Below are 113,123 nucleotides of genomic sequence, written 5' to 3'. Positions count from 1 at the left end.
CTTTTAATTCACCCCATATTGCCCAAAGGGCACATGAAATGCCTTCCTTCGGACCAAGTACTCACAGGAGTCCTTTTAGAGAGCCCCAACGCCTTGGAAGAGGGGAGCTCTGCACCCCAAGGAGCTGCCTCCCACGGAACACAGCCAGACCCTGGTCCCTCAGGATACATAACCAATTTTAAAGATTAACACTAACACAGGCTGCCAGAAGTTCAGCATACACAGTACTTTCAATCCACACATAAGACTGTCCACATCCTTTTCAGAGTATTTTAATTTATTAAAGTTAAAACAAGTTATTTGCCTTTTCATTGGTCTTCATCAAAATGAAATTCAAACACATACAGCAACTGCAAGTGATAAATTGTATCAAAATCTTAGTGGGAAAGAAAGCCTGGTTTATGTGTCATGAGATCATCTGCTTACCCTACAGAAAAGTTAAACACTTCATTAAGGCAAGAAGTCTGTTTTTCCCCTTGCTACTCTTCCCTCAGCCAGCTTTAAACCAAAAAGGTTTACCTTGGAAAGCACAGTTGAATTATCAGATACATTTTCATAACATAAAATAAAATATGGTTGTGGTTGTAAGGATGCATTTTTGGAGAAATACTAAAAAAACCCCACCATACAGTGGATACAATTTACATTATATAACTGGCTGAAGAAGATAAAGCACCATTCAGGGAACAGGCACTCTCAACTCTTTCATACAGTACCATTACTTTAAAGGAATATCATAAATATGAATTCTGAGCAGTCTGTGAACATCAAATAAGCTTGAGGTACTTCACTTGCCTAAACCTGAAGTTTTTCGATCATTCTTTAATGTGCCTATATCTAGTTTGCTTTGGGAACCACCTGTCTGCTAAGGGGCAAGGTGATTCAATAAAAGCAGTGACTCTACAGAACAAAGTTTGGCTGAGGAACAAATTCTAGTTTTGGCTTCTTAAATTAAGTCACACAAGACAGTTAATCCTCAGTCCATCAATTTATGCTCATTACCAGAGAGGCTTGCTCTCTCAGCCTCTTTAAGCAGTAACACTTTATCTACAAAAAGGGCTAAAGTTTCAAATAAAAAGGTTATCTTCCTCAAGCAGAAAGGCCAAGGCAGCTTTAGTGAAGCTTTACCAGAACTGGTTATACTACTGTAGTGGGGACACTATTTTCAACAAGATACACTGCATACTTCTAAGCTTATTGGCATCAATCACATTTCACACAACGCAAAGTTCAGAGAAGCAGGGTGAATCTGACAGTGAACTACAGCAAGAAGAATTCCAGGCTGAGAACAAAAACATCCTCTACTCACTTTTCTAGAGAAAACAATGAAGAAAAACAAACAAACAAAGAACTCCACACAAGACAAGTAACTTTATTCCTCTGGAGGCATGAAGTCTCAGAAAAATCTAGTTCCCTATTTGCATCCTGCCAGCTAAAACTTCATGGCAAGTTATGTCTCTAGCAATATAAATATATTGGAAGATTTTACTGCTTTAGAAAGTGATAGTTTCCAAAGTAAAGGATTGCCTTGAGCCAAAAAACAAAAAAAAAAAAAAAAAAAAAAAAAAAAAACACCAAACCTTCACCATCCAACTGGTACCTACTTTTTCACATTAAAAACACCTCTCAATTAAAAACCTCAACAGCCAGTTTAAAATAAATCTAGTAAATATAAAAATAATTCCCTCCCCCCAACATAAGCCAAGAGCAGTACATTACAGAAAAAGGCATCATGAGGCTTGGATATAAGTCAAAAAAAGTATGGAAAAAACTGATTATTTTTATTAATTCCTCTTTCAAAATCGTCTTCCTCCTTTTCAGAAGGATGCTGGATTAATTATTACTCCAATTATATCTTTCAGATGTAGCATCAGCTTAAGTCACAAGACACACTGGAAATTACATACTACAGAGATGGAATTCCAAGGGTGCCTACAGAAGCAGGGTTCAATTCTTGTACCGCAGTAGAAAAGAATTTGGCTCAAAGAATCCAACTGTATTAGCAAATAGCTTTACTATCCTTCTTTTTCCCTTGACTATTTCTTTTCAGCTTCATAAAGCTAAACGAATGTTTAGATGAACTGACAACTGCACACTTGAAAATTCACATTCTGTAACAGTAATAATTTATGCAAGTTCAAAAATTCCCCATTTCTATTTTTATACCTAAGTATATGAAAGGCTACAGCTCCTCTTGCAGCAATGAAGAGCAGATACATACCAAGGTTTAAGGAAGGCAGCAAAACCAGCTTTCAGCTTCACACACTCGCTGATGACAACTGTTTTGCATCAAACAATGGTCCCTGCAGAACGTAACTGATTTTTTCTCTCCTTTCCCTCTTCTCCTCACTCCCAGAAATGCAAAATGTACTTTTAAATCTACACATTTAGAAATTTCCATCCCAACTAAAGTATTTGTAGTGTTTACAGCAGAAACTCCACTTTTATATTTAAACATAAATCAGGCATATTTACATCTCAACAGGATCCACTTAATCAATTTCAGGTCTATTTGCATTACCACAAGAGCAAGGAAATATGATGCTCATTTTCAGAAAAACTGACATTTTACCAGCAGCTTTTTCACCCCCAGATGTTCCAAAGCTCTTTCTTTGTATTGCTTACTGAAAATAATAGGCGTCAAATAACTTCTGTACAATCTTTAAAGAGCCAGGTCTCAATTTCTAGGTTCGAACACAAACGGCACACCTGCACCCGGTTCTCCAGGCAGGTTACATAGGCGTACCTACAGTATCACAGAAGAAAGCCTCCTCTCCTTTTATAAAAAGTATTAGACAAAGAGTTCATAGAAAAGTTTCTTATTTTTCTTTAGAGGCAAGAAGAAACAATTTGCAAAATTGTATGGTTTATGTTGAAACACAGTCCATGTAAACAACCAAATGAAAGTCACATATAAGTAAAGACCGGAATTTATATCCTACTTCATAACAGCCACTACCTCGATCAAACTAATTTATTTTCTGTCCTCAAGCCTGTTTTTAAAACTTCTGGGCTTAAGTCCTTGTTTGGTATGTTAGCATCCAAAGACCTCATGTATCAAAACCTAAGCTCACTTCACAAAAAACTTTTTGTATATACATTACTTTGTACTCTCCAGACGCTCAATTTTCCGTTGTAAATATGCAGAGCGATAGCTAGGTCCCTGCTGCAAAACAGTCTTGAGTGTTCCTCCAGGACTTTGACTCTCTAATCTAGGGTCACAAGAAAAAATTTGTAACTATCCAGTGTAAACACACTCCCTTCTCACAAGATACATGGATCAGTCAGTGTAACTACAGTGTTCAAGGCATTTGGTTAAAACACTTTCTTGACATGTGAAGTGGCTGAAACATAAATATACAATACATTAATATAAGCAAAGGCAGTTCCCTTCTGCCCAGCTCCAGTTAAGTGCAAAATGGACCCAACTTATTTTTTTACTAAAATCCGATCTCAAAGTGAAAGTTTAGGGTCCTATGATGTACTTAACATACATCCTGCCATTCCGTACATGAATGAATCAAAAAAAGAACAGGAGTCAAACACATATCTTACCTACCCAACACATAACAGCAATTAAGTTCTATTGTTTCATAAGGCATATTCATCTTCAGGGAGAATCCAAGCACAAGCAAGAATTCTGCTAAGTCATGTGATCCTATAACTTCCTCTTCATCTATCAAACTTCAAGAAGTTCCAAGGTCTCCCCCTTCTATTCTTCAGGCAGAATAGTCCCTGTCATAGCGGGTATTTTTTATTTAGAACTTAACTACAGAACAGGGCTAAATAAAAATCGCAGTAGCTGGATTTCTGCATCTTTCAAGAAGAGGGACAGACAAATGACCAATTTCGCAGTTCTCAGGCTTTATCCCACAACCTGTTCTTTTACAATATCTATCTATACATATATATAAATTAGAGATAAAGCCACGATTAACTGCAGCATTCATGAAAACCTTCAGTCTGTATTAGAGTCTTTTGATCTGATGTCACTGAGGTGTAAAGGTGAGAATCATCCAGCTGATAACAAAGTAGAAGAGGAAGATGGGGTAAACAACAAGAGCTTTGCGGTTTGGAGGCTGGCTGTCTGCCAGGAAAGCCGTAGATGCTGGTGACAAAGAAAAAGAAAAATACTTGAAACATGAACAGGATAAAACTACAAACATACAATTCACTGCAGATGTTAACAATTTTACATTAGGATCTGCATTACAATGTTAAGTCTAAAGACAGAGTAAAATTGAATATTCCGTTGCTCAGTTCCAATGGTCTCTAACCACGAGTTAAAACTTCCTTTATCATATAGAAAGATAAATGCTGATTGACACTAATAAGATTCAGGTTTACAGAATAAGAACAAGAAGAAATAATGCAAATGCACCTATATGAACTTAGTGTTTTCTAATGGTATTTAGAACATAGATCACAGAATAAGACCACCACGAGGCTCACATCAAGTTTAATATTAAATTATTGTCTTTCCTCCAAGGGCAACTTGCATAAGGCACCCCCCTCCCCCCAAATAAATAAATAAATGGAAGCAGAGGCTGAATCTCTGCCAACGCAAGGATTGGAAGAACTATTTCTACAATACCTTGCCAACCTAGGAAGCAGACCTTCAACTACAAAACCCTCTGGCTTTATACAGCAGAGTGCATGTAGATCTACCTCTAATCACCACACGACTCAATGCACATCGCAGTGTTATAGTGCTAACGGGCACTTACCTAATGTTGACCAGCCAAACATAGCTATTACTACAACCAGACGTACAACAAAGCTGACAGTCCCAGAACCTGCTAGCAGTACCAGCCTGCACACCAGCATCGCTACCGTCAGGGGCAGGACGCAGTAACCCAGAACACACAGACTCTGAAAAAAAGATCTAGAAACAAGTGACAAACAGAAAGAAAGTCAGACCAAAGCACCACAGAAGTTCCATAAATTGGAGCATTATAACTGCTACTGTAAACCAGCACTCACATAGTTCCTCCAAGCAGCTTTGAGTTTAGTGTGATAACAACTGCACCAAACCAGATGATGACAAAGACCTCAGCAAACTGGGGCCCTCCATCATCTTTGCTATCGGCTGATCCACCCTGAAGCATCCTGTTGAAGGTAACAGAAACAAAAAGTCAACTACAGTTGATGACTGGGTTTTTGCAGACTAAGAACAGATGACAAATTAGGAGTCTGAGACCGGTTCCCAAGTAAGTTGCAGAACAGTTATTTTTCCATCTGTTTTCTGATTTTTGGTAGCATCCTCCATTTTGCATAGAAAAGGAAAAATGTTTTTTGCTCAGTTGAGGGCACTTCAGTCCACTTGTTTTTGTGGACTGTATAGGAATATAAAGGAGAATAAAATCACAGACAACAGGCTAGACGATAAAAACTAAGCACAAAGAGTTTGATAAACTCTCAAAGCAGCCAGTGCACTGCATGATAAAACAGGCAAACCTTAAGGAAAGCTTAATATAACCCCAGGATACATGCAACATGTATAACCTAGAAAAGTGAGCATGTGCTGATTTGAAGAAGATTTAAATTATATTGTACACTGCAGATATAGCTACTTTGCTAAATGGTTTTTGTGTGTTGAGTATGTACGTGGGATGCAGATTTGCTGACAGATGTAATAACATTTGTTAGACGAACTGGCACAGCTGAACTACTAGACATGCTTTTAAGCATGCCAACTCTAGAGCACGTCCTTTTACAGCTTAGCAAAAAACAAGCCTTGAGAGACTAATTCCCCTGCGCTTCCCCCATCATCTGCAGGGAGACAGAGGGAGGGAGGGACAGACAGGCAGACACACCCCTTCAGAGGGCTATTCAGAATGCCTTAATCTGACTCCTCCTTCGACTGGTCTCAGTCCTTCCTCTCCACGAGGGAAACAGAAGCTTTCTAGGAAGCACAAGAAATAGGAATAAAAACTTTGGACCTCATTCGTGTATGAATAGGCTATCACAATTTACACATTGGAGGCAGAAAAAAAAAAAAAAAAAAGCTTTTTGTAGCTATCAGTTAAAAAAATACATTTTGTAGGATTAAAGTGCAACAGTAATACTAATTCCACATGTCACTAAAACTCCTTCATTCTCCATTCTGAACAAAACTACTGCGCAGGAAAGTTTATTTTGAACCCTTCCCCAAATGTTCAGTTTCTCCATATCTGAAGAAAGAATTCAGGGTATTAAAGAGGAATCTCCCTTGCATGCTTCCAGGTTTTGCTTCTCCTACCCTCCCCGGTCCTTACCATCTCTGTAAGCATTTCACATAAAAACATCGTCAATAACATGAAGAACTTAAAGCTCAATGCAATGAAAGAAGGAAGAAAGCAACATGCACCTTTAAAAAAAAAAGTTTCTTCCTAAGGCAAAGTAAATATTTACTCTTATGTTTTAAGACCTGAACATACCCTACATCTCCCTTCTCTGGATGATGCAAGAGCTAAGTAAGCAAATACGCTTACCTGAGCTAATTCAAGTTTTCAATATTTTACGATTGCAGAAGTATCAGGCACATGGTTTTGTTTTTTTTCTGAATATTGCATATAAAGCATAAAACATTTCATCTGAATACAGTAAGGAACAAATATTAGAACGCGATGTCCTATCTACAGCTCTTTAGGAGTTCACACACACCTCCCAAGCGCACGTTAAACCTCATGCTGGGCCAACACCAACGCAGCCTCGCTGCACAGAGGCCGGTGGGTAACCTGAACCTCTGCTACGGCTGCAGTGATGCCACAGGGACCGAGACCAGCGTTCCTGTCCTACCCCCACATGCATCCGCACACATCTGCCCAATAACCCCAGGGGTCACAGTCGTCTTCCGCCTATGAACTACTCCAACAGTCTTTTTCCATCAGTTCTCCGGGTACCTGGTACATACGCTGCAGCTCCTAGTTAAACAAAGGCTTTGGCATGCAGCTCAGGATCAAGGAAGTTGGCCAAATGTGTTAGAACCAGTAACAACATGAATCAGAACAACTTTCAAAAAAGTCATTCCTAAAACAGGAGATTAGGAAGAGTTTGCCCTCAAATTCTAAATTTAAAGAAGGAAGGTCTTAATGGGATTTAAGTGTCAGAAATGCATTTTGTAAGAAAACCTGGAAAAAGCACTGTTTGTAGAAGACCAGACATGCATCAGAAAAACTTAACTTCAACACATGTAATCAGAAATCTTTAAATTCTCATTTCCGCAATGTAAAAGACTAAAAAACCAAACCCACCCAATGCAGGTACTTACAGTGCAAGCGAGACACAAAGCACCAAGGGGCCCCAAAGATCCCCTGTAGGTAAAGGGGAAAAAAAAAATTACATCACAGAACAACGTTCAGTTGTTTTTTCCTTGGAGTGATAAAGCATCCTTTTCCAGCTCCTGATACATCATTTTCCATATTAAACTTCCTTATAATTTTCTTATTTAGCATCTTGCATCATATTCTGTATATAATAATATATATAATTTATTCAAAGCCTGCTAACTCTTAAAGTTACCTGTTCTATATATTGACACGTCTTGTTTTAAAAGATGCTTGATACCACTCCAATTTTTCATTATTCATCACTCCAAAACAACAGAAAGAACATAAAACGGACACTTGATTTCCCATTCCAGTGAATTCTTCCTTTTCAAAGCAAAGTCTGTAGGCAATATACCCTTTCAAGGTTTTGAAAATCTGATACGTACAGTCTCTAAGGAGTGCACTGCTCTTTTTCGGATACATGACATGCACAAATTTCTTCCCAACAGCCTTTAGATCTCTCATCTGAAATAAAGGAGAGACAGTTTTAATATACCACTTAACAGAAATTACAGATCACACCCAAAACAAAGCAGAAAGCAGTATGAACTTTAAATCAAGATAGGATCTAACCCCAAAATTTCTGTAGCATCCCCTGCAGCAAACAATGCCTATGTTTTCTACACTCCTTAACAACCACAATAATGTACTCTCCTTTAATAACACCCAGTTAAGAACAATAATTTGTTTGCTCCTCTGGGAAAAGAAAATCACCAAAAAAAATCCTATTAGGGCAGCTTTCTCCCAAGCAGCATCTGAGACTTCTACACTTGCAAGGATTTTCAAATCACAGAGATACTTGGGGGTTGTAATTTAGATTTTTTTTACCCACAAGAATTTGTTTTACAAAGGTACCCCTCAAAAAAAGTAAAAGTCAAGGGAGAAAAAAGACAATTTTTGTGTAACACTTGGCACAAAAGATCAGTAAAACACGTGTTATTATAGATACAGGCACAGAATACAAACTCACAATGGTATCCCTAACAGGTTCATCCAGAGTGGAGTAGTCTTCATCAGGAGAGCGAGATCCAACAGGAACAGTAATTTCCCCTTCCACTGGAATATCTTCAGATATTGACACATCTGAGAGACCTGCAAACTAAATGTTTACAAAAGCCTTAAAAAAAAAGAAATACAAACCAGCTCATATTCACTTCAGGTGTTTTTCAACTGAGTTTAAGATAAAAGCAACAGCTCAGAGTTGTAAGATACAACATTTAAATAACAAGATCAACAATGGAGCCCAGCCAAGGCCTGGCTGATTTAAACAGCTCACAGCCTAAAAGGTGCTCTATAATGTGCAAAGCATTTCTGTCCTCCTCAGTAACTGCTATGCCTCTGTGACTTGGATTTCCCCTCATTTAGACAGCAATAACTAAAGGCAATTAGAGAGCTTGCAAGTGTTTTATTATAATAAAAGGCCAGATAGTTGTACAACAACAGCAATGTGTCTGAAAATGCTCGGCACCTTCACGGACTCCAAGGGAAAACCGTTAATGAGAAACTGTACACATTGGCTTTCTCAGCATAAAGTGGAGATTCTGAAGTACCGCGTGGGAATAAGGCTGCTTTCCTCCGCCAAGCCGGGGAAGCGTTAAAGCGCTCGGGCGCCCGGGGGGGAGGGGGGGGAAGCGACCAGAGAGCGGCCTGGCCGCTCCCAAAGCGGCGCTGCGCAGGGGGGCGGCGGCGCAGCGGCTCGGGGCAGGGCGGCCCCGCCGCGGGGAAGGGGGACCGCCGCCCCGGGCCCTACCCCGGCCCCTGCCCGGGAAGTCGCCTTGGCCTCGGCCCCAGGCCCGTTCCCGACCCCGGGGGGCGCCTCAGCCTCGGCCTTGGCCCCGCGTCCCCCCACCCCGGCGGCCGCCCCGGCCCCAGGCCTTGTCCCCCCGCGCCGAGGGTGGGCCCGGCCCGCGGCCGCCCCTACCCGGAGGACCCGACCCGACCCGACCCGGCCCTGCCCTGCCCGCGACGCTCACCAGCGGCTTGGCGGCGCCCCCAGCCCCGCTCCCCTCCGCCGCCGCCATCTTGGCCCCGCCGCCGCGGCTGTGGAGGCGACGTGGAGACGGGGACTGACGTCATCAGCCGGCGCGCGGCTAAGGCGTCACCGACGGGCCGAGCGTCCATGGCAACGCGCGGCACCGCCCCCAGCCGCGGGGCCGGGCGGCGCCGGGCGGGCGGGGGCTCCGCGGCCGCTCCGCAGCGCGGGGCTGCTCCGCACTTGCTGTCGGGACGCGCAAGGTTTCTGCGGCCCGCCAGGGCACCAGGGCCCCTCCGGACCGAAGCCCCGCCGTGCGCTGCGCCAGCCGCCCCCCTCGCTCACCATCACCCGCAGCGGAGGGCGCGCTCCGGACGCCGGGCGCCTCCTTGATGACCTGCTCCGCAGACGGAGTCACTTGTTGAGACCGTTCCGCGGGGAATCCAGCCGTTTCTCAAGGCTGTTCTTCAAGCCCTCATTTCCTCAGCTTAAAAATCAAAACTGTGTGGGAAATGGTGTGAAGAGACTTGAGAAGTGAAGCTATATTGCCTCCAGCTCTAAACCATCATCCGCAGTTACTGCGCCACAAAAGACAATCACGCTGCACAAGCAACATGACAGCTGAAGGACTAAAAATGCGAAGGGTGACCCAGGCCGTCAGTTCCTTCGTTTTCATAAACAAAACCCTATCCTCACTCTGAACACGAGGCTAGCACGGCTTTTCCAGCTCTGAGCCTAACTGTTTAGCTGAAAGGCAAGAAGACACTGGTTAGTTGGAGAATTGTCCTGCCTCCAACTTGGTAAGCGGGACAATTTATAAAAGTCTCCCAAGCGTCACACTCTGGGTTTCCTGGCCGTAGCCCTAACTGCCCCAACCATCCCAGGTCGCCCTGAGGATGGAGAACTCTGTGTGGAGCTCCAAGGAAGATACTGCCCATGACCAAAGCGTGAGCAGCCCTCATCCGGCACCTTGCGGGGGACTCCCTGCAGAAGTCCCCCAGGTGCTGTACTCCTTGGTTTTCCCAGTCCCGACCTGACCTCCACCATATAGACACCGCGGTTATCTTGCAGTTGTGCTCCTTTCAGCTCGTCTAGAAGAATTTTTCTATTGTTATTATAGAGCATGACTAGTGTTTGCCTAGCTGTGATAAAAGGCCCCAGCAGGGAGCAAAACTCAGGTGTATGAGACAAAAATACATATGACTGAGTTTCTTGGGAACAATCCTCACTACTCCATTCCCTTTTTCTGAAAAGGCAGTTGATTTAGGTTACAGCAACGTGCTATTTTCCATTTCAAATTCTTCCAGCTTGACCAAATCCTGCAGTTTCAAATACTATTTCTACATCTCCAGCCAGATTGATAGCAGCTATATTTGATTCCGAGTTCAAAAGGGAACTTTCTTGTAAAGGCAGAGATGATTAAAGTTACAGTGGAGAAAGTTGGTTTTGGAGATGTCTACTACATTGGAAGGGATGGAGATGATGTTTTTCTTTACTAAAATTAACCCTTGGGAATAAGCGTTTTTGAGAAATTAATTCTTCTGTTTTTATTTTCTGCTATGTAGCACACACCAATGATTACAAAACCCAAACCATTGACACTGTGTTTTCAATTTGCTTCCTTGGATGTATCTTGAGTTGAACTTTATGAAAAAACTCTTCCACGTTTGATCTGAAAGTTTTTGTTCCCGTCTGTATCTGGCAGAATTCAGGCCAAAAAGCAGGCTTTGCCAGACTGTTTCCATGTGTTGAAATGAAGCAAGCCGTGGGGCTGCTCATTTTCAGAGAGGGCCGGGAGGAGGTGGGGGAGGCTGCCCCAGGGCCCTGCAGGGAGGGCTGGACGAGGACAGCGGGTGGGAGCCTGCGCCAGCCGGGCCGTGGGTGCTGCTGAGGGTGGCCCAGGGCCAAGGGTGGCCCTGGGGTGGCGCGTGGGCAGGGGACAGCGAGCGGCCGGGGCGGGAAGGCCGAGCCCCCTCGGAGGGGACGATGAGGGCGGCTGAGCAGGAAATTTTGGGGTACCTCACAGCAGAAAAGCTGTGGTAATCGAGAAAGCTGTGGAAAGGTGAGAGATGGCAGATGGTAGCAGATGAGGCAACAATCTTAATGACTTGATTGTTATCATATTATTTTAACGTACCTAAGACTCAGACTCTGGAGCGTCTCTTATTAAACATGCAAAAATGCAACTCATCTGTAAACTTTGTAGTGATAATTAAATAAAAACTGCCTTTTCATGACCTCTGAGAGCATTTTAAAGTAATCCCTTATCTACTAATGCACTTTATAGAATAAAACTTTCAAGAAAGGCTCTTGCAGAATCTCACCCTGGTTTTGCTGCGCACCACTGGCACCTGGCCGGATCCGGCTTCAAGCGGCCACAGCGCCAGCCGTAACGCGTGGTGGCCTCGTCGCCCGGGCCGCTCTGCCGCCTCGCCTGGGCCCCGGCTGGCCAGGCCGTGCGGCGCTAACGCCTGCGCAGGGAGCAACGTGCGGCCCCAGCGAGGGAGGAACGGAAAGATCCTCATTAATCGCTGCGACGCAGATCCAGAAGGGATCACCGGCCCGGCAAACAATAAACCTCGCCGCGGGGAAGCTCACGGGCATCGAACAGCCGCCAGCGCCCTGAGCGCGGCGGGGTTCGGCGGGAGGCTGCGGAGGGACGGCGAAACTGGAGCCGTCACCTCACACCTGCGAGGGCCGCGGGCTGCGCCGGCGCTCCGGGCGCTGGTTGTGTGAGAGGCCCCGGCGGCGGCCCGGAAACTACAGGCCCCGGCGGCGGCGCGGACCCCGCCGGAAGGGGTCGGGTCGGGTCGGGTCCCGCCAACGCCAACGCCAACGCCAACAACGCCAACGCCAACGCCAGCGCCAGCGCCAGCGCCGCGGGGGCTCCCGCTGCCCCGCCCCGCCCCGCCCCGCCCCGCGCGCAGCCGCCAGCGGGCGGCGTTGTTGCCGGGCGACGGCGGCGTTGTTGCCGGGCGACGGCGGCGGCGGCCCCGCCCGGGGAGCGCCGGGGCGGAGGCGCCGGCAGGGGGCGGCGGCGGCGGCGGCGGCAGCGGCGGCAGGGCCCGGCCGCCCCGCACCGCCCCGCACCGCCCGCCCCGGCCGAGCCCGGCGGGAGGAGCCGCTCCCGCGCAGCCTGGGCTGAGCCGGACCGGAGCGGGCCGAACCGAACCGAACCGGAGGGAGCCGGAGCGGCCTGACGCGGGCGGGCGGCGGAATGGGCGCGGCGCGGGGGCCCCGCGGCGGCGGCGGCGGGAGGGCGCCGTAGGCCGCCCCGGCCCGGCCCGGTCCGCCCCGCCGCTGCCGCCCCGCCCCTCCGGGCCGCCGGGGCCGCGGGCGGCAGCGCTCGGAGCGGCGGCGGCGGCGGCGCCATGGGGCACCCGCCGCTGGAGTTCAGCGACTGCTACCTGGACAGCCCCGACTTCCGCGAGCGCCTCAAGTGCTACGAGCAGGAGCTGGAGCGCACCAACAAGTTCATCAAGGAGGTCATTAAGGACGGCAACGCGCTCATCGCCGCCATCCGCGGTAAGCGCCGCGACGGGGGGGGGGCCGGGGCCGGGGCCGGGCGGCGGCGTTGGCGCGGCGCAGGTGAGCGGGGCGGGGTGCGGCGGCGGCGGCGGTGGTGTCCCCCCCCCCGTCCCCCCCCCCCCCCGGTAGTAGGTTTCTGCGGCAGGAGCGTGGCCGCGCGGCGCCGCCTCGGGCGGGAACAATGGAACAATGAGCCGCTTCTCGTCCCCGCGGCGCCCCGGGAAGCCCGTGCTGCGCCCTGCTCCGCGGGGCCCAGCGCGCCGCCGCCGCCCGCCCGCCTGCCCGCCGCCCCCGTGCCTGGGCTGCAGCGGCGCGAGCGGCAAAAGCCGCCCGGGGCGCGGGAGCGGGAGCGGGAGCAGGCCCGGGGCCCCCCTGCTGCTGCCGCTGCCGCTGCTGGTGCTGCTTGCAGGGACGCGCCTCGCGAGCCGGGCGGCGGGCGCTGCTGCCCTGCCGAGCCGCCCGGGCCCCGCGTCCCCCCCGCGGCAACAGCCTCGTCGTCGCGGCGGGCGCGCGGCGGTTTGTTCCCCCGCGCAGCAGGTGGAGCGCGGCGCCTCGGGGCGGCCCGTGCTCCTGGGGCGGCCCAGCGCTGGAGGAAGGGTTCTCCGAGCAGCAGTGCCTGCAGTCCTTCACTTACCTTGGGTTTTTTTTCCTAATAATGAGATTTGCCAGTTGAATGCAAAGGGGCTCGCTTGTTCGGAAGTGCCAACCGAGTCCATCCGATATTTCTGGGCTGGGTTCTGCTGTCATCTGAAACTGTGCAGTCCTGTATGTTTTCACAGTTTGCTGAACTCTTTTTGTTCAGGTTTTTTTCCCCAAGAGCTGTAGATAACTCTTTCCCTGTGTCGTTTCTCGCATCTTTTCCACTTTTACAAATGTCTGTTAAAATATGGCCAAAAATGTTTGCTAGCACACTAGCTGTAAATGCTACGATTGCATCAGACTAAGTGAAGACAAATAAAAGAAAATCTGTTGTGCAGAGTCTAATCGTATATGCTGGTTTTGTTGGTAGCTGGCTGATTTAGTTGGTATTAATGGGCTTAGCTGATGCCCTGCTATTAAGAATAACTTAGAGCTTCTTTGTTACCAAAGCCAGTGACTGGAATAGCCTCATCTGGATGACTGTAATGACGAAAACTAGTATGAATGAAACAGGCGGCACTACGTATCTCTGAGATGCTAATAGTCTACAAAAAGATGAAAAACTCTGCTAAGTCTAGAGCAAAAATAAAACAAAAAACAAAAGGGTTAGTGTAAATTGTTATCATAAATGCTTTCTCTCTCTTCATCGCTTTGGTCAAAGCCATTTCCCCTTTTCAATCTGTATAAATTCTCATGCAGGCGCTGCAAAGACATGACGTAACAGGATTTTGCTGGTTCAGCAGACCCTTCCTAGCGAAACTAGCTGGCAGAGGAGGAAGGGAAGAAGTAACCAGAAACTGCATAAACCTCCAAAAGCACAGATAACCCCCCTGAAAGCTAAGGAAACACAGAGTGTCTTGTGTGCAGTGAAGGGTTTTCCTTTTGTTCGGTTTAAGACCAAGGCTGTCGGTGTGATCTCGTAGGAACGAATGAAAACGGCGCCTGACGGGGCAGAGCGCTTTGGCTGGCCGCTGGCAGCCCAGGCCTGGAGCCGCACCAGTGCTGAGCACTGCGCTGCCTCCCGAGTCCCGCTGCCGCTCCCGAAGTGGCCGTTGCACTCCCGTGCGAGGTAGTGCTTGATTCAGTTCTCATGGATGTACCCGGTCCGTTTTTATCGTTAAAGAACCTAAAATTCTAGGCCTTCCTCTCTGAGCCGTATCCGCACAGGAACGTAGATATGAAATTGGGACAACTGTCCATCTAGTTGCCTAAATACCTTTAATTCCTGTCTTCTAGGCAGCCCTTCGCCATCAGCGGCACAGCGATAGCTGCCGATTCATTTCGGTCGCTCAGCAGTGTTGCGGGATGTGTCCCGAAGCGGCTAAGAAGCGAAGGTGATGGGGGCTTCGCCAGGAGAGGGAGTTTCCTTCCTTGAACGTAAAACATTAATTATGGTGATTGTCTGTTTAGATCTTGTCTGTTATCTAACGACTCAAAGTTGTAAGATCTTGTCTCAGAGTAATCATTAACAGTCACCACGGACTCACAGTTCATAATTACTGTAGACGCAACAGGTTTTCTCTTGCCAAAAGCAGAATTTTAGCCACAGTAATCGACAAGCAGCACCAAAATGTAAAAAAGGAAGTGACAGGTAGCGTGGGGTTCGGATACAAGTGAGAGGACGCCTGCGAGGGAAGCGTGCTGGTGTGCGTGGCTGGGGCCGCCGGGGCCGCCCGGCAGTGCTGAGCCAGACCTCTGATCCGCAGGCGCGGACGCACATTAACCTTCCTCATGGGGGAGGCACCCTGACAAAAATCAGCACGGACAGCAGCGCTTCAGACTAAACTCCCAGCCATGAAACCGCTGAGCCTGGGTCTGTCCTCTTGTCCCGCGGAAATTAGAAGCATTCCCATTCATTTGCACAGTATCAGCTAAGCGGGGCGCGAAGCCTTGGTCAGGGCAAAAGCCGAAAAAGGGAGGGGGTGGATATGCTTTTGCAAATGGTCTGTATTCATGCCGTGTGGCCGTTACCCCAGCTGAAGCTTCCCTTGTGTCCCTTCAGAATAATCCCCTGTCTCAGAGCCCGCCTGGTACAGCCTGTCTGGAATATTCCCGGAATGCCTCTCGGAGCGTGTCAGGGGATAGCGAGAGTTAATGGCCAAGCGAGGCCACAGGTGTCTGGACAGGTTTGAACTGTCCCTGTTGAAAATGCTGTGGTCAAGCTGGGATCAGTGTAAAGCTGAAGGAAAAGCTGTGGAACTGGAGCTCCCTGCTTTGCCGTGCTCGCTCTGAGTAATGCTCCTGATTCAGCTCGGCTGCTGCATTGCAGGAGCGCGGCTTTACTGGCGTGAGATCGGCTGCTCCGGCTCCAGCCCTGCACAGCCTCAATACAGAATTTGCTAGCTGTGCCGGTTAGGAAAGTCAGGCTGGAACTGGAAAACCCAGTGTAATGATGCAGCGGCTGCAGAGAAAAATTGGGGTATTCTGACAATACTTCCTTTTATATTAGAGTCTGAGCGGTGTAACTTTTGCAAACGAAGAGTTAGACAGCGTTAGCTAAATAGCATAGTTCTGTACATAGTCTTTTTCTGAATCTCCACTGCCTTTTGTCATTTACCTTGTGCAAAAGTGTAGAAAGTTTCCTGGACACATGGTAGAGAACTCTCCAATTCAGGAGCCTGGGTATAAATAATGACAGAAAGGGGAAGACGGTAGAGAATCCTAGAGTATCCTTCCTAGATTTATCAAAATTGGGATTAATGCTCTCAAGTTCTTGGCATTTTGAACTGTTGAAACATGTAGAAGGTTGAAATTTAGGAGTTTATTGAATAGGTACAGTAATGTAAGTAGATACTGACTTTTTCTGGCAGCAGGTAAAAATGGGAGAGTAGTGCCTTTCGACTTTGGACCAACTGTGGTGATACTCAGTCCTTGACTGGTTACTTTGGCTTTATGCTGAAAAATAATTTGTCTCTAAAAATGGATATGTATAATGCATTCTTCAACCAAATTGTGGCATTTAGTAACTTTGGTAAATGCAGATGTTAAAAATGTGCAAGTAGACATCCTGTTTGTTTTGGCGTTTAAACTTTTGGCCAGACTGTTCCAAGATATTGATTCCCTATACTGAGTATGGTGTTCTGGTGGCTTTAAGGATTTCTATATTGGCTATGTGTTTGTTGAACTGTAATTAAGTAATAAGTAAACTGAAACATAAGATTTAAAGCAAATTACTTCAATTCCCTGTTTGCTCACAGACTGTAGAAATGCCAAACACCTGCTTTCTCAAAATGACAGACTGTTCAGCCCGATGCAGTGGTGGGAAACTGCAGAAGACTTGGATGCAACCCAGTACATCTAGAAATAAATACATGCATCCTTTTAATTTTGCAAGCGCGGCACATTTGTGCAAACTACCAGCAAAAGAAGTGCAGTTCCCTGTTAGGGGGAAATAGGGTCTGCTACGCTTCTACACGATCTGCCATAAACAGGCTCCAGGTTTAAGACTTAAAAACCTGGAACTACCCTGAAGTTGTCTTTTATTTTCCGTTTACCAAACACTAATAATAATAAAAAAATTGTAGAGCATGACTTTATGTATGTAGAGTTTATGCAACTATCAGTTCATGTGTTGGGTGAAACCTTGTGATTTTGAGTTAGAAGTCCGTGATGCAAGGTGCATGTATGTTGTTTTTCTTTGTTGCTGATAGTGTTTTTTCAAATGTCCAGAGAGTTTAAGTGGCCCAAACCTACCTGTTAGCCAGTAAAATCTTGAGAGAATTCTAGCAGAATCTCTAGAGAGTTTAAAAAAAAAACCACAAAGACGACAAGAACAACAACAAAACCCTTGGTGTCACTTTATTGCGGTAGCAGCACAAGCTAGGCACTCAGTGTTTAATAGGTACCATTTCAATGACTTCCATTCGGAGATTTTTGGAGGTCCTTTGAGCTTTTTATAGCCTGCTTACCGGTAGATCAGTTCACCATTATCTATTCATAGCGATTTAATATGTGAATTTGAGTGCAAATGTTTTTAGAGAGTCATTGGAGTAAATAGAACTGTAAATGGATAATGCTGAATGCTTCCATTACCACTGGTCTAGCTGGTGAGTGTGCTGTTTTGGTTCGAATGGGTTGCTTGTTTTACAAATACACGCACTCCTTTTCATTTCCCAGTTTTAAGCCTGACTGCCACATTATACCCGTTACAATGGCGGCAGGACGTAAAAGTGCCTCTTGTGTCAGTACGACTAGTAGTGAGTTGCTGTGAATTTGTGATCTGGCTGTAATGTGTTGCAGTGAGCAGAATTTTAGCCGCAGATTTACTCGAGACTTGTTGACTCACTTTTATGTTCCACAGTCTCAAGACTTTGTGTGATCTGAGTCTTCCCTGTCAGAATTCCTATAGATCTGAACAAATTTTGGTTTAATCCAGTCCCTCAAACAATTTCCATGTGTGGCATGCAGGGCACGTGCCCAGGATTTTCTCTGGGATGTAAGTAACGGGCCAGAAGGGAGAGAAGGCTCAGGGAGATTCGGCTTGTCGTTTCCCACAGATCATCCTCAAGAGGAGGAGGAGGAGGAGGAGGAGGAGGAGGAGGAGGAGGAGAGGGCCTCTGACTGCGGATCTGCTGGAGGTTATCCCCGTCAGAGGTTCGGTGTTTGACGCTAGCCGGGAGCTTGCTCGGGCCGTTCTCGTCAGCCCGGCTGGAGCAGAAGGGCTGCCTCCGCGGGCAGCAGCTCCTGCGCTTCCTGATGCCGCGGCAGGGACGCAAGGGGAGCCTGCAACGAGGGAGCTTTGGCAGGAAACCTCACGCTTCCAGGCCGCGTGAGCTCCTCTGCGGGTTCCCCGCTGCAGTCCTGTGCAACTCGGGAGAGGGACGTGCATCCCATCCCTTGCGCCGCTGCGCGCTCGGAGCCAGGGAAGAGGCAATGCGGGAGCAGTGCAGTGGCAAACCCCGACGGAGCCCGTTTCTCACTCGGGTGTTCCCTTTCACGGCGTGGATCCATGGGGTTAGATCTGCCTTGGAGTGTTAATTTAGTTGTGGGTTTTCTTGGCTTGTGATCGGTGGAAGACAGCTTGATAAATCGAACCTGAGAGCAGCTAAACAGGTTGATGAATGCAGATTTCAGCTTCCTTTCACTCTCCTAATGAAAAGCAGAATCCCCCCACTTCCCTTCTCATCTTGTGCCGGTTCCTTCAATCTGTCCCTTGAGGGAGAGACTGCAAACTTTTAGGAGAGTCTGCAAGGATAAATGCTTTTCCAGGGTATCAGGGCTCCTCCCTTGCCTTTTGCTCCTTTACAGGGTGAAGCAGCAGAGAATATTAAGCCCAGCACAGTTGCTTGGGGGCCAACGCTGGAAACCCTTCCATGGAAAAATCCTGCCTTACTTGGCTACCCTTGCATGTGGAAAGGCAGAGCAAGGAGGAACTCCTGTGTCGATTAGGGATGGTTTGATGATTTTGTGACTAGTGTTACTTGTAATGGAGGGAGCTGCACTAAAAGATTGCTTTCAGCAGCAGTCGTGACTTGTGACTTTTCTGAAGTGCTTCTCTTGGAGGAGGATCGTTTGGGTGCTAGAGAAAACCCCTGCTTCAGTGCTTTGCTCGAAGCACAGCGTGCCTGTTAACTAAGTACAAAGTGTTCTTAGGTGCCCGGTGCCTTAAACTCCTCTTGCTTTTCAAGAGATTAAGAGAAATCGATTATTTTTCCCTACCCACTCTGAAATGTTACCAGCTGAAATAAATAAAACACAGACAGAAAAACCTGGTCTTGAGAACTGTGCAAGCCCTTGTGTCGCGATTTGGGTTGTTGTGCTCTTACAGTCACATTGCTGCCTTTGTAAGTGGTATTTTCCTCTTGCTGCCTGAAGGGGAAAAAAAGCCTTCCCCGACTATACGTAGGACACCATAAGATGACTAAGTATAAGATTGTGCCAAATGAGAAATAAAACTGACAAAAGCAAGGAAAAGTATTGTTCGTTTGTAATGATCTTGGGCTTAAAAATCAATGATAGCAAGTAAGTTATTTTGGGACAGAAATATGAGTTATTTTTGTTGTGAAGTTGGCTGTATCCTTTCTTTTTAGTGCCAAAAGTATTCAGAATCACTAGAAGTGCCAAATTACTCTTTTAGTTCTATATGTTGTACTGACATCACCAAAATATACTCGCAGCCTGACTCTGATTAGGGAAAGGAAAAGAGACTTAGAGGTTAAATTTCCTTCCCTGCTGAGCCCTTCCCCTCTCCCCCTCCTTCTCCCCTCACAAATCCAGAGTTCGGGTAGTCTGCCAGCTCGCACACAGCCATATGGCCACTATTTTCATCTGCTGCTCAATTGTTCCTTCTCTCTGGGAGTCAACAGTGTTCTCGAGCTGCTTTATTCAGCCCTAAAAAGTGCGATACCGTTGCTCCTCGGCTGCGAGGGCGCAGGAGGATCTGCAGAATGTCTCGGAAGGCTCCTGATGCTCGGTGCCTTCGGGAGGCCCTTCGCGGGCGCGTTCTCCGTCGCCGCGCGGCGCGGGAGCTGTCCCTGGCCCTGCGAGGCCCGGGCGCAAGAAGCCGGGCGGTGCGGGCCGTTCTCGTCGATGGTGACTTCCCTCTTCGCACTAGTCGCGGTTCTGCATGACATCCTCCGGGCTGGAGAGCTCGGGAAGGAAGAGCACAGGCTAGATGAGAAGCTGGGTAGGTCAGAGCTCCCAGGAGATGTTTGGACTGTGTCTGAATTTCAAAGTGATGTTCTGGAGTGAGTCACATGGAAGAAAAGCTTAGGTGCGCAGTGCCTTGTTCTCACCTCCGTTGAGGGGATTCGCCTGTTGTAATATCTGACAGGGCTGAAGCGTAATCCTTGCTCAACTTAAAAAGCAAAGAAACACATGTTCAGGTTGCCTGTATTATAGTACCACATTCTATATCTATCTTCTAGCGCCTGTCACTAATACCTAACTGATAAACTTCATCTGTTCTTTTTGAAGTCTTCTACTTTCTCTAAACTCACAGGTCAAAAAAAAAAAATCTAGTCTTGTTTGTACATGTCTCTAGGCTGAGATATGTGGAAAATTCTGCAATAAGAGGAATCAAGAGATTGCTCATGAAACTAGGATGCAGTATCCGTCAACGCATTCTGACTCGGAGGGGTTGGACACACGAGCTTGTAACCCTATGGTGAGCCTGGCCTGCACCGGCTGACCCGTGATAACTCTGTAGGCACGTTCATAACCTAAACCAAAATGTAAGGTAATTTTAATTTTCGTAGCTAAAAGCAGGCTGAGCTAATGTTCGTTATCTCAGCTTGGGTAAGAGCTGCACGCAGGCAGTTACCATGGATCAGCCAGTGGGCAGTAACTTGTTTGTGTTTCTGAGCTCTCAGCCCCGTGCTGCAGTGGCCTTTGTATTAGCATAATGCGGACAAGGTTTGAAGCAGACAGCATATTTCAGGCAATAAACAAATATGTCGGGAAGTAGGTGGCTATGTAGCATCATAGTCATTATAAGAATGATGTATTTATATCATTTTCTCTCTGTGGCTCAGTATTTTGATTTTTTTTTTTAATCTGCTGCTTACTGCACTCTTCTGTATGTGCGATAATGCAAAAATATCTATTTTTTCCTCTGATCTTCTCTTGCAGTTATATATCAGATTTTAAGTTGATGCTCTTTTTACTAATTTGAGTGCTACAGTGGTGTAAACTGTATCTTTTGAAGCTGGAAGAGTTCTGGGTTCTCATGCAAATGTTGCATATGTGGTTTTGAACTTGATTTCTGTACTCCTTAAAGTTTTGCAAATTGCTTCTGGATTTGCGTGTCGGTTAACCAGCCTCTCCACGCAGCTCAAATGTTATCCTGGAAAGATAATGTTCTAACAGCACGTGTAGCGGTGTCTGTATCTGCAGAAAACAACAAGAATCTGTAGCAAGAGAGACCAGATGAGCTTTTCTTCCTAGAATGCAGTTACTTACAGGGAAAATCCTGCTTTCATTAGCTTCCCTCATAGGTCAGGTACGGAAGAGAATAAATTATTGCAGTGCTGTGCATGGGAGTTTGCTTGTCAAACTGGGGGGCTCTGCGGTCGTCTGCATGGCCAGATCTGCTCTCCACAAATTTCTGTGCTGTTGTCAGAGATGGTGTTTGAGGATTTAATGCTTTTGATTGTAAGCAGAGTATCAACAAAATCTAATACTCTAATGAGATTAAGGCAGCCCTGGAGTGACCTGTCCTTCTGATTCCTGCAGAACCACGTCTCTACAGGCTTTTTATGAAATAGCACAAAGGCTTGACTCTATAGCATTAAGATTTGTGGCTGTTACTACAGTTCTTTAGATCCAGACATTGTTTTTTGGTTATACACAAACAAACCTAAACAGAACTTAAATTTCTGTGGAAATGGGAGGAGGAGGAGGAGGAGGAATGAGTTCTGCCACACGCTTGCCCTTCTCCCTGCTGGCGCACTGAACTCTGGAGTTCTCCGTGCAAACATTAGTTCTGCACCCCCAACAGAATTTGGCATCGAGGCGCTTGCATTAAAAATATTCTGTCCTACAAAGACAGCTTCGCTGTGAGCCAGCATACTGTATATTAATGAAGATGTGCATAGAAGTCTTCCATGCGGATACACAGAGGCCTTCTGTCTCATGAAAAGCCACTCATTAAACTACTCAGTATACTCAAGGAATCTGGTATCCAAATAGGAATTATATAAAAGCTCCTCTGATACCACTGGTTAAAGCAAGTGTGAAGAGACTACTCTTCTATCCAGGATCAGTAGTACAGCTAGTACTAAATTGGTCTGACTTAAAAATTGGTCCATTTATTTTGTTTCCCCTCCGATTCTATCCTTGCACTTTGCTGATCTCGTGCCTCAAGCAATAGTCGGTACATGAACCTTGACTTTAACGGATGCGGGATCAGACCATCTACCAACAGGTACAGCTCTTAAAACAAAGAATTGGCGCTGGCTAGGTATAATCAACTGAATAAGGTCTCAGTGGCCTCATTGGCTTGGCCAGTGTGCCATTCCTGCGTTTGGAGATGGCGTTCTCCATTACACCAGCTTAGTGAAGTGTTAACAGGAAAAAATAGCTTATTTGCTATATTGCCAGAATCTTTTTTTAGTTGCAAAGCACCACAGGGACCCTGAGTTTGGAGTTACAGACAGAGCAAGGGACTCTGAACTGCCCTACCCAAAGAGGTGTTTGCAGAGTTCAGCCAAACAGGAAGACCCTCTGCCTCTCCACTAGCCTTTTAAATTAAGGAAGTCTGGGAAGGTTTCACAGAAAATAAAAACACGCGCAAATCTGTTGTTCGTCCCCCGACACACTTTCCCTCTGAAGCATTGCTGAAGTCTTTGGTTTCTCTGTGGAACTTGTTTTCTAGCTGTGCTGTCAGCACTGAGATGCGCTGTCTTGAGACGACCCTCAGGAGGGCAATGGCTCACTGCCATAGGGAAACTTCCCTCCTTTTTCCTAAAGCACATTATGTTATAGCAGTTAGTGTTAAGCTGTTTCTGGACTTTAGCAAAGGAAAAATTACTTGCTGGAAAATATGTTGCTCTCCTCTAGCAATAATATCTCCTTATATTTGTCCATTCCTTGCTGGTCTTCTTCATCCTCGCTGGTAGTTTCATCCAGTAAGGGCTCCAGGCTGGCAAGATGCTCGCTTAGGCATGCAACAACTTGCTTGCTCGCTGTAGCCATTGCTTTGGAGCCTTTGTCCTAATTCTTGTAGGAAGATTTTCAAAACCACAAGTAGTTACTATGGGTAGCTTTAAAAGTTTTGCCCTAACTGCTCGGTTCTATTTGTCTGAAAGGATAACAAACCTATATCCAGATTAAAAACAATCAATTGCTTTAAGACAACGTTATTTAGACCACTTTCTAGACCTAAACCAATTACACTCTGCAAATATAAGGTGCAGAGCACATGCTAATTCTGCCAGGAGCCAGGATCCTTTGCAAAAAAGAAGCATGCAGTAATAGGATGAAAACTTCTTGCTAAGGACTTGAAGAGGCCTATGGGCACCTAAGTACTGCTGTGCTACAGCACTAGGGATTGCAATTTGCACCATCTTGTTGCAAAGCTGATAACAGGAACACCTGGAAGCTCTTAGCTCAAAGACCTTGGTAGTTCTTTGCTTTAGCAGATTAAGTCGGTGCGTATGTGTGCATGTGTCAGTGTATGGGAGAGACCACAGTATTCTGCAGTAATGGTATCAAACAGTACCTTTTATGGCAGCGATACTGCTTTGGTTTTAGGCTCATTGCCGTAATAGGCTGTGCATAAAGATGTCCAATAAGTGTGATTCCTCTTACAAAAAAGGATGTGTTTTTTGTATGGGCTTGTCTCTGCCTTTCTGGGTGGAATGGGAATTTGAATTCCCCATCCCCTAGAGCAATTCTGAAGCAATGCTCAACTTGCAAGAAAGCTTCTGTGCTTGTATGTAAACGCAGCAGGTTTCATTTGTTGTGCCGCTGACGCACATTTTCTCTGACAATCATTTGCCTTATTGTGGATCATATTCAGGGCAGGTGGGAAGAAGGGAGTCTCTTCTACAGCAAGGTAGAGGATGGAAAAGCTTGTTTTCCAGGACTTTTAGGCAGTCTGCATAGAATCTAAGGCCCCAAGTTGCTGCAAATCTAAAACAGATGTGCCTTAACCAGAAACTCTTAAAGAAAAGAAGAAAGGGGGGGGGGGGAGAAGGAAAAAAAGAAAACCTAAAAAAAACCCAAACCTTATCTTCAGAGGCAGACAAGAAAGCCTAGGAACATGCACAGTATCCGCATACTCCAGTTTCAGGGCATATCTTACTCCTTGCGTCAGGGCTCGTTGATACGTGTTTGTCAGACGGAGCTCCTCGCTAGGCGCAGTTCCTCGTCCTGCACTTTGGCACTGTAGTATTTGCTTTGCTTTGTGGCTGAAGTCAAAGACTCGTCATTGTGGAGCCCCGTAGTAGGACCGCTTCCAAGAAGCGCCTCTGAGGTCATGGATCCCTGCGTGAACTATACTGTACCAGACTCTGCTGACTTGGGAAACGCTGAAGTTGTTTCGCTCCCTCCCCGTTTGCTCGTGTGTGTGGCAGCCGTGGGAGCCATCCGCTCGTTAGGTATGAACCCTAATCTGCCACGGCAGCAGGATCTGTGGGAATCCTAACATCCTCCTAGGGAACTGCCTGTTTTTTGCCGATTACACGGACTGCTTAGTTCATATCCTGGTCTTCTCCGCAACAGGAATGCTCAAGGCATGGTTCATGATACGAAGCATTGAGCAGAAATATTGCCTTAAGTTATTTCCTGCCTCTCCCCATCCCCAGTTGCTCATTGCTGCGGTGCGGTGCAGCAGCCCCTGCTCTGTGCTTAGACAGATGCTGGTGCAGCGTGTTGTGGGCCAACACTGGTCCACCTTTAAAACAAAAGGACGCACAATATTTTGTGGGGGGTTTCCCAACCCGAATCAGCTCCCCGCTCCATTTCCTAGCGACCTCAAGAGCAGTTGTGCCTGGTGTAAGCAGAAGAGCAGTGCTCCTCGCACCAGGGAGTGCAGCGAGGGAAGGTGCGAAGCCAAAGCTGCCCCTTCCTTTTAACGTGAAGCCGCAGCTTCCGCCCAGGCGTGGTGGCGTGGTTGTCCTCTGAGAGCCCTGAGGACGCGGCTGCATGCCTCGTCGCAAGGGGCAAGGTCAAGAAATCAAATCATTTTGATGTGTCTAATTACGTTTTTTCTTTTGCCACGCATGAGACACGCATGCAGCTTTTCATCCTTCTTCTGTTGCCTTTCTTGGTTTCTTCCCTGGCAATGCGGGTGCTATCCATGTTTTGTGATGTGTCTGAAAACCCACGGGCTTGCAGCAGCGCCGTTGCTGACTGAAGAGTTTCCTCTTGACTCACCATGTGAAGACGCAGCTTTCCTGTCCTTTTTCATGAGAATTTTCTTAAATTATTTATTTATTTAGTTAAAACACTGTTAAATACAGCGCTCTCAGGTGTGGCTTTCTGCGTTCACTGCACAAGCTTTTCCTGGGCGATTTTCCTACTGCTCTGAGTCCTGTTAGGCTTGTGGATTTTGGCGTCATTGCTTCTCGGTCTTGCCACGGTGCTCTCCTGCGTTGCGGAGCCGGCGACGCGCAACCGAAAGTCCTCCTGGAGCGCAGCCCTTGTTACGCTGCGTCGGTATCTCCTCGGCCGCCTGCCGCATCGCAGCCAGCCGTGGAAAATGGCTTTGGCCACGTGTTGCCCTAGCGGCTGCCTCGGGCTCCCGAGGCATCGAAGCAGCCCGGGTCCGAGGAGGCTGGCGGGAGCCGTGGGCCGCCCTCGCGGCCGGGTGCCGGGGCTCCGCGGGGCGCCCAGCGCGGCGCTGAGCTGCCCTGGGGCAGGGTGGGCGCCTGCCTGCGCCCGCTCGCGGCTGCAGAACGCCGTACCGCCGTGAGACGCGTTACTGAGAACGCTGCCGATCGGAACTGGTTTGGAGAAATGTGACGTTTCTGTGTAGTTTGAAAAAGAATGATGTTTACAGGGGAAAAAAAATAATCTGTATTTCTTCCTGTCAACAAACGGTTCTATTTTACAGACGTTAACACTTCAAAATGAGAGCTGCTTTGAAACTGCTGGTGAAATTCAACAGGCAGCAATCATTTTTCTTACTAAGCATTGAACAAAAGTTTCAACCCTCTATTTGAGTCCCTGATAATTATGAGGAAAAAGCTTCTGGAAGCTTCTCATTTTTGTTTCAGTGATGGTGGACTTTTTAAAATTGTTTTTTACTTTGACTTATAGACTCCTTGCTCCTATCAGGCTGAACCTGTCTTTTGGAAAGTTACAGCCCTCCGCAGAGTGCTGGGTTTTCCTTTTTTGGGCATGTCCAAAAAGTTATTTTGGAGCTGATGAAGTTCTTTTTGTCACTGAGTTATCTGTTGAGGTAAGCATGCATTCGCAATCGCATGTTGTTTAAGTGATGATAAGAGCAGCTGAATAGCCTGCGACGGAGTTTATAAGTACAAGTAGAAAATAGCTCATACCATCCATCAAGTTGCTCTCTGTAGTCTGTGTTCTCTCTCCTTTTTTTTTTTAAATCAGGTTTCTGCTCCTCCAGCCAAGACTGATTATGAATTGCTGAGGCTAGATATTTTTAAAAATAATGATTTTATTAATCTTATTTAAAGCTTGCAGCTGTGAAAATGAAGAACAATGAACACTACTTGTTCCTGTAGCATCAAATTATAAACTACAGGGCTAAAGGGGAATGTCTCTCCCTCTATCCTCATGTTTCTTAGTGTAATTTATAGAATTGCTTAGAGAAAATTGTTGCTTTCCTAGGAAGCATTGGGTGTTTTCCTGCTTTGTGAGGAGGTATCGCAAAGTCAGTGTGTTGGGTTTTTTCGGTCCAGCATAGCAGAGATGTAGGATCTGGAGACCCGTGTTCAATGTGGTATGCACAGAGATGCCCGGGTAGTTGTGAATGACCGCAGAAGCCGGCTTTGGGCAGAAAGCAGGGCTTTCCCCCTCTCTGCGAGAGACAGTAGCCAGAGAGTTAACTTTTGCTGTTGTGTCTCGATTTGGCTATAGGAGACGTGCTCCTCTGAAGTCTCTTCCAGAGGGATTTTCAGTCGAGGTTTCAATGCTCTGGCAACCGGCAGCTTTCGTAATGTAACGCGTTGCTGATCGTTAACTCTTACCGGGCAGCAGTTATAGGTGTGCTGTAGCTTGAGGAAAGGAAAGAGAAATTGCAGAGCCGAGGGTGCCATTGCTCGAGCCGGTGGGAGCTGCTGGAGCTGTGCTGCCGCTGGCAGGGCCCCTGCCCCATCCCCTTCCCACGGCAGCAGAACTGGCTTGGAAGGCGACCTAAGAGGACCTGCAAAGGATGGGGATATGGGGAGGAAGAAGCCAGCTGTCTCAGTCCAGGCCGTGCACCACTGGGATTCACCTGCCTCCTCAGTGAGCTCCGTGAGCTCTCAGAAGTGCCAGGAAATCGTCCCAGAAGGCAAGAAAGGAGGAGGAAGAGGCTGTAGCAAACTTCCGTAGAGGAGTACCTGTATCTCATATGAATTCAGGTCTAGCCTTTTGCTCTCTGATCCCTTCATTCACACTCTCTAATGCAAACGACCGTGAAATCCGCACTCTGAAGAAAGCGGTGTTGGGCAACATCTCTCTGCAGCCTGCAGTAGCCCTGTGCAGTCAGGGGCTGTTAGCACACCTAGCCGCTATCACACTGAGCTGTCTTCATTAGGAGTTCGGTTAGCAGCAGGCTTTCTGGTGCTCGTGCCCCGAGTCCCCCTCTCTCACACTGCTGCATAGATAGTCCTTGTCGTCTTGAGTCTCTCTCTGATGAGCCCCAGGATTCTCTGCATCTTTAGCCTTGGGCTGATCCATCAGTGAAATTCTCAAATGTGCCTGACTGATGCTGGGCAACCACAAAATAAAGATTCTCTCTGTCTTGTAGATGGGGCCAGTTCTAGCAACGTGGTCCAAAATGTCTCTGCACCTTATTTTCCTCATTTGAAGAATACTGGCCGCTCTAAGTACTGGTTAGTGATGGGGTAGCTCTCTGTGAAGCCTAGCATAACAATTCTTCCGCAGAGTGCGCTGGACTCGGGCTGTGTGCATATGAATCAGTTAAACGTGCCCGTGAAGGCCCCCAGGCCCTGCTGCCAGCTGGCGCAGGACAGTTTGTGTCTATGCTGGCAGACTCTCTTGGCCTCTAGAACAGGACAGGTGAATCCAACCTGCGTGTTACAAATGGTTCCTGGCACATTCCAGCCCCAAACCGGGCCTGAGAATTGCCTGTGCTGTTCCAGCTAGCGCCCTACCAAAGAGAGGTCTAACAGCTCGTTATGTGCACACCAACAGAGATGATCCTGAGCGTGGATCATTTACCAGCGCAGCTGCAGTTTTGGTGTTTTGTGGCCAGCGGGGAGCGGGACGTAGTGCCAAGGAGTACAGGGAAAGGCAGCTGACCGGGTCCGTAGTCCATCTGTCTCTGTGCTAACGTAACGCGCTTGGTGCATGTGGCATCTTGGCTTTTAACAGCCTTCTACCAGCATGTTTCAAGCCCAGCGTGATGGGCTCCAGCTGCTGCTGGCTGCGGGACAAAGCACCGCTGTGATATCCGCAGGAGCGGTCTGGGAAGGGTGGTGGTTGTGGCTGGTACTTCGTAACTTGCCTTTTGGCTTCTGACCGCAGCATCACGAGCATGGAAACGGGAGGATGACAGGAGGTTAATTTATGGACCGCTGGAAGGGGGCACAGATGGATGCTCCCTTCGGATTTCTTGCCCTGTGACTCAAGCAGGGCCAGCAGAAGTTCTGGCTCTGCTGAAGCCAGCAATTGTATGTGCTCCAGAACTTGGCTCCTGCGAAGGCGGGAAGGGGGAGGGAGCCTGCGTAGCGAGAAAGATGCACGTTCTTTTCCAGCGCAGAGCTGCTTTGGATCACTCATAAATTGCTTGTAAGTTTTCCCCTCATGTCATGTGTGACTAATCTGGCCTCCTGCCTGGACTTCTCTGGTGTTATCGAAGGGAAACTCTGAAATCATCACATGCCAGGCAGCCTCATCGAGGGATTGAGTTGCTTGCTCTGCTCATTTTCTGAAGCATTCTGAAAAAAGGCGTTCGGCTTTTCCTCGTCTTACTTTTGCTTTGGAGGATTAGCTTCTGAAAAGCTGAAATGAGGATGCGTCTTATGATGTACAAACCCGTCCGATGTCTCTGTAGGGATTGCTAACGCTCTGGCCCGGATAAGTCTGCTGTTTTTGTTTGTTTCTCCGCGCTCATGTTGCTCGTACAGCAGGGAGCCGAGGCCCTTGGAACACACCCTCTCTCTAGCCGCTTGCTCCACACCCGTCATGCCAAAAGCTTGCTTGTCTCTGATAGGAGCTGGGAGTCTCTAGATGGCCCGGAACGCTAAGATTTCAAGTAACCCTGTTGTGTCTTTACTGATCAGCTACTTTGCATTAGGTTCTCCTAATGTCCCCGAAGGTCAGCTGGTCAGCTCAGCGTCTCGTGAGCGCTTTCTTCCCATGAGGGGGGGGAAAAAAATCTGCTTTCCGTGTTTCCTCGGTTCTTTGGATCAAAGAGGCTGTCCTTTACTGAGCGTCTTTAAACCCAGTCCCCAGGATGAGGGAAGACTGTTAGAGGAGGAGAATGCCCTTGCTGTGGTCTTTCAAGGTGTAGTGGACTGAACGACCTGCTAGCCTCAGCTCATTTCCACCTGATTGCTTGCTTGACTTGTAACACAGGTCACCAAACTGACGTCTAACTGTAGCAGCAGTGACTCACCTGGCATACCGGTCATTCCAAAAAACAACAACATGTTTTTGTTTGCGGCTTTATCATATTCTGCTACGGGGAGGAATCGGTTGGGATTCTGTATTTTAAGTTATGACAGAAGGAATCCAACTGCTGCCGCAGGAGTGCAGCCATCCTTGGAGCCCTCCCTTAATGTGTCCGGAATTTACTGATTGCCTCGTTGCAGAAACGCTGGCCCCACCTTCGTCGCTAACGTTCATGCCTGCAGACTAAGAAAACCAGGCAGCGTTCCTCTCATGTTCAGGCCCTCAAAAGGCTTTCCATAGTTTACTCAAGTCTCATATGCTCCAGGGAAGTGCTGAATATTTTACAGTTGTAACGATGGTTTGGTTTAGGCACCAAGTATTCTGAAACTTATTCAAGTTTAGAGGCAGTCAGACCCAATTGTTGGGTTTTGGTTGATGCTGTTAAACAGATGGCTGTGACAGTATTTCCTTTTCAGTGAGTCTTCTCTACCTTTGGAACCTTATCTCTAAGCAATGCCTTGGTTTTTTTTTCCGAGTAAAATAATAAGCATTTGCTTAAAAATATCTAATTCTGTCAGCGTTTGTGTAACTGATTAAATTGAGTCTTGTATTGGAAATAGACTGTGTGGCACTCGTATTTAAATTGCAAAATATGAGGCACGTGGCTCTACCATTTGATACATTAAATTTGTCCTGAAGTTGTGCTGAGCACAGTATTCAAACACAGCATTTTCCTGATCGCTCTCGTGTACCGTGCTCAGATAGTCCTTGTGCAACATCGGCCAAACCTACCGCCCTGTTCAGGCTCTCTGAACAAGAACCAGGAGCGGAACAACAGGGAAACGCGTAGGGACTAAAAATACCATGTCACCGTTACCAATTCTCCGTTCAACCATGCTGTCTATATCTGTTCGTTCCCCGGTTTGAGTCCTTCTGCCTCTTGTTTGGTAAACTTTTAACACTCCACGGGACTTAATGATGAATTTCCCAACTCTCTGGTAGCACAACAGTTAGCAGGCAGTGAATATAAAAAACATGCCATAGATCTGGCATGGAATTGAAGTTATCATGAAGTCTGCTGACTAAGTTAGGTCGCAGCCTGTACAGAAAAGCAGCTCTGCCTTTGGCACAAGTTTTGCAGACAGAGATGTAGCATGATGAATCTGTGTCCTGTTCGTTACAGCACTACCAATGCCTCACTAGGTACTGCGGATAATCGCAAGCTGAAAGTGAAGTAGCAGGTACAAACTCTGTTCTTGTTTCACGGTGAGTCCAGCGCAGATAACATGGTAAAAAGATAAACCTCGCACCTCTCCAATTTCTGAGATGGCAGAGAAGAAGGTTGCTAGCAAGAGCAGAACTAAAAGTTCTCCATGAATTCTGGATTTAAAACTCAGTAAGTCCGTACAGCCTGTTTATCTGCCAGAAGGTGTTTGGTATCATATCTAGCTGTCAAAGGAGACACGGAGTGTCTGGGAAGTACCATAACGTCAAAGCAAATCTGCAGAGGCTGCTGGTCTAAATGAAGAGAATGGATTCTTCAGAAGGAATGGAGCTTTCTTCAATTTAATCCTGCTTTTCTGTTTCCCTCCAAGATCTTAGGCTGGGTGAACTGCTTCTCCAGCCAGATGCAGCAGGGTTAAGAAACAGTGCTACGGGTTAAGGGCTCCATTTATGCTCTGTGCGTCTTTGCAGACTGAGGAAGTACTTATAACAGGATCTTTGTTTTTAGGAATTTGCATTCTCCATCGATTCAGTATTGCTAATGGAAATTCAGAGGCCTGCAAAAAAAAAAAAAACTTAGAAAAACCCTGAATTAAATACCTAAGCCACTGTCAAAGGCAACATCAGGCATAGCTTGCTTCCATAGCTCCTCTGCTGTGGTGGAGAAAACTAGCAGGGAAGTAGGGGAAGACTTCTGGAAGCTGGATGTTCCTTCATACCACCTTAACTGAATTTCATTTTGAAATTCGATTTGAATTTCAAATGAAATTCAATTAAAAAAATACCAAAAATGCTCATTTCCTAAGCTGTCAGGCTTTGCCAGGAGCTGAGTTGTTAGCTTAGGAATTGATGCTGTGCGAGTCTGGGATGAAATAACGTATGAAAGCAGTCTTACTGCAAAAGCACTCCCAATGCAAGGCCCATTTGCCAGCTCCTTCTATCTCCTGGGGATGTGCAGTGTTTTCTTTATACAACTTCTGTATAAATCTAGGGTTAAAATCAATGGGAAAATGTAGTTATTTCCCCTCTGACCTACTGAATAAATGTCCTGACAAACATGGTGGAAATAAATTATAGTTGTATTATTTCTTAATGTGTATTTCAGCAGTTTTGCTGATTTCTAATGCTGCTAATCTTTTTTCTTTTTTTTTTTAACTTCCATTTCAGTTACAAAGTAATGTTTTCTTTCCTATCTGCCTGGTATCTTCTTTCCAGTTTTGCTGAAATAGGAGTATAGGCCCTATGAGTTTGAGAGGCCAGGAAAATGCCAGAGCGGAGAAGTTGTTCTTTGAGGAGTTCAAGCCTCTGAGCTCTACTTGCTCGTCGTGAGGAGCGTTTGCCTTGGTGCCAGCAGTAATTTTGTAATTCTGCTCTTTGTGGGGAAAGCACACACGTACTGCATGCGCACAGTGTTCCAGCCCGCTCTGGAGACCTGGCCTGGGCAAGCAGAAGGCTGTGCTGAAACGTGGGGCAATTTATTTTAAGGTCATGTCTGTCCTGAAACTTCAGAAGCAAAATCATAAAAATAAACCTGTACCCTGTCCATTAAGAAACACTAAAAATCAAGCGTTGCTCTCCATGGGAACCAGTACCGCTCATCTTCAGCTGGCGGGTGTCACGGGGAGTATGGTCTGCTCCACGTCTTTGTTTCAGAATGAGGCTCTGCTCAATGCTTGTGTTCGTGATTAACGTTATCCATCACTGCGAACAAAACGAGGAGAACAGAAGTCATGCTGAATAATCATCATTCGCTTAATCAGAGGTGGAGGACACCAGTATTTTCCTCCCTCTCCGATTAAGCGGCTGCTGATTATTCCCGAGGCAGACTCGGCAATGGGCCGGGGGACCTGACAGAGCGGCGCTCCTTCTCCGGGAAAAGACGAGCGCTGCGAAACGCCTTGAGCCTCCTGAGCGGGAGGAGAGGCGGGCAAGAGGCGGCGCTTTCTCCCCAAACTGACCCCGACTTAGAGGTAAAGCCTGTGACTCGCTGGCTAGAGCACTGAAGTGCGGGCGGGTGCCCCGCTGCTGCCTTGCCCTGGCCTCCTCGCGGGGCGGCCCGGTCCGTGCGGCAGATCCCTAAGGTCCGGTGGGCTCGCTGCAACGGCTCTGTGGGGCCCTTCGGGGGGACGGGAGAGGAGCGGTGGCCAGAAAGAGGGGGACCTGCACCGCTTCCTCCTCCTCTCCGACTAGCTCTAGCGAGGCTCGCGCCAGCACCAGCACCGTCCCCCTCCGCCAGGACTCGGAGGCTGTTCTTTATCCAAGGCCCCGCCACGTTTTTTGCTTAAGTTGTAGAGTTTGGGGGTTTTTCTGTTTTTCTTCTTTCTGAGCTAATAGGTTGCGTAGCTCCTGAGCCGGAAGAGAGGGAAGCCCTGGAGGCAGGCGCCGGGCGCCCGTGGGAGCCCACCCGGGCTCGCCACGGTTCGGAAGCTCCTCCGCTGCGGTGGCTTAGGCACAGTTTAGTTTCGCAGGGGACCCGCAATCTCGTTCTGGTGGTGCCGCCCTGCATAATCCGCAGCAGCGGTGAAGCCTCTCCGTGCTTTTAACTTCCTTGATCTTTGATCTAGCATAACAGAGCTTGCCAGCCTGAAGTGCTTGGGTGGATCTAACAGGTACAATATAGCAAATTTCCTTCTGCTAATAAAGTAGATAAGCATAAGGAACATATGACGAATGCAAAAAATTGCTGTTGCTTTCCCCTTTTTTTTTTTTAAGTCATAAGTAAACAAATAAGATAAACCTATCAAACAAGCTTGCACACTTATCACGCAGTTGCCAAGCAAGAAGGAGAAATTTATGAGACTGAACAATTAGATTCAGGATAGGAGAAAGAAACTAAAGAGCAGGGGGTAAAAAAAGGAGGGAGGAGGAAGGTATGTAAATTTAGATAATAGTACATAGAGCAAATAAGCAGCCTGTAAAGCAAAAGGCCATTAGGCAGGAAGAGTTACTGAAAGATGTATTCATACTTGAACCGCAGCAGTACTCACCTCCTCTGAGTCTGTGCGAGGCTGACTCTAGTAGTGAGATGGCAGTTTACCGTTCAATAAAGGACGGATTAAAGGATTAATGTATAACAGAAGTATTAGACATTCAGAAAAATTCTTCGCAGGAGGTATGTAAAACACAGCTAAATGTAGCAAGTTATTTTTAGAAGTTCACGCTAGCCATTTACTGCTGGCAAATGGAAAACCCATTTCAGCATGTGGAAAGTGGCCTCTGTAAAATAATGTGTCAGCGTGTCTGAATCTTCAAAGCATCCAGAAAGCCTTCATAGCCACTTGCAATCAGTTTGCCGTGGATTAACGCAAAGCAGTGCCTGCTCTGTAATGAGCCATTTTTTAATTACCCAGTGATGAGCATCTATCATTTATGGAACAACAGGAGTTCTGTTTTCCTAGCAAGATGCTCCTGTGGATTTGGGAGCACCTAGAACATTAACCACAAGATTTCTTTTCCTCATCTAACAGAGTCAACGTGTTTTTGTGTTTCAGCAGCTGTAGTGTATTTAGGACTGTTCTGTGAGTCAGGACTTATTACTCACTTTCTTAATGACACATCTGTGCTCATTCGGAGTAACTTCATTGATTTCAGAGTTGAGGTATTTTGGTGGGACAATATTTGGGGACTTTGCGGAGTTAGTACATACTGTATAAATATAACAGCTCGGAGCCGAATCTGGCCCCTTGGCCAAATACTTTGATTGTAGGCTCATAACGCTTCACGGCAAATATAGAGAATCCTTTTGAAAGTGGTAGGGTTGGGTACATGTATACGAAACTCATCTCCTGGATAGCCACACTGATGAACTATGTCTCTTCCATAATACCACTCCTTGTAAAGTTTTTAGTGGGAGCTGTTAACAATGGACACATTCTTGTTCCTTCAGGGGTTACAACCCTCTCATGCTGGAGGAAAAAAAACGATATTTCTCATGTTCTGCATCTCCCATTGCACAACCCTCCTCCAGCAAGTAGAAAATGTACTCTAAAGAGAGAAAGGTCTGAAATGACCAAGCGTCAGAAAGAAATCTAGGTGCCTCTGCTGCTGTAGATCAGGGTCTCGCAACATTTTCTAGAGAAACGGGATTTCCAGAGTTCAGATCGTAACCCTAAAAATTTGTTCTTGGCTTAAAATGCTCTTATTTAAGTACGGAATTACAGAATTAAGTATAGCGCGGTAGGCTGCCGCGCACAGGCATCTGTGTACTGCAATTTTTGAGCCACAAAAGGCTTAAGAGCTTAAAAGAGCTTGTTTTCAGATAGTCTTTTCTGGCCGTACTTCCGTTATCTGTTAGTGCTGTCAGCACAAAGAGCAAAATGGTTCAAAGTCACTTCCCGCTTTTCATTTTTCACTGTGGAGCGTGTGTACCTTGGAAGAGCACGTTGTGTTTACAGGAGAAGCGGGGGAGAGTGCCGACAACGCGCACATCCTTCTGCGAAGCTCTGACCTGCGGGGATGGTGGAGGCGACTGGCCTAGAGCCTGCGGAAACAGGGACGTTCCATTTCCTGTGTCAATTTATCTTAGGTTTTGTCTTTCGGTATTTACCTCCAAGTGGACTGATGTTAAATAAAGACTGCATTTCCTCCAGGAATACACTGTCCAATGGCTGCTACAGTAATGGGGTGTGATTTTTTTTTTTTTTTTTTTTCTTCCATAGCTAAATTTCTGTTGCAGCGAGTATGGAGCAATGTGTAACTGGAGGATTTGGCAAAAGAATTCCCGACTCCTGGTGCCACTTCAGCCCCGAAGCTATTCTTGGAATATGGGCACCTCCCACATACCTTTCTCCTAGGGGAAAATAAAGATGGTTCTGGCTTTACTGAATGCTGTACAGCTAATGAATGTAAAATAATTGGATCACAAAGGGGATATTTATGCATTAATAAGTCTCTGTGAGGGTTTTGGCAGTCTGATCCCAACAGATTTGAAGTGTATGCTCTGCAACTACTTTTCTGCAAGGTAGATTGTTTTTTTTCTAACGTAATATTTGGTTCTAAAAATAATGCTGCTTTCTCTCTGCACCTCTGTTCTGCACTCAACATCATGCTGTGCGTCTGTCCGTGGTGTTAAATGAGGCAGTCCAAAGCAGGCCTTCGTTTTCTAGTGGACAGAGGGATACTGGTGTTCCCGTAGCACTCACCAGCTGGTTATCGACGGTATTTCTATTTTTGTATACTTAGGGAAGTGTTTCATTCTCTCCGCAACAGGGGGACTATATAAGTGTGTGGGTAGAAACTTAAATAAGTGTGACCTTTCTGGAGGAATGCCAAATTAATTTAAAATCAGCAGCTGTCACTTCTGGAGCATCATTCACGGTTGCGGAGTGTCTCTGTGATACCCTGCCTCTGAGGTCCAGAAAAGGACTGGCCATGAGCGTCGGAAGAATATAATATACCCAGGCGCTAGGTCAGTCGCTCCGAAGGGGTCTGGAAGCACCAGGTTTGCCTCCCTCCAGAATTAGGGAGTCGCTCCATGGTGAAGCGGCTGACGTTCCCCCTTGGAGCCCACCCGCTGTTTTCTTCACCGAGTGTGAAGTGCAGCCTGGGGAATGCTTGGTCACAGGCTTTCTTGCCGATGAAAGATTGACCAAAAGCCAGGAAACTAAGTCTGTTATGGCTAAGAGTAAACACACACGTTGGGTCAGGAGATTTTAGAGTCACAGCTCCGGATCTGCAGGAGGGTTCGTGCTGGTCCGCGATCTCTGGCATGCGCTGGCATGCGGCAGCGCAGGTCGCCTATGCAGCACGCTTGCTGGCTGCTGCGGCAAAACGGTAACCAGAAAGTCTGACTTTTTCTTAACTATCCCCTTATTTATGCATAATGCTTCTCTCTTCTTTTATGGTGGTGGAAGTTGAATTGTGTCACTTTATCCCGCTCTGCAGAGCTAATACATTCTTAGAGTCGTTTCTGTTGAGCCGGCGCCTTCACGTTGCCGCAGTCAGCATAGCTGCCGGACGCTGCTGAAGGGGCAGTTGCGTTCCTGCTCCGTGTCCGGTGTCCGGCGGCTGCTCCGCTGCCTCCCCGGTGCAGCGTCCGGGAGCTCTGCAGCCACGGGGTGAGTGATTTAACAACAACAGCAAGAAAAGCATTGCTTTCTATCGGATCAGCCCGCCGATCAGGTTCCCCACGTTGTCATCCTGCCACGGGATCCGATACGAAAACCCTGTGGCGGAGAGCAGAGCCCCTTCTGCGGCAGGCTGTGCTTGCGCTGTGTTGTAATGTGAATTCACAGTGTGTCTCTTGCTGCCCAGTCATCTAGACACTGATATAGCTGTAAAAGCATAGCTGAAATGGGGCCTGAGACATTTGTCTGTTTGGGTTGGTGCTCATTAAATACTTCTTTTTGGAGGGGTGGAGGCAGGGCACAGATAAGTTGGAATCATCATTTAGACTACTGTGGTTTCCTTCTATTTTAAATCCTGAGCATTGGAAAAAAACCCACAGCCTTTCTTAGAACTCCTGGCTGTAATCTGGGCTCTTTTAGAAAGCTGTGGGTTTTGCAAAGATGGCAACATTTTTTGTTCAAATTCTTAGGTCACTTCAGAGTTGCATTGAACTGAGAATCCGCGTTCATTCCTTGCATTAGAGGATGTGTGACAGACGTCCTTGAATAGATGCAATCTTTGGAAGTTTTTTTTATATACACACATATAAACATAACTAACAAGTTCTTTGTGTACCTCGTAGGACTGTGTCTGGTACTCATTCCCTTCTTCTTGTCAGATGGAGTTCAGTTAAGATTACTCTGTACAGAAAGACTGGACTTAATTTTTACTAAAAGACTATATTATTGTGACCCCAAATGGTGAAACGGTTTGCATCGTGTTTTGAACACTGAGAGGAAAAGAGTCCTAAAGGATTCCTGATCAAATTCCTCTTGGTGTAAATGTACTGAAACGAGCTGAGCCATACCACGAATGAACTGGAGTCCTTTAAGACCGAAATAAAGCCATTGAACATTTCCTGTGTTAGGGCAGTAATGAGATTTTGCATGCTTTTAAGGTAATATCCCTGGCTTGAAAAAAGAATATTATTCCATCTGCGACTGTTAGGCTCTCCACATAAATTTATGGTATCATGTGAGCAAGGCAGAGATCCTGGGGTAGTCTTTTTCCAGCCCGCATCGTCTTTATGCTGCCAGGCTGCTAGGGTGTGAAATGGAGGGGAGAGGGAAGGAATCATATGTTTGGCAACACTGTGTTTATATCAAAGGGGAAAAAAACTTCTGAGTTTCTGTTAAAATGAGGAAAAATATGGACTCAACTTTCGCAGTGCAGAGCTGCAGCCCCCTTTTTTTCCACGCAGCTGCTTTCCTCCTGTCAAGCTCCAGATGCTATTTGCAGCGGCCCCTTCCTGCGCTAAAGCCGTTTTCCTGCAGCGGTGGCGGTCTGACCTGCTGTGCACGGCTGCCCTGCCGCCTTCCTTTGCCTCCCCAGGCCGCTGCTCCCCCGGGCTGCGCGCGCTTGCGTGGCGGGGCCGCCGCTCCGCTGTGCAGCGCGCCGTCGCTCGGGAGTCGCCGGCGGCAGTGTGACCTCCCACCGCGTGTCCCCCCAAAGCTTTCGGTGGGGCCGTGCATGGGGGCTGTCGTGAAATCCCACTGCAAAAGTCCCCCCAGGATCCAGCCCTTCCTGCGTAAATGCCTGCTGTTGCGGTGATGCTAGGGAACGCTTCTGCAGCAGGGGAAAAGATGCCAAAGTCATTCCTATCTCGATTTGCCAGTTAACATCCTGATCATAATAATAAAGCCCATAATAACATAATACCCAATGGTGTTTTTGCTGTGCGTGTATAGTATTTGTCAGAAATCAGTGTTCAGCCAAGGCTCTGTACGTGTACAAAGACGAGTAGCATTGGTCTGCTAGGAATCTGGTTTCCATTAAGTGATCAACAAGATCCATGACAGACATTAGCAGCAGTACTTCTTTCTCCGAATTGTTCATTTCTTTCCTAATCCTCTATCTTGTATAATTATTTTGCTATAAAGAAAACGTTTTAAAATACTGGATTCCACTTCCCACCCTGTTTTTTTGACTATGTGGGCGGAATTCATGGTAAGGTCGGAGTTGTAGCCACCGGAGCTAGCCCTTCTCCTTCCTGCATCTCCTTTCAGGAGACTTTCTTCCTGAGCTTTCGTATGCTGTCCTTGCTGAGCGCGTCTTCCAAACGCTCAGCAGTTTGCTGCCTTCACAAGGAGGTTCCCCCGCTGATCGCTTCCCTTCAGTCACGCAGCCGCCCGGGGATAAAGCCGAGATACCCTTCCTCACTCCTTGTACCGCCTCTTTTGCTTTCACTACCTGCGTTCTGAGCAGTTTGAGTCAGCAACCTGACTTTAATGCGATTTGGGAAGTTTTATATAAAAATTGAAAACTACTGAGGGCTTGCTTTTTTTTAAAGGAAAATGAATGGAGCACTTCGAGGAGGATATACCACTATCTATATCACAAAGAAAGAAAGAGGTAGGGAAATACTTTGCTCATGGTCAACCAAAAGGACTGTGGCCACACCAAAAAGAACCAAGGCCTTTGGAGACGCAAAACTTTATGCTCTAGGCTGAGCAATCAAATAAAGCGTAGTGCATTTTCCTGTTTCCTTACCTAAAGTCCCCTAAACCAATTGTGTCTTGGAAGAGTAACTGCTATCAACTCTCTCAGCTATAGTACATAATTTCTCCTGCACTGCCAAGTATTATTCAGATAACTGGTTTAACACTCTGTCATTTAGTTTAGAAATAACCGGTAGATTCTGCTTGTAACATCAAGGGTGGGTAATAAGCACCTGACTTTAGACCTTTGCAGTATAGTCTGAGATAGTCACCTCGTCTTTGTTTAGAGTTGATGGAGATAAATGGGCATTTTTAGATGGTACCTGATTTGACCTATTTTGACTCTGTTTTAGGGTGATGTCAAGTGCCGACCGTCTGTGAGCTGTCGGGGGAGTCCAGCTCACGTGTAGCCTTGCGCGCTGTGAACATGTAAAATCAGAGCAGAAAGGCTTCACCCCGCATCCTGTCGTCTGTGCTTGCTTTTGTTCCCTTTTCTATATGAATGTGTCCATAGGTCAGTCATGTCTGAAAACCAGGATATCCTCACAACATAATACAGTGTAATGTTTTTTCTTGTTACAAATGGCAAGTTTATAATCGGTAGGTTTTTTCATCTGAGTATTAAGAAAATATACCAGGGAGCTGAGACAATCAGTTGTTCTTGAGATGTGTAATCTATTATTGCTCCCCTTACAAAAGAAAAGAATGAACCATCGCTCAGCTATAAGTCACTAAAAGCTTTATGTACCGTAACAATTGCAAGAGTCAAATTCACCCTTAGAATAATGCCAGTTAATGAATGCAGCTAAAAGGTGAGGGCACACTTGGAAAATCCTTACAAGTTGCTGTGCAATGTTGGGAATACTTTTTAGAGCTTTTTGGTTTATAAGCTGTACGCGAGGAGTGTCTGGTTCAAAGTTGTTCTGACATTCATCCAAGGTCTAGTTTAATGCACTCTAAAAATCACTGGAAAGAATGACTTCAGTGTGCTTGGGATCTGTGCGTTAATGCCAAGGTGCTGTCCTTACCACTGCAAGGGACACCACCAGTAATTGTCACGCTGAGCATTATTTTCACAGATTTCTGTCCGTTTTGCAATGACCATTAACTACTGAGGAAAAGCTGGATTTTCAGCACCTGCAGTGTTGACTCTATTTTCCTGATATAAATGTAGATGTGTCCACAGTAATATTTGTACTCGCCAAATTGAAAGATTAATGTTTTGGCTGCCTACTATTTATTACATTTTGTGAAGGTTCTCGCAATGTCACAGCAGGAATAGACGTACGTTCACCTCCTGTCAAGCCTTATAAAATGGTCGCAAGGTGACATTTTAGAAAGCAGTTGAGGATTCTTGACCAATTAATGAGGAAGAGACTTGCATTAAAGCAGTCTTACAGCCTGCTAACCAGGTATTTAGAGGATCTGTTGAGCATAAAAATGATGATAAAATTTTAACCATTGGCTCAAAACGATGGGAGGAGGAGGCAGCAGCAAAGGTTCTTCTCCTGGTATCTCACAGCAATAAGAGCGAGTCTCTGCGGACTGAAAGCTGTGACGTTCCTTATAGCCTGCAGCGACAGGAGAGGATAGTGTCTGGAGTTGGTGCCCTCCAGAAAAAAGCTTTCCATATAAACTGATAGCGATTTTACAACAGTCCCTTTTACTAGCCTTTTTCCTTCTTTTTCCACTGTTCATTCTTCCACTTGTTAGAAATGAATTGAAGCTCAGGTTTTGAATAGCTGCTTCTAGACGACCCTTGCTTTTCCACCTGGGGTGCAAGTGAGACAAGGCCACTGTGAGGGAACCCGCCTGAAAAATAAGAGGGAAAAATCTGCCTCAGTGGAGATACCACAGGCCTGGAACGTCTTCGTCTTATAAAAGCAGTATGGAGTGGCAAGTTGGGATAGTGGCTGTGCAAACTCACTTCAAGTCACCACCAGGAAAGCCTGGGTTTCCCAGACACCAACTTTGCTAGAGTCAAGGGTGAGATTGTCTCTCCAAAAAGAAAAAAAAGTTCCTTTCTCTTGTCTCAAACAAAACAAAATCTAGTAGGGCTAGACTAATTACAGGGTTCATATCTTTTTCCTTTTTTTCACCATTAAGCTAATATGTGATGTGGTTTATAGCATGTCTACCTGGATTAACTTCAGCTAGAAACTTGGCAAATAAAGTTTCAGGCCAGACAACTTTTAAAAAGGAAAATGTAACCTAAATCAGTTATACTGTTTCCTCTTCTGGTTAAAAATATATTGTGTTTGGCTTTTTCAAATCCTTCTCTGCTATTGCCCTACCCCCTATTTCTATAAAAAACAAAAAAAAGGAAAACAGCTAGCCAAGGACCCTTCCTCTGGTGCTGGGACTAGATCCTGTGCTGACACACAAGATGGAAAAATGATGTATGCAACCTCTCAGTCCATGCCAAGCTGTCATGAGTATGATTTCCATGTTCAGCCAGAGTTTTCCCTGACTCGCAGGAACGTGCTAGGAACTGTACCTGGTTGCGTGTCCTGGCCCGCTCCCCAGCCAGAACCCGTGGAGAGGGACTAGCACGCAGAGCATGGCCAGGACGGAGGGGAGCGTAGCTCTGCAGAGCAGCGTGACGCCTCGTTACCTGCGCAGACTGGTGGGGACGTGCGCTGGGTATTGGTTGGGGAAGTTAGCGGAGACGTGCATGGGAACTATCGGATTGAAGGTCGCTCTGGAAAAAAACACTAGGGCATGATATACGTTTGGTTAGGGAGAAGTACCTGGAAGGTGTGGTGAAAATAACAGCTGCATCTTAGGTTAAAGGTGTGTGTCCAGCCGAGTTTGCTGAAGTTGGCTGTTTCCCAGGTGCTGAGAGAGGGCGACGATGTCTGGGAAGTTTCTGCTGTTTCTGCTCAGCCAGGTGTATGCAACCAGTTCTTTCACATGACAACTGTGCTGCTGCTGCTGAGTTTGTCGCCTCCAGCGCAGGTGGACCACTGAAACACCTCTGGAGCAGAAGGCCTCGGTGCTTAAGGAGCAACATCAGATGTCTGTTGACTTTCAAAAGGAATTCATCAAAGACATGTTGCTTGGTCAGGACAGGAGCACAGACCTGTTAGGCATTTACCTGAACTGATTTGAAATTCACCCACTAACAAACTTAATCAAGGTATGAAGACTGGTGAGAGACTGAACAGCCGGCAATGAAAAGCTTGCAGCAAAGAAGACACGGTTTGCATGGGGAAGAACAAAGATTTGCCTGAGTAAGAACTGAATAAGAGCCTCCGGGTTTAGCCTTAAGTATGTGAATAAAGTGAATTATTTAGGGACTGAAAGTGAGTTATTTGCTGAGGTTTTCCATCAAGTTAATGACATCATTCTGTGCTAGAGTTCACCCATTTATACTCTCTCTCTCAGGCTTTCCTAGCAGCTGGTAGTTAAATAGCTACATTCAAGCTTTGAATCTATCCATTCAAGAACAAAGTTTTGACCCTTCCGAGGAAACTGCTGAACAAGGCTTTTCACTGGAAAGAAGAGATTCTGTGCATTTTTAGATTGCACTTCTCTCATGACTTGGGACTCTCTCTTGGCTATGTGAAGCAGGCCTTTCTTTTCCGTCCTGGGTCGGATTTTCACTGTTGTCCCCAAATGCTGCAGTTTGCTCCGAGGTTTTGAGAAGTGTTTGGCGTGGTCCTTTGGCACTTGGAGCCTGGGGACAGGCTGCTTAGGAATCCGCCAGTGAACCCACACAGGTCACTTTCTTTTTTTCTTTTCTGAACTTCCAGCCCTTTTACTCATCCTCTGAGGATATTAGAGCTGCAACACCCTCTTGGAAATTATTATTCTACTGGCCTCTGCCCTCTTGTTTTGAATGTGGAGGGTGGGAATTTTCCAGGGCAGAGTGAGTTCTTCTCACGACTGCAGTTATCCAAGAGGCTCTTGTGGCCCGAAGGACTCCAGTTAGAAGTCAAGGGGAATAAGAACAATTAAGTAATTGCTTTGGCCTCTAAGCGTAGAAAAGGCTTATGAGAAACATATTAAAATACCAAGAATTTCTGCTACTCTGTGACACTGCCGATGGCCATATTATCATCTCTTCAGTACTTTTTAATTTCACAATAAAATGGAGTAAAATTCCTTTCACTTTACCGAAATTAATGAAGCATCAAAACAGATAAAAACGTTCTCCATGTCCTGGAGAGGTTTGTTTTGGCTGTGTTCTGCTTAAGGTCTTGCATCTCCCTAGAAAAATCGGCATGTGCAACTGAAGGCTGCGGTAGCCTTGGTCCCTCTGTTGCATCTTTTTTAAGCTCAGAACTCGGCTTTCTCACGAGGGGAAGAGGGCTTTGCTTTCAGAGGGAACTGCAGTCTGTTGGCAAAGAAAGGTGCACTGCTGGCTTGCCAAGTCTCTGCTGCTGTTTCCCCCTGCCCCGCTTTGCCATGAGTGAGTACGTGTGAATTTTTGATTCGGAGAGCAAGACCACCGCTCCGGCCAGCCCGCGTGAAGAACAGCAAAGGTGCTGTCAGGGGGCAGAGGGGCCCCGTGTCCAGCCGTCCCTGTGCTGCCTGCACCACGGCTAGGAGAGAGCAGGCTCGCTTTACCGCTTCTTCTTCGGGAGGACTCATTTCCAACTGATTTTATTCAATTCAATGTCATCACATTTTTCTCTCATCTTAACGGCAGCAGTGTTTCAGAAAATCCTGTGTTTGCAGCCATGGTGATAAATTCTTTTGTCACTGACATTGCAACAGAAAAGAGCAAATAAAAATATACCCAAATCACTTATCTTCTTCATGAAAGGCTCTGGGTTTCTTGGAAAAAGTGAAGGAGAAACTATTGGAAAGTCAGCTATCTAGAAGAGAGAGCCTTGGATAGTCTTGGCTCTGCCCTCAGTGACGGTGGAAATCCGGGCAGTGTCCGCAGCCCGCTGCGGAGCGGCGCTGGCCGGGTGCCGGGGGATCCTGCTCGTCCCCAGCCGGCAGAAAGCCGGTGTGGCCTCGCGAGCAACGAGGGCTGGATGGGGCAGGACGCGTGAAGCCGCTGGAGAGGAAAGCCCTGGAGCAATCACATGGAAGGAAACGGGCCAAGAACTCCTCAAAATCTCTCATCCTTCGCACCAGTCGTGTGAAGTCGCACAGTAAATTTCCTCCCACTGGCAAATGCAGCCTGCTGCCTTTGATGCATCAGTGTCGCCCTCCTCGTTTCACAGGTGGGTGAACAGAAGATAAGGGGATTGCACAGTCCGCCTACACGATAAACGGAGCCTGTGCCAGCTCCGAAGTCCCACGCTCTCACACCAGTGAGGTTAGAGTTTAGTCTCCTGCTGTTGCACTCCAGAATTTTTAGATGATCGGGGCCCTAGCTCACGGGATCACTGCTCCCATTTGCTGGGAGAGATAACGCGCAGCGTGCAACACGCAGAACAGAGGCAGGGAAAGTGGAGGTATTTTGCAACAAGCATATTCTAAAGGTTTCTGAGATATGCTTTACTCTTAAGAAAAACATTTCCTTTGCATCTAACTCTTCTTGGTGACTGTAGACTAAACAGAAGCAACGCGAGCTAGCACCACGGTGAAGGCTAAATCACCAGATAACCAGCTGGCTCGCAGGATGGCACAGGGGAAGGAGCTCGGTGGGAGGTAACCAGCCCCTAATCGAAGTCCCTGCACGGCTGCCCGGTTTCCTGCCCCAGCTCCTTCCTGCTGGGGGGGGAAGCGGTCCTGTCTTCGGCTTGCCTAAGGGTCTGGGGGAGACGGGAAAGCAAATAATTTGTTTTGATTTGGATCCCTGACAAGGACAAGAGGGATGTGATTGTGTCAGCTGTGCTGCTCAGGCCAGGACAGCGGAGGAGCCAGGCTCTCCTTTAATTACTGCATCCTCCTCATTTTCTGCAAATTCCATGTACGGTTAAAGCCAAGGGAAGCGAATGTCCCTGGCAAAGCTGCCGTAGGTGGAACCGAGGGTGTCTGCTGAGCTCTGTTTTCTTCCCCCTCATCGGTTAGGGTGACCATTGACTTGTGAAGCTGCAGGCAGCGTTTTCTTCTGATCATAGACGTGGGAAATTTCTTAATCTTTTGCTTTCTGATGAAGCATAAAGAGAAGCGGGTTGGATGAACATACTCAGTGTGTTCCCTGCTGTCTCCTGTTCAGAGTGAAACACGTGTCGGGGGAAGACGGCAGGGCAAAGAATGTGCACTTCTTCACTGAAGGGTTTCGGAGCGGGAGGTTTGTCTTTTTACTGCCCCCGGATCCTCCATCCCAAAGGAGAGATGCTTTGGAGACCGCAGTTCTTTGAGCAAAGAAAAATGTTTAAAAATTAATCATCTTGTTCTCTTTTTCAGGCTAGAAATGCATCTATTGGCCTGCATTTGTGCAGACGTAATTCTTCACTGTTAGGTCACTTTTATGCAGACCTCTCATTTTTTGGCCATTATTTTCCCCCAGATTTTAACAACTGGTAGAACTGCAAAGTGATTTTGTATATATGTCTTACGTTTTTTAAAAAACAGATGTGCACACTGGTGCTGTCCTAGAGCAATCTTTCCTCTGGTTTTGCAAAGTAGGGGAGCAGGATCTAGCTGCGTGTTATGATCTGGTCCTTCACATCGTGCACATCTGCAGCTTCCAACGTTTCAGAGAGCTTAAACTCCAGTGCACCTCCACAAGGGATCCAGTCTGGGACTCTGACTATAGTTGCAGCCCAAAATTAGGGAAAATGGCAAAGTAAATCGAAGTCCAAAATTGCTCTTTAGCTTTGTTTTACTGTCTACATCCTATTCCCTGTAGGTCGGGAAGGTTCAGTCTTTCTGTCTCACATATTTGCTGTTGGAGAAAGATTATCATCCAAAATAAGGTTGTAACTTGGTATAGGAAGATGTGATTGATTTGGGGCTGTCACACGTGCTTTATATTTTATTTTTTAATCCCTCGGAACAGTACCAAGGCCTGTTACAGAGCCCTGTCTTTCCCAAACTTCTCCTGTCCCTTGCTTATTTTATGGCTTGATGGCATGAAAGACAAAACACAGAAGTAGTTGTGCTCCTGTGCAGATACATACACACACTTATGTGTGTTCCCACATTGCCGGACGGTGTCTTCAGCAGGACATTTGTATGTTTTGCTTCGTTTCTCATTCCCTGCTGCCATCCCGGTACCTGCTGTGTCTGCACAAAGCGCAGGGTTTTCTGCCCTCCTCCTCCTCCTCCTCCTCCCTCGCTCCCGCGGTCTGGTGCACACGGTAAGTCTGATCTGGGCGTTTCTCGTGCGTAGCACGGGGGGCCCAGGCGCGCTGCACCCCGCCGGGACCGCGGCGGGCGCCCGCGGGGACGGCAGGTCTCGGCCCCGGCAGCGCGGTGAGGCTTCGATGTCTGTGCTTTGCTCTTTGCCGGTGGGAGAAGGATTTGATCTCTCTTGAAACCAAGTGTTACCTGTAGCTTTCACAGCTGCAACTGAGCAGGTTAATCTGCTGTTTGGTTCTGTTCTGTGTTTTTACTGCCCCGTCTCTGTTTAAAGTCCTCTGCCAATGTAATCAGACAAATTTACAACAAAGGAGCCACTGACAGAGATATAAAGCAGCCACACAGGATGCAAAGAGACAAAGGATTCTCTTGGCTAGAAAATTCTCTGGAAAGTCCAAAAATAATTTGGGCTGAACTACCAACCACCATCAGGAACATCAGGAAGCTTCTTTGCTTCAAGACTAAAAGTTTCTTCACCAGTGGGACAGAAACAGGTCCAAGGACCATCTGCAAATGCTCTGAAGAGCGCAGCTTGAGCCTTCAGGCTTATTACATTCAGCTGTTTCACTGTCTTTTCTTAAGGCCTGTTTGCTTGTCTGTGATGCCCTTGAAGAGGGACAGTTGCTCTGAATCTTGATTTTTGTTGTGTTGTCTGATTCTACAGATTTTTCTCCTATATAATCAAAAAAATACTGAGAACACGAGTAAGCCCGTCTGACAATCTCCGTGCTGAAACGAGACACGCTAATGCGTGAGCGATATTCAGTATATTTACTTCTCCAAAAACGTCCCCAAAGTGGTGCTGAATCCTGCATGAGAAGCTGGAGGTCTTCTCGCAGGGGAAGGGCGTCTCTCCCTGCGCTCAGCAGGACGTTAGGCGATTTGATCAGTTCCTTGTGGTGCATCCATCAATGCTGCAGAGGCAAGTTCAACAACACGGAGGAAAAAACCCTCTCTGTGTCCTCTGTTGGTTATTAACATTGCACCATTTTCTGAAGTGCTTGAAATTAGTGATGACTCTGGATTTCTTTTTAACCACGTCAGTATAATTTTTTTCCATTCAAGCTATATTTCCTAAAAGTTGCTGCTTCTTTGTAACAGTTGCAAAAATACACAGCCTTTTTGCTCTGTCCTTTTCCAGGTTATTCATCGGCAGTACAGAAATTCTCCCAGACTTTGCAGTCCTTTCAGTTTGACTTTATTGGTGACACACTAACAGATGATGAGATTAATATTGGTAAGTGTTCTTCTTTTTGATGTAAACTTTCAATTACTGAGAAAACTTCTCCTTCCTAGGAATTTGCCTGCTTTGATGTTTCTTAAACAGAATCAGGAGCCAGGTTTCTCACGTGCCAGTCAATATGCATCGTGTGTTGCATGCAGTAAAAAATGCTATTTTGTAGCGTGTTTTACAAAGCTGAAGCTTTCCTGGGTAGAATGGATCATACCCAGTTCAGCGGTTAATTTTGCCGAGCTTTTGCGCGGCTCCGACCCTCCTCCGTGCTGCCGGGCTCGGGAAGGACGGACGTGCAGCGTGTCAGCAGTAAGCTCCTCGGTTGCGCTGTCCCCTGGGCGACCTCCTCAGCTAATCGCAGCGCGTCTCTGCCGCAGGTAGAGTGGGAGTAAGAATGAGTCAGAGCGCTTGGCCACGTGTCCCGAACCAGATGGACAGCGCTCCCAAAGCTAAATTTGCTGCACTCAAAACGTATTATATGTAAAAACAAAGCAGCCCCCACACTATCCTGAAAAAGATACCAGGCTGCAAACTGCCGGGAAAAGCAAATTGCTGGATGTATCATTATATGGAAAATAACTCTAAATCTCCACCTTCGTACGTGGGGAAGTCTGTGGCACATGGATCTTTCCTGCTCCCCACGCATGTTCCAGGGTTAGAAATCCATGTATTTTACTTCCCTGCCAGTCCGATAGATTCTGTATGGGTTAAACATCTGCCAACTGCATCCAGGGAGTGAAAACTGATGGACAAAACATCCTAAACCCAGCATTTTTAAAATTAATCCTCCTTTTGGATTAACTATTGCTGTTAAACTGTCAGCTTGAAGGGTGAGAACTGTCCCTGTAGTGACACTGATGGAAGAAGGCTTTGGAAAACAGGCAGGAATTCCTCACTCTGCTGGGCAAAAAGCAGGCTCCAGCGAGCAGGACAGCAGCTGCCCAGCAGCCTGCATCAGTCATGCAGGAAAGCGGGATAACCTCTTTGGCTTTGGAAATGGTGTGACCAAGCCTGGTTTTAGGAAGTACTGGGAGGCTTCTGCTCTGGGCTGAGGGTGATTGTGCCGGTGGGACGTTAGCCGTATTGCTCCTGCAGAATGGAAGTAGAAAAAAAAGTGTTTTCAGTCTTTTGTTCAGCAGTGGCCAGAAGTGTAGCATTGCTGATGTCAGTTTTGTTAGCCGTCCTTGAAAGGGGAAGGAAGAAAAACTTGTTCTTTTGGTTATTTTATTTAAAGCAATTTAAAGCAGCTTGTGGCTTCCTCTTCAAAAACTGATTTCCTTTATGGAAAGCTTCTAGGTGAAACCTACTGGAAATGAGTCAGTCTCCAATTCTAATGGAAATAGAGGTATTGAATTTCCAAACTCATCTGAATAATGGTGGGGAAAAACATAGCATTATAAATTAGCCCTACTGGGAATGGAAGGATTTGAAGCAAATAGCCACCCAAAGAAATGAGCATCTCTTTTCTGTGAGCTGAGAAGGACAAAGCTCCACTTAACGGTCCCGTGCGAACTGCAGCCTGTTTGTCCGCACCGCTGCAGTGGTTGCAGAGGAGAGAAAAAGGAGGCCCTCGGCCGGCCGGGAGGCTCGTGCCACCGCTGCCTCCACTCCCGCGGGTGCCTGTCGCGCGGCCAGAGAGCCTCCGTCGCCCGAGAGGCTGGCGGGCGCCTTCCCCAGCGCTCCCCCACCGCGGAAATGCACTTAGTTTGCAGGGGAGGACGGCTAAAAATGACAGGTTTGATACGAGGGGGTCGCGGGTGGAAGGTGGAGCAAGGAGAGGTTACAGCAAATGTAAAGCACTGGTGAAACAAGTGTGTCCACGCTTCTGTTTTTGTTTGGGCATATTTGTTTTGCTTTTTCGAGAAGAGATCCCTGCTCACCCAGTATGAAAAGGTCTGAATTGTGTTCCTCCTCCTCCATCAAATCCTGTAGTATCTCCTGGGCCCTGAGCTGCTCTGGAAGCCTCTTTTATTCCTAAAATAGGAGCAGGGCATTGACATCTCCGTAGCAGCTTTCATCTCTTACAAGACTTCTAAAAAATCAAGACGCGTGAAATCTGTGTGTGAGCGTAGGAGCTGATCTGATGCACAGGGTATGGGAATGAAGTATAAACATCTACAGAGCACTTCTCACCATGCTTCAGGGAACGTGTTTGATCTGTAAATATAGCTAAGAGCACGCCTTCTTCTTTTGGCGTAGGCAGACAGCAAACTGACCCTCCTGCACACAAAGTAGTGACTCTGAATGCCTCAAGTGTGAGTCAGGAAGCCAACGCTGCCTTGATGTTGTCTCTCGCAAGCAGCGCTTTCCCATGGGGACGTTTGAATGTTTGAGACACATCCGCGTTGCATAATAATATATACAGTGTAGGCAAATGATCCACTGCCGTGGGGCTCCCGAGCAGACTGCCGTGGGAGGAGTGGAATACGCAGCGGCTACCTCCCGCCTGCGACAGCTTTCCGTCTCGGAGCGCGTCGCTGCGTACGGAACAAAAACGGCCTCTCCCCCGGACGCACGTCTGCGTCGGCTGGCGGTCGTGATCTCTTCTTGCATCGCTCATGCAAGGTCCGAATGAGCAGTTCCTTTGGAGGTGAACTGAAAAGGGAAATCAAGTAGCATGTTTGTCTCTCCCGGGCGCTGGAACGCGATAATCTGTGCTTTGAGTCCGCCAGCGCTGCGGGCGCGCTTGGCCCGTGCCAGCACCTCGCTCGCAGGCAGGCGCGGGTGGGGGCAGGCAGGTGGCTGCCTCCAGGGAGCAGCTTGCCCGCGGCCTCCGTTTCGCCAGGCGGGAGCCCGCTGCTGTGGACCCAGGCCGTCCTGTGCTGGTCGGCCCCAGGGCTCCCGGACGCTTCTGGTTTTGCAGCACAGATAGAGCCCACGCAGGCTGTTTGCAGTGGGAGGATATATTCGGTGAATAACTCCATTACTGCAGCCAGGAAATGCGTGCCTGAATCCTTTCTGCAGAGCAAGAAAAAACAATCTAGTGAGAATTCGAGGCACTAACGTTTTTTCCCGCAGCTTTAGGGATGTGTTCTTTATCTCTCAGTAATGACTCCCTTCCTGGCTCAGGCTCCTTGCGCTTCACTTCCCAGTGTCTGTGTGTGTACTTCGGATTTCATGCTGTCAGGGGTAAACATGGTGAAAGTTAACATATCAGCCCTTTGGAGAATATAATAAACAGCCAGGACGCTGCGTGTTCAGGGCTCTAAAGCCCTCACCCTGGGAAGAGAACTCGAAAACTACTGACTCATCAAGAAGGTTATATTTTGGTGATGGCAGCCGAGCGACTGCATCACGAGGTTGTGGTTTTTCCCTTTGTGTCTGCCTCGGCAGCTGCAGAGCGGATCCTGTAACCCGGAAAGCTCTCCCTCCCTTGCTGTGCAGCAGCTGCTGCAGCTGGCTTTTAGCAGGAGGACAGGTAGTTCTCCCAAGGTACCGCGTGAGGATGTGTTCGCCCGTGCGTGGGGGGTTAGCTTGCAGCTAGGGCAAAAAAAGCCTTCAGTCTGCCATACCTGTGCCATAAGCTATTGCTGTATCCGCCTCTGTAGGCACGATTTCTTCCCTTCTGTATTATCCCTGCCAAGCCACGTTAATCAGAGCTCTGGTGCGAGCCAGGCTCTTCTGAACATTCTTTAGTTAATTCTCAAATATTCTTTAAATTGCTCAGGAACGGATCAAGTGCTGCTGCATACTTTGCTGTAAGTGTGGAGCCTGAACCTGAACTGCAAACAGAAGAGGGAGTAGGGATTCCCGTGGATCTTACACAGAAAGCCCTCCGTATTTTATATACGGAAGTGTAAGGCTGAGAGACCCTTAGGATCGAGGCTACACTGCTGCTCTGAACAGGATCAGCTATGAAATAAGCAGGTTGCTCGTTCCCAGGAACTGGAATGTGTTAATTTATATTGTTAAGCTGTGAGAACGTTTCCCAGCAAACTTCCGGCTGGTGCCAAGTACGTCTCGCAGATAGTTCCCAGCACCCTTAGGCAGTTAGATTATGCCTGGCAGGTGTTTTGTACACAGCCACATTATGTGCGTAGACAGATGTTTGTCCAGCCTGTTTTTCAGATATGGAGAACTGTGATTTCTGCACTTCTCTTAAATATTGTGTTTCAGTGCTGTTAGTGCTCTTACGATGAGGAAGGTTTTCTCCTGATAGCAAACCTAAATCTCCTTTGCTGCAAATTCAGCCTGCTTTTCTGTGTTCTGTCCTTTGACGGGCAGAGAGAGCAGCTGATCATTCCCTTTAGGTAATAATCCTTTTTTTGTATGGGAAGATTATCAACTGCTCCGATTTAGTCTTTTTTTTTTTTTCAGGCTAAACAAACCTTACTGTTTCAGTTTGTTTAAGGAAAGGTTTCATAAATTTGTTGCTGTCTTCTGGACTCCAAGAACAATGTAGACAGATAAGATTTTTGTATTTTATTTTTTAACCTTATCGGAGTGCTTTCAACTTCTATGACCTTTTCTATGGCTGCTGCTTTTCCTTCCTATTTACAGCATTTCACACTTCTCATTACTGAATGTAGTGCTTTTCATTCCAAGCTATTTTCTCATTTAACATTTTGTCTAGGCCTTAAAAAACACTCGTGACTCTCAGCTTGCCGTCTGCTGCAGATTTTGGAAGTCTCCCTTGCAATCATTCGAGTTGCTGGTGGCAGCAGTGAGTAGAAGCAGGCAGCCCGCGAGCTCTGTGTGCCGGCTGCTCCGGCGTCCCCCCTCCGCACAGCTCCAGGACGCTGGGCATTTCCAGTGACCGCTAAGGTTGTGTCTAAACAAAGGATTTTTTCAAATCTTTCTGTAGGTTTTTTTTTTTTTTTTAGCACTGTAATAATAATAATTCAGACCGAGACTCCAAGCTGAAAGGCAAATGTGAACCACCAGGATTTTGAAACATTTTCCAATATCACTGCATTTATGCTGATTGCCAGAATAATCTGCCCCAGAGGCTTGGCTGCTGCCTGCGCTGCGCTGCCGAGCCTCCTCTCGCGCTCCCCTGCCTGCCTCCCTGCTCCGGCCCTGGCAGAGGCCGTCTGGGAAGGACGAGGCGCCCCACAGCCTGGACCTCTCCGCAGCTCCCTGCCAAATCCCAGGAAGCTCCAGTTGACCGAGGCGGGGGCAGGAGATGAGGGTGACGGCTGCTTCTCGCACCCCAAACACTGCCTGCCCCTCTCTTTCTCTCCCCCAGGCCCTTTTTCCTTGCTTTGCTGCCGTTTTGATAACTCCCACGCCAGGCCCAAGGCATTTCGGACTGCCTTCTCCACTCACTCTGGAAGGAGGAAGCCAGCGCAACCCATCCCAGAGGTTTTTCCAGCTCTGCTGGGAGGGAGCTGTTACCCCTCATCATTTCTGTTGAGTCACCTACATGACTTTTTGGAAGGAAGGAATAAACGCTGCTGTCACCTCTGAACACCGACATCGAAATGGCCAGGCCTGCCCTTATAATTCATAACAGCGACTAATTAACGTCATCTTCCCTTCTCAGCGCTTTTACCTTAGCTCCCTTATTGCTCCGGGTATGTAGGCTGAATTTCCCTTCTCTTAAGTGAGTAAATCCCGCTGATAGCCAGCCTTTAATGGTGACTTTGCTGTAGAGATTTAAAAGATCAGACTCGTGCTGCTTTTCCAGTGGCTAGTGAAATCAGTGCTTTCTAACGCAGTTTCTGCCATAAGGTGCCACTTGCTCTCCTTTCTGGCAAGTCTTTAAAACAGCATTTCCGTGGTTAGCAATCTGACAGGGATAGTTCAGCATGCTGATCTTGTGTTGGGGTGAGCAGAGGCCCTGCAAAGTGCGACTCAGTTGCTGTGAGGTTTTATAGTTTATTAAACTCCTTTCATGAGAGTATCAATCTTTCAGCATTCTGCCTAAGCCAAAAATACAGATTTTGAATATGGTTTTGTTTTGTACAGGGGATGAAAACAAGGAAAAGCCTGCTGAAGACAGGCTGTGGAAATATCTAGCCCAGTTGCAGCAGAACCAAATGGCTCTCGAATAGCCGTGCTTGGAAGCTGTTCTTAGTGCATCAGCCAGGTTCAGTGCTGAACTGTTACGTTCCTCACTAATTTAACTTTTTCTTCTCTTTATAGCTGAATCCTTTAAGGAATTTGCAGAGTTGCTCCACGAGGTAGAACTTGAGAGATCAATGATGGTAAGATGATCTTAACTGTGCTCTGGTCATGAATGCCTAGTTATAAAGTTTAAATGCTAAATCATAGACAAAATGTACCGAGTAACTTCATAACATGATTTTCGTCATCTGGAAGCTGGGAGCCCTGCAGACATTGTGCTTTATATCATATCTGATCTGCCGGGTGATCACAGCATGCCTTGAACAGCCCCGGCGAAGGTGCTGGAAGGGGAAGGATTGTCCCGTGCGCATGTCCAAGGCCTCTCCCACGTGCCAGGCAGTCATTTCACTAGTAGGGTCCCAGTAATGGTGGGGCTCCCTTGAGGTGCCCCCCCAATCTGCAGTGGGTTCCCTCAGCGGCCGGTTTGATCTGCAGAGTCAGGTGTGCGTTAGCTGGTAACAAACTGCTTTTATAGGGAAACAAAATGTTGAAAAATCTCAAGTAACGTGTTTTTATCTTCATTTTTTTTCTGTGCAAGTGAGCAGTTGTTCCTCTGCATTCCTGCCCTTCCTGGCATGCAGTTCCTGCAGAGCGATTCACTCCCTTCTGTCTCCCATTACATTGTGCCCTCTTTGTCTCCAAAACTCCTCGATACATAGTGAATGTTGGCTTCCCGTTTCACTCTTAATTCCAGGAAAAACATGAAGGTTAGACTCGGTAGAGAGCTTTTACAGCATGCCAGGAATTTGCTGCTTGTCTCTGCTTTCTTCTGCCTTAGTACAGCATTGAAAGAGCCCCTGCTAGGCTGTTTGGCTGAGCCAGAGCAGTAGGGACAGCTATACCTGGCAGGAGCCAGCGTTGTGCTCTCTGCGGGTCCGCACACACAAACCGGGCAGCGAGAGGGAATCAGTAAGAGGCTGAAGGAAAGCAGTAAGATGTTTCTGTATTAATTACATTCCAGGAACAATAGCACCTTTCATGATGGCTAAATGGTGGAAGGGATCTGGAGAACTGCTAAGACTCTTCATTTCAGGGATCATGGGTGCTTAGGGATGCTGTCTGACTTTTCTTAGTCTTTTCTTCTGCCCTCCATTTGCAAGACCAATGTCTTTACAGTAAATCTTCCATTAAAATAAACAAGCCATGCATAAGTTCTAAGCTGTTTTTTTCTGTCAGACAGTTTCATGCTCTTATCATGTTCATCAGCTTTGAATTACCTGCTATTCTGAAAGGACTGTGACAATGTAGTGTGCATCTGCATTACACAATGCGTCTCCCCTTCTCTTCCTCTTTTCGAAAGCATCGAGAGAACCCTGTCGTAATGGAAATTGGGACGGGGAGAGACAGCAAGGTCAAGTCCCAGGCCAGGGCTGAGCTGGAGCCAGCGAGGGAAACAGAGGGGAAGGATTTCCTGTGGGGTCTCGGAGAAGGAGCACAGAGCATGTCTGAGGAAAATGTCCTTCAGGCATTGTAGGCATTGGAAAGGCAAGGACAGGCTTTCCTTTTTCGTTAGCTGTTATGCGCAGCAGCCTTGGTTCACAGCAGTTTTGCTGCACCGATAGCCTGCTATCATTCCTCTTCTGACTTATCTCAGTAAAAGGAAAGTCTTTCATTTATTTTAGAGCCATCAAGCCCACTGCTTTCTGTCATCAGAAATGCCAGATTCTGAGACTGAGGTTATGGAAAGTCATGCCAAAGAGACCAGCCTCCAGCCTTCCTCCAGCCCTTCCTTTACATGCATGAGCTTGGGATGGTCGTGTTGCTTCATCTCTGAGAAACGGCTCGTGCATATTGGGGCCTTGCTGAGTTGAGGTCCTAGGCATGAACTCTTTTAGGTTGTTTAGCTTTGAAAAGCAGCTCATTTCAGGACTATTGCAGTTGCTTTCTAGGAGTGCACTCGCTAAACATGAGTGTCTGCTGTCCTCACTTGGAAATGCTAGGAACTGATCCTGTTCCTGACTCTGGGATCTTATTTGCCTGTTACGGCTTTGCGTTAAAGAAAGGATGGGGGCTGTTGTGGAAAGCAGGACTAGTGCAGCAGCTAGCCGAGTGGCAGTGCAGGGAGCAGAGCAGAGCTGTCCCGAGCAGAGGAGCTGGCAGCAGAGGCAGAAGGGAAACAGCTGCTGAAATGCATCTTTCTGCTACTCTGTTCCTTCCTGTTAGATCAGGCAGGATAATTCTTTGTAGCCTGGCACCCGACTGAGGTAAAAAGTAAGTAGCAGTCTCCAGAGCATTTTAAAAATATCTGTCCTGCTGCGTGCTTCTCAGAGAGATAAACAAAGCGCCTTGCCTCCTTGGGGACCCTTCTAGTTGGTACTACGCAGCGGCCTGCATACTCTGAATATCCTGTTCCTGTTAGCCCTCCCCGTGTCAGTTATGGTAACCGTCCTCCTGAAACAGGGTGAACGGTAGATGCATTCGCTGCAGGCGACAGCTAAGGGAATTTCTCAGCCAGCCCCGAGGCCCGGCCGTAGCGCCGCGGTGCCGAGGAGCGTAGCGCGCCAGCAGCGTCACCTGTCCTTGCAAGAGGGCTGCCTCCAGAGCGCTAACGGCAGCGCAAGCGCCGCAGCTCGGATCCCGGCCCTGTGCAACGAGAGCGCTTCTTGTAAGCCTTTGAGGGGCGGCCACCAGCTTTATCGTAGTGCTTCGGTGGGCAAGGTCCAGCGGAGGCAGAGCCTTCCTTGGCGGCGTGCATGCTGCGTGACGTGACGCAGGCAGGAGCCGCGGGTGGGACTGCTGGTCGCGTAGGTTAGTACCAGGGATTTCAGGGAAGAAGCACAGCAGTTTAGGCGGAGAGATTTGCCTCACCTTGCAATTGTACAAATGAAGATGGTGGGTTGGGGGAAGTCCCCTAGTGACTCTGGCCATTCTGTTACTTACAAGATGTCCTCAAAGCCTCGTGTGATGGCGGTTCATGTTTTCCCTGTATTACAAGTGGGAAAAAGAGAATACAGAAAGTTAAGTGATTTAATCTGTTGACAAAGCGTAAATTTGCAGCTAAAATGACATTGCAATTTAAGATTCTTGGCTTTTAGTCCTAGTCAGCCTCTATTTGGGAGAAAATGATTGTGTGTCCTGTAGTTAAACTGATTCCTTCTCTGTGCTGCAGGTGCAAAACGCTAGTGATTTGCTGATCAAACCTTTGGAAAATTTTCGGAAGGAGCAAATAGGGTTCACCAAGGTAAACATCTTTCTAAATTTTTTTTATTCTATTACTGTGTATGGATTTTCTCCTGTGTTTTTTTTGTTTTTAAAAAGTACACAAGTGTTGTACTGCATTTAGACTTCATGATTTCAAAACCTTCCCCGTCCAATGCTAACCTTCAGCTGCTACAGTGAAAGAGTCTGTGCTGTGACTTTTAGTCTGATTTTTCAATCATGAGGCACTCCAAAACCTTTTCCTTAATTCTTTGGGTTCTGTTCTGGTATAATTCCAGCTTTGTCTCTTTCCTGAAAAAGTAATGCTTGTTTCTGCAAGTGATCAAGAAATACTCCTTGCTTCTTTCTCTCTTTTCTCCCTTGTTCATTCAACGTTTTACATATCTAACTTGAGAATAAAATAGTTTTCCCTGACAAACGTATGTGGGAGGGAGAAAGAATTGTAGAGGTCAGTAATCAGGACTTGATTATAGTCATAGGGCTTGTGTTATGAAATATCTAAATAAAGTCTCTAGTAGGCCTTTCAGATGGACCAAACTTCTAAAGCAACAAGCTATAAAAAGCAAGTCCTGCACATGCTGAGCAGAAAAGATTATTTTTTCCCTTGTCTGCTATCAAAAAGTCAAGGTTCCGCATTACTCAGTGGCAGCTTGAAATGGGCCTGGCTCTGAACCAGCTCAGAAATGGAGATGTTTTGGAGAACACTTAGAGCTTGGATTCAGCCCAGCCCATCTGGAGTCTTTGACATTTAATAAATACTGGATTGAAGAAATGATATTTGATCACCATCTCTCCCTTCAAAATTCCCCTATACAACTGTGATGCAAAATGTATCTCTGAAAAACCATAGCTCTGCGAATGTCATGACGGCAGTGGTCCACTGTAAATGGTTTTGCATTTGCAAAGCCCTGACTGGGTGTCTCCTGAACCTGGCACAGGATGAAAGCAGCCTCACCTGCGAGCCAGCTGTTTTGCAGGCATCTGTGCTGCAAGCACAGTACACATGCCCGGGGCAGAAACAAACCTCCTTCCTGATTGATCTGTCTGTATTAACAATAGAACCTGCAAATATTTAGGTGAGAGTCATGGGGACAAGGTCAAGCTTTTTTTTCCCCATTCTGTGTTTTTAGAACACTTAAGAGGACAACAGTCTGCAATTGTTAAGATGACAACATGCAAATGTTCTTCGGGCTGTTTCCTTCTTGAACTAGCCCTTAAAGTCTGTAAGGGTTAATTTTTCTGCAAACTAGATCTCTCTCCTCAGAAAGCCATGCCCACCTCCCGTCTTTGGGTGGGATAACAAGCCACCTGCGTTAGAGCCTGCCGATGCCCCAGCTTCTAGACATGTTTCTTAGCGCAGTTGGTATCTGTAGCCCTGAGCAGCCTGAAAGCTCTGAGCACTGACTTGATTGCAAAGACATGGATTCACTTGGAAACATACAATCCTTCCTCAGTACCTGTTGACAGGATAAGGTGCTTCTGGAGAAGGTTATCATTCAATGAACTTGCAGTCTGCTTCTCAGAAGCAGTTAAAATAGAGGTAGTGGAGAATAGGATTTGACTGTAGGCTTCTTGGAGATCTTAGATCTTTTTTTTTTCCCCTTATGAGGTACGTGAATTGCAAAGGTGTTGGGGAGCACTTCAGTGAGCAGAGGGTTCCAATATGAATTAACAAAAGCACTCACACCTAGGAGGATACAGAAGAGTGTTTTGCACTCCACCAATTTACAGATGCACACACTGAAATGTGATAGGAGATAACTGATAAAAAGAGATAGGAGATTGCACAGTGAATGTAACACTTTCTCTCCAATGCTGTTCTGAAACCTTGAATGGATGTGAATGTTTCCAGGTGAGTTTGAGCCAGTTCCAAACCCTTGCCCTTGCTTCTGATGCTTTCCTGACTAAAGCCTGTATTTACACCACTGGCCCAAATCCTACAAGCTGGGCTGAGTTCTCTGAGTATTGACTCAGTGACAAAGACATTCATTCATTTGCCAACTTACAGAATTCCTCCAGGTCATTTGCACCCATGATAGCAGAAGGCATGAAATACAAATGAGGACTTATCACAACAACGCACAGTTAGCAAGGGGTCTGACTGACTCCATTTCTGCCTTGCCTCCATTGATTTGCATGACCTGAGTAAAGTTCTTCCTGATTTACACCAGTGTGAGAGGGGCCGGGGCCAGGCTGTCATGCAGACCAGAGACACGACATAGAGAATTTGTACTCTCTGATTTCTTTCCCATATTTTGCCAGAGTCGCCTTCTGCAAGATGTTTTCTGTTCTTTTTGCAAGTTGCTGAAGCCAGCTAGGAAGAGCATTTCAATTGGGTCTTTGTGATGACTCTGGCTGGAAAGAGGCCGGATAGTCTGAGTAAGACATCTGAGTCTGCATTGACCCGTTTTCCTGGGCGATGAATGGAGTCTCTTCTGTGACGTGGTGCATGCCAACACAGAGAGCCTCTGCAGGACATCGCTGGTATCCGCCAGAGGCTTCCTTCTTCAGCTACTGTCTTCTGCTAGCAGCATGTCCTTTGGATTTTTGCTGTTTTCTATGACTTGTCCAAATCTCTACAATATGTTTGGAGTCTGGATAGGCTCCTGGCAGGCAAAATGTGTTTTGTTTTGTTTTGTCTTTTCCTTCAGAAGAAAAATAGCCACTTGAGCTAATCTCCTCACTTACTGGGTCATTCTGCCTCTTCTAGGATGGGAATTTCATCGGATCCTAATTAGAAATTAAGAGAAAGTTTTATGCAAGTCAGTTTGCCCCCTCACCCCTCAGGCCTTGACTGCTTTGTCTCTCAGCTCAAACTGGGAACTGAGCCACTCTCCAAGGGGCAACGGCCTCTGTTCCAGCTCTCACCAGTGGTAGGTGATATGCAAGGGAAGGCCGAGCACATTGTAGACTTTCAGCTGCAGTTATCCAAAGTTGCTGTTGGATTGACAGCTAGACAAGGCAGCTTATGCTATTTCTAGGACTCCTGTTCCTTTCTGATTAAACTGGCATCTGCTGAAGCTTAGAGAGCGAAGCTTTCGAAGAACACCCTCCTTTGTTAGCGTGTATAAATGTACGCTGGCTGTGCTGCTCTGTTTGCATTCGGTTACACTCCCCTTGGTTTCTCTTCGTGAATGAGTAAATGAGAGTTGGGTGGCTTCTTGGACTTGAACACTGGCAGATCTTAATGGGAAGGTAACGCTGTCCTTAGCTGAATATTCATGAGGAACTAATTTGTGCTTGTGTTTGCAGATTGTGCTTCGGTCTGTTTTTTTGGTTTTGGGGTTTTTTTTCATCTTGCTCTGTTCTGCAGCCAACAAACTCTTAGAAACCTTGGCTCCAAAATCATGAGGGATTTGTAGTTCATCCTTCTGCTTTTCAGTTATTTGTTAATGAGACAGAGTGCAAAATGACTGGCAGACCCCCTTCTTAGTTGCCAAAAATTCAGTTTTATGCTGCATTCCTTTTCACATGGCACCAATTATTTTGTATAAGCGAGCTGTGCTCTGTATATATGATGTTTGTATCAGTAGTTGTTCCTGATCCTCCCAAGCCACTGAGAAGAGCTCATCCTCTTCCCTTCCCTGCACCAATGGAGCATCCCCAGACTGCGCGCTGGGTGCTCTGCCAGAGAAGAAAGCTGTTTCTGAAGGATTTCCTGTCTCCAGCCTCTGAGTTTCTGGTAAAGAAGTTCTTCCATTGCTTTCTCAAGCTTTTTCTTTTTTTCAATCTATATTTTTAATTGTAGAGCTAATGCTCTACCACAAAAAGGGCAAGCCATGCTCTCCGGGAGAGGGCTGCCCACCTGTGAGCTGGCGGCTGAACACCAGGGGGTCAGTAGCTCATGGTGTCCTCCACGGCCACGGGCGTCATGGTTTTGCAGCATCTACAACGGTGTCGTTGCTGTCCAGACCCACGTCTGCTTCTCCTGAGGATGAGATGTGCTTAGCTCACTGCGAGTCAAACGGGAGGGAGCCGCGTTATTCCAGACTGCTTTGGCTGTCGTCTCTCTCTTACATGTAAGCACAGGCTCTACAGATGTTTCACCGTGGGCATTTGCAGTGAGTTGGCAGGTTGGGCAGCTGCCTCATGTTCCCTCAGTTTTCACTTTCCACCCAGCTTTCCGGGGAAAAAAGCATTCCAGTATGAGAATAAATAGCACAGAGCTGAGGAGATCCATCTCTGTCCTGGGCTCGTGTGGCGAACATCCCTCGTGACAGCTTCATGGCGTGCGACGACTGAGTCCCCCCAGCTTCCTTCTAGCGGGATGAGGGGCTCCCCGCTTGCTTTCTGCGTGTGACACTTGCCCGTGTAGAAAGGCAGGACTTCCTGAAGCTGCGCCATGAGCGCGGGGAGTTCTTGAGGCCCGAGCTCTTCCTGACCCCTTAGCTACTAGTCTGTATTTTCTTAAGGAATGGGGTTGGGGCCTTCTCATGTCGTGTTGAAAGAAGCCAACTTTGCGTGTCATTTCCTTGGGGATAGTTGGGCTTTTGTTTGTTTGTTTTTGGAGCTAGCTTTTCCTCACCAGAGGATTTCAGGACTTGCTGACATGCTGTAAGCATCCTCTTTTATGTGTGACAAACAGGCAACAAGAAAGACGTAACCTGCAAACCCATAATGCTGCTTCAGTCATAGCTGGCTCCCCGTGCAGCTTTGTTTTAATACACTTCTGTGGCACGTAGTACAAAAAGCCTTGTGGTTTTGTGACTCCTTGTTGTAAAAATGAAACTATGATTAGGTTCCTGGCTTTGTTACGTACGGCATCTAATGGCACAGAGAGGCAATCCAAAGTGTGACTTTATAGAAACGATAATTGCTCCTTTGTAAACACTTTTTGCTTCTCTGGATGTGGATTTGCTCATCACCGGTATAGTCACAAGGGTTTTGTTTTGTTTTGACAGTTCTTCCTGGCATCAGTGCTTCAGCTTCTTAAATTAGGTTTCACTCTCAGAGGACTCTCTTCTCTTCTGGATTTGATGACTGGGTCTCTTTATTCTGAGGCATGAATTTGCTAACATGGAGTTACAGCAGCCCTGATACTGCAAAGGATGACACCAGAGAATATACTTATATATATACACTTATATACTTATTCGTGTTCAGGGAACTTATCATTACAGCGTTTCTGCAGCGAGGTAATTGTAATTACCAGGGTAAATAGGTTTGCTGGTCTAAGCCTGCCCTACTCTCAACAGTTAAATACAAGCAGCTGAACAGAAGGGTTATTAGAGTGCCTCTGCAAGCGTTACTGCTTTTTTCTAAAGTAATTGTTCTCTGACAATAGCAATGGGCAAGGATTACAGAAACAGCTTTTTTCTGGGGTCAGAAATGTTTTTCACAAGGAGGCAGCCAGTAGTAACACTAGTCCACCCTTCGTCTAAGGTTATTCTAAGGAACCAGTGCCCAGCGACATGAGCCAGAGTGCTGGGGATCAGTTGCTCCTCCAGAAGAGGCTGAAATAGCTATTGCCAGGTGGAGATCTGATCTAGCTGTTAAATTTGAGTTCCTCTGCCCTTTTCTGACGATGCTGTCCAAGATGAATAACACAGAGAGCTGTGTGTGTTGGCCATCCCAAAATGTGCAAACTTCATATACCACAAGTGTCTCCCTGTGTGTGCCTGCTGGAAAATAACCTTTCTTCTTCCAGAGGAAATACAGCAGCAGCCACTATGAATATGCTTTCTGGGAGTACTGAAAAGCTATTGATATTTGAAGAATAGAGCATCTTTCTTAAAACCTTCATCCTTAGCTATCAAACTGTCCTTAGTGGCCTCTGTTTCTTTATGCCCCAGAATTGATCTCTGAAGCTGCTGGGACCAGCTGGCTATCCTCTGCACCCTTCATTGCCTACTCCTGTCTCTCAGAGCTAAGAAGAAAAATGAAGGTTAGCGAGCACAAACTTTGCTGAGCTAAACTGCAAGTTTTGAGAGCCCCCCCATGTCTTGCTGTATAGAACATCCTGTTAGACAGACTAAATAATCCATGGAAGTGGAACAGGGAAATGAAACTTTACAGAAAGAGAACTAACTGAAGAAACAGAAAAGACCTTATTTAAGAAACACAAGTTCAAACTTTACAGTCACTATTGAATTCATTATCAAATTAACCAGTATCTAATAGTCTACTTATTCCATCTGGTCTGTTGTTTTTAGTGTTTCTGGTGTGTGTTTGCTTATTTGGAAATTTCTGTGATGTTTAGTGGTGTTGGCAGCTCCATACAATATAGGTTTTAGGTTCCCTGTTACATTTGTTGTTAAGTTTGTTTTGGTAATGTGCATAAATGTGAAGGCTTATACGATCAGTAGGAACAGAGCTGCCTTTCCACCCCTTGCTGTCAGGAGGTGGATACCCTCAGCCTTCTTCACTGAACGTTGAGAACAAGGATTTCTTATCCACAGGCTTCTCCAGCTGCACCTCTGCCTTTTCATGAAGACGTTCAGCTATTGGTGTTTCCTCGCTTCACCCTGTAGCTTGTTGCTGTGTGGCAGGTTCACAGTTGCAGTCACGTTGCAAGGGCAAACAGGGAAGAGTGGCTTCTACATTTTTCATGCACTGATCATGGCAGCAGCAAAATCCTTGCATTGAACGACTAACCTATCATTTGATATGAATAGTGCACTCTTAGAGGCCTCAGGTCAATGTGAAATGTTCTTCTGTGAAAACAAGCAATAGGCCAGTGTTTTCTTGCGAAGGAGTGGGAGCGAGAGAACAGGGTTGCAGGGCTTTTAGGAGATATTTCTTAGAAGATGTCATTAATTCCACGATATCTTGGGACTTCTTAGCTTTGTGTTCCACTTGCCTGAGCCTTCAAAAGCTAGCCACTGGGGATTTTGGCATCCTTTACATAGCCTGTAATATGTATGCACTCATCCTCAGCTGCTTGGAGCTGGTATTGAGGCTGCTCTCTGGCTGGAATTTTCCTTACTCTGTTAATAGAACTGACTCTCAGCAATCACTGATGGCTCTGTTACCTTCTATCATTAGTATTTGCCTACTTGGCTTCTACAGATTGTAGTTTCTTGATTGCCATAGTCCTCTGTGGTTTCACAACCATTGTAAGGATAAGCAAAATGGGAAAGTTCTGAGCTCAGCTTCTCCCTGGGTTTTCTCTTCATGTTTCATTCTCAAATGTATCTTTTTGCTCTCATTCTAGGCATTTGCCCTTTTAGATTTGCCAAGACAAACAAATATTTTTATTAGAGTGGTTCCTTCAGTCAGAGTCAGTCTTTCTTAACAAATCAGTCTGTATATCATGCTTGTGTGCCTGTCGTGGGCATGTTTGAGGTGCAGAATAGATCAGTGTGAACCAGACCATCTACAGGGGATCTCCAAGATCTGAAGACTTCGCCATTGTCTGTTGTCTAACAAATACTCTTATGTCTGATGAAGCATTCCCCTGGGCCATATTCGGACTGAGCACTACACAGTGTAATTTATACATATTTTGCCTGCAAAGTTTGTGATCTCTGTTTTCACCACTGCTAATAAAGAGATGATGAGTTCCTTCCCATGTATCACCATTATAGTCTTTTGCTTTCATTCCATTTCAGAAACAAATGATAAAAGCTTCAAAACAGAAAAATTGCCAAACTCCTAATAAATCTTTTCTTATCCTACACATGTCTTTAGCATTAAATTACTTACCCAGTTATTTTTGAACTATGTGAACAGCACATTAGCAAATGGTGAATGTTTTATTCCTGCTTTAGTATATGTCAAGTTTACTTGACACTGAAGAGGTTGAGAGGTAGAACAACACCTCTTCTGTGGGGCTTATGCCACAGTGGTCATAGGAGGAAATATTTAGAGTTCCCGTGCCATGAAGTGTTGCTAGAACTTGCTCTCTAAGAGTAACTGAATCCCAGTGTAAGAAACTGACTGGTGAAAGCAGAGCAAATGAAAAATGGTCTTCTGTTTTGATGGCTCCACCATAATTTTTCCATGAGAATGCTGAATTACAGAAGATCTTGGCATTGCTACGTTGTTCTTATCTTGAAGAAGCCAATAATTGGTTCTGTTTCAACTGGTTCATCTACAGGAAAGGAAGAAAAAGTTTGAGAAGGATGGTGAGAAGTTTTATTCCATGTTGGATCGCCATTTGCATTTGTCTTCTAAAAAGAAGGAATCCCAACTACAAGAGGTGTGTATGGAATTTTCTTCAGAGTGGGATCCAGAAGCAATAATACTGGCTGCTCTAGTTTTTTAAAAACAGCAGGGATAGTCATCCCTTTCAGTAACCAGTTGAAAGTGGTAAGCAATTACCTCTACCTAAAGCCTGTTCACGTGGCTGAGGCCAGGGATACAGAGGTGGTAGTTCACACTACAGCGCTGAGCAGCAGTGTGGACTTAATATATTGTCTTCCTCTCCCCCAGCACCTATTCTCATCCTTATAATAAAGAAGGACAGTGACCAGTTTTACTGGCATACCTTGGGGTTGGCCATGCTGAGAACTGACTTGGGGAACTGATCTGTCTGAAAAATAACTGGTTGTTGTTATTTAGCCAGCACAGTTTCCTACCTAGCTCCCAGAGCTTGCAGGGGTGGTTGTGGCAGCAGGCCCAAGGTAGCCGTGCACGGCAGGGAGGGGAGGAATGGTGCCCTTTGAGCTGATACTGCCACTGAACATTTTGCAACTGCAAAGGAGAGCCCCAGCCGTTCAAGCCCACATCAGAGAGGAGTTGGATCAAAGCAGATCCGTCAAATCAGTTGTCAGATCAATTTAGAAGCATCTTTGCAAGGCAAAATTTGTGTAACTTGTGGTAACCCAGCATGCCACCTTGTTCTACTTAGTCCTGTAGATCTGGAAGTGCTGCTGTCAGGTCACAGCAGGGTCAAGCGAGAGGATCGTGACACTGGCCTTGTGCAGGGCTGTTGGGAGAAGGTAGAGAGGAGCTTAAGTTTTTGGTTGATACCTTTTAATTAAAAAAAAAAAAAAGCAAATAAGTTTAAGAAAAGCCTTGTCCTTGCAGAGTGGCATGAAGTTCTGAATTTGTAAATGAAAGAGAGCCAGAAAAGGATAGATCTGAGAAAAATGGTCAATATTTCTTTTTGTTCTGTGTGGAGAGTTCAAAACCTGTGTTGGACAGATTTGGCAGGCTTTTTCTGAAGTGAGGACGGAAATATTTTGGGGCTGACAGAGAGATACTACTCAAATATTGTCAAGCTAGATGTGATTTTTTTATTTCACCTCTCCCTTTTTTTTCCAGGCCGACCTGCAGGTTGACAAAGAGAGACACAATTTCTTTGAGTCCTCCCTTGAGTATGTGTACCAGATCCAGGAAGTACAAGAAAGCAAGAAATTCAGTATTGTTGAACCGGTAGGAGCTCCTTTTCTTTCAGTTCTTATTGTTTCATACTCGGATATATCGACTGCTGACAGTAGCAGGAAGGGGTGAGTTGCCAGGTTGGATTCAGTCCTGAGAAGGATTCTTGAATTCTGGTGAAGCGGAAGTTAACCTGGCATGCTTGGATCGCTGCTACTTGAACAACCTTTAGTGGTGCTTCATGGAGCACCACAAAGCCACAGACTTGTTTCTCATCTCTGTGAGTCGATCCTGAGGAGCAGGTCAGGCACTGTAGATAGCTACAGATCTCATTATGAATTATCCTGGACATCTTGCATTTGGTAAGCAGTAGCTGTCTTCAAAGGGAGAGAGCTGTTGTCCGGACTGCTCACCTGTCACGGCGCAGGTTATAGTGGTTCCAGTCCATGACGGTATAAAAGGAGCCTGTGAATCTCCGCACTGCACCGACGAGTGAATGGCTCTGCCCTGAATGCCAATGAATGGCACTGTATGTAGTTAAGCGTGGGGAGCAAAAAGAGCTCCTGGATAAGCTATCCAGAGGTCTGCCCTTGTTCCCCCACTAGGGCCTTTCATCTCAGGTAGTGTTTTACTAAAGCAGATAGTGTATTTGTGAGAGACAGACCAGGGCTTTATGGGGCATTATGGTCAATAAGTCTAATACTAATAATAACTACTAGTACTAAAACTCATATCACTCACCTCCAAAATTATAAGAAAAAAAAGTTTTATATGCAATTTTTGAAATCCTGTTTCATGCCTATCTTTTCTCTGACTATAAATTTAGAAGAAGAGTTTAATCTATAACCTTTCCCTCCTTTGCAGGTGTTGGCTTTTCTCCACAGCCTCTTTACTTATAACAACCTGACAGTTGAACTCACACAGGATTTCCTTCCTTATAAACAGCAGCTTCAGCTCAGCCTGCAGAATGTAAGTTCCTGCTCAGCTCAAACATTTTTTTGCATGTGATTTCTATTCTCGTTTGTATTTAAATGCCTCTAGTGGAAAGGCTTTTCCATGCAAAATGGACTGATCATGTCCATTGTGGGAGATGAAAAGGAAGTTATTTTTTTCTTAATTTGCACATACATTTTCTTTTCTCCTGCAGAGGAGAGACTGCCGGTGCTACTAGAATGTTTTTCAAAAACCACAGATTCCAGCCAGAAGGGGCTATTACGATTGTGTCATTTAACCTTGTGCATAAACAAGCATGTGTATTTCTTCCAATAGTTCTTCCATTACATTTTCATGGGGTGAAAATTGTACATGACTTTGAAAAAGGCTTCCAATCTTGATGTTAACAGTATCAGCTTACTACATGCTTTGGTAAGCTGTTCTACTGGCTAAATATACTCATGGGATAAAAAATGGCTTTTTTTTTTTTTTTTTTAACCTTCACTGTCCTTCACGGCTGACCTTCATTTCTGTGGAGCAGTAGCTATAAATCTGTGCTAAGCCACGTTTGCTGCTGACTCATTAATTGGTCTAAGTAGTGTTCCATAAAAAATGCCATGATTTCTTACTGCATGTTGACATGACTCTGTTTAAAAATTATTCCCTGCCAATCATTGTAGCAATGTTTTTTAGAGGAATCAACGCCCTAAGTTTGTAGGAGAATACACCTATTATCTAAATAATAATGCAAACAGGAATTCAGGTGCTTCCTCCTCCACCTAGCCTTAAAAGTGTTATATTTCTGTTATTTAAAGAACAAAGGTCTCTTCCCAGTTCCTCAACATCATTTCTGTGTACAGTATGTTAAACCTTGTCTCTTCAATGATCTTTAAGAGCCTGGTTTTCTTACAGCCTGAATTTTCATGTGAATTGGTGGAACAGCTTCTAGTTTTTGTACACTGGGGATTGATACATTTCTGCCAGAGCACCTAAAACCTGAGACTGAAATTTTGGCTAGGAATATTCAAAGCTCACTCTTTGCTCATGGTCAGATGTGTTTTTCTTTTTTTTTCCTTTTTTTTCTCCTAACAGACAAGGAATCACTTTTCCAGCACAAGAGAGGAGTTGGAAGACCTGAAGAAAAGGATGAAAGAAGCCCCCCTAACCTGCAAACTACCTGGGCAGCCAACCATAGAGGGTTATCTGTACACTCAAGAGAAATGTAATGGCTTTTGTATGCACCAAATGTGTTACGGAAGCACAAGCCTCAGCTGCAGGCTGTAGGTTTGCAGAGCCCGTTAGTCCTGCTCGGGCTGTGCCTGGCCTTCAGTTAGAAATGGTCAGACCTGCCTAGACAAGGCATGGTTATGGGCTGTAGATACGCTGAGCACTTACCTCCTGTCAGCCCAGTGCCTCTAGCTGTACACAGGAGGCTTCTCGTGAATTACTGGTAGCTTTAAATGTATTGCAGCTAACAGCTTTCTGAGTGGTGGGACAAAGTATTCTCAAGGTTATGTGAGCCATATAAGCAAGGAGGTAGTTGCCCTGTGTTTGAATTAGATGAGATTTATTACTCTGTTTTAGAGATGGAGAGGTCAGAGCTCTGACAGATTGCACCTTGGCTGTGTTTTATCAGAATAAATCTGGTGTCCTGCCCAATATTTCTCTCTTTGATAAGGGTTTCATTTTTAGCCCACCTCTGTATATACAGTTCCTGGATGATTGCAGTACTGCTGTTTGTACTTCTTGCTTCATCCAGTGCCAGGAGTTTCCTTCAGGATGAAGTGCTGGGTGCCAGATCTTCACCTATCTATTTATTTTCCTGTAGCTAGTTCACTTCTGGTTAAATGCACATTTTGTTCACCAAGTCAATGCTCCTGATGCTGGTTTCAGAGAGGGACTGTGGGTGTTCAGTCCCCACGTTCACTCCAGATGTCCTTTCTCCCCACTTTTGGCAAAGGTGAGGGACTGAGTAAGTGTTGGTATTTGAGATTGTCCAAGTAAATAAATTTTCTGTTAGAAAGATTCCAAGAGCGGATGTCCATGGCAGGCCCATAGATGAAAAAAGCTAACTGTATCTTGCCTGTGGGGTTAGCTATCTCAAGTCACTATGTAAAGAACTACAGTTTAGTTCTGAAAATCTCCTCAGGCAAAAATAAGCCAGAAAAGCTGTTCTTTGTCCTCCTGTGGAACTGTGGCATTTTGTGTCCTAAAAATGATGATTCTTGTACTCGTACTCCCACCAGCTGGGAGCTATTACAGCTGTCATGCGAAGTTAAGCGTGTTTCTGCCTTTCATTCTGAGATAGATACTCTACTTTCCAGCTTTCCAGTTACCAGTTACACATTGCCACATACAGTGCAGGCAGCTCATTCTTCTGGCTACTTCACAGCTCGGCGGAGAAAATTATTCTTTACATTATTTCTCTCATTACTTTCACATCTTCTCTATTGCATGTCGTTTATGTAGTGGCTCCATCTTACAGAGTCTCTGATGCTCCCATGCTCTGTGCACATGAGCACAAGCCAGGTTTTAACCAATGATGAAAGCCTGCTGATAGCAAAAGTCGTTATGATTCTGTGCTGAATCAAGTCAAATCAAATTCAATCTCTTACAAATACTGTTTGTAGTTTTACATGGTCATATGAACATGAATGTTCAAGGGACAAAAGCCTGTATACAGAGGATAAAGCCAGAGCTCTGGCCTCTGAGTCTACAGACAACTTTATGAGCAGTTAATTTTTGAATTATATATACGTATGTATGTATACGTATATTTGTATGTCTGTTTATCTTGTGTTTAAAAAGAAAACACACGTATGCCATAATTTTAGATTACAAATAAATGTTGCATGTTCCTGCATGATAATGACTGTATTTTCTGCCTTTAGTTATGTTTCCCCTATGAATCAAATAAGGAAAAGAATTATATCTGAGAACTTAAAAAAAAAAATTACCCAAAAGATATCAGATGGAGTATTTCATACAAAGTGGTTCAGATAAGACAAGAAAGAAAAGTGGGAATAAATCTTAGTGTGATATAAATATGCACTTTAGGGTGTTTTAAAGATGCTGTTGTCTTTCCTGCCAACTTTTCATTGACAGGAAAAAATAGTGGCATCTATTTGAAACAAACATTCAAGACACGTAGGATCCTGCTGGTGTATTTCTTGGCTAGACTTTGCCAAGCTGGTCTGGCTTGCAACCAGAGTCTCACAAATGTCTTTTCATCAGCAGCTTTTTCTGAGGGTGCTGGATGTGGCTGCTACCCTGTGCTCGTTTTCCTCACTTCTCCTAGCTTTTGCAAAACTGTAAATAGCCATGCTACTGAACGAGGCTTCTCCGCGTACCCTGCTGCAGGGTATACTCGTACACTCTGGCTGTTACTGGTTATGGTGGGTCACAGCTAAGATCCCCAGTCAGGATCAGGCTGCCTTTGTTCCCAGAGAAATACAACCTTGCAGGAAAATACAAACTCCACTCCTGCAAGCTTCCGGTCAAACTAATGCTCTGTCTCTAGTGACTCCAGCTTTCCTTGTATTTCTGCAGGGGCATTGGGCATCTCTTGGGTGAAATATTATTGTCAATATGAAAAAGAGGCAAAAACATTAAGGATGACCCCCATGGACCAGAAGCCTGGAGCTAAGCAAGTGAGTTGGTTTCGTGGAGGGATGTCTGCAAAGACTGACCCCGTCATCAGTTTTCAACTTTACTCATTCTATATTTCTCCTTGTGTAAGCAAATACAAGTGCAATACCATGTCCAGAGCAGATGTAGGCCACTTCCACTGTAGGAAACCATAATTTGTAAAGAGTGTTGATAGTGAACTGAATACTGAATCGGCAGCTGTGGGTATAGAAGGGCTCTTGCTAGCCACAGAGCAGACAGATGGGCTTTGCGTCCCCTCTTCCTGACGGCCCGCGTGTATTTGTGGTGCCGATGTGAACGTAACGTTTCTGTGAGGAAGAAGTTTCATCTCTCCCTGTTCCACAGGAACTTAAGTTCTTCTGAATTTGCCAGTGGAGATTCCAGTTAGTATCACTTGGCCGTGGTTCAGTCAGCGCTAGCTGGCACATTTGGCCTAGGGCGTGTAAATTATCTAACAAATATTTGGCTCGAGACAAGCTAACCTGTGTGTTTCTCCCTGCTCATGAGTGGTGAACCTACAGCCTGATTTGCACATGTGCCTCTGAGAGTAATTGCAAGTATTTGAATTACTGGAGTTATTTGAATGCTTTCATTAGCGCTGTCTCTTTCTTTGCCTTTGCCTGTTCATACAGTCACTGGTTTGTGATTTTGATTTCTGTTCTTCGGAATTATTCACTTATAAGTGGGAGCAGTGTTAGGAAAGGAGGAGAGGGAAGAAGTTGCAGCTCTAAACTGTGCAGTAAAGCAACAATTTGGGGACCTGTTTCTTTTCCAAAGTGCTTTGTTTTTTTCCAGTAAGTGATTTATCTGAGAGTTCCTATTATTCCTCAGTTTAATAGAAAAGGGGCAGGATACAGGGTTAGATGACAGACTGTGGCTCAGAATACAGCAAGTGAGTCCAGCTGAGTCCACCCGTCCTCATCTCTGCCATGGAGCGACATCCCCTGGGGACTTCCAAGTCATGCATGCTGTTTTCCAGTTTGTGATCTCATGATCTGTGTTCTTTGGCAGCCCCTGCACATTGCAGCAATAAAATAAAATGTATTTTTTGGAAGCCCGTGGCAGAGTCCTTGGCAGAGCAGTGTCCAAAATATTGACTAGAAAGATCTATTGTCATCTACTTTGTAAAGATGTCTAGTAAAACACATTGATGCAGGTAGGGGTTTGTAAAAATATAAATTAATATCCTTCCCAAACTTTTGCAATCTGGTAATGTGCACCTTCAAGCCACAAATGGCCACACGACTTCAAATGTAACAATTACAAAGAGTGCTCTTAAGGAAAAAAAACACAGCCAGAAAATTATGATCACAGTGTGTAAATCAGGCATGATCTTGGAGGAGACTGTCCATACTGCTGGCCTGTCCTAGATCTGCTTGACTCACTCTTGTCAAGAGTCTTGCAGACTACAGCAGCAATGAGAGTCAGGGTGTTTAATGCACTGCAGGTTGTATATTCAAGGCTAAGGCCTGGTTGGTTTGTAAAATTTCCTGGAGGGTCTCTTCAGTTTCTGCAAAGTAATGGAGACCTTACAAATGTGTTATAAATTGACTACTATTCACCTTTGCTGTAAAATAAAGGTTCATTAAAACATAAGGCCAAACCTCAGCCCTGCAATATAGGCGTTTTCATCAGTATATATCTACTCTGGATTTGGTCAGTTAACATTCTTCTTTTTAACAAGGTTTGGGCCATGAATGCTGTGGATAATTGGTAGCACTGATTAACCCCAATAAAAATTAGGACCCGACTATGTCATATGATAGACAAGCATGATCCTGGTCTCTGGTCTCAGAGATTGAGTGATCTCCAAAAGGTTTGTTTTAAGCAATCTTTCTGCTCTGGGGAGGCATATTGCTTGTTGCTGAGATATTTAGCACTTGTTTGCATGGTAATCCCATGAAATCTAGAACATTTTGTTATTGTGGAGAGGAAGCCTGGTTTACAAAGCCTTTGATCTCTGTCTTAGTTGCAGCTTTGCTGAATAGTGAGAAGGACCATCTGTGGTCTCCTTACAAATGCCATCTGATTAGCAGGACACCTGCTGAGAGTGTGCAGTCATGGCTGATGTCTCTGTGGACAGTGCCACGCTTGTTTGCAGCCTAAGGGTGCCGAGAAACCTTAAATTCTCTTTCACCTTTCTTTCCTCTAATCTTGGCTTTAATCTTTTTCTTTTCTAGGGCACCTTAGACTTGACGTTGAAATCCTGTGTGAGGAGAAAGACTGATTCTATAGACAAAAGATTTTGTTTTGACATTGAAACTAATGAAAGGTGAGTCAGAAGGACAACTGCATTTTGGCTGTAGTACTGTAGCAACATAATGGTGTCCTAGGATGAGATTCATCTCATGACATCTCCTTTTAGACATCTCCCTATGTTAGACTTTCACCTTAGGATATGTGAATCACATCTTGAAGTGCCCTTTTCTCTCCATGAACTGCAAAAGGACAGTAGATCATCTTGCTCAGAGGAAGGTGTCTAAATCTGAACAGATGAATCCTGCTATAGGAATCTGTGCAAGGGATGTTTGCTTTGAGTAGCCAGTAATCCCTCCTGCATGGGCAGCAGTATTGTGCCGCGGTGGAGGCAGCATTCTTTCCCGCTCTGCGCTCCGGGTTCCCTATCTGTTGGGTGTTTTATCATGCCTTTCCAGTCCTGTGAAAGCATGAATAGCCTCTATGGGGCATCAAGAAACTTGCAGTACTGTTGCTGGCACTGGGTGTCATCCCTGCCCATGTATCTTTAACCTTGCATGTGTATGTGTATATGGATAACTGTACTGTGAAAGATTCTCCCTATGGGTTAGTTTTGCCTTCCAAACTAGCAGTGTGGTTCTGTTCCCACTGAATTTGGTCTTTTAGCTATTATGGGACCAGAATAAGAGTTACAAGAGAATGAATGTCATTAAATATAGGCACTGTGAAAGCCTTGTTATGTGCTGAAATCATGGAAAAGTAGCAGGAGATAAATTGTGGATAATCAGACCCTGTTTTATCATAAAAGGACACACCACGCAAACACTGTTTGGTCTCTTACTGCCCTGGACACCCCACTGACTTCTGCAGTTTATCCTGTATTTTCTCCTTTCTTTTTCATACCTACTTTTCTTGCACCAGCCTATGGTTCAGTGTTAGGGCATTTTTTACTTCGAACTAGCAGATTTAAAATGATCTTGGATTTTTAAAAGTTGTCTTTAAGCACTAGAAGTGGGATAGACATGACTCCGAAGTAAGTTTCAGCACTTTTTGTCCATATCTAATGGCATTAATTTGCAGTGTTTTGAATTTTATAACAATGCATCAGAACACGCCTTATGCAGTGATTAGAGACACTTGCATGTGTAAGACTGGTAGAAGAAAGAGAAGGATTAGCCCACTAATAGCAACCCAGTACGATTATTGACAGTAGCAAGGGTCTCTGTCAGCTGTATGCTTAACTGACGGTGTCATATCCTGATAGTTTGCACTGGCCAGGCAGCTTGAATCTCTAGCCAGTTTCTTTACTCAAACTGAGATCAGGTGGCAAGACCAGCACAGAAAATGGAAGTCCAGCTGAATACGTAAGTGCATAGAGTTGGAGTTCATTAGCATGGGATGGCATTCAGTATAATCCCAGCCTTAGGTTTCACTTATCAACCATTCCTCTTACTATATTAGGTGTCTTCACCTGCTGCTAGAATCTTTGGCCTGCAAATCTACAAATAAAGCAGTAGGGTTTGGTCTGTTCAGTCATATTTAATTGTCTCCAATGGTGTTGACTCTAGCGGATTACTGGGACAGAGCTGGATATAATGTGGCTCAGTCTGCTTTGCACAGACATCTTTCACCATTTGAGTCCTACATCATTTATTTGACTGGACTGCACATCATGAGCTCTCGAGGTACATACTGTGATGGATTTGATCCCATTACCAGGCCGCTTGATCCTCCTACTTGCTGCATTTCTTTCCTTTGGCTTTATCTGTCACTCAGGAGGATCATTCTGCTTGCAAGTAATGGGAATTCCTCACGTGAGGTTGTAAAGGTCTCCAGAATGCTTGGAGCAGACGAGAGAAGCAGCCAGCCCAATACTCTGTCGCCAAGGCCTTTAGTTGTGTAGAAGATAGCAGATTGCATTTCTGCCTGTGGTGAGCAGAACAAGGTGGGGCGACTGTGGGCACTATGATTAATTTGCTGAAGATTACATGTATGCAGATGAAGTGTGGATTTCTTGGGGATTTCTTCTGGCAAGAACAGAAGTGTGTATGCAGCCCGTTTATCTGTGTTGTCTCAGCACTTTCTCAATAGGACTGTGACGTGAGCTTTCTTTGAGATACTGCTGATAACTGGAGTAATGGGTGTGTATTGACCGCTGCTAGTATTACCCTCATTTCTCAGCCTTGTTTAGTATTAAAATGGCCTCCAGAAAGGTAAACACTGTAAGCTTGGATGAAACTGCTCTCTGCCTGTTTAAAAATAACCTTTGCTTTATTTTCCTCTCTCACCCTGGACAAACTCTACGTAGAACTGGTACCATCACACTGCAAGCACTTTCCGAAGCTAATCGAAGGCTATGGATGGAAGCCATGGATGGAAAAGAGCCAGTAAGTATTCAAGGAATTGTTATACTCCCCGTGTTTATGCTGTCAGACAGTGTCCTCTACTGGTGGGTTTTGAGAAAGATAAATAATACAACTGTTGGCAAGCTCGTTTTTGCAATTTTCGCTTCACTGCTGTTGCTTACCCGTAATTCAGGGCATCAGTTCAGCTACTACACACTGGAAAACTGGATTTCAGACGATTTTGTTCTAGGCAGGGCTTGTAATGGGGGTATTGTTTTGTCCCTTTTTAAGCTTTGGTGCATTTCCCGAGTCATACTGACCGCAGCTGGCAGACTTCCTAAAAACCATGACCTAACTGGGTCTGAAACAATCAATATTTGTGTTACTCACAGGTTGCTCTCAAGTCTGCCTGACATGATTTTCTGTTTATACCTGCCTTGACTAGTGTTTGTGAAGCCTGGTCTGTGGAACTAGTCACCCCGCACGAGTGCGTGTCTGCCTTCAGTTGCTGTGATGGATTTCCTTCCTTTAATCTGAGCAAAGCACAAGCTCCTCCGTTTCACAGCATTTCCTGTGCATTAAGCGGCAGCATGATGTGCAATGTGGGAAAAGATGTTTCTTGCTGCTTGCCCTTGCCTTTTGAGGGCTCCACGGCCCTACGTGGCCTCTGCGCAGAGGGTGGATGGTGCCTGCGCTTGCTGAGCTGCTGCTGCCGGAGCAGCTCCGGGCCACGCGCCCCACGCAGGGCTGGGGGTGGGGGCGGCCGATGGGACGTGGGACCCTCAGCCAGACCTTCTCAGCAGTTTAAACAGGAAGCAATTGGGAAAAACATGGAGGGTCAGTGCATTCAGACTGGAGAGCCATTCACTCATGTAGTATCTGCTGGTCACTGGATGTTACAGAATGTGTTATTATCCATAAAGGATTTTGGATTTTCTATCAGGAATGGCACCCACCATTTATTATTAATAAAAAATACAAGTAGTATTTTTGGTATTGGGTGAAGAAAGAATTTTTTTGACATTTTGTGTTTAAAATAAAGAAAACATCCTTGGGCCTGTCTGTCCTGCCTCCTGCTACCATTTTTACAGGGTACCTACAAAACAGAGGTTCTTGTTCAGCTTTTGGAAGACCCCTTTTCTAGAAACAGGTACACCAGTTAAATTTAGGAAGTCAGCAACCTCATTTGTTATATAGACAATGATATCTTGCTTATATTATAAGCTGACTTTCTTCAGGACATTGTTTTACTGACTGTGTGTGACTGGTGTTAGGTGATTTATGAGGTGCTGCATTTTCTTTGGAAAATAAATACAAATTGTATTGCATTATGTTTTTGTTTCTTCCTCCTCCATTCCCTCCCTTTTTTTCAGATCTACCACAGTCCCATCACGAAACAGGAGGAAAGTGAGTCCTTTAAGTTTCTGTTCCTCTGAAATGTTGAAGCTGTGCTGAAGTGGGGTAATATATTTGCTCATAGGTATACTCATCTTTGGTCTCTGCTGAATGGGCTGTGCATTCCCTCCGTGGGGTTGACAGGGAGCTACAGATATCATTAAAAACTTGTGCAAGTCCTGGGGGTGCCGGCTGGACTGGGGGAAGGGTGTTCATCACCTTGCGAGGACGACCTGTAACTCCCTGACAGGGAAGGGCTATTTGAGCAGGCGCGAGAGACCTTGTCCCAAAATCTGCCTCCTAGGCATCTAGAAAAACATTGCTTGTGGCTTTTAAACTCGAGACCTTTGAGATTAAGGTGCTTGCTGGTCCTTCTCAAACAAGGAATGGTGGTGACGGTGTAACTTGTTTCCTTTTTATTGCAGTGTCTGATACTGAGGCCAGATAAGAATGAGCTGCCAGCTGTAAAAGTTATTGATTGTAACGTGCAGCTTTTAGGTAGCAAAAACCAGAGAGATACAAAGTTAAATTTGCAGCGAAACCCCAAAATAGCAAAGGGAAAAAAGGTGATGGGAGATTTTGAGGACATTTCGCATATCAAACATTAAAATAAAGACGGAGAGGTGGCACTTAGTTTCCAGAAGCTCCGGGTCCCACCGCATTGCTCCACGTCTCTCTTGAGCTCCCCCCCGCACGCGGGATATAACCAGCTCACCGCCCCGTGCAGCTGCCGGGCTGCGACTGACCCCGCTTAGCTCTTCCCCCTTTTACGATCATTTGCTTGCGATATCTGAGCATGCTGGATCAGAAAACCGTGTGGATTCATTAGCTGGATGAAGATTTGCATTCGGTATCACTGAATTGACTGGCCAGCCAGCACTGTAATTAGCTCACTTTAATTAGCGTATGGGCGCTATTACCAGATGCATAAGCCTAAAACAGGTTATTTGACTACGTTTTTATTGCATGCCTGGAAAGAATGTGACTAAACATTTCTCAAAAGTAAATACACTCTATTTTTAATAGATTAGAACTGGAAAGACTTCAAGTCATATTATACAACTCAGTATCAAGTGAATCTATGCTTAGGGATGTCTTTACTTACTCCTATTTTAAAGCCAAGATGCGTTTGAGCTTTCCATCACCATTGTTCAGAGAAGAGAGAATTTTTATAAATGACTTGCGGAAAATGTGATTTTGTAAGATTCATCAACCCAGCCTCTGCTGTGACTGGAGATGGTCCAAACGTGTCCTGTGGATGTTTCTTCCAGGAAAATGTTGATCTATTTTTTTTTTTAATTGGAACAAATATTGAGTTTTCCACAGGAGCTTTAAAATAAAAATGTTACTATGCTTTAAAGTGGAAAAAAAAGAAATGATACTTAAGCCTGAATTTAAGGACTGTTTTACTTTCATTACAAAATGTTAACTCAAAGTCAACATTTTCAGTCAAAATTCAATTTGAAACCCAAATAAAGTAGTACTGACTTATGAACCACAAATGTTTAAATGCAAAGTTTTCAACTAAAATTTCATATTCTAGTAAACGGTTTTCCCAGTCAACTAGATTACAGAAATAAGAGTCTTTGAAAAAGTCTGTCTCTTAATCTCATCTGAAGGCCCCTGGGAATAAAAAGATTGCAGAGATCTATTCCCCTCTGAAATAAAAACATATTTAACATTGTCATTTAGGAGAAGTTCAATATAAATATTTGCACTGGACAGAAAGTTACTTCATGGTATAAGTTACTTCTGTAAATTACAGTGCAATCCTTTACTATCCCAGATCCTGCAATACTTTGTTATACCAGATATCCTGGAAAAATCATGAGAAGAACTAGTGTGAGTAAAGAAGTTGAAATATATATTAAAAAAAAAAAAACCCTAAGTTTCTACCTACTTCATGATGCCTCTAAGACAGGCACAGTGATAGTCTGCAGTTAATTAGCTGGAACAAAAACCTGTGTTCTGCTTTGTTTATGCAGCGGATAAGGCTGTATTTTTTACTTTTTTAATCTAGTCAAATAGATAAGTAGAAATTATATGATCCTGTGATATGGAAGAGCTCTAACTGCAGATTTTGCAGTGTTCTGGAAATGATTAATTAATTCCTTGTCAGACACAAATATACATGTGACTAAACTCTGATTTTCATTTTTATTATTAAAGACAGGAGGGGGCGGGGAGCCCATAACTCAAAACAAATTCAAGAAAAAACAGAGAGCATATGGAACTAATAATTCCTTATCATGTGTTTAAAAATGTATGTGTTTTCGTAGAGACATGTACATAATCTGTATAAAACAAATACCCAGAGGCATATGCGAACCCTGCTGTGCACTTAGTCATTGCGGTTTTTGTGTGCTGAGCAGTGTCTGTGTCTGTGGCCTTCGTAGTAGTTTTCCACTAGTAACTGCGTGTTGATGCTCAGGTCGCTAACACTGCTTCCCTTTATTTGGAACAGTGGAGTTGAACGAGGTTGGCTTCAAGTTTGTAAGGAGGTGCATCAACGCGGTAGAAACGAAAGGTAAGATTCCAGCAGTGGCATCCAGAAATCGCTGGCTTCCTGGCATTCATTTGCTCGAATGGCCTCGAATTACATTGTATTTCCCTTAATGCAACATTGTTAGTTAAAAGTCAAAGTCTTGTTTCATTGACTAAAGAATGCATGTCAAAAGAGCAGAAGTCACGTGCTGTTTAGAATATTCATTATGTCAGGCTCTAGTTAGGATTGAATTTTCCCTTGTATGCTGTTTTCGTTGATCAATTTTTTTATCTTTGGCTTAGAAAAAACTCATTAGGTGGGTGAACAGTTTTGGAAATACTTTCTGTGTTGGAGGAAGAGGCAGAGGTTAACTTAAGTAAAGAATTATTCAGACCCATTTTGTGAAAAACACCAAGATAAAAGCAGGCTAGTGGATGATACTTCACCATTCCAGCTTTTCCATAAAGTATCCAGCTGGCACCAGCCCGTATCATCTGTACGGGCTATAGGACAAAGAGATACTGCTTCGTAACATCTGAATTTCCCAGTTGGCCACAGGAAAAAGATACAAGTGCTTTCGTTTCCAAAGCCTTTCAGAGGACATAGCCACCCAAGTGCCACTGAAATGGAGGGGAGCAGACTAATGAGATCCTCCACACAGTGGAGACAGAGCTAGGCAAATAAAGCAGTTCTGTTTTTCCTAATATTGGTTAATATTTTCAAAGAATCTGCTTTAATGTGTTTGCTTTCTTTTATAATTTGAACAATTCATTTTAAAGCAGTAACGTTTCCAGATATGGTGTATTTAAGTGGATATTGCTTGCCAGCTCTGACACATATTTCACACGTTGGCTGTAACTGCCCAACAGTGACACAATTTTGGCAAAAAGTACATTTCAAAATAGTGATTGTGAATAGTCAGCCCTTAATGCTAGCTGTTTAATGTTTTTAATCAAAGAGTAGAACTTCTGCCTCAATAACTGCATTTAGACTACTGTATGGTTGCCACCAATTGCCATTTATTAGCAGAATAAGAGTAACTTGCAGATGTTATTTGAAGAATAAGCCTGCCCAACAGTTTTATTCAGAGGTAGCATGATGTATTGAGGGACAAATTTGTAGAATGTTTGGATTCAGAATAAATCAGTGCTTCCTATAATAGAAATACTTACAGTAAGCACTTTGACACATGTGAGATTTTTCAATGAATAATATTGTTCCACTAGATGGTGCTTTTGAACTTCCAATAAACTTGAAAAAACACTTGGCTAATGCTTTTTGGCTTTGTTATGCCTAGGTATTACTACAGAGGGTGTCTACCGAACTGTTGGCAGCAATATTCAGGTGCAGAAGTTGCTGAATGCCTTTTTTGGTAAGAATTAATTATTCTGTGTGACTAGATTGTCTTATTTTTATATTTTTTAAGAAGGACGAAGAGGATCAGATTTCAAAATGAGATGAATCTGTCAAGCACAGAATTCCCTCAGGCAGCTGTTCATCTCTAACAGTCCGTCTGAGGCACATCTGACCCTTGTTTTCTCCGTTTTTGCTGTAACCTGCTCTTTTATATTTCTCTTTAAGCCACATTTGTTGCTGGTGCAACTTGTATTTTAAGTTAGGTGAGAAGTTTTGACAGAAAGGAAAGCAAGGACACTAGAGCAATGGGGACAAGCCTTTTCCCATTGTGTGCTAAAAATACTTAGACATTTTGGAGTCATGTGCTGGGGACATGCTCCTGCCACAGGTCCAAAGTATCAGACATCCGCCAAGGAGAGATGAGCCCTTACCCACTGATAAGCCTTTATCTTCTGCTGTCTCAGAAAGCACTGCAACTCCCAAACCTTTGATATATGGCTTGAGGACCTGGAGACAGGCTAAAGTGTGGTGTCAAGGGTGCAGGAGTTCCTAGTCAAGCCAAGGCAGTAGATGTCCCATGGATAACAGCATTGCTTGCTAATTCTGGTGCACATGTCACTTATTTGTCATCATTGCCCAATAGTCAAGCAAGATCTAGTGCTCATGTGGCTATCTCAACTCTTTGTCCTCCACAGAACCATACGTCCTGATTTTATTTAGACAGTGTAAATGAGGACCTAACCTGAAGGCTAATACTCATTGATATGCTTTCTCCAGAGTACCTTGGCGTGCAGACAGACTGTCTCCTAACATGCTGCCACCAGTGAACTTGCTTGTCTAATGACGTTCACAAGAAGATGCTTTTTCCTGCAGGTCCCCACCTCTTAAATCAGCCCGCACAGATAAGTTCAGGAGGACCCTTTCCCTCTTTGGGTTATCATGGAGAAGTATACTAGGAAACTGCCCTCAGCAAAGATATGCCATTACCCTGATTTAAGGTGTGCCCCTCAGAAGGATCAGGATACCTTGCTGTTAAATTGAAATCAGTCTTCATAAATGTCAGACTAAGGCAAAAGCCAGTGAAAGTATTTGCAAAATCCTAAACAGGCAGGTAGTTGTGAAGGCTTAAGAGGACTGGAAGTGGTAGAAATGTAAAAGAACCAATATGTCTATCTCCACAATGCATCCATAAAGCCTGTAGGTGTGTATCCCTCCAGTGTTGTCAAAGCACAGAGCTCAGCCTGGATCCTCAGCCTGCTTTCACCAGGGAGAGCTTTTCTTGGGGGTTCTTTTCACTGAACCTTCACTTTCCCAAGGATATCTGTTCCCAGGTCCAGTAGGAGACAATCTTGATGCTCCTGCTCCAGGACTATGTCCCTTCTTCCCTCCCACTGCTGCTCAGAAACACACTTGTCCATCTAGGGAGTCAGGTATAGGTACCTCCTGTGCTTTCTGAATGTTTGCAAATTTTTAATCCACTGAGGGGAAGGAATATGTTCTTTCTACAGAGAAGCCAACGTGTACATCTCTGTTGTAAGCCTTTCTGTATAGTGGATCTTGTGTTTCATACGAACATGTAAATTTGTAGGCAGTCATACAAAACGTAGGTTAGGGTTGATGAGCTATATGTGGCTCGTTATTGACTAAGAACATAACAATAATGGGCCATTTGGGGATTCAGAATGGGTTTGATAGGGGTCTGCAATCTGGTATTTGATAATTCCGTTGTTTCCAATGGTGTTGTTCAGTGTAACCTCATTGACTTCGGTGCAATGGCTCCTAAATTTACACCAGAATTACAAAGAAAAGGAAAATGTGCCCTTCAGAAAAAATTCTAACACTATCTAACACTGCAGTTCAGTGTTGTTTCCATTTATAAGACACATCTGTTGTCAACTTCTCAGGTCATGTCCGAGAAAGGGCAGTCACCAAATACCTCCACTTATCCATTGGTAGAGCAAACAGAGTAGCTGCCCTCAAATGGAACATCATCTGCAGCTGTGTACATGCAAGGGGTTTTGGGTAAACTCTCCACGCAGCGCTGTGGAGGTCAGAGCGTTGTTCCTCTGCAGGCAATGCCCGCGAGGGCCGGGGTTCGCCGTGCCGCTGCCGTGTTCCTGCACCCTGACGTGCAGCGCGTGGGCAAGGGGCGGCTGTGCGGTCATCTGCCGAGCCCACGGGCAGGGGCAGGCCTGTCAAATACCCAAAGGCCAAACCATTCTCAGTGTCTTGGCTGGGAGGACTGGAGTACAGGGCAAAGAGTATGTTTGTATGGGTATCTGCATGGCTTGGGCGTAAGCCAGCTTCCTTCAGCTCCCTGTGTAGACATCTGATATTGATGTACCATTCAAAGGCTGTTATTGCTCTTACTATTGTTGTTGTTTATTAAAACGGTCGATTTGCACTGACATATAGCTGAACCAGATTCCCATGGAGTCACAGCTTCAGACAGCTATCCAGTTACGCTTGCCTGATGACTAATTACTTAGCCTAAGTTTTTATTGCTTCTTGATTCTCACCCTCCTGTGAGTAGCTCTGTGTTTTTCTCTTAACCCCAGCAGTAGGTGGCTTTTCATTTATTAATATGCACTGGTTTGGTTGACCACTTGCCACCCCACCATTTACAAATTTCTCATGGTAGAAAGTCCAACAGTACTGAGTAGAAATATCTGATGCAGAAGAATTCCTTCCTGAACTTTAGTGAGGAGCTAGATTTTTGTCTCTAGCCCTATTTCTATTTTAAAATAAATCATGCAGTTTGTTTCTTTAGTCCAGCTCCCCCACAAACCACGTTCTTTACTTCATTATACCACAAAAATGATGTGGTTATTCAGTGAGGGTAAATGCGAACAAAGTATTATTCCGTATTGCTTTGCCTTCTCCTCCATGCTTCTGCCTTTCCTTGCACTAAGAAAGAATACTTCCAGTATAGCCTTAAAGGGAGTAACCAAGAATAAGGGATTGGAGCTGGACAGTTAAAAAATTATTTTGAATATCAGAAAGCTTATCTTGCCTCTGTTGGAATGTGTGGTTTCTACCACTTCCCCTGAGAGCAGTCTTGAATATACTGGGGAAAAACAAACTGCAGAGAATAGGCCTGCACTAACTTTTCACCGCTACTTAAATATTGTATTCTGCTTCTTCCTTTGCCCTTAGTTAGCACTGCTGTTCTCATCCCCAAATACCAGCCCTTCTGAAATATTAATGCTGTTACTGTTACTCTGCTTTTCCTGACCATGAGGAATGATCAGCTATCTTCAGGTACTGCTGTAGCTTCTTTTGCCACCAGAGGATAACCTGCCTGTTGAGTTTGCTATTTATAACAACCTCAAAATGGACCTATTTTAAAGCCATTTTGTTCTTCTTCGAGATCCAAAATGTCCAGGGGATGTAGATCTCCAAAGCAGTGACTGGGACATCAAGACAATTACCAGCTCACTGAAGTTTTATCTCAGGTAACATGTCAGATTGCACCTGCTCGAGGTGGGCAAAGGGGCTTGGGACTGATGGTGAAGAGCTGAGTAAACTGCCAGATATTAACATGTGGCTGTCGGAAATGGAAAAGAAGGGACAAAACGCTTTAGGAAAGGATATGATTTTGTTTTTTCAGGGGAGGGGGCGCGGGGAGGAAATACTGTTGTAGAAACCCTGCATTTCATGGGGAAAGCCATTATTTAATCTGATTTGGGAGGAGATGCCACTTGGAACCACTAGAACTGGAGGGCAGATAGACTTCCTTTCAGTTCTTCTTCAAGAGTAATCACGCACAGTCACGGCTGCGCCTTCCAGCACTCACTATTCTTTGTTTCTTGCAGGAACCTGTCTGAGCCTGTCATGACATACAAACTCCACAAGGAGCTGGTCTTGGCTGCCAGTAAGTCGCACGGTTTCCCTGCTGATAGCCCCTCACACTGCCCTTCCTTACCCACGCATGAGCTACGTGAGTTTTGTTTCCTTTTGTCTGGTGCCAGCGGCTCCATAGAGCACAGAGGAGGTTTTGGAGGTGGCACCGGGGCCCACCCAAACTGTGAGTGTGGCAGGGGATGTGGTCTTCCCTGGCACACGTCTCCTCTTCGTGCAGAGACTGTCAGGCCAGCGGGACCCCCTAAGGGAGCCGCAGGCCGTTCTGCCGCTTGGGATTCCCAAAGCTCGCTCGGGAGCTAGTGGGGAAGGAAAACGATGCGGTTCACGCATGGAGAGGAAGAATAGCAAGAACGTAATTAGAAAGGCCAAGAGGCAAAATGGCACCGTTAGCAGTCGGTGGTGCCCAGAGCCACAGGACTCGAAGCGCGGCTGGCCAGTACTGCTGTGCACAGAGCAAGCGTACGCTGAAGTCCCCTGCCAGCAGCCCTGCCAGCCTGCCCCAGGGGTATCCAGCTGCTTGCAGCCATGGGAACAGAAGAGGTCCTCTCTTCTGGTTTCTTAATTTTGAAAGGAAGGTGATGATCTTTCTTCCCTTCTTCCCTTCGATATTCCAGTGCACTTCCCTGTAACAGGGTTTCATGCTCTGAGAGGTTTCAGACACCCAGGGGATATTAATTAACATGAAAGCAAGTCAGCCCAAGAATCCTAGAAGAATCATTTCTCAATAGTATCGCTGTACTTATTTTTAAACCTCTGAGGTAATATGATGTAGTGTCACTGAGCAGATAGGTGCTCCCTTTAAGTTGTGAAATTTGTCCGGGGATGTTGAATCCGAAGTATCTACTGGTACATGAAATGCATTTTTCTGCTGCAGCTCTTGGGACTGAGTCACAGCCAGTGTGAATAAGCAAAGTAACATGGCTATACCAGCAGGTCATGATCAGTGCTAAACTAGCCAAACTTCAGCTGTCCTGTTATTATGGCTCTTTATGAATAAGCCATAATAATTTTAAACTGGCTGCATCTTCAGGCTGTGTTGAGAGCCAGCAAGGTAAGATGGAGACTGGGGCAATACAGGGAGTTAGTAATCTTCCTCAGCATGAGAGTGCTGGTATTTGGAAATTTATGGCACGCACTGCCATAAATTGTTTTGGAAATTTATGGCGCATACTGCCATAAGCTGTTTTGGATGAAAACATCCTTCATACCCCCATGTCTCCTTGAAGTCAGTGGAAGGGTAGGAAAGAGCTCAGCCTCTCCTTCAGTTGGAGCCTTGGAAAATTAATAACACTTGTTCTTTCTTGTAAAGGAAAATTTTCCACCACCCTATGATTGTGCTCAAGACCAAGATTTATTAGTTTCAGGACTGATTAAACCAATGATGGCTGAGTATGTGTAAAACCATAAGCCCTTACTTACCCTCCCTCAGAAACTTGCACCTTTAAGCTTCCCAGCTACCAGGATCCCACACTATTCTTTTCACACTGAGTATTTTATTGTTTCTTGATTATTTATGCTTCTTAGGGTGACCTCTTTGGGTCAGGGACTCCATTTTTTTCAGGCAGTACATTTTACCATGTTGTTCAGTATTATGCCTATCTGGGCTGATAAGAGATTCAACAAACAGGCCAGAGAGAATGAACTGGTCTTGTTCCCCTGGAACTGCCCCGGGCATGTTACAGCTGAGGTGTGGATGGGAAGTACACACCTGTGCCTAGCATATCTCCCTAGCCCCACACTCAGAGCAAGAATCCAGCCCGGAGCTCCCTTTCAAGCGTGATTTCTCCCTCTTTCCACTTTGTTTTTCACAATGCTTACCCTGTTCCTATGTAATATCGTGTTCCTTCTGCTTCCCATCACTGGGTTTGGCAAGCCAACCCCACATTCTTGAAGGAACAGCACCCACAGATTTCCTTCATTTTTACCTTTCTTTTAGGTATTTACTTTAAAAGTGACAGGCACAAACTTTTCTTTGTGTTACTTCTTTCCAGAATCTGAGAACCTGGATTACAGGCTGGGAGCCATTCATGCCCTGGTCTATAAACTACCTGACAAAAACAGAGAGATGTTAGAGCTCCTCATACGCCACCTAGTCAAGTAAGCAGAGAATTTTCTCTATAGCCAAACTAAGAGCAATAATGGAGTCAGCAAAACAAGCCTATGTTTTTTTTGTAGTAGGTTTGTAAAATTCTATCCAACACTGTCCTCCTAGGAATTTATATTTAGACCGCACAAATGGTATGATTGTCCTTCCTATCCACTGCATTAACTGATGTTTCTCTTTCTACCTGCCCTTTCTGACAAGTGCCAAGCAGGAAATAATTTTGAAATGAAAATACAGTCTGCCAGAGCGGAGCTATAAACACGTCGCCCCTCAGTCCAGTTAACAAGAACATTAGGTCTGGGGTTTGGAAGCAGTTGTAAGACCTGTGCCCTTGGGCTGAACATGAAGCATGTTTTGGTTTCGTCTCCAGCTCTGTGGATTCAGTGTTGAGTCCCTACAGTAGCATGAAGGACTGAGCACTTCAGGTCTTCAGAGCTTTCTTACTGGCCTGATAGGAGCGGACTCCCAGTGGCACTGCGGAACTGCACGTCCGCTGGCTTCTGCTTATGAGTCACTGAAAAAATCAGTTACTTGATGACTATGGCACCAGCACTGCTTTGGGAAATAATATTTTCCTGCCTTCTTGTCATGCCAGTTATGAAGGTTCAGTGTGGAGAATCTGCTCTTACTACCCCACTGAGGGGTGGGGGGCAGAGAGAGAGGCTTGTTGTCATTAGCTGTCCTGAAGATCCTGGCTGGGATCCATTTCTAGCCAAGTGGCAGAATTGAGAGTGTCTGGCTTACAGTTTGGTGAAGCTAACAATGTTCTTGTAGTTATGATGTTTATTCCTTAAAGTGTTTACACTTAAACTCTGTCCCTGGCCCCCTTTTTGCTAACAGAAACCCCCTTAACAACAGAGCTACAGGGCAAACCCAGAATTCGTTAGATTTCAGCACCAAAGTCTCTCTCCTCTGGTCCCAGAGCTCAGGTTTTGTTTCACTTTTGAAAACGTGTAGTATCCATGTAATTAGTTAATGCTTCGCTCAATTGGTGCTGCTCCACAGGTCTGCATATTACTCCAAAACTTGAAGTCTGTTGCATAAAGTCTTCTCTGTTCACTGGAAACTATGGTTCTTTCAGAAAAAAAGACGGTGTAGAGATTTTTTGAAATCCTTCAAAGGTGTCCTCCTTACATTCGGTTTTCCTCCTTAAAAGAGAGAAACAATTAGAGCCAAAAGTCAGTTTGGGGTAAATAGGATATTCCAAATTAAATGATTCCTTTTGTGTACGTTGCACAGATGGCTTTTGTTTGCAGAGTTAAAAGAGGAGTTAGAAGTTTGAAGGGATAAAATAACAACACTGTCAGCATGTTGCACTCTCAGACTGTTGTCCCAGCCAAAGAAGGTGCATGTCGTAGTCAGAGACATGTTTTATCTCTGGTAGGGCTAGGAAACAAATTCTGCTGGAACAAAATGAAGAAAATTGAATGAATGACTCTCACTGTCTCTTTTTAATTGCTTAGAACAAGATATATCTTAAAAAAAAAGCAAAAACTATTCCTTCTTTCCCTCCTCTCCACAGCATATGTGAGCACAGCCGAGAGAATCTGATGTCACCATCTAACATGGGGGTAATATTTGGACCTACCCTCATGCGAGCACAGGAGGACACCGTAGCAGCAATGATGAACATCAAGTTCCAAAACATTGTAGTTGAGATCCTCATCGAGCATTTTGCAAAGGTATAGATGGCAGTCTGGAGGAGCTCATCCACAGAGCTCTTAGATGCTCTGTCATGTTCATGGAAATTGTTGTTCTGGCAACAACTGAAGAGATTTGGCTCCTTTTTCTGGATTCTCCTTAGGGGGTTGGAATTTTTTTTTTTTGTAATATACCATAATATACTGAAATGCATCAGAAGGAAACAAAAAGTATAACAGATATGTGTTCCTCACTGATTCCGTTAGTTAGTTCCAAAGGAAACCCTGAGTCTAAGGTTTTTTGCTTTTCTTTTTAAAGAAGAGAAGAAAAGTTTTTATTGGAAAACTTATTTTATGCCTCAGCATTACAAGAGTTTATGCTTTACTTTGCTGAAAAGTGGAAACCAAACTAGAGAGTAACTGTTCTCGTCTGGTGTGATCGAAGACGAGACACTGTAAAACTATTAATGCAGGAAAAAACCCAAAGCAGACAAGTGTTGATAGACTGATGAAAATAGTTCAGCTGTGCATAAGATCTGATAAAATAGAAGGTATTAAGTGGGGGGTATGGCTTAGATAAGTCTGTGGTGAGGGGGGTGGCCATCTGGGGTTGAGCTAATAGAGAAGACTTTAGCATATGGCTGGCATTGTCTTTTCTGTTTAGAGTAGTGCTCTGCCATATGGCAGTGGCACCATATTTAGGACTACATCAGAATTTTTCTTTCATGGGATCTGTGTTGAATATTTTTGTATGAGAACAATATACAGTGGGGCTTAGGTCTGCTGTGGTCGGTGCTGAACATACACACATTTATTATTGTGTAGGCAATAGATTTTGTGTTGTGGCCTTTTGTGTCCTGACGGAATGCAGAATATTCCACCATCAGCTGTATTAGCAGTTTCTGCTAGTGATATCTGATACAATTGCTTAGATTTTGGGGGGTGACAGAGAATGATGGACTTTTATGATAATATTTAAAAACCTGATAACAGTTTGCATTCAGTTTTAAATTACAGAATGTTCAAAGGATCTCTTATGTCTTAGAGGAAAGGAAAGTTTGAAGGCGTCCTTTAAAGCAGGAGTTACTCGCTGTCAGGGAGGTGGGGTGGAGTTCCAAGCAGACAGGACACGGGTGAAAAAGTGAACCTCCCTTTTAGGAAAGGAAGAGGAGGCCTAGGCCAGAAGAGCAGGGTATTGCAAAAGTCTATGTGTAGTAAGAACAACTCCACAGACACCGGATTGGTGGCATGAGCAGTAGATTGTGGCGTTGAGGACTGAAACCAGACACCAGGAGGAAGGAGCTCTGAGAGGTTTTTGAGTATCCACACAAGCAGCTCATGAAAACAGCACGCCAGTTTCTTTGTAAGTCACTGTGAACACTTTTACATCAGTTCTCACAGCAAAACAGCTCGTTTGTACGTTGGGTTTTCAGAGAACATGCTCTAGAGCAGGATCTCTTTCTTCCCATATTGTAAAGCCTACAGTTCAGGTTGTGGCCAGCAGAGAGAAGCCAGAGTAAACATATAATTTAAACTGCCACCTCTAAGATCTGGAATTAAATCTTTAATTAAGCCAGACATCTCTTTGCTTGCTTTTAATTTCTTCAGTGATAAGGTTAAGTTAGTAACATTTATTAGATTGAGCTTGTAAGTTCAGCTTCAGAGTTTAAAGTGTCTTCAGCTCACACATAAGCAAACACTTGAAATGAGTCTGAAGGAAGAGAAAGATATTATTTATCTGGTGCAATATGAAGATTCTAAGGACAAAGTAACTGTTCATGAAGTCTTTGGATAATTACTGCTTCCACAACTTATATTTCAGTGCCATGGTTAAATTAAATAACTTGATCCCTCTGGAAATACCTTCATCACTGTGCAAACCTTCTGAATAGGAGATTTGGTCAATATCTTTGTACCTTCAAGTTGTTTAACTTGGATTTTCATTTAAAAGGTGGAACGGAAGCAGAGGCTGCACCCACATCTTAAAAACAGTAGTATGGTGGTGCATTTTAATATGGTTTTCAAACGTTGTTGAAAGGCATCTTATGCAAACAACATTCTGTGGTACCTGTATAAGAATTAATGGGGAACTTTACACTTTTTCTTCCTCTTTAAAAAAAATATTGGACTTCTGTCAATATATATGAATGAGGTTGATGTTTCAAAAAAATTGCCGTGCTACAGATAATCTGTTGCTATTTTAATAATTCATTAGCTGCTGGTTTTAAATCATGGGCTGTTCATGTCACAGCAAATTCCTCTGAATCCAGGCACAAGGAACGCACTGGACTTTTGTATTCTCGGATGGAGAAAATGTACTTGCCCTGCGAAGGACAGAACCTCTGGTGCCATTAAGCATCAACAGCCAGTCTGGGTCATAGGATCCTGAAAGAAAAGAAGCTGAAATGATCAGAGTTCGGAGCTGGTCCTGAATCTTTTCCTTAAACTCTCCAAGGGGAGCCACAGATGCAGCGGCAGACTATGCGTTCCTTGTCTCTTCAAGCAGAACAAGGGGGCAGAGTCAGGAGCAAAGGCTGGGTACCAGTAGACAGCATTTATACCAAGCTTGCTGAGTTAGAAACCTGGAAAAATTAGTCTAAGTAGAGTTCAGATCCTTCCTTGCCCATGTGCTGGCCTGGTAAGTTAGGTTTTGGGGAGTCTGGCTGCAGAAATGGCTGGCACCTATTCTCACTTTCATACATTCTACCTAGTCTTTATGATCAAGAATTTAAAAGAAGTTGCGGTGTGCTTTTCTCTCTCCCATCTTAATTTCCCAGAATTTCTCTTGGCTAGGAGAAGAAAGAACATACTTTTTTTTTGTTTTTACAAAAATGACATATATAATCAAATCAAAATGTTTCTTACTTTTAAAATATGTCTGGGTGATGCTATAGAACTGCTCTTGGTACGAAATGTACCAAGGGAGCAATGACCCTTCAAGTCAGTTATTTATCTAGCGTGATCTCTTATTCTCTGGGGTTGAGTCATTTTCTGTGGTTTTTGCGGATGTCCCCCATGAAGGTACCCGTTCTGCTGCTCTCTCAGGACTGGAATTCCAGCCTCAGGTCTCAGCAGCCCATCGCACATGGTCCACAGTAATTTACTGTTTAAAGCCTGATACATCTTCAATTAATATCCAGGGGAAGAATACAAAAGCATTTGAATTGGGGCCTTAATGCAGTATTTCAGATCTTCAAAAAACTGTCCAAACATTTAATTATTTTTCAGCTATCAAAGAAGCACTGACATAATTAAGAACATCTTCATTAAACCCAACCAAATAGGGGCCATATGACCAATATGAAAGGGAGATGATAGAACTCTAACCAGCAATTGTTTTTATGCCAGTGTTTAATCCGAGATAATTTTATAATGCCACATACTCCAGTGTAAGCCAAGACCTGAAGGGTTTTTTTAGTGTTAAGTCTAAAACAATGCAATGTTTTGTGTTGGTGCTTTCTTTAGATTAAATTGCCTCACTAGTGTGGAAAACTTGATGTTTCCCAGAAACCATCAGCTTCAAAGCATGTTTAGGCTGCTCTGAGATAGTTTGCTCCTGCAGATTTTGTCTGTATTTGTAATTTTGTTGTGTGAATTAGTTTAACACTTGACTTGTTGAAGTAGATGTGCAGGGGTGCATAACAGGAAACTTGCCCGTGAAAAAGCCCATGTGAAGGCACACAGCAGCCCACCGTAGGCATATGCAGGACTTCTGTAATGAACATAAATAAATCGTTTGGCAGAACATCAGGTCTGCTCCAGCACCTTCCTGTGGCCTTACCATGCAGAGGCGCAGACAGCTGGGGATTTCCTGGATGCTGCCAGCCTCTGATTAGTGGCTCATGCACCGTCCTGGCTCATGCACCGTCCTGGAGGACAGCCAAAATCAGCTTCAGAAGCTGTTGTTTGTGTACCATGCAGCTACCTTAAACAAGCTCTAGCTACCTTGAGTGAGAGCTGTGAGATGCACCTCTTCCTGGTGGGGAACTTGGTGCGGGAGGACCAGGCTTCCCAGTGGCAGCGCGATTAGCGAGTGGACACAGCAAATGGTACGAGCCAGTCTCTTGCAAAGGGAGTAGATGGCTCCTCAGGGCTCAGCAGAAGCTTCACAGGTAATCTCGAAGCTCCTCCTGGGACTGCAGTGAGTAACAGCATGTATAGTTGGTGATGCCTGTAAGAAAATTTCTCCTTCCCTCTGCAGTATCGATCAGTTGTGCCTTGCAGTGTGCCAGCAGGGGTTAGAAAAGGGAACAGGACAGGGTACTGCAAACTCACGAGTGGCATGGAAGGAGCAGAGAGAGGTCAAGTGCTCACTGCTTCTTCCGGTGCAAGAAGTTGGGGGTGAAATCACGTTCAGAACAAACGTGGGAGGTGGTTCTTCACTCATTGCATGGCTGAACTGCCAAACTCCTTTCCAGAGTCAAAGAACTTAATGGATTCAAGCAGGGGTTTGACATGCCATCAGAAGAGAAATCTTTGGAGAGTTACTGAATGCACAGACACTGCATCTGGCACAGGAGGGTTTCTGAACCACAAGCTGTTGGAGGCTGGGAAGGGTTATCAGGGAAGGTGTCATCTGTGGTGGCCCCCATCCACTTTTGCCTATTTTCAGACCCGTGCTGCAGCCTGGATGGAGCTTTGGCTAGACTTGAGGCAGCAGCTTATTTGTGTTCTGGTGGTAAGGGAGAAAATAACACCACTGATTCTCTGCAGATGGAGAATCCAGTGCAGAACAGGGGGAGAGGAGCCTCCCACAGTGTCCTCATCACAACCTGAGAAGTGGGACCCAGTTCTGCTGCTGTGCTTAATCATCCTTCCTGTTCTGAGCTCTTTGTGTTTTTAAGTGCAAACATATTCTGTTATAAAGATGCCTTTTAGTGAAACCAGATTAATGAGAAAAATCTTTGAAAATGTCATTTGGTCTGGTAACACAGAGGAATCAACTGAAAACATATATGTCTCTGCAGATCTACTCTGGTCCCCCAGAAGACAACAGTGCCCCACCAGTCCCTCCTCCGAGGGTGACTGCCCGGAGGCACAAGCCGATCACCATTTCCAAACGTCCTCTGAGGGAAAGGCCCGTCTTTTTCGGTGCTTCTGTGGGAGAAAGTGAAGGTCAGTTCAGCTGTTCACTGACACCTTATCCATCTCTCACCCCACCTATTTTTCTTATCGCGTTTCCAGGAGCAATGGAAAGCAGTAATAGCAGCATTGCATTTCCAAGGGCACGAACATGTCAGACAGTAAGGTCTCTTGTTCGTAGTGAGAAAGGAAAGCAAAGAAATACTCGTGCATAGGTTGCATCATCTCACAACTCAAACTCCACAGGAGTTTTTTTTGTCACTTGCAACATTCTCAGCTAAACTAAAATATCTGGTTCTTGCATATGAAAAGCCCATACAAAAGGTTCTACAGCTTCAGAGGTAGAAGTGCAAAGTAATGCAAATAGAACTGAGCAACAGAGGATGGGATGGGAGCAAACATCTATGCACTAGGGGTGTGCTAAGTGCTGTTTGTGTTTTGTCCAGCAAAAGTGCATTAGTCCTGAGAGAATCTGCAAAGGTGATGAGTCATTAATAATTTTACATTCCAAGTAAGAACACTGAAGCACTGTTTTTCAGTGATAGTATTTCCTAGACCAAGTACAAATCTGCTGTTAAATTCATTCAATCGTAAGGAAATGGTAAGGCCCTTATTATCACATTGAAGGACACATCAGTATAAAATCATGTTTCTCTCTGCACCTGGTTTGCTCTAATTGCTGTTGCAGGCTGTGCCCTAGAGCACACCATCACCAAAAGAGATTAGAAGTCTTTTTCTCTGATATATTTTTTAGAGGTTTGATGATGTTTTAGGCTTAATCGTGCAAGCGTACCTTTTGGCATTAGCGCAACATAAGTGATACAAATAGCTCTTTAAAATCACAAGATTGCTCAGGTAGTTAAAGATGACCTTGCATTTAAATGTTTTTCTGAATTGGGAGCAGAAGCGTTAGCATTTGGCGGCACTGAGTCTGCAGAGTACAATCAATTGCGCAGCAGTGGATGTGCATGTGGGTCACAAGCACAGCAAGAAGGATGAGACGAGTGCTTTTTGGAGGAACATAAATGCATGGTGCTAAACTGCAGTGTGAGACTCGCGAGCAAGAGTACTGGAGATAAAAAATGTATATATAAGTAAATGTCCTTTCCCTACTTGCTGACTGTCACTGTGTTATATTCAGTGTTGTTTCAGCTTTGTTTATTCCTCAGCACTGGTGTTGGCCACTTACTGGTTGTGGTTTGCTCAGTGGGAGGACCTGTCCCTGGCAAAGTAGCCAATTCTTATTATTACGCACGCCGCAAGCCTGCTTTTTGGGCTACAGCCTGAAAGCTGGGGCATCCTGAGCCAAGCCGGGGCTCCGTTAGCCTGCATGCGGTCAAGACACCTCTGTGCTTGTTTCATCCGCAGCTTTGCCCCCCTCCGTCGGTTCCGCGGGGGACGGCCGTAACCAGGCCCTGAACGGCGCCGCCGTCTCCGCGGGAGCCGAGGCTCCCAGGCCGCTGCACCGGAGCCGGGTGCCGGCGCCACGGGCCGGGGAGGCGGACGCCGCGAGGCCGCCCGCCGAGAGCCAGCCGGAGCAGCGTGCCGAGGGCGACGTGGGCAAGCTGGTGTCCCGGCTGCAGGATGCGGGGACGAAGCTGGCCGGCAGGTCCGCCAATGGGGTGGTGTCCGGCCCCGCTCCGAAGACCTCCACGCTGCACGCCAAGCGGCCGGCGCCTCGGCCGGTGATTTATGGCAGGGAGAGTAAGTTTGCTCCTCGGTCGACGGGTAAATGCGGCCCGTTGCTTTCCCGTGAGGACGGCGCGGGCCAGGTTCCTGAGCAGCAGCAGCATCTGATGCTGATGTTGTACCCTAGTCTTCTGAAGTCGTATAGCCATGCCATGCCATGAGCATCAGAGAAGGTAGATTTTAAATGCAGGAGCTAAGCCTCTGGATCTGCAGAGCTTGACCTATCTCAGTGGATTCATCAGATTAAAATTCAGGCCTGAGTAATTTGTGCCCAGTCTAAACAGCCAAAAGTACTCTGATTTTTCCGTACCTTCAGCTCTTTCTTCAGCAGAGACAAGGAAAATGACAATTCACATTTCAGTTTCTGATCAGTTTGTCTGTTGGGTCCTTTAGACCAACAGACACAACGTCTGGCTTATTAAGGCTCTTGAGGGAACATTTCTTTCAATAGTTTGTCCTTTTGTATTAAATAATTGTTATTTTCATTTTAATAAGCTTCATACAGAAATTGATTATATGTAAAAATAATTAGTTAGGAGCCAAATTTGAGTTGGCATCCTCCATTTCAATGGAGGAATGCATGTATGTGTTTGTGTATTTGTGTGTTTATAGAAATTCTCCTTTGCAAGGCCAGGAAACAGTTTGCTAGATAGTATGCATTGCTGTAACATCATGTATTTGGTGCTGAGTTTTATAAAATACTCAAGATGATGGTCATAAAGAAGATGTATTATTATCTTCTGGAATTAGCCAGCTTTTCCTGTGTTCTTTCCGGTGCTTTTTACATGCTTTCATACTCTAACAGGCTTCATGGTCCTGTGTTTAGAAAATAAAAACTGGGCTGCATTTTTGACAAATGACTCTTGGGTACAATAAAGAGAAAGAATAAAAGGCCTGGCTAAGTAGCACAAACATAAAATTCGTAAAATTCTGACTAGTACTACTGGCTTTATTTAAATTTTTCACATAAATGGTAAGTAGAAATTTTCTTTTGGAATAGTAAGATAGCTTTTAAAGTTGGCTTATACAGCAACTGCATTTAGCACTTAAGATTTTATGTTTTTACATTATAACATGCTGACTACATGTCCTGGAGACAAATTGTAATAAAATTGGCTATGATGATCTTGGACATAAAAATAAGTGAACACTGAATTAGTAGTAAAGTTATATTATATCTGTATTGATACTTGCAAATCAGTGCTAGAACACCATATTGAGCTCCAGCATCCACAATTTGGGAATAATTTTGAAAAACTGGAGAAACCAAGAAAATCCATAGGCTGACGGATTAGAAAACAGGCCTTTTACTGAGAAATTCAAGGACCAGCTTATCAGAGAGAAAATTTGGGGTCCAAATTTACAAATACAATGATTGAAGAGATTTAGTTAAGGACTGCTCTTTAAGCTAACAGACCAAAGTACAGTAAGGTTCAGTAACTAAAGGATTGACATGGTCTTGCTTAAGTCATTGCAGCAATTAATTATCTTACCACTTAAAACAATTTTTGACTTATTTTTATCAGAAACGGGACTCCCTAACGGTGGAAATGTCTAAGTCGGAAGGGAAGTAACCCAAGCCTTAAGATGTTTCTGGATTCTATAAAGGGTCATACTAGAAGAACACAATAATTGCTCTCAGATGGAAACACTCTCTGGAGTACTGGGCAGTGGAGGAAAAGTGAGGTCATTAGAGATGTCAGAGCTTGAATGATCAAAGTCATCAAGAGTTGAGAGAATAATGAGGTCAGCTGGAGCGCGGGGAGGAAAGGCAGCCAAACCACGTACTCCTGAGAGAAGAGCCGAAAGCCAGGAAAGGATTGGGAAAAAGTGCAGTCCTACTCTCTGAAACAAAAGCTTAGAGAAGCAGAGGTTCAGGCGCTGCAGTAATCTCTGATTTGTGCCATTTCTCTTGCTTTTGAAGAGTAGCACTGCACAGGTTTTGGTTAAGAAAACTTGTAGTTCCCACACAATAATATCTTTACAATCAGCAAATATAGCAAGGTTTTCATCAATAGGGTCCAATATCAGCCTCTTTTTCTACTGTTAGGAAGGGCTGTGCTGGGATAGGTAGGGTGAGAACTGCCTTCTTCCTCTGTCTCTTTCCCTAAATTTTGGCTAGTGGCCACTGTCAGAAAGAGGATATTGGAGTAGCAGGCTTCGAAGTCCACTAACTTGTTTAATGCATTCTCACAAACTTTTAGTCCTCTAACAAAGCTTCAGACATAACGTTTGTAATCTTCGACCCTGCAGGTGAGTATGATGGTGTTCCCAAACCACGATCCCACGGCGATAAGCCTGTGATAACACGTCCCCCAGTGAGACCTCCAGACCCACCGTGCAGAACTCCTGTCCCTCAGAAGCTGGAGCAGAAGCCAGACCTGATAGCAGGAGCAGCAGAGGAGATGCCTTCGTCCGTGTAAGTGAGCAGCCTCTCTTGGGCAATGCAGATACCCGGGGTGAGCAGTTCAGCACGAGGGAGCTACTAGTAGCCAAGGGCTTTGGAAAGTGTGCGGTGGGAGTGAAGGTCAGCCTGGGAGACAGTAGTGGGGACAAGAATGTTTGAGAGAGGAGAAGGAGAAATACCCTGTTTGTTTTCAGAGCCGTTAGCTTACGTGGCTGGAGCCTGCGAACTGGTTCGAAAACAGCTTCAGAAGAGATGTGTAACAGCTACGTGCTAGCTCTTCCCAGGGGGCAAAACCTGAGAGGGAAGGGTCACCATAACAAACGCAAACACACTTTAAAACAGACACACTGCAGGAAAAACAGAATTCTCAATTTTTTCTGGTATAGCCCTGGGCTCAGTTTTGTTCCCATCATTTTCTCTGTTGTTTCTAGTGTCAATGAAGTTGAAAAGTCCCTTACTGCTTGGCTCTGAACAAGCCTCTCAAATGAAATGCTTCCCAAGAAAGGCCTGATCCAGCTTGGATCTCTTTTAAGGAAGTTGGATGGAAATCAGCTTCATCATCAGATTTTTTTCAGTTCTTAAACACACAAAAATTCTGCTGGCTGCAATGGGAGTAAAAAAAAGGTGACTAAATATACCAGGTTATCTGCCACAGAGTCTAGGACAGGTTTGGGAGGCTGGAACCTGGGTCTTGTCGCAGAGCTCGCTGCTCAGTGCATTAAGCACAGGTACGATTTTTGTTCCCATGTCAGTCACATGGGGCTGCTGAAGGCTCTAGCTGCCGGTTGCCTGATATAGTCACTGCAAACTTCTGCTAGCATTCCTCCCTCGGTCAGCAAGCAAGTGCTGTGTCTGGTCTGAATTAGGTGAGGGAAGAGTGAAATGGAATTGAGAGCAAGAGGAGCACGTCGCTGCATCAGACAGAAAACATATTGTTAGAAAGTGATGGGCAATTGTTTTCAGCATCTTCTAATGATTCTGCTCTTTTCCTCGACACAAATAATGTCTAACTAGCAAATTAACGTATCATAAGACAACTGAAATGACTTTCATGTTTCTGTTTACAGAGTGGCCTCTAGGACAAAGTTCTTTGAGACAGCTTCCCGAAGAACCAGCAAGTAAGAAGCCTCAAACTAAGAAGCTGGCATGTAAATAAAAACAGGTCCTCTGTAAAGGACGATCCTTCCTCTAAAGCAGAACTAGTCATTTCAGGAAGCCCCACACTCTTCCTTTCTTGTCTGTAGCATTCTTGGGTAGAAGATAGGGCTCAGCTAAAACCCTGGAGCTAAACAAAGAGCACAAGGTACAACATAAAAATTCAGATACAGATTTTTGTAATTTGAATATGAATCTGCTGAGTAATAAACGTGTCTATGGATTCATCTTATCATGTGTGTGGATCCAAGTTAGTGTGGTGCATATTGTACTTATTTCTCAGCCTTTGTGAAGGGCAGAAATGAGAAAGATCATAGGAGAGATGAGAAAGGCTGGCTAGATCACAGCAGTTTCCTTCTTGAAGTGCAAGGTAGTCTCCAGACACAAGAACATACCTACACATAACATATTTGCAGGACACAGCTCCACCACAAGTAGATTCGGTGTAATAGGGTGATAGCTGTGGCATCAATGTCAGCCCTTCAGGCTAGGCTGGGATGACATGCACTGTGGTAGCAAATTGCTTTTATGATAGTATCTGCTCAAATAAGCTTCAGTGTCCTGCTCTCAAAGATCACTGACCTCTGCTAAAAGTGCAAGCAGGTTTGCATGCAAGTCTTTGAAAAGCTGATAAATGTTGAGTATCTCCTAGTGCCGACAGTGATTTCTTCTCCTGACATACTGAAAAACATATCACTGACCTGACCAGTTACCCCTCCCTCTATTTAGATTCTCACATCTGAGTTTAGGCTTGCTTTTTGTATTAATTTCTTTTTATCTCTTCTTCTGCTACCTTTTGCATAGTTCTTCATCACCACAAGGCAGGCTCCCAGGTGATGACAGCTGAGGTTAAAGGTAGGTTTTTAAGACCATAATCAACCAAAAGCACACATTTAGCATAAGTTCAACAAATTGGGTGGTGGGAGTTGAGTGGCGGCTTTGCGCATCTCAGAAAACAGAGCAGGAGAAATGTCCTTCCTGCAGGAGACCCTTGCAGAAGGAGAGATAATGACCAGAAGTGGTCCATTCTCTCCATGGGTGGGTGGTGGTGTTACAGGGTGGAGTAAATCAGCCCATTCTCCTGCCAGCATGCACCATTCTGCTGTTCTCTGAGCCACCTCGCGGTGGAACTACGGCAGCAGGGGCTAAGCATGAGCACTACGAAAATGCAGGTGCTGAAATCTGGTTTTGCTCTGGCTGTGGTTTTGCTGTCGCTGAGGAATTTGCGCTGTTGCATGCTACCGTGCTTGTTTCCTTCTTTCAGACTTTTTACCACCGCAGCCCGGCTGGACCCAGGAGACTTTCTGTGCTTGTGAAATGGACATCTCACAGCTAAGATTTTTCCAGTTCATATGACCCTGGAGAGCAGCTATCTTACCGGACGATAATTTCAGAGCATGCTGTCATAAGTGGCTCAAGAAATTAGAAGAGAGGGAGATAAAAATGGAGAGAAGACCCTACCTACTCGTTTGTTTTGAATCGTTCACAGTCCTTCCATCATTCTTCTCTACACAAGCCATGTGTAAAGGATGCTCGTCGTTTGCCCTCCCAGGTGACCAGCAGGATTTGCACTGTTGGGTGAAAGCCAGCAGAGGACATCCGATGGGGCATGGAAGGGACAGCAGAGGACAAGAGCAGCTATTTACCTGCTCACTTTTTTGTGAAATCTGCCTTGGCAAGGGGGATCTTGGAGAGACACTGCAATCAAAATGCAAGGAACTGATTCCCAGTGCTTGGATGCGGGGACAGAATGGACTGAAGTTTGGGTTGGCCCTCCTTGTCATGAGAAGTTCCTTCCAATATGTTATGTTTTCCTTGCTAAGTAAGCTATAATTTGTTTTTCAGTGTTTAAGAGAGTAGTATGTATTACTGAAAATACTGCTTGTGCTCAGGCAAGCAGGGGAGGAATTGGGGGAATGGGGAATGGGATTGTCACGCTTAGCTTTACGGGAATTCTCTTCATCTCGTTACTTCGTCAGCATGCCTCTGTGCCGAGAAACGGGTCTCCTGTGTGCCGGGAAACACGGTTGTCCGAGGGGTTTTGTGTGAGTTACAAACTGGGAGCCCCCCCCTGCCTGAAGCGAGCGCTCAGGGAGGCACCGGCGAGGTCGGCCGCCTTCGGTGAGCACGAGCGGGAGGAGCGGGCCAGCCCCCTCCACGAGGAGCCGCTTCCGCAGACCCAGCAGGGAGCACGGCTCTCCCTCTGGGCCAGCGTGGGGAGTGGGGAGCAACTGGAGCTCGCTCAGCGTGGGTCAAAACCCACCGGCTTTCTAAGAGGCACCCGCTTTCTTACTTGCTGCGATCCCTTTTCCTCAACAGCAGTCTTCTGGATGATGCTCTCCGTGGTCTGGAAGGGGTGCGTGTGTCTCCTCGCCAGGACCGTTCCTGTAGCAGCACAGGCTTGTTGGTGGTTCCCGTGAGCATCAGGCTCAGCTCCCAAGCTGCAGTGCTCACCTGTAAATAGGCAACGAGCTGCTTCCCTGCTTTCTGTCGCCAGCCCGCAGGCAGCTTCCCTGTTCTGAAGGGTTTTCCCCGGGCGCTGGGAGCCTTCCTGACCCCTTCCCAGAGCCAGTGCTCCAAGCATCCCTGGTGCTCCCTGGCGCGGCTTTGCCGGCGGCGACGCTGTCAGTGCTGAGTCCTGACGCTTGCTTGTGCGGGCGCCTCGTGTCCGTATCTGCTTTATTGCTGAACGCGACTCTGGCGTTCGCTGCGCGCGCAGGTGTTGTGCAAATGGTGCTGCCGCTCCCCCGACTTCAGCTGGGCCCCGGCTGTTCACCCCTGTACTCGCACTTCGAACGGTGGCACATGAAGGTGGATTTAATAAAAGAGTAAGTCCGACATCTAGACTGTCTTACAGACTGGCATGTTGGAGCTCTTTAGAGCTCAGATCAGCCTTTTTGGTTGCCCTGCTGCACCCTGATAAGGAGAAGGGGGGTGCAAACAGCTTCAGGAAAGGGGGGGGGGTTGCATTTTTTGTGATCAGATAGCTAAAACAACGTGGATACGGTAGAGCTGCAAAATAACGCATCTAAAAGAGCCAGGGTGCGGTTCAGAATTGCTGTATCCTGCTGGGGCATCTTCTCCACCGGGAAGCGAACCCAGCTGCAGGTAGGGAGCCACCTGCCTGCTCTGAGCCCGGGATCCAGCCCCGCGTCTCCCGTGCGGGGGGGACAGGGACCCTCCGCCCGCTCTCGGCCCAGCCGCGGGGCAGCGTGGCGCTCCCGAAGGGGCGTCAGCCACCGGCTTTTCCGCAAAAGGTGGAAATTCCCCCAAATGCCTTCTCGTTTTAGGGGGGCACTTTGAGGACCCTCGGCTCTGGGTTTTCGGAAGTGCTGAGCATCTGGGCGCTCGCTCAAAGAAGATGTAGGACTGGTACGTGGCGTCCGTCGTAGCGGCCTCTCATCTCAAAACGCAAATGTTTAGCCGTGGAGGCACCAACATTACTGGTCTTGTGTGAAATTGTGTCTGTTAAGTGTTTTCTGTCCCGCCTCCCCCAAATGCTGCTTCTTGCTGGTGAACAAAGTCGGTCTCGTGTTTCTCCCTGGCTCAGGCGCCTGTGGGATAGAGCTGGAGTCGGCGCGGGAAAAAAAAAATCGGGGGGGGGGGGGATTTCGGTTTTCAAGCCTGACATTGTAAACAATGGAAGGAAGCAGCTTATTAAAAACATGTTTCATTCCGTCCTTTTAAACTCATCTGTTACGCGTGTGCCTGCGCTGGGTTTTCCTCCTCCGCTCGCCCAGCTGGGGGCTCGTGGTGAAACGGCGGCGGGTCGCGGGGACGCCCCGGAGGAAGGCGCGGGGACGCGTTCCCCCTCGCGGCACAGTGGCACAGCGCCCGGGGCCCGCGGGGTCAGCGCCGCTCGGCAGCGCCGGGCCGGGCCGGGCACCGGCCAGAGCCAGCGTCGAGCAAAAGTGCAGGTTCCTTAAAGCGAGCATGAACTTCCCATGAAGTTAGAAGAGAGGAAAAAGGCAAAGGGTCTTTTTTCTTCTCTAAACCGTGGCTAAGCGTTGCTTAAACTCCAGGCGCTCCTACGCTGCGCAAATCGCGTTCATCGGGCCCTGCTGGCGCCGCAGGGCTGGTCACGGAGCAGGAGCAGGGAAGCATTGCATCCGCGCGCCCGGAGCAGCGCGACATCGCAGCTCCCCGTGCGCCGGCCGCGGCGTCTCCCCGAGGCCTCGGGAGCCGGGGCCTTCACCGCTCCTGGCCGCGGGAGCTGCCGCGAGGAGCAGGAGCAGGAGCAGGAGCAGGAGCGTCGCGCGCGTCCGCTTCCCTCCCGGCAGCAGCGCCGCTCCCGGGACAGGCCATGGTCCCTGCATCGCTGCGCCTGGACGTCATGTGCCGGCGCTGTGCGCCGCCGTGTTCCCACACCCTGGGAGCGAGCCGCGGCCCCCAGGCACCGCCGGGCTTCGGCTGCGCCTTTCTGGTGCCGCTTCCTCTTCGGCGAAGGTAACGGCAGAGGAGGGCGTCCGCAGCACCGCGGCTTCCCTCTAAGCCCCAAAAGGGCATCGGAAGCGTTCCTGGCTCCAGCACCGCTCTCGGAAAGAGCAAGTTTTCCCTCCCGCAGCTGACTGCTGGGTCCTCGCTCTGAGGCTTGTTTCATACTGAACAGTCTCTTGCACCCAGGGAAACGCCTGTGTCAGGACGGACCCCAACCAGCCCCGAGTGCGGCGGGCGCCCTGACCTCCAACGCCGCTCCGAGCCGGAGCCCAGGAGCTTTTACAGCGTTTCCCCCGTTGCGTCTGTTTTCTCTTAATTTAGCAGCAACTTCGTCTCTCTGAGGTGGATCTCAGCCGCTCTGCAAGGAGTTGTGTCGGCCGTGACCTTGGCCCAGCAACGAGAACGCTCCCTGTGCTGAAAAGCCTGGGAGAATGCCGGCCGGTCGGATGGATGGATGGATAGATGAGTGCCCCCAAAACACACACGGCTGCGAAACTGCTGCTGGGGTCTGGTGCTGGGCGCCCTGCGGAGCTGCTGCGGGCCCAGGGGCCGCGGCCCACGTGCCTGTCCTGTTCTGTCCCGTCCCATCCCATCCCATCTCATCCCGTCCTGTCCCGTCCCGTCCCATCCCATCCCAACCCATCCCATCCCACGCCGGTCCGCGCTCGCCAGCGCGGTGGTTAACTGCAGGGCCCGGGCTGGCACTCTCTGGAGCTTTGGCTTTTCCTAATCACAATTCTTTCCCAGCCCACAAACCATCTCTTTTGGCGGCTAAGCTCCAAACGCGTTCCTGAAACCCCGTCCAGCTCCAGCAAGCGCAGGCTGCGCAGGGACTCGTTCCCCGTCCGGGGGCTGCTCCGGTCCGGCCGCGCGAGGCTCCGTGCGGGCTGCGGCGTGCTGCGCCTGGCCGGAGCCGAGCTGAGCCGCTCAGCGCCGCGACCCGGACGGGGTTTCCGCTGCGCAGGTTTAGGTGTTTTCTCGTTTTAACTTCAGCTCTCGCTGATTCCTGTTCGGTTTCCGCCGCCAGCGTGAAAACCTTTCTGCTTATTTTGGTGATGCCGGACGCAGTGCCTGCTTCTTTCTGTCCAACTCGGGTCTATTAAGTTTTTCTCCTCTCCTCCTGTTTTTGAACATCTTGCTTCCAACTCCGACATTGTGAACCAGCATTTTGGTCCCAGGGATTTTGCTTTATTTGGTAAAATGGGCTCCCACAGGAGGAAAACAGCCCTGTCTTACACGGGAGCCTTGAAAACTGCTTTTGAGGCAGAGTTTCTGGAGAAGTGCCTGGCTGAGGCTCAAGGAGGATCCAGAAGAGCGACAGACCGGAAAACCGGGCGTCAGGAAGGGGAACCGCTAAGGGGCCGAGCGTGCCGGGGGCCGAGCACTTCCCTCGCCAATCATCGACACCGAATGAGCCGATCTCGGCACCGAAAGCCGAGGGCGACCGCGGCGGCGGCACCGCGCGGGGCTTGGTGCGGAGCCGGCTGCAAGGCAGCACCAGAGCCCTGGCTGGGGCAAGCTGAGGGTTTTTTTTTTTTTTCTAGCCCCTTTTTTTCTACTTTCTCATTTTGGCCAGAAAAGTTGACTTTTGGGGCTGTAATTTTCCCGTGGATGCCCTCAAACCAATATTGTTTTGGGGAAGGAAACTGCTTTCTGTATTAGCTGGTTATGATGACCAGCAGCAGCATCCATGCACCCTCCCACCGAATTCGGTGTCCTGACCCATGGATGTGGCAGTTAGTTTGCTTTTGTAAGGAATGTTTTTGTTTAATCCCAGCAAGAAAAATGTTTTCCAGAATAAGCACAAACCTGTGGGATCTTAGGCAAAGAACAACATATCAGCTTAGGGGCTTTCAGGGTCCGACGCTGGGCCTTGGTGAGGACTTCCCGGGGGAGGACTTTGGAGAGGTCAGTGGCGCACGTCAGTAGACACGTCCACATGATAAATTTAGCATTGCAATTTGCTTAGCAGAGGCCTGGCGCCTTAACTCGTGTGCTGCGCCGAGGCCCAGGAAGGCCCAGGCGTCCGCCCACGCGAGGCCGCTGCAACGTCGCTCTTGGTTCGCGCTGCATAATTCCTCCCGGCCAAGCTCGCGGCACGATTACCCCGCTGAGGGCTCGGATCTGGGAGCAGCCTTCTACCAAAGACATTTTTTTGGCAGCGTCAGCAGCATTGCTAGGCCTATACGATCATAAATCAAGAGCTGGTCGACCAGAAAAAAATCTTGCAATTGGCTTAAAAAATCAGGAGATGCTTTGAACCAATAAACTCTGTGATGGTTTTAATTTTCCTGATGTTCTGAGAAGTTTATGGAGGAAGTTCTGTCCCAGCCTCAGTCAAGGTCCATGGGAGAGCGCTGGGCACAGAGGGGGCTGGTTCCCAGCCACTGCTCGCCCTCCCTGCTGGCAGGATCCTGCGCGCGGTGCTGCCCTGCTGCGGCTTGCCCCCCCCCCCCCCCTTTCGCCTGCGGCTCCGGCTCCGGCAGCGCCGGCTCGGTGGCCCGGCCGCAGCAGCTGGGACACGGGTCCATCCAAGCGCCGGGCGCCGTGTCATGGCCACCGGGTCAGCGTGACCCTGGAAGCCGGCGGTCCCGGCGGGGCTGGTCAAGCGCCGAGGACAGACCCGCAATTATCTGCTGGCGCAAACAGGGCTGAAGAGGCGCCAAGGGTGCCGTGGCGCCAAGTTCAACCGTGGCGAGGTGCAGGCTGGATCGGTAAGGAGCAGCTGCGTTTCCTGGGGCCGGTGGTGGCCGGGGCTGCCTCTCCCGCGGGATCCTGCAGTTCTGCCCCGGACAGGCCCCCATTCCCCCCCCCCCCGGGGCCGCAGGGAGCTGCGGTGGGCTGGGGGCTTGGTTCACATTCAGCAGTGATGCTGGCGAGATGGGGTACGAGCAAGGAGGCAGCGGGCAGAGCCCGGGCGTCCCGCTCTGTGCCACATCCGCGGGAGCCTCTGCGGCAGGAGCTATGTGTTCGCCCCGGTCCCCCTTCAGCAGGGCAGCTATGGCGCCCCGAGACCCTGCGGCATCTTAGCGAGGCTCCTTGTTCGCCTCATGTTTGTCTTTGGGCTTTTCCTGGTAACAAGCATGGTGCCGGTGCAAAATGTGCACACACACACACACACACACACACACACGCACACGCACATGTATGCATGCACACATGTGTGTGTGTGCACACATGCACACGCATGTGCACAAACATGCGCACACACATGCATGCATGCACATACATGCATGCACACATGCATGCACACGCACACACATATGCACACATGCACACACACATGCACCCACTGCCCCAAAAGCCTGCGGCCAGCATGCGGCTCTGCTCGGCAGGGCCAGCGCGGTGCTGCAGCCCTGGGGGCTCTGCATCGGCGCAGGGGCCCTGCCAGGCCTGGGGCAGTGGCGGCGCGCGGGACACTGCGTTCCCCCCACCCCCCGCCCCCCCCGGGTGCCCAGGCCGCCCCAGACAGCCCGCGGCACTGGCGAGGTGCTCGGCACCACCCGCATGTCTCCGAGGAGTAGGTGAGTGTGATGGAAGCAAAGTGCTCTCAGGGCTCCGAGTGAAACTTGCAGCTTTAATTAACCTGTCGCGGAAGGAGCTGCAGACAGTTATGCTAATGAACTGGCAACGTCAGCAGGTTGTTCCCTCCGCACGGTCCGGCTGTTCAGCTGTGCCGAGGCCGCGCTGGCTCAGTCTCGAGCGCCGACCCGGCCCCTCGCTGCCAGGGCTCCATCACCGAGCGTTTGCAGATGCAACATCCTGGCCCTGCACTGGCTCGGCAACGCGCTGCAGTCGCTCCCTCCTGTGCCAACGCGCAGCACTGGGCAAACACGACCCATCAGCCAGGGCTCCTGAGCGCAGCGCTGCGCCCGGAGGGGGACAAGCAAGGGCTGTAAACCCTTCCAGGCTGCGCTGTGCCTCAGCAAAGCTTGAAACCAGGACCAGCAGTGAAACGCCGAGACACTGATGTAGTCACGTGGAGAGTCGCGTAGGAACCTGGACGTGTGTGTGTGTGTGTGTGTGTGTGTGTGTGTGCGTGCGCGCGCGCGTGCATGTGCATGTGCACATATGCATGTGTGTGTGTGCATGCACAGGCATGTGTCTGCCCAAGCACACGTGTGTGCATGAGTGTGTGTTTGCACGTTTGCAGGCATATGCGTGTGTGTGAGCACACACACACACACACACACACACACACACACACACACACACACACACCTGCGTGCACACCAGCCTCGATGCGCTCGCCATTCCCTGCCGCGTCTGTGGTTTAGCCCAATATCAGCATCGAGCCTTATTCCTCCCCCACAGGAGGAGCAGCCTGGACGGTCGGCCAGGCCCCAGCCCCGCCGGACACCAGGGTCCCTTCGCTGCTGGCGCGGCCAGGGCACCATCGAGCCCTGGGACCTTCCCGTTCCAGAAGAGAGGCGGCCACAGTGCCAACCACGAGCTGTGTCAGCGGCCGGGTCCCCAGGGGTCTGCTCCGGGTGGAGGCAGCACCGCGGCTCCCGAGCACACGGCGTGGCTGGATCACGCTGCGGCGGCGCATCGTGCACATCCTGCAGCGATGCAACATGCGGGAAGCGTCCCTGCAGCAGCTCGTTCTGGTGCAATGATAGGAGCGCTCGCGCGGTCCCAAACCCGGCTCCATCTGGCCGGCGCATTGGGATGTGCTGCCAGCACAGCTGTGTCAGCGCGCGCGGCGCTGCAGGAGCCCCGCAGGAGGTGAAGCAGCGTTCGAGTGTGCGTCTGAATCAAGTCATCACCGTTCCATGAAATGGAAAGATTTCTCTGCATTTAAAAGGTCTCTGCTAGCTGCTCTGCAGACAAATGTTAGCAAACCGCTCCGAAGCATGGAGCCGTTTCAGGGCTCGCTGACAAGGGAAGTTTCCAGCAAACAGGGAGGCCGATTCCTCCTTGATGTCTGCTGCCGCAGGGGGCCCCGCCGGAGCCCTTGGGAGACCCGGCCATGCCGCGGCTGCGGGTGCGGGGCCGTGCAGGGGAGCCACAGGCTGCCCAGGGCCGCAGCAGCCGGGCGGCAGGTCCCCGCGGGGCGCAGGGCGGCAGCGCTCGGGCCGCCCCACGGAGCCCCTGGCTCTGCTTAGCAGACGGGAGGAGAAATTATGCTTAAGCTAGTTCCCAGGCAGAAACGGAGCAGCCGCGCGGGGCTGCCTTCGTCCTGCGCTCGCTGCCCGCAGCCGGGACATCATCCCCGGTCCCGGCCCCGAGCCGGCAGCGCTCACTGCTCGCGCCTGGGGCCGGGCGCGGGAACTGACACAGCCCAAACCGGCCTTAGCCCTAATCCCGCACCGTAGCTGCTCTTCCCGCAGCTCCGCGGCCTCGCGGGGTCCCGCCAGGACCGGGGGGGCACAGCGACGTGAAACGCCTCGGCCAGGCAGCGCAGGCAGCGCGGAGCCGCAGGACGCTGGTGCCCATCTGCGTCCCGGGGCGTCAGCAGGCACCTGCAAGACCCATGCACCCGCGACCGGCTGCGTTGCCAACGTAGAAACACCAACTGAGGATGAATTTTGAAAATAACGTCTTTATTTTTAGTTGTGACTCAAAGGTAGGGGACCAGATTCTCTGCAGATGACTAAACACGATGATACCACCTCACATGGACAAGGTTTTCTGTACTGTTAAGTACCTTTTTCTTTCAGTTTGCAAGGTATTGGTACAGGTACTAGCGCTGTGCAATTATACACTCGGCATTTCCAGTTATCGGTGCACTGATGAGTTTTGTTTTGTTTTTTCCCAAGCTCTTTGGTTTGTCTCATTTAAGAGTGAACAAATCTTGTGCAGTATTCACATCTGTGCCTTGAATTAAAAAGTGAGCTGATAACCATGGTCGTCTTTATTACTTGTAGAGCATAGGTCAATTTTATAACAAAGCTACAGCAGAACAGATTTGCATTTGCTCATAAAGACACTGAACAACAACAAGAAGAGGAGGAGGACACTGGCCTTTATTAGCTCCTTGCTTTGAGAAATACATTAATCAAATGAAATTCAATTTTAAAAGACTCAAAGAGGCATATGTGAAAGGATTAGTCAATTGATGTGTAAATGAATTAACAGCTCAGATAGATAGGTGATTAATAGCAAAATCTGACTGTGAAAAATAGCCTATGAATAACCCAACATACAGCCTTGTCCACTGAAAAATGATCCAGTTTTTCCTGGCATCTCCAATAGCTAATATTTGTCACACTGGATAACATTTTTCATGCACGTAACTGAAGTAAAAGCCAAATACACGCATACAGCAGTGCTCCAGCAAACCACATTCTGCCTTTTATTGTACTTAGAACAGCCACAGATTTAAGATTACAGAGAGCTGAACACCAAGCATGAAGGTCTGTCCTGCACACAGGCAAGAGCCTGCAGGGGACCCAAGCACGGACTAAAAGAGTCAAAGCTAAATATTAGGCTTCCCCTAGTGTAGCATGACTGGTTTCTCTTCATCCTGCGTGCCAGACAGGCTTCTTTTTGGTTAATTCCAAGAACAGCTGTACAGAGAGTTCTGAGTCACGGTCCTCTCCCGGGCATGTCCAACCGTCTCCTCTTGGCCAAAGCAGCAGGATGCCACTTACTCACTCTCCAGTGTTCACAATATTTTAACATTTTAGGTCTCTATTTTCCTTATTCACCGTATTTAGGGCCAGGTCATGGTTCCAAAAGAAAAACAAAAAGTCTGTGCCACAATCCATCCGACGTCATGCTCTAGAGGCAGAATTTGGCCTCAGATGCTATTAATTTGGGCAAAACGCTACCGCTAATGAAAAGTGTCTGAAGAGATTACAGCGCCGCAGCTGCAATAACGGAACAGGCGGACGCTTCCCGGTAACCGCAAACCCCGCAGAGGACAAAGGTTAACGAAGCGGCAGCCAGGACCCCACGGGGACGGCGAGGGCTCGGCAGTGCCACGCGCGGGAGGCCGAAGGCTTAGCCCTCGCCTTGGGATCGCTTCACCCGGCGCGAGGGGTCCAGTGCCCGCACCGCGGCTCCGCTCGCTGCCCGACACGTGCTGCCGCCTGGGCACGACGCTCCCTCGCCTCCGGGAACGCGGCTGAGGGCTGCGAGTCCTCCCCGGGGAAAAAGGCACCAGCAACGAGCTGCGGGCTTGTTGCAAAGAAAAAAATATATATCAATATGGAGAACTCTTATTACAGGGACGCGTTAACAAATAAGAACAGCTTTAACTTGCTGCGGAACACGAAACACCCGGCACGGAGAGCGGCGTGTTATAAAGCTGCCGCGGTTTTGTGTGCGCACAAAGTTACCGACATCTGCCCGAAAGCCGCCAGCGTGCGCCCCGCTCAGACCTCCGAAACCTGGTCAGAACCGAGCAAAAACCAAGCTTAAATTAAAAGCTTCCGCTGATATTGCCACGTACTGACCCGTCTCCTGAAGGATATTCAGCTGCGCTGGGTGCTCTCTTGCAGCACTACACCAAATCTTCGGGATCTTCGGGAACAGAAAACGGGATGCACCTTGTATGTACGCCTTGAACAGATATATATATATATATATATATATATATATATATATATATATGTTATTGAACCGTCTAAGGAGGGAGATCAGCGCGTGCCGTGACAGCCGCACACAGCAAGGAGCTGCCGAGACACTGTGATCGCAGAGGACCGTGCAAGGGACACCAGCTCTTCCCGGGGTGCTGCTGGCACCCCTGGGCGGGAGCAGGTGACTCCTCAGGTCTCATCTCGGCTCCCCTACAGACCACGGGACCGACTCCGGGCCGGAGCGGCGAGAGCTAAGCCATGACGGTGATGCGCATCCTCGCCTTCCTCCCCAGTCTGACCTGTGCCGTGCCTACCCGCCTGTGCCGCGCGTACGGACCTCGTGCTCCCGATGCCAAGCGTAAAGCTGCCTTCGACCTCTACGGGAAGGGAGCTAAAATGGTGCCAAGCACCTCAGAAACGCCACGCTCCCGCTCCAACCGGAGTGCCCGTGGCCTAGTTCTGACACTTTTATTAAACCAAACGCCCTGACGCCTGCAGCTGGGTGTTGGTATGCAGACTCGCCGAGCCAAGGTCTCGTTTTGTCGGCCCAGAGGAGTCCGGCCTGCCCATGCACGTAAAAGAAAAGAAACCCCATCGTTCCATCACGCTGACTCCTTCTGGCATTGCGCATCATTAAGGAGAAATTCCTTCTGCACCGCGTTTTGCACCCTTCACCTCCTGCGACTGTGCCCTTCCTCGTGAAAATGCTGCTCCGGGGCCAACATCCGTGCGCGCTCCTCGTCTTCCAGCTGCTGCCTCTGACGGGAGCCGGCGAGCTGAGCAGGAGCCGAGCTCACCCGGCGCAAAGGCCACCCGCTGCCGAGGCAGAGCAGAGCAGGTTCGGTGAAACGGAAGTGAGACCTGGACATGGTTTGCTCCCCAGGTCACGTTCGTCCCAGAGCAAACGGCTTCCTCCGTTCCCGGAGCTGAACGAAACCCTGCGAGCTGAACTGTCCATACCGAAGTCTTAGAGACAACTTCTACATGATTACATAGATGGGGAGATGCTCTTTGCTTTATTAAAGCAAAAGTAGGCATGAAAATGCAAAAGAAAACACAAAGTACAAAGAAACATGGCAGGATCTGGAGTTTGGTGTTTCTTACGCCTTTTTTCCAGTTCCTGCAGAAGCCAATGAAAATAAACAGAAAGAGAGTGTTAACCTCCCTGCAGCAAATACACAGAGGTGCTACTGATCCCGGCCCCCACGTCTGCCAGTAATTCCTCTAACAATACCATAAAAGGCCAGCATTTGAATTAAAAAAAAAAAACGCAAGAATTCACTTCGATACTGAAGAGATACAGAACATAACCCCGATTCCCCACTGCAGTTTCCACGCACAGAAGCTTTGGGGTGCGGCTATGCCACCGGACGGGTGGTACTTCGGAGGAGCATGTGCGTCCTTCTTAATGCATACGTGGCTGGAGAGGCATCATGTGCATGAGCTGCATACGCCAGGCAGATGATTAAGGGGCAGCATCCTCCTTCTAAACCATCTTTCTTTCGCACTATGCTTTCACCAGCAAATTAGTGTTTGCAAACCGCTATTAAATTTGATTTCTTCCCAGTGTCCCAGCAGAGGGGTACCCAGCAGGTTACCTCCACTCTCACCAACTACTGAAAACTTCATCGACGTGAGCGTGTGCAAAATACAAAGCTCTCCAAAGCAGCTCTTTAGAGCGATCGTAAACATCCTCCTGTTGATGACGGACATCCGGGCATTATCAACCCAGTTATTCATTGCACTCTTCTGCTAACAGCCAGGAAATCCTCAAGAAGAGAGGAATATATGTTGGCGCTGCCAGGTCTTTTAACTGATTCATTTGCAAATATTAGTAGATCATATCAAAATTTAAAATGCTTGCAGTCCTCTAAAACAGGAAAAGCTACTGAGAACAGCAGTGTGTTGGCTAGCGTTCAAGGAAGTTATCTGCTGATTCTGTTGACACTTATGTGAAGGGATTTCAGGAGAAATAGCATGATCAGAGCCACATACAGCAGGAGGGGAAAACTCGTAACCGTAAACAGAAATTCCCCCTTTGATTTTTTTGTTTGCCCTCCGCACGTCCCTCCTTTTAATGAAATCCCCATAGCATGATTGAAAAGCATTGAGAAAATTAAATGCTCGTATCCTTACTGAGACCTTGCATAGAACCCAAATGTACCGTAACAGCCTTTGCCCGAAGAGCTGGATCGCTATGCTCAACTCACGAAAGGTCCACGAAGCAGAGGAGTTCGCAGTTTCCTGCACGGCAGAGTTGAGAGACTACGTATGTGGTGATCGGTTGGCTTAAACCTCCCAATTCTCCTCATTTTTAAAGACATTTGACAAACATGATTAGTTGGGATTACACAGAGGGAACACAACGCAACGTCAAGCATTTGTCTAATTAGGTTCCCCTCTCAAAACGCCCGAATTTGGTGTGCATTTTTAGCGCTTCTGTGCTGGAGGACCGCAGCAGCCCGGCGCAGCTGCACCAACACCCGGCGCTTCGCCGTGCAGCGGTGAAACACCGC

The 113,123-nt window shown here is 46.7% G+C and overlaps 2 protein-coding genes across 3 annotated transcripts; one reads left to right on the top strand and one right to left on the bottom strand.

Annotated features, from left to right (window-relative positions):
- Positions 1–256: 256 nt before the first annotated feature.
- On the bottom strand, positions 257–9,361 carry YIPF6 (Yip1 domain family member 6). Its single transcript, XM_067304037.1, has 7 exons — positions 9,284–9,361; positions 8,281–8,409; positions 7,697–7,775; positions 7,253–7,295; positions 4,984–5,109; positions 4,728–4,885; positions 257–4,108 (listed from the first exon to the last, which is right to left on the bottom strand). Exons 1-7 carry the CDS (start codon positions 9,329–9,331, stop codon positions 3,990–3,992), a joined length of 702 nt encoding a protein of 233 aa, XP_067160138.1. The 5' UTR covers positions 9,332–9,361; the 3' UTR covers positions 257–3,989.
- A 3,241-nt stretch (positions 9,362–12,602) lies between these two features.
- Positions 12,603–102,324, top strand: OPHN1 (oligophrenin 1). Of its 2 annotated transcripts, none has more exons than XR_010885594.1 (24): positions 12,603–12,807; positions 47,761–47,856; positions 53,941–54,002; positions 57,032–57,103; positions 65,120–65,221; positions 66,289–66,399; positions 67,210–67,314; positions 68,371–68,500; positions 70,828–70,928; positions 73,107–73,198; positions 75,431–75,509; positions 76,841–76,874; positions 79,327–79,389; positions 80,645–80,719; positions 84,074–84,158; positions 84,519–84,577; positions 86,559–86,664; positions 88,194–88,353; positions 93,279–93,426; positions 94,762–95,097; positions 97,336–97,501; positions 98,557–98,637; positions 99,449–99,499; positions 99,909–102,324. XR_010885594.1 is itself a non-coding variant. In XM_067304481.1 (24 exons), exons 1-23 carry the CDS (start codon positions 12,654–12,656, stop codon positions 99,489–99,491), a joined length of 2,430 nt encoding a protein of 809 aa, XP_067160582.1. In that variant the 5' UTR covers positions 12,603–12,653; the 3' UTR covers positions 99,492–99,499; positions 99,909–102,324. The 2 variants fall into 2 exon arrangements, 1 of the variants encoding a protein (XP_067160582.1); XM_067304481.1 differs by having other exon boundaries at positions 98,557–98,607.
- The last annotated feature ends 10,799 nt before the right edge of the window (positions 102,325–113,123 follow it).

The sequence above is a fragment of the Apteryx mantelli genome, chromosome 13 (genome assembly GCF_036417845.1).
Source record: "Apteryx mantelli isolate bAptMan1 chromosome 13, bAptMan1.hap1, whole genome shotgun sequence".
NCBI lineage: Eukaryota > Metazoa > Chordata > Aves > Apterygiformes > Apterygidae > Apteryx > Apteryx mantelli.
This window is presented reverse-complemented; position numbering and strand designations above follow the sequence as displayed.

Bases quoted from the DNA above. Each gene is read 5' to 3' on its own strand.
- YIPF6 (XM_067304037.1), bottom strand. From the start codon at position 9,331: ATGGCGGCGGCGGAGGGGAGCGGGGCTGGGGGCGCCGCCAAGCCGCTG. The intron at 7,776-8,280 runs GTGAGTTTGTAT...CCTTTATTTCAG, and splicing joins AACCTGTTAGGGATACCATT to ATGAGAGATCTAAAGGCTGT. The intron at 4,886-4,983 runs GTGAGTGCTGGT...ACTTGTTTCTAG, and splicing joins AAGCTGCTTGGAGGAACTAT to ATCTTTTTTTCAGAGTCTGT.
- OPHN1 (XM_067304481.1), top strand. From the start codon at position 12,654: ATGGGGCACCCGCCGCTGGAGTTCAGCGACTGCTACCTGGACAGCCCC. The intron at 12,808-47,760 runs GTAAGCGCCGCG...GTCCTTTTCCAG, and splicing joins GCTCATCGCCGCCATCCGCG to GTTATTCATCGGCAGTACAG. The intron at 54,003-57,031 runs GTAAGATGATCT...TCTGTGCTGCAG, and splicing joins AACTTGAGAGATCAATGATG to GTGCAAAACGCTAGTGATTT.